This window comes from Lissotriton vulgaris, chromosome 4_1, assembly GCF_964263255.1.
Source record: "Lissotriton vulgaris chromosome 4_1, aLisVul1.2, whole genome shotgun sequence".
Classification (NCBI taxonomy): domain Eukaryota; kingdom Metazoa; phylum Chordata; class Amphibia; order Caudata; family Salamandridae; genus Lissotriton; species Lissotriton vulgaris.
The window spans coordinates 1,997,226,976-1,997,371,154 of record NC_141691.1 but is presented as its reverse complement, the minus strand read 5'-3'; the positions used below and the strand labels follow the sequence as shown (position 1 = coordinate 1,997,371,154).

Below are 144,179 nucleotides of genomic sequence, written 5' to 3'. Positions count from 1 at the left end.
TGACCCCTTCATCTAAAACTGACCTCGCTAAAGCCAATTTCCTTGGTTAATTGTTGTCTGAGATTGCCAACCAAGGTTCAGGACATCGTTAACTTTTAGGTTCTTTACACATACTTTATCTTGCTCGTTATCTGTCATTGTTTCCTTTCCTATGCTCTTTCATTACAGGCATTGTGCTTTCAATTATGGGTTTGTCCGGCTTGTGGAGATTGGATTTGGGACATTCCTAATAATTAACTTGTGGGTTGGGGCAATGTAAACTGAAGGGTTTTTGCTATGTGATACTTTGTTTGAGAATGTACCTTATTGGCTAGAATCTTGCGCAGTGGGTGTGTATTCGTAATGTGAATTTTGACATAAAAAGGGATGTATTGCCTTACAAAATTGAACAGTTTCCTGAGTTGTACACCATGTTGTATTTCTAGGACTTCTGTTACTAGCTGCAGCTAATAAATTTGGTCTCTGATGCCACCCAGAAGTATTCCGTGTCTCTGTATACCAAGACAGGTGAATCTGAAGACTTTGGGCGTGCCCCTGGGGCCACTGGGTTTAAAAACCCAGTTCTTCAGTTGGCGCCCACGTGGGACGACTTCAGCGGTACCGGTCCAAGCCTGAAGATCGTGAGGAGCTTCGTGAGGAAATACTGGAGGAGGGCCCCCACTTCATCGACCCCTGCATGTCGACTGTGGACCGAAGGTCTTTACTGCGAGGCTTCCCCTTTCCGACAGCTACGAAGGACTGCTGCCCTGACTGTCGCCCTGTCTTAGACCCGTTTGTGATGATTTGTAAGGCGAGACGATAGACGGTCTTCTGGTGGCGTGACAGACATTTTGGTTAAGTATAAGTGGGTCGCTCCCACGACTTTGTTTCTTGGGTTTCTTTGATTTGGTTGTTGCAATTACCAAAGCCGAGGGGCTCGTATATTTGCGAGTATATCGTGTTGATAACCCCTTGAAGTTTGAAGCTAGATTAGTGAGCTATAAGATGCCTGATCTTAGCAAATTTAGGAAATGGTTTTGTTGTAGTTGTGAAAGGCATTCCCGCTTGGAGGATTCGTGTCCGATACCTCCGATTGGAACTCCAACTTATGAGCTCTATTCAAAGCATGGCATGGGTCCAATTACGTATAATGAAGTATGGATCCACTATACTAGGAAGGATGGTGTCTTACGAGGGCCCCAACATCGAATCAGAGGTTTTAGATAACCTAGAAGTGGCGCTATTTAGGAAGGAAGCCCGGCCGGGGATGTTTGACTCTTTCCGTCTTTGACGTAAGGAAGCCAAACAGCGAGAAATTAAGCAAGCGAAGAAAGATAGGAAAGAGAAGAATATATCAATAATGCAAGCTGCTTGGCAGTTTAAAGAAGATGAAGAAGATCGTGCGATTGAGGTGTCAGATAGACAGCATTGCATGGCCATTTGACAAATGTTATCCGGCTTTGCCACCTCTTCTTTCGAATGCGACAAATGACCCTGAAAAGGATCCTTTGATGTCGCATTTGCTGAGATTACCACCCCCGTATGTGCAGAGTGCTACAGCATCTCCGCGACCCCCAGTTGTTCAACCCCCCTGCTGTTGTTCAGCCGCCAGCAGTTCTTCCACAGTTGGTTCTTCCTCCATTGGTACAGCCTTCTCTAGGGCCGCCAACTTTGCTACCAGTTGTGCCTCAAACTCCTTTGCCTTCTTCTCCTTTGCCTTCGACTTCCTTTTCTACTGACCCTATGTCTTTGTCTCCTCAAAACAGTTTGTCTCCTGTCCTTATGTCAACTTCTTCTCCTTCTGCTCGAAAACGGATGACTGAGACTGTTGCTAGTCTTTTGTCTCCACTCTTTGGGTCACTGAGTATGACCCCGGTTTCGGAACGTAAGCAGAGTCGTAGTCAGCTGCCTGGTCCCGAAGAGCGGGCAGTGTTGGATCTTTTGGCTCGTAGATGGATTCCGAATGCTTCTAGGTATGATTTACAAGCCGTTATGGATGTTTTCTTGCAGTGGGATCTGCCTAAGCAAAGGTATGTTTTTGATGTAATGTGTATTTTCCTTCGCGAAGAATTCGAAAATAATGAGTTGGGTCTGATTCCGCAGGAAGTGCTTGATGTTCAGTCCGAATTTTCTAAAGGGACGATAGTGGGTCCCGATGTTGAGGAAGCGTTAGAGACGCTTCTTGCGTTTAGGTGTAGACTTCATTCTCAGTCGTTGTTTGAACCTGATCCTTCTGTTAGGAGGAAAGTGAAGCAGTATCCTATGAGAGAGGTTCCCCCTGTATGGAGAGAGACAGTTGCTGTTAATGGTATACAGGGAGTACCGGCTCATTTTCTGCGAGTATGGGTACATGTTCCTTGGAAGAGAGCAGAGGTCTTGGCTCTTAAGCAGACTTTGCCTGACCCCCATAAAAATCCTGCTGGTTACTACAAGGAGTTGTCTCAGACAGTTGATGCATGGGTTATGAATTTAGCTGATGTGGATATGTTGTTGGGTAATGTAGTTCCTCAACCTTTGTGGGCGAAGATCCGTCACGAGGATCATGCGGTAGAGTTAGGAGATACGTGAGTTCAAGTCAAAGTCAAGTCAAAAGATGCTTTATTCGGTATGTAAAAATACAACCATATAGCAACAGACATAGTAAACAAAACAACATACATATACATCAGGTTTTTGGAGCATGTTTCTGCTAAAATATGTGCACAATGTATCAAAGTAAAGCGCATAGTATTATAAAATTATTTCTGTGTACAATATAATATAGCAGCATTCGTCCGATATTAATATATGTGCAAATTAGCCTGATAAAGTGCAAAGTATCAATTCCATCCTTCCTAAAGTGCAATATGCATTTAGCAGCACAAAACCGAATACTTAAAAGGTCTAAGCTAGGTCAAAGTAAAGTGCAAGCGCTATGCCATTCTTTCAGTGCACAATATACAATAGCAGCAATTATACAGCGTTCATATATGTGAAAATTAGCATGATAAAGTGCAAAGTGTCAGTATCATCCTACCAAAGGTACAGAATGCATTTAGCAGCACAAATCCGCATACTTGAAAAAGATAAAGCATCATAGAATAAATTCATATAATAATTGACTTTCTTACAGAAATACATTTTAAAATATAAGTGGCCACATGAAAACATATAACTGGGGTCTCTAAATTAAACATCAGTTGCATCGCTGTTTGTATACCACGCGTGTTATATTTTAAAAAGATGGGTTTCAAATAAAATTTTCTAAAAGAGGTATAAAAGTTACAGGATAGCATAAAATGACAGATGTTCTGTTTGGATTTACCATCACAGGGACACAAACAGGTGGCGGGTTTCTTAACCACAGGAAAGGCCACTAAGTGATGCACAATTCCCAAGCGGAGACGGGTCAATACAAAACGATGGGAATTGATACTAACAACAGTAAGATAAGTTTGGAAGCCTTCATTAATGTTATATTCCAGGTAGAGATTGAACGTACTTTGTTTTACATATTTTTCCGTTCTAATCCCAGCTGTATATTTAAGGAGTGAAATTTTAAGCTCCCGCTTCAATGGTGTAAAACCTATTGCAAGATCTTTAAAAATGTTTAGGCCATAGAGTGTCTTATACCAATGTTGTATGTGGCTCAGCCAGGGGATGTTTGATCGGCGGTCAAGTTTAATACAATCAGTAATTACATCCTGGGTAAACTTTGTCTCCTCCTTTGCCCAAATTGAGCACCATAGGGACAGAGGACGTAGAACAATTAAATCATTAACATGATTCATGTCAAGTTCCCTGTGTATTATCTCAGTTGAAGCCGTAGCCGGGGCACTGATTAGTCGTTTTAAAAACACATTTTCCTCGCACTGAATCAGTTTGGCACTCTGAACATCATGTCCCCAAACCCCGGCCCCAAATATGGCTGAAGATATACATCTTGCATTAAATATAGATAACATTTCATAAATTCTACGCCCCCCTAATTTGGCTGCGAATCTAAAAATACAACTTGTATTCCTAACCATTTTAAAAAGGACACTTTTTTGTTCATTAACCCATCTCCCGTCTCCTGAAAAAGTAATACCCAAATAACAAAAACTACTGACAGATTCTAGTCTCTCCCCATCTAAAAAGAAAGGCTTACATTTTTTCGGTTTCTTGCCACATACCATTGTAACCGTCTTCCCATTGTTAATTTTCAACTTCCTACTTTCAATAAATAAGTGGAATTGATTAATTAGATGTTGCAGTCCATTATGAGTCCTAGAAAGGAGGACCGCGTCATCCGTGTATAAAAGGATTGGAATCGGGTTACCATTAATGATAGGTGCATCTGCATTAGTCTGTCTTAAAATTTGATCAACCTGATTAATAAAAAGGGAAAACAGTAGAGGGTCAAGTACACATCCTTGTCGGATACCTCTCCTGATTTAAAAAAAAGGGGTGCATTCTCCATCTCTTCCAAATCTAACTTTACTGGACAAATTATTGTACAGTCGGGCAAGCAGATGGATAATTTCAATAGGGGTACCCATCGCCAACAGAGTAGGCCAGAGCAGTGCGTGTTCCACCAGATCGAATGCTGAACTCAAGTCGGCAAAGCACAGGTAAAGATTACCAGCTTTAGCTTTGGTGTATTTGCCGACTATGAGTTCCAAGTTCACGCACTGCTCCATTGTACCCATCCCCCTGCGAAACCCATACTGGACTGGGGATAAGATGTTTTTTTTCTCAGCCCAGGCTTCCAATCTCACTAGTAGGGCTCGACTAAGGATTTTAACTGTCGAGTCCAAGAGTGAGATGGGTCGATAATTTCGGGCCTCGGACCTGGATCCTTTTTTGTGGAGGGGTACAATAATTGACTGACACCATGTCAGTGGTAAGGTATCTTTCACTGCAGCATTAAAATAACGTGTTAAAATTGGAGCCCATAGAATCTTTTCATGTTTATAAAAATCCATGGGTACCCCATCAGGCCCAGGTGCTTTACCCCCCTTACTATTTTTAATTGCCTCTGTAACTTCATCCAGTGTTATAAATAACTTTAACTAGTTAATATTGTTGCTGCAGATGGCCGACAGGTAGGAGGTGCCAAACCTGAGCCTTTAGTTGCAGAATTACCTGGTAGGATTAATAATTTAATGAAAACTTTGATGCCTCCTATGCGAGTGAATTGGGACAAGTTAGCAGCATGCAAACAGAAGAAAGATGAGAGTGTGTCTGATTTCTTCACTAGGTTTGAAGAAACATTCATTGATCAAAGTGGTCAGGACATGAGTACAGAGGGTGGTCAACGATACTTTGTGGACAAGTTTGTTTTTAATTTGCTTCCTGAACTTTGTAATAAGTTGAAGGACTCTGAGAGTTCATGGGCTGTTTCTTCTTCGGCCCAGATATTGGCTACTGCACAATATTACGAGAATAGAGATAAAGATGAAAAAGATAAAGCAGAGAAGAAGACTAAAGAATTGAAGACGAAGGTTCTTTTACAGCAGGCGTATCCGCCTCGTTCTAATCAGCGTCAGCAACCTTCCCAGTTTCAGCAGCCCCCACAGTTTCAGAGATTGTTGCAGAAGCCTGAGTCTTTTCCTCCGCGACTTCCGTTAGGTCCTAATCAGTGTGCTTACTGTAGGGAAGAAGGTCACTTCAAGAATAGTTGTCCGGGCAGGCAACCAAGATGGCAGCGTGAGCTCGGAACTCCGAAGACCCTCCAATCCTCCGAATTAATCCTGCTATCTATCCTGTCCCACATTAGTGGGAATCTGTCGCGGAACTGCTGCTGATGCGGGACCCGTTCTCTGATCGAAGATCCGAGCTTCCTACATGGAGTCACACCGTGTTGAAGGTTGGGGACGACGACGCCATAACAGCCTGGCATTACGTGGGCGACGGCGGTGCTTCTACGCGGTGGCAGTCTGAGGAGGTGGAAGCTGCCCCGTTCTGCACTAGCGACCGGCCAGATTACCCAGCGGATTGACTTGCTGGAGAGGCGGTGGAGGCGAGTACTGATTTCTACCGACTTGGGGCTGCAGGGACGTCTGGGTCCTTCTCCGGACTGAGCTACCCCCGTCGCCCAACATGGCGGGCAGAGGTGATCCGGACAAAGGGAAGCCCAGGGTTAGCAGGAAACCTTCCCTTTCACAGCCCACTATTTCTGAACGCTTCACCCTCCTGAAGGGATCGCCTAGAGCCTCAGGCCGTACTAAAGACACGCAGCGAGATGTGTCACCGGACGACTCTGAACCCACCCTCCGGATGTCATGGGAGCCATTGCGGGCATCAAGGCCGAAATGCATAAACAACATGAAGTGTTAACGCATAAGGTCGACACATTGGCGATTGAAGTCAACCTCATCAGGGCCGATCTCGGCAAAACTAATGACAGAGTCAAGTCGCTCAACATAAAGGCGTCGAGTTTGACTTCTGATGTGACCGACCTGCAGTCGTAGATTCGGGACCTGAAGGCCACGAACACGTTGTTTGCCCGCAGGCTCGACGATTTCGAAGGACGGGCAAGGCACCAGAACGTCCGTATCATAGGTGTGCCGGAGGGCGCCGAAGAGGATGCTACCGACCTTTTTGTTGAGAACCTTGTACTGAAGCACTTAGCTCCCGGTGGACTGCGCAAGTTCTTTTCGGTGGAGCGGGCGCACAGACTACCTGGAGGCCAGCCGAAACTGGGAGCATCTCCGCGCCACATCATTGCCAGAGTTTTCAATTTTAGGGACCGGGACGCGATCCTGCAGGCCTCGAGGAGAGGTGGTCCATTAAAGTTTCAAAACGCTGATGTAAACTTTTTCCCCGACTTCACTCAAGCGGTGCAGAAATGCCGGCAAAGCTTCATGGGTGTCAAGCGTAGGCTGAGGGAGATGGGGATGAAGTACTCTATGTTATTCCCGGCAAAACTTCGGATAGAACATGACGGCCGGGCGATGTTCTTTGACATGCCGGAGGCTGCTGGGGACTGGCTGGACACTTTGCCTCAACGACGGAGTGCCCCGAGGATCAGTCGGAGGGGGCGTCGGGCGGACCTGATCTTCAGGAGTGAACGTTTTTTCTCGGACTTCCTTCGATGGATGGGCCTACACATGCAATCAGTCACGGACTATTGTCTTTTTATTATTGTTCTTTTCAGGATCGGGGGATACCGGGGGGGATAGGCTGTCTCCCTTCTCCTCGGGGGGTCTTCCGTAGAGTAGTTTTTGGGGCGACAGGCACACTGCTAGTTGGGGGGGCTTTTTAGTCTACTGCAGGGTGGGGGGTGGTTGGTTTGATTGTTTTCTTTGTGTTTCTCTTTTTTCCTTTTTCTTAAGGCAAGGTGACCATTCTTCTGATTACTATGCAGCGGTAACTGTTCTCTGGGGGGGGGCCGTGCTTTGATGATGGGGGGTAAGACGCTAAATGTACTGAGTTGAAATGTGAATGGGCTGGGGGGCCGCATAAAACGTGGGGTGGTGTTGCAAATGTTTAAAAGGTGTGTGCCCGATGTCATATTGTTACAGGAGACGCATCTCATTGGTAATACGTGCCACGCACTCAATAGGAAAGGGTTTAAAATGGTGGCTCACTCGGGGTTCTCTTCGGGGTCCCGAGGGGTGGGGATTATGGTGCGCATGTCTCTCCCGTTGGAGGTGGAGACTAGTGTGATTGATGATAGAGGCCGTTACGTTGCCGTCATGGGTAGATGGGAGGGGCGTACCCTAGTTTTGGTTTTGTTTATGTCCCCCTGGGCTTACAATCGACGACCTTTCGGGATCTCGGGGCGCCATTTTGGGCCTGCCGGAGGGATTGCTCATAGTTGGTGGAGATTTCAATGCAGTTGTGTCGGGGACCCTTGACCGTTTTCCATCCAGAGATCTTCGCCGTGCGCAATCTTGGCTCCCTGATTTCCCGAGTACCATGGGACTTATTGATTGTTGGCGACTTCTTCATCCCGCTCAGCGGCAATATTCCTTTCACTCGGGTGCGCACGGAAGCCTCTCCAGGATTGACTATATTTTGGCTCCGGCTGCCCAGGCTTCGGCCGTCTCCGGGGCCCGCCTGATGGCCAGAGGCATATCGGACCATTCCCCGGTCTGGGTGTCATTTGATTTTGGTATTATGGCAGCCTCTAGAGTGGCACCGGTCAATCCATGGTATTTTCGTAACCCCAAAACTCGTGACCTCCTAGCTAAAGCCATTGACCTGTATTTCTCCGAGAATACGGGCTCAGTGACGTCGGCCTTGTCCCTATGGGAGGCCTTCAAAACTGTCCTGAGGGGAGAAGCTTTCTCCTTAATAGCCGAGGTGCGCAGACGCAGGGATGAGGATGTGGTGCGGTTGGAGTCAGAGATTGAGGATCTTGATTCTCAACTGGAAACTGATCCGACACCTGCCCTGTTACATGCCCTCTCCTTAAAGCAGTCGGAGTACCGGGCCACTGCTACTGACGCTGCCAAGGTGATGGGCAGAGAACAACAAGGGAGGATCTACGACGCAGGGGATAAGGCAGGCAAGCTTATTGCTTGGCTGGATAGGAAGGAGATGGCTTCCCATGTGGTGCCCGAGGTGTTGGGTGACGAAGGGGTGGTTGTTACTGACCCCAGCGCTATAGTCACGGCCTTTGCCGACTACTTCGAGTCCGTCTACACGTCGGTTTCTACCTCGACCGAGTCAGAATCGGCTTCTTTCCTAGATGGGATTGAGCTTCCTTGCCTGTCGGACACCGAGCGTGATGACATGGACAGGGGCATTACGGTGGACGAAGTGGCGCTTGCGATACGCTCCTTACGTTCTGGCAAAGCTCCCGGCCCCAACGGTCTTCCGGTGGAGCTTTATAAGATTAAGGCTGATACCATTGCTGTACCTTTACGACGTATGTTCCTGGAGGCTCGCGAGGTTGGCGAGCTCCCGCTGGATCAGCGATTGGCTACTATTGTGGTTATTCACAAGGAGGGGAAGCCTAGGGACCATACCGCCCGATTTGCCTGCTAAACGCTGAACCTAAAATTCTGGCTAAGTTATTAGCCAACCGCTGGTGGGTGTGATCGCTGATCACCCGGACCAATCGGGATTTATACCCCATCACAACACCGCCCTCAACCTTAGGAGGCTCCACGCGGTCATGGCACGGGTCAACAGACTTAGTGAGCCGACCGTCCTGGCATCACTGGATGCAACAATGGCGTTTGATTCCCTCGAATGGAATTACCTGTGGGCGGTGTTGACCAAGTTTGGGTTCGGCCCCGACTTTCTCAGTTGGGTTAGGCTTCTATACACCTCCCCGCTGGCCAATGTAACGGTCAACGGCCGTGTATCAGCTTCCTTTGCCTTGCGCAGGGGCACCAGACAGGGCTGTCCACTGTCGCCGCTTCTTTTTGCTCTAGCGCTTGAGCTGCTCGCTGCCTGGATACGCACCCACCCAGACATCTGTGGGATTAAGTGGTCACCGGGTTTCGAGGTCCGCGTGTCGTTGTACGCGGACGATATCCTGCTCTACCTTACCTCCCCTTGTAAGTCCTTGATTGTCGCCTTTGACGTGCTGGGTACTTTTGGAGGATATTCGGGCCTAGTTATTAACTGGTCGAAATCCTACCTTTTTTTTTTGTTAAAGATATTTTTTATTGAGAGAATAGAAAGATAGAAACAAAAGAAGACAGAAGAGAAAGGGGATGAAAGCACATGATTTGCAAATCAAAGAAGTGCCCACGCAGGGGCCAATGCAAAAGGCCGAGCAGCAGTAACAGTTATGAAGGGCTGAGCAGCGTCATCACTCAGGGCAGGGCAGTGGAGAAGTGTGGCTCAGGGGTTAGAGGCGGCAGACCCGGAAGCTGAGATCGGTCCTGGACCAGGGTTCAATTCCCCGCCTCGGCGGGTCTTGGGCTAAAACTTCCACGGACTCGATAATTCTCGCTCCGGTGCCTTCTCGACTCACGGGTTCACACTCTGCGACTCTGGGCAATAGCTTGCTTAATCTCCACAACGGCCCCTCGCGGCGGGATGCCTGACTTTCACCTTGTGGATACCCGCTGGGGCTATCACACAGGGGAATATCAGGACGGGTTCCCTAAGCAAGCGCCGGGACACCCACTGCGGGTAGCTGTGCGCTATATAAGCTCAACTACATTTACATTTATATTTACATTTACATAAGAGTTCAAAAAAAAAGTTCAAAAATCTGCCCTGGACAATGTCAAGCCCCCCGTGAAAATCCGGAGGGGAAAGCCCGCCTTGGTATTGGGCAAGTCTATCCAAGTCAGAGGCTTAGTCGACCAAGTCCATGTACGCCTCCAAGCAGTTCGGCCAAAAGAAAAACAACGTGGCAAGGAAGATCATAAAAATCAAATCGTCCACATCCTCCTTCAGAAAAGAAAAACAAACCAAAACCCCCTCCCAGAGGCTCCAACCTCCCCGGCGCACCCATCCCCCCCGATGGTGGCAGCCGGACAACAACCATTCACACAAGCACAGTTCACACCTGAAACAGATGTACGGCACGTATAGTGGGCGGGCAAACCACTGACGGCAACCCCCGAGAGAGAAAGCGGACCAGTGGGCCCCATCTGAAAGTTCTTAAAGTTATTTCTGAAAATGTCCGCCATACGCTCCACACTCAGCAGCCTCCATAACCTAGCAAACCAAAGGGAAAGAGCTGGGGCCTCCTTCTTTTTCCATGCAGCAGCCAAAGTCAGTTTGGCCGCTCCCAAACAGAGCCAAAGGATGTGCTTGTCAGCCCTGGTTTGGTGCTCCAGAAGCGGGTCCCGAAGGCCCAGGAGCACGAAGCCAATGGAATCTGGAATCGGGTAGCCCAGGATCTCCCTAATATGAGACAGAATCTCCTCCCAATAAGGGCGTATGATGGGGCAATCCCACCAGATATGGCGAAAGTCCCCCAGGAGACCACAGCCCCGCCAACATCTGTCAGACGCTGAGGGAAAGATCTTTTTCAACCGGGTCGGATACAGATACCAATCTAGCATGGTCTTCATATGTGCTTCTCTCAGATCGATCGAATGATTGAATGTGTGTAGATCTCGCCAAAGATGGGTCCACTCTTCATCGGAGATGTCCCGCCCCAGGTGCTCCTCCCACAAACCCATGTATCTAGGGCGAGGTGAGATAGCCGTGGTTAACAGTAAATCATAGAGGAAGGAAATCATCCCCTTCATAGATGATGTGTGTGTAATGTAAGATTCAAAATCCGTGGGAGGCCTCGTCGCAGCGTCCCGCACCTCAGGAGACAATGCCCAATGTAGCAGCTGGGCGTGCCAGTAGCGCTCAGTAGGTGGCACACCATAGTCACGCATGTAATTTTGGAAGGTGAGCGGCTCATAGCCGTGAAACAAATGTGTAAGTGCGTGGCAGCCCCCCGCCTTCCACCCATCAAAGGGCCCCTCAACAAGAGCCGGCGGAAACGCTGGATTAAAGTGAATAGGTGTGAAGGGGTAAGGAAAGGAGGTCCATCTTTCATCAGTAGAGACCGAGTTCCAGACCTTCAGAGTGGTGCTCGTAGGGGTGCTAATGTATGCGTTGCAAGGCCGATCCCCCTTCGCCTTCCAAACCAGGTCCCAAATAGAGCGCCCCGCCACACTCCTGTCCATAGGCAGCCAATGCTTCTCTGACTCCATTTGGGTCCATTCAGCCAACACCCGGAGTTGTGCCGCCTTGTAGTAAAGAAGCATGTCTGGAAGGCCAGCCCCGCCCTTCCTCAAAGGCCGGCGAAGCTTAAGAAAGGAGAGTCTAGCACGGCCCCCTTGCCAGATGTAACGCAGAACCATAGTCTTCAGACGTCGAAAAAAAAACCCGTCCAAGGGATTGGGGAGGGCTTGGAACAGATATAGAAGCTTAGGGAGCAGCGTCATCTTGACAGCATGCACGCGTCCAAGCCAAGAGATAAACATAGGCTTCCAGCGATTCAGCTCAGCCTGTATCTGAGTCAGCAGAGGAGGGAAGTTAGCTGCATACAAGTTGGCGATGGAGGAGGTCAGCTTGACCCCGAGATATTGAATGGAGGAGCCAGGCCAGGGGCGTGAGCGGTCGAATGCGCTCTACCTCAGAGGGCGGAAGCGTGAGATTGAGTATGTATGATTTGCCGGGGTTCACCCGGAATCCCGCCACTGCCTCGAACTGGGACAGCACGTCCTGCACCCGCGGAAGGGAAGTCCCGGGGTCAGCTAGCGACAAGAGGACATCATCAGCAAACAAAGATATTTTGTGCTGTTCCCCCGAAAAGGGTAGGCCCACAATATCTGGGTCCTCTCGCACCCTAATGGCAAGAGGCTCAATGCTAAGCGCAAAAAGTAAGGGAGATAGGGGGCAGCCCTGCCTTGTGCCTCGGGAATGAGCAAAAAATGGTGAGACATGACCATTCACCATAACTCTCGAACGCGGGCCATGATAGTTGGCCCGAAGCATATCTATAAAAAAAAGCCAAAAGCATGAAGAGTACCAAAGAGAAAGTTCCAGTCCACCCGATCAAACGCCTTTTCAGCGTCAAGGCCTAGCAGAACAGCCGGAATCCTAAAGCGCTCGGCTTTCTCAATCAGATGAATCAGCCGTCTGGTGTTATCATGGGTCTGACGACCCTTTATAAAGCCCGATTGATCCGGATGGATGAGAGCAGGCATAAGGTCCTTGAGCCGGGTGGCTAAGATAGAAGAATACAATTTGGCATCAACATTCAGGAGGGCTATGGGCCGGTACAATTCACATTTAGAGGGGTCTTTCCCCGCCTTGGGAATAATCGAAATCATAGCCTCCGCCATAGTGCCCGAAGTGTGGCCCGCCTCCCTCATGGTGTTGAAAAGGAGCACCAAGTGGTCTCCCAACTCGGACACGAACGTCTGATAAAAGGAGGCCGTATAGCCGTCCGGGCCCGGGGCCTTTTGCGGTTTGAGGGACCGAATGGCTGAAAGCACCTCCTCCCTAGTAAACGGGGCCTCCAAGAGCTCGTTCCATTCCTTGGAGACCTGCGGTAGCGACAGGGCCTCCAAGTACGCTTGTTGAGCGGCCGGCACCAGGCGGTCCGCCGAGTGCAGTGCGGCATAGAAGTCGCCGAAGAGCTCTGCCTTAACCGCGTCCCTGTGTTCCACTACCCCGGAGGGGGTCCGAATGCCACCTACATATTCCCTCTCCCGTTTATCACGGAGCTGCCGTGCTAAGTGCTTCCCCACTTTGTTGCCCTGAGTGTAGGAGAGGCGCCGTAGGCGCAGGAGGGTATATTCAGCTCGATTATTATAATGCGCCCTGAGCTTCCCTCGCACCGCAACAAGAGGGCGAAGGGACTTTCTAGAAGGATTCTGCTTATGCGCAGTTTCCAACGTCATCAATTCCACCTCCAGCGCCTCCCTCTCCTCACGACGAAGCCTGTTCAGGGCGGAGTTCAATGCAATGCACGTCGCCCGTGTCGTCGCCTTGAAGGCGTCCCATTGGGTGAAGACCGAGGTGTCACCAATCTTATTCAGCTCAAAGAACTCACCAATGGCGCCCTAAGCTTCTTGCAGGATTCCTCATCTCGCGTAAGGGATGCTGGGAAATACCATTTGCGATGAGGGGACGACTCTGGGGCCCAGATCAAGCACGTCGCCAAAAGGCTATGAGCCGAAACTGAAAGTGGAAAGATTTTGCCATCGTGCAGGTCACCCTGTAAAGATTGATGCACAAAAATATGGTCGAGACGGGAATATATGTGGTGAACATGTGAATAGCACGTGTAGTCCCTAGTGCGAGGGTGGAGGGAGCGCCAGCTATCAATAAGGCCCAGACTCAACAAAGTATCGCGCAGCTCCGGGGAAAAGAGACCCGTCTCCGTCCTCTGTTGATGTGAACAGTCAAGACTTTTATCCCAAACCAAATTGAAATCCCCCATCACAATCAGCGCTCCCTCCCCAAAGTCCCCAATCACACTCAGAAGAGTCTCAAGGAACCCATGTTGCCCTGTATTTGGAGCATAAACCACCACCCAGGTGCAAAGCTTACCCATGAGCATTCCCTTCAGCATCAACCACCGCCCCTCCTTGTCCCCACGCACCCCCACAGGCTGAAATTGAAGGGCAGATCGGAACAAAAGCGCAACCCCACGTGCTTAGTAGTGGCTGAGGATTTATATATCAGGGGGTACTGCCTGTGCTTAAGCCTGGATTCATCTTTGCGGGCCAAATGAGTCTCCTGCAGGCCCACCACATCTAGCTGATGATCTAAAATATACTTCCAAACTTTCTGGCGCTTTTGAGGAGAATTAAGGCCTTTAACGTTCCAGGAGCCTATCGTAACAGGCAACATCGAGACCAACTCCCCCCCCCCCAGCGCTCCAATCAATGCAGCCCACCGCTAAACACAAACCAGACACACCACAGCTATACCATGTCCCCATCCACCACCACCGGGAACCATCCCCAACAAGCCTACCTAAACCCACAGGAGCCTCAGAAACAAACCATAAAAAAGGGAAAGCAAAAAGTAGAAAGAGAACAATGAAAGCCGGACATGACCGTAAGGGTCGGGGGTAGAAGACCCTGGTAATGCCCCCCCGAATCCAGGGTCGGGGTAACCCTCCATCAGAGAACTGTCATACAGAGTACCTGAGATGGTAGAGCCCCCCGGCTCCCACGGGCCGCTGTTGAGGGGGCCTAAGCCGCCGAGGAGCTGTCCACTCGGCTTGATTCAGTCACCTGGGCCACCGAGGCCAAAGCATCTCCCCTTTCACTCTGGCTCGCCGATGGGGATGGCCCCTCTGCTGCGCCATGTCAGCCCACTCTCTGCCAAGCTAGGGATCGGGAACGGCGACGTCTTCTTGGTGAGGCGCTGGCGTCCGCCGACGCAGATGTTTCCTCCATTCCGAGCAAGTCCCTCGCGGCTGCTACTGTTCGCACTTGCACCAGTCTATTTTGCCACCGGAAGATAAGCCGAAAGGGGTGACCCCAGGAGTAGGACACCCCGTGCTCCCTCAGGAAGGCCGTGATCGGGCGAAAGTCCCGTCGCTTTTGCAGGGTGGAGGCCACCAGGTCTTGGAAAAGTTGAGGGCTGTGCCCACGAAAAAGCAAATTGTTAGTGTCTCTCGCCTTCCGCAAGATCGTCTCCTTCAGCTGAAAGTCGTGGACACAAACCAAGATGTCGGGGGGCGGCGAGCGCGCGCCACGCGGCAGGCCCACCCGATGTACTCTGTCCATCTTGACTTTATTGCGATCGTCCTCCGCCAAAATGTGCAAAAAGAGAGCCTCCACATATTCCCGCAGGTTTCCACCATCTCCATCCCACGGCACCGCTCGTATTCGGATGTTATTGCGACGGGACCGGTTTTCCAAGTCCTCGGTATGGGTCTGGAGGTCCAGATTCTGCTCGCGAAGCTGGAGCAAGTCTTGCTGTAGCTGATGGACATCCCCACTGAGGCCCAAGTCGTGGTCCTCCAAGGTCGCTACACGCTCGCCGATGCCGTCTACATCACGGCGGACCTCACGGAGGTCGGAGGCTAGTTGTGCTTTCAGCTCCGTGATATCCTCCTTGATGGAGGAAAAAAGTTTAATCAGGAAGGCCTTTGTGACTGGGCCATCAGCGTCGTCTTTGGTCGGCGACTTGCTAGGACCGGGGGGCGATCCAGATGCCCCCTTACCGGGACCATCCTTCCCCGGTTTATTCAGGCGATTCCTCGTCGACATGATGCGACGCCTCAGCTCAGATGGTGAGAGGCAAGATGGCACCACCTCTCCGCCCGTTCATCGTCTGCGCTGTCCAGCAAAGCTCCAGACAGGCCGGCGCCTCCTCGTCACCTCTGCTTGGCGACAACCGCCAGCTAGGATGCCGGAATCACAGGCAGGCTCGTCACAATCCCAGTGGGGGGGACTCGCACAGAAGCGCTTCACTCGACCACTCGCCAGAGTCCCGAGTCCCCTCTTGCGAAGAGTCGATGCCGCCCAGACAAAGCCCCGTAGGCCGCTCCGGAGCTCGTGCGTCACCAAAGCAACACCTCGGCTAAGTCCGCCGTCCCGTGTCGTAGCTCGACGGGAGAAGGGACAAACCAATGCAGGACGCCTCAGCGAACCCAGGAGAGTCAAAAGCCGGGGCTGAGATCGCCCCAATGCCGCTAAACAAAGCTATGAAGGGCTCGGGGTGCCGGAGGAGCTCGCAGGCACGTCTTACACCGTCGCCATCTTGGCCACGCCCCCCGAAATCCTACCTTTACGTACTTAGTGGAGAGACTCCACGTCTTCCTAGGGGCTGTGCCATACAGATTGCGCTGCAGGGATTCAAGTACCTGGGTATTTATATATCAACTGATGCCCGGGCACGATATTCTAATAATTTGCTTCCCCCTCTTGTTTCTCCTTCGGCGCGACGTGGAGGGTTGGAGACGGCTGCCGCTGTCCTTGCTCGGATGAGCGGCATTGTTTAAGATGATGTCCCTGCCGAGATTCTTGTATGCGCTCCAGAACACACAGGACCCCGTCCCTTCCAAATATTTCAAGGAGGTTGAAGGTTTGCAGCGGGCCCTCTTATGGGAGGGAAGGCCACGTATTGCTGTTGCCAAGCTGACGATTCCTTGGTATGACGGCGGTATCGCTTTGCCTGATATCCGGAGGTACTACTGGGCCTCTCAATTGGCCGCTCTCAACCATGGCTTTTACGGACCGGCTGATAGCCCGGGGTATGCCATGGATCGATGGCTCCTGGACGATGACTACAGAGCACTATATTCAAGATCTCTGGATGGAAGAATGACTGGCCCCACCAAGACTGCAGTGCACATTTGGAGGGCCATCACGAAAGCACTGGGGTGGCAGGGTAGGCTTACTATGGCCACTCCACTCTATGACTCTGACTTGTTAGGCAGGATGTGGCATACGAAGGGGTTTGACCGGTGGGACCTCATTGGAATCTCCAAGGTCGATGATATGATGGCCAGGGGTGAGATAAAATCTTTTGACACTCTACAAACTGAATTTCAATTGGGGGCCACGGAGTATTTTAGATACGCTCAACTGCGACACGCCCTTGTGGCTGCACTTCCGGTTGGAGAGAAGGTCCCCGAATCGTCCCCGCTGGAGGATAGGGTGCTGGACGGCCATATGCCAGACAGTGCCATTTCCCTGATTTATAAAAAGTTGACCAATGTTCGCACGGATCTTTTGCTGGGTGTGAGAGACCAGTGGGTGCGTGATGGAATTGAGCTGGACGATGAGGACTGGCAGTGTGCGGTGTCTTCCCCCAAAGAAGTGGCTATTTCGGCTAGATTGCGTCTGGTTCAGCTGAAGATCCTCCACAGAGTCTATGTGACTGGCCCCAGGTTAATCCATATGGGACTCTCAGTGGACGGTCTTTGTAGGCGTGGCTGTGGAGAACTGGCCACATTCTTACACACCATCTGGGAGTGCCATGTTATAGCTTCTTACTGGGAACGTGTGCATGTAGTGATGCGTGAGGTGACGGGGTAGATCTGCCAGCGGAGGCCCGGCGTTGTTTGTTAAATGTGTGGGGTCCTACAGATTACAATAATGCTCAAACTCAATAGGTCACGCTGGGGAACATGGTAGCCAAGCGGGATATCGCCCAGAAGTGGGGGGCCCCTTCTCCCCCCTCCGTGGAACTGTGGAAGACCAATATGGATTGGTGCATGCTCCGTGAGAAGACAGTATACGTGGCCCGGGGTAAACCCAAGAGGTGGAGAGTGGTTTGGGGGGCCTGGAACGCATATAGGGGCGACATTTGCCTACCTCCCGACACTGATCCGATAGAAGTGCGTCTTTCTCCCTAGCCCTCCCTTCCAACCATTTCATCATTTGGCTGACATCCTGGCTTTCTTCCCCCCATGTTTGTTTGCTTTTTCCAGTATAGTTACTCTGAGAAGCCGTTTGGCCCTGCCCACCTCCCGGGACTATGTGTTGTCGCTTTTGTGTTATTCCTTGCCAATTCCTTTCTCTTAGTGTTTCTTTTTCGTTAGTATTTTCATAGGTTTATTCTTCTTATACTATAAAATTAAACCTGATATGTTTCTTTGATTTGATTTGTGCGCACCTTTCATCCGTTCTCTACAATGCTGCCTAGCCTCAGGGTTGTAAGGCTGAATAGCTGTGTGCTTTGGACTTTCAATAAAGGTTTTCCAAAAAAAAAAAAAGAATAGTTGTTCGGTTTTGCTACAACGTACGAATGGTGTGTCTGGTCAGAGAGGCCGTGGTGGTTTTCAACAAGAGCCTAGGGGTAGAGGATGTGGTACATTTTTTCAGAATGAACATTCCTTTCCCCCTCAAAATTCTATGAATTATTTTGATCAACAGAACGTTCCATCTGTTCAGTCTGCTCAGTACTACACGGATGACTATTATGTTGAAGGTGAGAGTGCTGGTTTTAATGATAGCTAGGACAGCCATGGACAAAGAGAGGGAGTAGTGTCAGTTCCAGTAGACCAGAGTGGACCTTATGTTGAAGTAATTACATCAGGTGTGTCCGAACATTTTCTTTTGGATACTGGTGCGGCTAAGAGTTCTATCATGCACTCTAAACTCCCTGGCGCACCTTTGTCTGGCTTAATGAATGTTTCGGTAGGATTTTCTGGCTGCCCAGTTCGTAATTCGGGTTCTAGTCCTTTGTCTCTTTCTATTGGTCCTTGTAAATTGGAAGCACCCCTTATTCTAACGACAGGTTTTAGTGAGAATCTGTTGGGTTTGGATTTGTTGAAAAGATTGCATGCAACATTACATTGTTCTCCTTCGGGAGTACACCTTACGTTGGGTAAGAGAGTGATCTCTCCGATGTATTTGTCTAAAGATCGGCTTCCACTGGAATTGCGTTCGCTTCCTGATACTCTGTGGGCTACAGGTCCGAATGATGTTGGCCTCTTGCAGATTCCACCCTATGTTGTTCCCCTCAAGTCGAATGCTAAGCTACCTCGCATTCCTCAATATAAAATCTCTAGTGATGGTGAAAGAGCTCTTTTAGCGATTATCTATGATTTGGTTGAGAAAGATGTGATTGAAGAAATGAGAGGTAATGTGTGTAACAGTCCTGTTCTGCCTGTCCTTAAGCGTACTGACTCTTCTCAGCCACCTGTTTATCGGTTTGTGATTGACCTTCGAGAGGTCAACAAAATTGTCGTGTCACAGTTTCCTGTTGTTCCGGACATTATTGCCTTATTGACTATGATCCCTGCTTCAGCTGCTTGGTTTTCTGTTATTGATCTGAAAAATGCTTTCTTTAGTATTCCGATTGCTGAAGAAAGTAGAGATATTTTTGGCTTCTCTTTAGGAGGTCGAAGCTTCCGGTTTAAGCGCGCTCCTCAAGGTTATTGTGAGAGTCCCTCCATCTATAGTCAGGCTTTGAAAACTCATCTTGATGCGTTTGTTTTGCCCCCTGGCGCGACTCGTATCCAGTACGTGGATGATTTGTTGGTCGCTGCTGATTATGAAGAGATTTGTAAAGCAGCTACGCTTTCTTTGTTGCGACATTTGTCTGACCCTCACCATAAAGTGTCACCTTCGAAGTTGCAATATTGCCGCCAAGAAGTGACCTACTTAGGTCATCTCTTGTCGAAGGAGGGAAGACGATTGACCCCAGAGCGTATTCAAGCGATCGCTCGGATGACTGTGCCATCCACACAGAGAGAGGTGCATGCGTTTTTGGGTATCACCTCGTATTGTAGGCTGTGGATTCCGAATTTTTCCTTATTGGCGAAACCTTTGTTGGCACTTACCCTTCAGGATACACCGAATCCTCTTCCTTGGTCCGACGAATGTCAGAAGAGTTTTTCTGAGTTGCGTGATGCATTGTGTTCTGCTCCGGTGTTGGGTACTCCCAACTACAGTAAGCCTTTTACACTCTACGTACACGAGAGAGAGGGTTGTGCGTTGTCAGTGTTGACACAACAATTTGGAGACAAGCAGCGCCCATGTGCGTATTTCTCATCTACTTTAGATCCGGTAGCTAGGGCGTTGCCGAGTTGTTTGAGAGCTACAGCGGCAGCGGCTGTTTCTATCCGACAGTCTGCTGGTTTGGTATTGGATAATACGTTGATTGTGATGGTCCCTTATGCAGTGGATACCTTATTGAATAAAACTAGGACTCAGCATCTTACTAGTGCGCGTTTGTCAGGTTATGAGTTGACGCTTTTGGCTAGTCATGTGCACATAAAGTGGTGCAACACGTTCAATCCAGCTACATTGTTGCCGATTTCTGTAGAGACAGATGCTCAGGAACAGCATGATTTTTTTCTTCGGTAGAGGAGGAAACGAAGGGTAGAATTGATTTGAAAGATACTCTTCTTGAGAGAAACCAGATGGTACCCTATGGGTAGATGGTCCATGATTTAAGCTCCCGAATGGCGATACGACTGTAGCGTATGCTGTTACAACTTTGTACAAGATTGTTGAAACTGCACATATTCCACAGAATTCAGCTCAAGCAGCAGAGTTGATTGCACTGACGAGAGCATGTGTGCTGTCGAAAGGAAAGAGAGTGAATGTGTATACTGATAGCCAATATGCATTTGGTGTTGCCCATAGCTTTGGACGTTTGTGGAGAGAAAGAGGATTTTTTACTTCTCATGGTACGAAAATTCAGCATGGACAATTGGTGAATGAACTTCTTGAGTCACTTACTTTGCAGACACAAGTTGCGATTGTGAAATGCAGTGCACATAGGAAGGTTACGGATGATGTTGGTCGTGGTAATGCATTTGCGGATGAAGTAGCGAGAGAAACGGCGAAAGATGTGACGAGTCGAATGTATGTTGCAGGCCCTGCTAGATGGGTTATGGCAGGAGGAATGTGTGAAGACACAATAGAAAGTGTGAAATTGATTCAGGCGGAAGCTACTGAGAAAGAATTGAATGTGTGGAGAGAGACTACGGGAATGTTGGATTCGACTGGCTGTTGGGTTGAGTTATCGGAGCACCAGCGATGGTTGTTGCCTGATGCAGTGGTTACAATGGCTCATGGATTGGCTCACATCAGTTCAAAAGGGATATGTAAGTTGTTGGCTCCGGTATGGCAGAATGTTGGAATTCCTAAATGTGCTGAGAATCTGGTTAAAAACTGCATGATTTGCTTGATGTATAATCTTGGCAAGGGAACCCCCAACTCCAGCTGGTCATTTTGCTCCTCCAACGTATCCGTTTGAGGTGTTGCAGTTGGATTTTATTCACATGGAAAGATGCAACAACTGTAAGTATGTCCTTGTGGTTGTTTGTGCCTTTTCTCGATGGATAGAGGCCTACCCTTTAAAGTATAATACTGCTTTATCTACAGCTAAGGTTTTGCTGAAGGAATATTTCCCTAGGTATGGTTTGCCGAGAATGGTATAGAGTGACAACGGAAGTGAATTTGTGGGTCAGATTATGAAGAAAGTATGTGCGGGTTTGGGAATCAAACAGAAATTTCATGCTGCGAATCACCCCATGTCAGCTGGTTTGGTCGAATGCTACAATGGCACTCTTAAGCTTAAATTGGCTAAGATACAAGCGAGCACTGGTCTTACATGGCCCAATGCTTTGCCGTTGGCACTTTTGTCAACAAGGACGACAGTACATTCTAGTGTGGGACTTAGCCCATACAACATTGTTTTTGGTCGCCCGGCAAATGTTTGGAGTGTGCCGAGGCCGAATGAATATAGCAACATCGAGTATTCTATGTTGGTTGATTACCTACATGATTTGACTGCTAAATTGCGTGTTCTTCACCAACAGGTACACAATACTTTAACTTCAGCTTCTGTGGATCCAGGTCACCCGATACAACCTGGCGACTGGACCTTAATTCGGAATTTCCAGAGGATAAAGAATCTGGAACCGAGGTGGAAGGGACCATTCCAGGTGCTACTTACAACTAGGACTGCTGTTAAAGTGTGCGGTAAAAAGAATTGGGTGCATGCCACCCATTGTAAAAGGATTCCTTTGCTCTTACCATATGACCAATGGGTCAGGGATAGAATTGCTGATTCCGAAACTGAAAGGGTACCGACCTTTGTGCCTTTTAGTGATGCATGTTTGACATGGACTCAGTCGGAACGTGCGGATGATGAAGTTCTGCAAGAAGCTGTGCCTCCTCGACTGAAACTTGACATTACCCAACCAGAAACACTTTTTAAGGATCAGACGGTGTCTGGTAAAGAACGCTATAATCTGAGATCTAACATGGACAAATAAAAAAATCAAATGTTTTGTTTTTGAGAACTATACTCTTTCAGACAAGAAACTTTTTTGTTCTATTTTTCTTTTTTGAGCTACTATCCGAGCTGAGCAGCAAGGTCACGGTATAGGTTCTTAAAGGGTGACCCACGTATTGACACAAGGTCTGCGGTTCTAAGGTCGTCTAGGACGCCTGGACACACACTTAAGTGAAGAGGGAAAATTGCCGTGAGCAGCACGTTAGAGGATGAAGTTTTTTGTAACTGAGAGAGTTGTTGATAAAATGGATTTTAAGATGAGATTTTGTGCACTGATACGTAGCAAATGTTTTATAAGATTGTGTTCTTTTATGTTTTTAAGTATCACATTAGCTTGTGTGGGTTGGATTGTTTATGCTAGACCATTGAATTCTGCACCCACTTCCCAACCTATGCTTTCTTTTTCTACTGTTTCTTCGCACCAATTTTACACGTTGCCTGAGCATGAACAGATAAGGTCAGAATTTGTCAACAATTCTTTTATACAGCTGTTGCATCAGCATCAGTTGGTAGTAAATACCACTAATTGCTGGGTTTGTGGTCTTATGCCTCATACGACAGATAGAGGTATGCCTTATTTGGTTTTGCCTTTTTCTTTCAATGGGTCTGTATGGGCTTTTCAGACTATGTTCATCTATGCGAATGAGGTATATCCTTTACGTTCCGTGAAAGACAATCCGAGAAATAGTGCCTTGATAAAGGGAATAGTAGATATGATCAGAGATATTGATGCGTATAATGCTATCCCTAAGGATGAGGTGCAGGCTTACGTTGGTTGGAACGTGACTGGATATAGTACTAGTTTGACAGAGAAGGAGAGGCGAAAAAGGTCTCCCCTGATTTGGATTGTACCACATCGAGGTCACTTTTGTTTGCAAGGTAGTGGTCGGAATCTGAGAGCTCAGTTAGGTAAGAGTGTGTGTGTTCACACCTATGTTTACACATCTCAGACTTCTCCTCCATTCGTGCCAGCTAAAGGCACGTATTTTGTTTGTCACGACAGAGCCTATACATGGTTGCCACCTGATTTTTCGGGAACTTGTTATGTGGCGTTTTTGCTTCCCCCTACGTACACTGCTACTCCGGACTATCATAGGACAAGATATGGTAGAGGTGTCTTCGATCAGGAAGATACCGCAGCACAGGAAGTAGGAGACTTTTTCAAGGGTTTCCTACCGTTTTGGAGTCCTATGGCCAATAGCAGGAATATACGGCAACTTACGAGAATGGTTGAGGCCACTATCAATGAGACTGCATGTGCCCTTAGTAATGTCACCGCTAGCTTCAAGCGGATCGTCTTATGACGTTACAAAACCATATGGTTTTAGACATTATACTTGCAGATAGAGGAGGGGTATGCAAATTGATCCAATCTAGTTGCTGTGTTTTCATACCAGACAATGCCCCTACAGTATACCAGGCTATTTCTAGACTGCATAAGGTTTCCGAGTCTATTCATGTGGATGAAGGAGACTGGTCATTGACTGGATGGTTTTGGAGACTACTGTCCAAATGGGGATGCAAGATTCTGATGTTTGTTGGTATGGTTTTAGCTATTCTCTTCTCTTGTTGTCTTTGCATCCAGTGTGCTCCCGCCGTTTGTAGTCTTTGTGCTATCTTGTGTGTGCGGAGGCCTGTCTCGAGAGAAGTAGAGAATAGAAGGATGATGCTCCAGCAACATCTGGATGATCTGATGAATATTGATATAGACCTAGATTCAGATTAACGTGAGTTTAGGTTATTGCCTACGTAATGGCAAAAGGAGGGTCTGAGGTTCTGTGAAATTCTGTCTTGTCTCGTGAAGTTATGGTTCCGTCACGATTTTGGTGATGTTGTACCATATTTAGTGAGTGCGGCTAATATGGAGTGAATTCGTCATGTTAGCTAGCGAGTTCATTACGTATTCAGAGACTTTCTTTCGAATATGGGTTCCATTTTGTTTGTGCCTCCATTTTGTGTTGCCATCACGTAGGACCGTGGAGGTAACCGAACGAACGAAGTTGCATGGGCTTCGTTGTTCATACACTTATTAACTAGGCCTTTTCTTGACTCTAAGGTGCATTGTAAGAAACTGACCCCTTCATCTGAAACTGACCTCGCTAAAGCCAATTTCCTTGGTTGATTTATTTATTTATTTATTTATTAGAAAGTTTTGTATAGCACGAACAAGACCCGTGGGTATCAGAGCGCTTAACATATAGGCGTATGCGACAGACAGTATATATCACTCAGTTATATGGGCATCGGAACGAATTACATATGAGGCGTGGACAAAGACATATATATCAAACAGTTCAACATACAACAAATATGAGGTAGAAGATAGGAGGTAGGTAATAAATATAGACAGTGTTGGGTATATTTCAATCACGAGAAGATGTGTAAGCAACTATGAGGTAGATGATAGGAGGTAGATGATAAATAAGGTCGTAGGTGGATATATATCTATCATAAGTAGAGTGTGTAAACGGGTATGATATTTAGTTCATTGTCATTTCGAGACTGATCAGATCTAGGTAGTGTATTTTTTCATCAGATAGCTCTTTAACTCTCGCTTGAATGCTTCTACATTTTGGATCTTCCTGATGATAGGAGGAATTGAGTTCCATATTCTGGGGGCAGCTCCTGAGAACGCTCTGTCATAGGTTTTTTTCTTGTGGAAAAAGGCTGGCCGTAGTAGAAATTCTTCAGTACTCCTCGCTGGCCGATTCCCTCCCGACAGCTGTAGTTTCTTCGCTAGGTATCCCGGGGTGTTGTGGTGTAGCGCTTTATGAGTGATACAAGCTATCTTCATTTGGATTCTGGCTTCATAGGGTAGCCAGCTTAAAGCTTTCAGGTGTGGCGATATGTGGTCGTATTTCCTGGATCCGGTGATAATTCTTGCTGCAGCGTTTAGGCAAGCTTTCAGTGGTGCTGTGGACATTTTTGGTAAGCCCGCTAAGGTGGAGCAGCCATATTCAATCCTAGAGATAACTAAGGATTGGATAGCCAATTTGAGATCCGCCTCTGAGATGAAAGGTTTCAGTTTTTTTAAGTAGTTCAGGTGGAATCGAGCATTCTTGGCCATTGCGTTGATATGGGCTTTCATGTCTAAATTCTCATCCAGAGTGATTCCTAGAGATTTCGCTGACTTGATTAGTGTTGGGGTGCAGTTTAGCGCAGTCATCATTTTCGTCCATTCCTTTATTTCCGTACGGCTCCTTGCTGGTGAGATTAGTAGGAACTCCGTTTTGTTGGCGTTAAGCTTCAGTTGGTTGGTAGTTAACCATTGCATAGCCATTTTTAAAGCCTTGTTTCCTCGTTCCAAGTCTTGTATGGACGAGATCTTTAGATATATTTGCGTGTCATCTGCATACATGTGATACGATATCCCTGCTTTTTGGAAAATTTCTGTAAGCGGCTCAACATAAAGGTTGAACAGATCTGGGGATAGCGTAGACCCTTGAGGGACTCCGATTGAAATAGGACAGGGAGGTGAAATTGACTGGTTGACCAGGAATCGTTGTGATCTGTTCTGTAGAAAAGAGATGAACCACTTCAGCACCATTCCTGATAGACCCATCCTATCCCGTAGCCTGGACAATAATGCTTCGTGATTTACGGTGTCGAAGGCCGACGACAGATCGAGGAGAATCAATAGGCACGCTTTGTTTTGGTCGAGTGCCTGTAGCGCATCGTCAACAATATGGAGGATCGCAGTTTCAGTGCTGTGGCCTGTTCTGAATCCTGATTGGCATTCATCAAGCAGTGAGAACTTGGTGATGTGTCGGCTTAGTTGGTTCTGTACGCATTTTTCAATTAGTTTGGCCAATAGTGGGATGTTGGTCACTGGGCGATAGTTGTTTGGGTCTGATCTATCTGCTGTAGGTTTTTTGATTAGGGGGGCAACTTGACCTGTTTTTAGGCAGTCAGGGAGGATCCCTTGTGAAAGTGAGGCATTTATAATTTCGGTCCATATCGGAATCAGAACGTGATTGATTTCTTTTACACATTTTGCGGGAAGGGGATCTTGATAGTGATTGTTTGGTTTAATTTTAGAAAGCGTTTTGGCGATACTGTGCTGGTCATACAATTCGAACGTGTCCCAACTTGCCTCATTTTTTGTTATGGTACTCTCCGTTGTCGCGGCGATATCCATCGTAGGCATTGGTTCAGTGGGATTGTTTGCCACAGCGTCTTTGAGCTCAACTTCAAGAGATTTCGCCTTCTCTGTGAAAAATGTAGCAAATTCTCCGCAATTTAGGGGTGTTTTTGAGTTCTCATGGGCAGATTTGGCTAATTTGTTTGATTGTTGCTTTAGGATTTCAAAGAGTTTTCGTGGTCTGTTTTTAGCACTGATTGTTGTCTGAGATTGCCAACCAAGGTTCAGGACATCGTTAACTTTTAGGTTCTTTACATATGCTTTATCTTGCTCGTTATATGTCATGGTTTCCTTTCCTATGCTCTTTCATTACATGTATTTTGCTTTCAATTATGGGTTTGTCCGGCTTTTGAAGATTGGATTTGGGACATTCCTAATAATTAACTTGTGGGTTGGGGCAATGTAAACTGAAGGGATTTTGCTATATGATACTTTGTTTGAAAATGTACTTTATTGGCTAGAATCTTGTGCAGTGGGTGTGTATTCGTAATGTGAATTTTGACATAAAAAGGGATGTCTTGCCTTACAAAATTGAACAGTTTCCTTAGTTGTATACCATGTTGTATTTCTAGGACTTCTGTTACTAGCACAGCTAATAAATTTGGTCTCTGACGCCACCCAGAAGTATTCCGTGTCTCTGTATACCAAGACAGGTGAATCCGAAGACTTTGGGCATGCCGCTGGGTTTAAAAAACCCGGTTCTTCAAGCCCAATCCACTAGCAATTCCTTGGATACTTTTTAAATGCCAGGCAGTTGGGGTATACCTGCTACTTTCTACCAGATTTGTGTTTGGACACATATCAAACTGGAAAAAGGAAATTTAATGTGTTTTCACTACCATAATTAAGCTGATTGTAGGCGTCTTATGTCCTTGAGTTTCAGTTGGTGATTTTTAATATGTACATTTTAAATTTTTTATGTTTGCCAGACACTCATGCTAGTGTCCAGAAGGGAGTTTTTGGCACGTGAAGTAACAGTATATGGTGTAGCACCCAGGATAATGTGCTGCATGGCAAAATACTTAAAAGGTCCCAAAAGCGAGACCTATTGGTTATGCCAATGCTTGTTTTGTTGTGAGCCCTGCAGGATGCTCTGCGTTTCATTCATGCAGGGGCAGGGCTCATTTCACACCTCAAACCAGTTCAAGTGTCTGCCTAACGCTGTTATCATGCAGATGCAGTGATTAAGCTAAGAGAAAGAGATGCAGGGTAAGCTAATCACGGCAACAATCCCTGCCCTACCCAGTCTGCAGCACCTCAAAGGAAAGGGGTGCCATGTTGCCGTTTCAGGCCATGGCAGCCGGGCGCAGGAGAGGCCCCCCCGCCTTGTGTCTTTCACAGTTCACCAAGTCTGCGAACACAAATGGAGGGGGCTGCCAACTGGAACAATGGCACCATTTCAAAAGCATGATGGCAGCACACTGCCCATGCCTAGGGCCTGCCCTGACTGGGCCCGCATCGGCGATCCCCCCCCCCCCCCTTGACCTCCCCCTGCGGATGCCCATGGCTGGAAGTACTTCTTAAGCACAGGCAGGTCTCTTCCTTTTTTTGTTTTGCCCTTTTATGTAGCTGGAACTCGAACCAAATTTATTAGAGACCTAAACGCGAGCATTGGATACATTACACAAGATCAAATACATTTTTTTTAAGCACAAAGAAGATACAGGGGCATTTTTAACAAAAAGTCACACAGTGCAGTATGCCACCTTGCTGCGCTGTGCGACAGGGAAAGGGCAGGAATGCATAGTATTTAACATAACACAGTACACTCCTTTCTTTTCCCAGCGCTGGTGCACAATTTGTTGCCTAGTGCAAACTCAATCACCCTTGCACCCTGGTTTAAGGGTGCCTGTGTTGTAGGTAGGCTTATTTTGTGCAGGAAGGGACACCTTCCCACACAAAAACAATCCCCTGAGGCATTTTCCACTTTCTATATGTGCTGCAGAATGCAAAATGCGAAGAAAGAGGAAATAACAAGGAGAAATAAATATATTTCAGCTTGTGGGGGCCCCCTCAACACAGTACCCTGGCCTGAGAGCTCCTGAGTAAGTCTGGATGGGGGGGGTCAGTCCATGTGCTGTGGGGGGGGGGGCTCAAGCTTCGATATGCCACTGCACCTCCCCTGGGAAGGCGTAGCATTCTTACGCATTCCCAGGTCTAAAAGTAGTGGTAAATCTGGAAATGCTTCAGAATCCATGGATGGATAGGCAGGTACACCCAAACTCCACCCGTGGAACGCCTTCCCAGGGCCGAGTAATGCAACACAGAGATTTGCACTGCTTTGCCTTACTCTCTAGTTATCGAGGGACTTAGGGCCATGAAAGTTGACCTTGTGTGGTTTGATAAATTAAGCTTATAGGGGGGTTCCATCACTTTTCCACCCCATTGATTGGTACAACTACAATGCAACCCTGGAATAAATATTCCCAGAATCCCAGGGAGCTGAGCTGATCAAACTGAAACTGGTTTCCCAGAGCCAAAGTCAACATCTCTAGCTCTAATGCCACATCCTCTTCCTTAGATAAAATACAACAAAATGTATCTTGAGTAACAGGTTAATCTTACAATTCATCTTGCAAGTCCAAACGAACACTGAATGGCAGTATACACTGCGGACAGCAGGGCTCACAATTCAGATCGAGTCGCGATTGTACATGACACAATCCAGTAGGCAAGAGACATTGCATCATCGCTTGCTGCGCACACGCTGAGCGCCACACCTACCACTAAGCCTATACAGCTCAAGTCCAGGCTACGTGACTGTGGGCCCTTCCTGACCACTGCCTCTGGTCTACACTACGGTCAGCAGGGCTGACAATTCAAGATTAGTACTGGTGCAAATTGTGAAGGAGAAGTATAGTAAAACACCTGTCGAACCTTAACAGATACAGTTAGTGGATGGGCGGGTTTCGTGCAAATCCGTCCATGTGGTCAAAAATTACAGGCAAATCAAAAAATGCCTTTTTAATGGAAATATAGAGTATGCCTGAAACAAAACTACACAGTGGCGACAACAATGGAGGATAGAGATAGAGACATTCTTTTTTATGTGCCTTTATCTCAAATTCTGTCACCTTAATAGATAAATATGACAGTCTACAATTCCTACACTGTAGTTATGGTTATTACAGCTGTTTAACTAATGAATGCCCTTTTTCTGCGGTCAGTTGTGGGGGAAATTGCCAGCAGTTTTTTGGAGAATTGAACATGTGTAGTGACCGGATAATTTGTTTTATTTCTGAGTAATGGTGACTTTGGTCTACTACCATCCTAGTATAGTGGTTAGAACCCTATTTTTAGCTTATTTTTTTAGGGTTTTGCCTATTGGCGTTGACATAATTCTATGTCTCTTTTGCCTCTTTAAGGGCCTAAAGGCTTAAAATAGAGGGTAGCCATCTTTTCTTTGCCTCAGTTGTCTGAGGCGCTTGTAGGTCAGAAGTGATGTTTAGAGTTGAGCCTGTTATTCACTAGTTTGAAACCGGTAAGGAACGGCCCTTATCGAAGGAATGTGCTTACTTCCCCGGGCACTAGACACAACTAAAGCTGGCCACTGTGGGAGCGCAGGAAGAGTGGGATTGGTACAGGAATTCGGTGGGAGGCAGGGTGCTTGCTGGAAGTTTCCATGAGCAGAGAGCCTCCCATATTATCAGAGAACAGAAAAGGAGAGGTCAGATTGTTTTTGGAATTGAAGAAGTCAGTTGGTATTTGGAGTGGACAAAGGCAGTTTGTCAGTTGATGCAGTCGGTTGGATCAGTTTGGTCAGATGGAGTCACTTGATTTGCAGAGCTGGAGCTGTGAGTTGGACAGCTGATTTGTGGAGCAGTTACCAGGCAGATGGAAGAGTTGGAATTGTTAGCAGACGATGAAGTTACATTTGGAGTGCAGTTGGAGTCAGTGAAATACAGATGCCAGGAGAAACACCAGAAGTTGAACCAGTAGAGTGAAGCTCGTACGTTGGTGACGGTGAAGGAGAGAGTCCTGATTCCACCAGAGAGAGGAACAGACAGTTGGACCTTTCTTAACAGGGTGAGGTATTCTTAGCTAGTTTGCACTATATATAATCATTCATCCCCTTTTGTTTTCTAGGTTATATTTAGGTTCCTGTTTGCATCAATAATTCCCTACTGTATTATTGCAATGTTTTCTTTGTCTTGTTCTCTTTCTAATAGAGACCCCAATGTGCATTAGTATCATTTGTATGCTTTCCTTTGGGAGGGAGTAAGTGGGCTTTTCATAGCCAGGTGCTGACGTACAGAAGGCTGGTGATCCCCTTCTTACAGGTCAGTGAAGCGTACTGCTTCTGATCAGAGAATAACTGCAAATGCATTAGTCAGATCTGTGTATCTTTTAGGTGTGTATGTATGCATTCTCATGATTAATTATTTTCCCTTTCATCTATATTGCTATTACTCCTTGTCATCCTATTAGTGTGTAAAGAGGCTCCAATACGTAGTATTTGCACTTGAGAGTTGTTTACCAAGACAGAATTAACCTTTCTTTTTAGCCAGGTGCTGTCGTATAGAAGGATGGGCAATTCCCTTCTTACAGGTAACTGAGAAATGGATGACAGGGTAGTTTTGATAGGAAATAACTTCCAGTGAGTTGAATTGGATTGATAGTCCTGGTGTGAGAGGATCGGATCTCCTATCTATCACATGAGGGTTAATAATTCATATAAGATAGAAGATACTCCCAGTGAATATTAGGTACTTAGGAACTTCCCAATAGAGAAAGAGCAGAAGGTATTAATAGGACAGTGAGATCGCTCAAGATAGAGCGTTAATGAGAACACCAATTGTGATTGGTGTGTAATGAGATTGCTCAAGATAGAACGTTAATGAGAACACCAATTGTGGTTGGTGTGGTAGATTGGGCTGCTCTCCGATATGAGAGGGAGAGTACAATAGTCCGGGCCAGATTGTCGCAGGGCTATAAGGTGAGATCATAGGATGAGACATGGAATTCCGTAGTTATTATTAACTATTCTTAGTAATCCCTTAGATCTAGCAGTGTTTTTGATGGTATAAGCTTGTATATTACGAATTCCCCTTTCCCGGTTAACCTCTTCGCCGCTAATGACAAGGGTAACTCGTCATGGACTTTCCATTGATTTCAATGGAAATTAAAGCAGAGGATAAATTGTACCTTAGCAGCCAAGTGGTTAAGTACTCGGGTACTGTTGTAAATAGGATCCGGGAAGGGATGGCGTTACGTTTTGGCCAGGTTGGTTGCATCTAGGTGAGTGGGTAATTCTTGGTCTGAGAATCCGGTCATTACAACATGCACCATTCTTGGAAGCTGTTGTGGGTGGGTTGAATTATCACAAAAAAGGTGAAGGGTTGCTGAAGGACATGGCAGTCAGCTAGAAAGGGAGCAGTATCGAGACAAGTTGTATTTTTATTTTTAAGAATAGCTCTGAATTTTTATCATTCTTCTCAATAGGTCTCACCATATGGGTGTATCTTATTTAAAAAGGCACTAGTGCATTGGGTAGACATGGGCAGGTGTAGATGCCCTCTGTTGAAAATGGCATGGCTGATGAGATTAAGATGACTATAGAGTTGCCTTATTCAGGCAGTAGAAATAAAAAAAATCAACCTGTTACTGAGAGCAAAGTAAAAATTAGATAAACCAGCCAAATTGAGACTGTGCTCATTAGTTTAAGCTCAAGGTTTTGGGTTGTGCACCGCCTCGTTTTCAATCAAAATTTTTGTCGTGCTCAAGGGTAACGCTCCCCTCCAGGAGTGTAAACAAATAATTCTAGTGTAGCAGACCTATTACGCCATAGGTCTCTCACCCTTGGCACAGATATGGGGCTGAACGATATTCAGCTGGGAATTTTTGAAAAACTGTTGGTCTAGTGGTTTTGCTCCAAACTTCACAAAACAAAGTTCATTTGATTCTTTTCTTCTTTATATGTTTTTATTCACATATTTTGAAACATCTTTTAACGCTTTAGTGAGGTTCCAATGCATTTCGGTGCCTCAAGCACCTTCATCAGGGAAAATCTGAAACGTGCAAATAAACATACTTAATAACTTGAACGCTATCCTTCCCAATTAATAGTTAAACACAAACTTTAAAGTAAAGGCTGCTCTAAACGTTAAACAAAAAATCTGTTAAGACCATCGTGTTAATCAGAAGTTCTATTTAGTTTAATCTAAACGATCATAAGTGAACCTCTATCTAAACACTGTTATAGTCTTACTTCTAGCTAAATATTTACTGCTAATGCGCTCTGCCTGGATGCAATTAGTCTTACCTCGCGTGCAGTTCTAACGTGACCTCCTCACTCCTCGTTGTATTCGTGCGGTCTGTGTTACAACGGCAGTATAAGGCGGATGTTTTACGTAATACGTGTTACGCACGTCGGGTGATTGCTGTTACGCGCTTTTTTTTGTGTTTAACTTTATTGGCTATTGAGTGCCTATACTAGAATGTGTGTATGTAACGCTGCGTTTTGGATGTAAGGCTTACAATTAACACATTTTAAACATTCTGAGTGATGAACGATTACAAATAACAAAGGAATTCTGTCCGATCATTTAGTCCATTCGGTTTAAGGCTGTTAAGATGGTAGATCCAGTAGTTCTCTCGTTTAAGTAAATTCTTTTTGTTATGAGAACCATCGACTTTGGGAATTAATTCCAGGACACATGCCCGCAATTGATTGATATGATGTCGTTTGTCCAGAAAGTGTGTGGCCACTGTGGATTTAAGCATGCCTGTTCTTATGTTGCTTTTGTGCTCTGTTAACCTGGTTTTGAACTTCCTCTCTGTGTGTCCAACGTATACTGACCGACATGGGCACTTCAACATGTATTTAATGTTCATGGTATCACATGTGGCGTTAACCTTCAATGGAATTTTGTGTCCTTTCATAGGATGGGAAATTGTTTTGCCCTTCATTATATTGTGAGAATTGCTGCAGTTCATGCACGGTACTGTTCCTTTAAATGATCTCTGCAAGGGTTGTTCCGCTCTGGTTTTTAACATTTCTTCCAAATTACGACCTCTGGTATGGGCAAATAGTGGATCTTCATCAAATATTACTTTAAAGTCAGTTTCCAATTTTAGCATCTGCCAATGTTTCTTTATGATATTCGTGAATTGACAACTCACATTTGAGAATTTACTGACGCATGTGATTCTGTTATCTGTTGTTTTTTTCCTGATGGTAAGTAGTTCTTCTCTCGGTCTTTGTTGTGCTCTTGTTAACGCTGTTTTCACGATGGTTGTAGGATATCCCTATCCAAAAATCTATGTTCCTTTGTTTTCAATTGTTTTTGACATTCTTCTGTGTCTGAGACCACTCTCCTGACCCTGAGAAATTGAGAGTAGGACAAGTGTGTTTTAAGAGACTGTGGGTGATGGCTTTCGTACTGCAATAGATTGTTCCTGTCTGTGGGTTTGCGGTACAAGTTCGTGCGAAATAGGTTTCCTTCTCTGGTGATTTCCATATCTAAAAATTGTATTCTGTTGCTGTGGATTTGCCATGTAAACCCTATCGGTCATTTCTTGTGTTTAATGTTTCCAGTTGATTTAGCAAAGTTTCTGTGTCTCCTTTCCATACGATGAAAATATCATCTATGAATCTTACATACATGAGTAAACCTGGTGTCCATAGTTGATTCTGGTAGATATACTGTTCTTCAAATGTTGCCATGTACAAATTTGCGTACGCCGGGGCGGCGCAATTGCCCATTGAAGTTCCACTGCGTTGGATGAACCATCTTTTGTTGTACTTAAAATAACTGTTCATGAGGGTGAATTCCATAAGCTCCATTAGGAATATTTGTAAGTCATGTGTATACGTGCTGTTCAATAAAGCATGTTCTACCGCTTCTAATCCCTCATGGTGAGGTATTGACGTATACAACGCCTTTACATCTATTGTTGCCATCAAGATGTCTCCTTGGATATCAAGTAGTTGAAGTCTGTTCAAGAAATCTGTTGTGTCTTTGATATAAGACGCAGATTTCAATACTAATGGTTGCATGTATTTGTCTAGGAATTTACCCACTGGCTCGTGGAGGCTTCTTTTCGTGGACACAATGGGACGACATGGTGGTGTTTTCACATCTTTATGTACTTTTGGTACCATGTATAAGATGGGACTGCTAGGACTTTCTTGCGTGAGGTATTTCCGTGTTTTTGCTGTTATGGTGCCCTTTTCCTCTGCTCTTTGTAGGATAGATTGCAAAGTTTTTTGGATCTCTTCCGTTGGGTTAAAGTCAATTTCCATGTATAATTGTTCATCTTCAATGTGTTCTTTGACCACTATCTCATAATAAGATGTGTTTAGTATCACAAGTGCCCCTCCTTTGTCTGCTTTTTGGCATATGATTTTGTCATTTTTGGCGATTGCTCCAATTATTCCATATTCTTTGTTTGTTGTGTTTCGTTTTTTGCTCTTTTTTTGCAAGTTTATTTTGCTGATGTCTCTTTTACAAAGTTCCTCAAATAGGTCAATAGTTTTATGACTATCGGTGGCATGTAAGTGCTGTGAGTTTTTAAACCCTGGAGGTTTTGGTCCTGTATCAATGGCCACATTATTAAAAAAATCTCGCAATCTCATTTTACGAGTTAGTTTAAATAAACTTACATCCAGTTCCAGTTTATTGGTATGTGCTGTTGGTACATATGACAAGCCCTTCTGAAGAGTCTCAATTTGAATTTTATTCAAGTGGTTTTCCGAGATGTTAATCACCAGGTTTTTTTTATGTCTGTTGGTGTTTCTTCGGTTTGTTTTTCTTGGTCATGGTCCTCGTTTGTGCTTGTGCTTTTTCTTTGTTTTTTTCGACCTCCCCTCCGGGGTCTTCCGTGTCTGTGGGGCCTTCTGCTAAAAAAGGCGCCGAAGTTGGTGAACCTGCTTTCTCGGTTGGAGGTTGAGTTCTGAGACTACGCCCGTCTGTGGTTGTTTGTCTTTCACTGTCGGTTGATGACGTATCAGTGTGTGATGTATAGGTCTTGGTTTGACGCTTTTTGGCGTAAACTTCCGCCCAGGTGTATACTTCTTGTAACTTGTAATCAAGAGTATCCCTCTTGTATTTTCTTAATTTCCGTTCATTCACTTCTTGAGTGTGTCTGCTTAATTGGTTATTTATATCCTCTGGTATTTTTTCAATTCCTCTTCCGTGACGGCTTTTTTTAATTCTTCAGTGGTGTTTTTGATTTCAGTGGCCAATTCCTCTAGTATTTTGGACAGTTCCTTAATTATTAACAGGATCAAATCTAAACTACACTTATTTAAAATGGTGTACCACCGTTCCGTAAAAGGTTTTGAGTTTTTGCAAGTTTAAGAACATAAGAGAATGGAATGGGCATGAGAAACCATACCATACCACAGTCAGCCAGAGATATACAGGGAACACAGGACACTACACAGCAAACTTCTGAAAAGTAGAATGCATTAAGCATAACATATCATAGTAATGATCGTGGAAGGCACAAGCATGAAATGTGCATAGTATATCACAGGCCATTACATGGGGTGGTAAAGGAGTGCCACATCATACACCATTCCCCTGGAAGTCAAGGAATGAATGAGTAGACACGTCACATTCCAGGACCAGGAATTAAGAGAATATCATTCTCCGTATCACTATAGGGAAAAGAATAGAATGAGCATAGAATGCCAAACACCACTCCCTTTGACATTAGAGGAAAGGAAAGAGCATAGAATGTCATTTATGAAGCAATAGAGTCAATTAAAGGGATCAAACACCATGCCTCTGGAAGACCGAGTAATGGAATTATCTAAGAACATGGCACACCGTTTATCAGGAAGGAAGAGAAATAAAATGAGCTAAGAACATCACAAACCATGCCTCTGGAAGGCCTAGTACTGGAATGATCTAAAAACACCACACACCATGCATAAGGAAGCCAGAGAATGAGCCAAGAACATCACAAGCCATGCTTTTGGAAGGCAAAGGAATGGAATGATATAAGAAGGCAGCTAAATGGAATGAGCCAAGAACATCCCATACCATGCATTAGGAAGTCAGAGGAATGCAAGAGCATCACAGAGCATGCACAAGGAAGGGAATGGAATGAGCTACAGTCATCACACTTCATGCCCTAGTCGATAGAGGAACTGAACACGTTTAGGACATCTCACGCCATGCCCTGTGAAGACACTTGGGATAGAATATCCTAGGTACATTGCATACCATGCCCCCGAAAGGCAGAAGAATTAAATGAGTTAGGGGCACACCTTAGGAAGGCAGATATATGGAATGAGCTAAAGTCAGTACTAGCAATTTCCCATCTGAAGAAGTGTAGCTGTTCACTCAACATGCCCCAGAAAAGCGGAATGTAATGCAAATTAAATATCACAGTCCACAACCCTGCAATTGATTTGGAATTATTGGGAATACAATATGGTACAACAACTAGGACGTCTAGGAAGATGAAAGAATGGGGTGAGCACCAGGAAGGCAGAGGATATACTGAACAAAAGACAGGACGAAAAACTAAATGAGATGACAAAATATACTTTCTTGCAAAACAAGTAATCCGCTACAAAAATCTTTATTACTACCTGACCCCACAATAACAAAAACAACATTACTTCCAATTAACATTTTAAGGCCTCTTTGTTCTCGGAGAGAAACTGGTCAAAGCTCTTGACATTTGGGTTGAGCTGGTGTGTTAGTTCGATGTCGCGGTCTATCTTTGTATGGTAGAAACGGAACATGTCAGCAAGTTCCTTGGCTCCAGGGAATCCCAGCTTCTCATAACTTTCAGGAGAAATCTAGTAAAAGATAGCAGATGGCAAAAATATACAATCAGTCAAATATTTAGTCGCAATGGCCACTTACATCTTTCAGGTCAGTTTCTTAAAAAGCATTTATATCACCAAAATAAAACCATAGTGAAAGACTCTAAGAGGTCAACCGGTGTAATTCTCTGCAATGGCTCATGACGTGTATTCGTACAGCGAGACAAACTGCTCGGTCTCTCAAAGTGGCCATACCAGAAGGCTAAGCAACTTGACTATATTTTTCTCATAGTGCCCAAAGGGCATGGATGGGTGTTTCCCAGGGCTGGCAGATATGAGGGATGTTTCACTGGCCAGGGAACTTTCTACATACATTTCTAACACCCGCTTTATGGAAATTCACGCTCAACATTCTTCCCACAAAGAAAAGGGGTGGACACTGTGTAGTAGCTGAGGCCAAGCAAAGGGAGGGGAAGCTCAAGGTAAATCTAGTGTTGTGTCCCCTTGTGACAATATGGCCCTTTTTGTTCAGTGGGGTTCAATATCAAAAGATACGCGAGTATTACAGACAGTGAAATTGTTTCAAACCGAATTCTATGCAACCCCAATACAGACCAGGTGGCCTTTGCCAATACATTTTTCCCAGGAAGGTTGGGATCTGGTCACCGTAGAGGAGCAAGGGTTGTTGCAAAAGAGGGTTATATCACCATGTCGCTTACACCCCCAGGGTTTTCTCAGCAACATCTTTCTACTGCAGAAGGACATCAAAAAAATATCATCCGATAATACATTTGAGGGAGCCAATCAATTCGTTCTGTACCGCCATTTCAAAATGGAGCAAATCATATGGCGGAGGAGCATCCTTCTTTAGGAGGGGGAACTGGATGGTGATTTAAAAGATACCTACCTGACAGTACCAATCTGTCAAGAGCATAGACAGTACCTGCAGTTTCTTTGGCAAAGAAATGTTCAGATTGAAGCCCCTTCCAATCGGTCTACCCTCTACTCTTTGGTGCTTCACAAATGTGATGAGGCTTCTAGGGAAAACCCCCCTCAAAGCATAGGAACTGAGGATGTGGACTAATTGGGACATGAGAGGGAGGTTGGTGAATCACGATCAGGGGCCTCAGAGTTGATTCAGATATAGTGTTTCATTATCAATGTGGAAAAAATGAAGTTGGTGCCCTCAAGAAGAATGGAATTCTTGGAGTTTTTGGTGGTTTCCGAAAAGATACATCAGCTGTCAATGAGCAAAGGTAAAAGTTCTAAAGAAGGAGTCAAGGGTGATGTACCAACATCAGACATCCCCCTGGCAATCCACAAGGCTGGTGGGCAAGCTCTGGTCCTCAATTCAGGCTATTTTTCCAGGACCCCTTTATTATGGGGCTCTCCAGCGCATGAAGATCAGACACCCACAGAGAGGTCTAAAACATTCACAAACAGTCCCTGTAGACCAGGAGTCAAAAGAGGAGATAAGTTGGTGGATAAGCCATTTAGATGCATGGGATGGACAAGCCATCGTCTCTATGTCCACAGATCATGTCTTAGAATCAGATGCAAGTCTTGGGGACTGAGGTGCAAGATATGGCACCGACTGGAGGAGGATGGTCCAGGAAGCATTCATTAATGCACAAAAACGTTTTAGAACTTCTTAAGGGTTCTTTGCGGTCCAGAGTTTTGCAAAAATCAGGATCAAATGTGCGATGCTCCTTTGCATGAACATTACAGCAGTCACGTATATAGACTGGGAGGTACAAGGTATACGTAGGTTCCTTTGGTAATTTTGTCTACAGAGGAAAATATCCCTGGTGGCAGAATACATTCCGGGACCGACAATGCAGTAGCGGAGAAGTATTCAAGGACCACATATGAAAGCAGCGAGTAGTATCTTGATCTTCAAGAATTGCAGGCTCTGAACAAGACACGGGATCTTTTCAGAGTAGACCTCGGTGTCCTGCTTGACAGCTCTACTAGGAAGATTTTCAAACCGGAGATTGGATCCCAAAGCTCTAGCAACAGATGCTTTTCTTCACAATGGATGCAGAGGAAATCTTTAAGCTTTTCCAAGATGTGTTCCCAAGATCTGCAGAGTTTCTGAAAGTCACATTGGCAACTCCTTGGTAGAGGGTGCAGCATTGGTTCCCCTCAGAATTGGCGGTTGATTGTCAAAATCTTACTCCAACCTTTCCGCAGCTGTTATGGGACCCACCTGGGCAGTTTCACAACATGCTTTTAGAGGACAGCCTCCCTATGGTGGCATGGAGCCTTTCATAGTGTTCACAGGCATGCAAGGCCTTTTGGAATCAGCTACTACTTATCCTGGGTTAAAGGTACAAAAATGGTCTAAAAGTCACAATAGCACACCGGGAGTTGCAGGTGTGTGGAAGGTATTGATCCCATTTTCTCTCACATCACAAGTGTTCTAACTTTCCTGGCACACTTTGAAGTGGGTCATTAGACTAACAGATCTATTAATGCGTACATACCGGATCACTGACAAAATATAGAATGCAAAAATATAGAATACTAAAAATATCAAAGTAAAAATATAGAAAGCAAAAATATTTAAGTCCGGTCTATAAACAGGTAAGTACAAAAATATAGAAAAAAAATATATAGTTAGTCAAAATATCGATTTTTTTAAAATATCTTAAAAGTAATTTAACCTAATGCAATAATAACTATAATTAACTAAAACATACTTAAAAATACTTAAATAACTTTAAAATTATTAAATAATTAAAGTTAAAAAAGAAACATACAATTAAATGTAATATATATTTTAACATAATATTAATTAATAATATCCCAAAATTTTACTGTAGGATAGCGGGAGAGTAAAATGTACTATTACCACTCCAGCAACTGCAACAGTAGGGTAAACGTTGGTTAGCGTAGGGATAAAATTACTATTCCCACTCCAGAGAGTGCAATAGTAGGGAAAGCGTTTGATAGCGTAGAGGTAAAAATTACTATTCCCACTCCAGAGAGTGTAACAGTAGAGAAAGGGTGGATAACGGGAGGGTAAAAATTACTATGTCCACTCCAAAGAGTGCAACAGTAGGGAAAGCGTTTGATAGCTTAGGGGTACAAATTACTATTCCCACTCCAGAGAGTGCAACATTTTTAGAACTGCAGATTGATCAAGGGTATCCACATTTAAAGCTTTTCTATTACAAACCCATGGAGCATGTGGCTTTAGCAGTACTGCCAAGGCTTTTAACCTGCATATTAGAGCCTCCTGTTTGTAATAAAAGTGCAGATTCTTCTAGATAACATTGAAGGAGAAAGGAATTGAATATTATCCTACCTCTGATACTTGTTAGCCGTTACTATGGCAATATATCTGTATGATTACTACTAGTGCCAAGGTTGAGAAGGCAAGCAACGGGTTCAAGCATCTAACCATGATCTGGCTGGACAGTCAAAGTTGAACATTGGCCCAAGGAGGAAGATGAGCAAAAGAAAAAAGGTCTTTGGCTGCTTCTTTGTTTTCTGCTACCATTTGTGATCGTTCATTTTTTTCATGAACTATAGACTCATGAAGAAAAGAGGAAATGGTGTGCAGACTATTGAAGTTCATAGGTAGGTATTCATGGTGTGTGTGTTTTAACTTCTTGCCCAGGGGAGCAGGTTTATGGGGGCTGTAGTGTTTTTAAGAGCTGCACAAAATTAATGGAGAAAAGAGACTGCACAATATTCCCAATCTTTGCCTTTAATAAAATCAGGACTTTACTTTAATATTATCTCGGTGAATCTGCAATTCTGTTTTTTTACAATGTATCCTCATGTATGAAATCTTATTTAAATAACGGGATACTTATTGCATGTACAAATATTTCTTTAAAACAAGGGTTATACGACATCACACTAAAATCTGTTGCCTTCTTCTAGTAGAACTTAGGGCTTGATATAGAGAGCATATTTTGAGGTCCCAAACCCTGAGCTTTGCAAAATCACAAGGTTTGAGAGTGCAGAAATGATTTATGGTATGTATTAAGCCAGTTTTGCAAGTCAGAAAAGCAACTTTAACTTACAAAAGGTGTTTATCGATCCTCATCAAATTGATATTAGAAAGGTACATGAAAGGGGCTTACTCCCCTAACTGCGATTGAGAATGGTATGTGGCACTGCTACAAGACCACAATTGCTGGTGCAAACCATAGAAAAGTTACTTACGCCTTAAATAAGGTGGTAGCAAGTTTGCGCAGAGGAACCTGTCCCCATTGGACAGCATGGGGAACATGTCAGGCGTCCCTGGGTAGTGAGTGGAAAGTGACTGGGTGGCAACAGGTAGTGATCTAGGGTACAACAGCCTGCTCCAACTCAAAGTGCTCCCAAAAAGATAACCTTTTATTTTTTAAAGCAACATGGGTTCAATTAAGGAACATTGGAAAATGCAAACACAGCCTGTTGGTTTACTGTTCCTTGCAGGCCACTGTCCCTGTGTTTGTAGATGGGGGTCACTAATAGTGACCCACTTGATTCATTGTCATACGCCAGGCTGTTTTGCAACCCCATGTGGCTAGAGATTTTGCAGTGCAACCTATTAGTACATTGATTGTATCATACAATTCAAGTCTAGTCACACATAGTCTGTGCAATTGACAACCACTTTATGCAACTAGTCTTTCTGTAAATCTGGCCCGACTACTGAATGTTTACATATTCACAAGCATTATTGGTGAACATTACTATGAACAATTATCTGCCCCGTGCTTCCTACTTCATGCCTAAACTAGAAGGGTGGTTGTGTGTGTGTGTGAACTTACACACTGATCTCTTTATTTATCATCCTTAAAGATAATTTTTGCTAAATCATCTAATGTTACAGCGACAAAAGCTTTTGGGTCACACTCGTCTTAAACCAGTATCCTAGTTACTGATGATAGGTGCACCCCATACCAGAGGGTGCCCCGGTGACAACCTGTAACAAGCATTGGAAATGCAATAGGTCTCGCATTAGAAAAGTTGGAGTTATTGGTATTGTAAATGACATATGTTATTTATTTGTTGGTTTTTAAAATTGCTAAATTGATGGCTTTGTCATTTACAATGCCAATCGTTATAACTTTTGCGAATGTGACACCTATAGCATTTGGAATGCAACATATTTTGTATTTACGTGACTTAGATGGCAGCTCTTGTCGTTAGGCCACATCTCTAGAGAGCAGGAGAGTGCAGCAGGGGAGAGAAGCACAGCAATGCAATAGGTCTTGCATTAGGAAAGTTTGAGCTATTGGTATTGTAAAGGACACATTTTTTATTTATGTGCTTGTTTTGAAAATAGCGAATTAATAGCTTTGTTATTTACAATGCCAATAGTTTTATCTTTTGCAAATGTGACACCTATTGTAACACAATATGTGTTGTGAGTGAGGGTGAGGGGTTGAGGGTGAGGTGTTGAGGGTGAGTGAGGGTGAGGTGTTGAGGGTGAGTGAGGCTGAGTGAGGGTGAGGGGTTGAGGGGGAGGGGTCGAGGGTGAGGGGTTGAGGGTGAGGGAGGGTGAGGGGTTGAGGGTGAGGGAGGGTGAGGGGTTGAGGGTGAGTGAGGGTGAGGTGTTGAGGGTGAGTGAGGGTGAGGGTGAGTGAGGGTGAGGGGTTGAGAGTGAGTGAGGGTGAGTGAGGGTGAGGTGTTGAGGGTGAGTGAGGGTGAGGGTGAGGCTGAGGGGTTGAGGGTGAGTGAGAGTGAGAGTGAGAGTGAGTGAGAGTGAGGGTGAGTGAGGGGTTGAGGGTGAGGGGTTGAGGGTGAGTGAGGGTGAGGTGTTGAGGGTGAGGGTGAGTGAGGGTGAGTGAGGGTGAGTGAGGGTGAGTGAGGGTGAGTGATGGTGAGGGTGAGGGGTTGAGGGTGAGTGAGGGTGAGGGGTTGAGGGTGAGTGAGGGTGAGTGAGGGTGAGGGATTGAGGGTGAGGGGTTGAGGGTGAGTGAGGGTGAGGGTGAGTGAGGGTGAGGTGTTGAGGGTGAGTGAGGGTGAGGGGTTGAGGGTGAGTGAGGATGAGGGTGAGTGAGGATGAGGGGTTGAGGGTGGGTGAGGGTGAGTGAGGGTGAGGGTGAGTGAGGGTGGGTGAATGTGAGTGAGGGTGAGTGAGGGTGAGGGTGAGTGAGGGTGAGGGTGAATGTGAGTGAGGGTGAGTGAGGGTGAGGGGTTGAGGGTGAGTGAGGGTGAGGGGTTGAGGGTGAGTGAGGGTGAGGGGTTGAGGGTGAGGGGTTGAGGGTGAGTGAGGGTGAGGGGTTGAGGTGAGGGTGAGTGAGGGTGAGTGAGGGTGAGGGTGAGTGAGGATGAGGGGTTGAGGGTGGGTGAGGGTGAGTGAGGTTGAGGGTGAGTGAGGTTGAGGGTGAGTGAGGTTGAGGGTGAGTGAGGGTGAGTGTGAGTGAGTGTGAGTGAGGTGAGGATGAGGGGTTGAGGGTGAGTGAGGGTGAGGGGTTGAGGGTGAGTGAGGGTGAGGGGTTGAGGGTGAGTGAGGGTGAGGGTGAGTTAGGGTGAGGGGTTGAGGGTGGGTGAGGGTGAGTGAGGGTGAGGGTGAGGTGTTGAGGGTGAGTGAGGGTGAGTTAGAGTGAGGGTGAGTGAGGGGTTGAGGGTGAGATGTTGAGGGTGAGGTGTTGAGGGTGAGTGAGGGTGAGGCATTGAGGGTGAGTGAGGGAGAGGGTGAGTGAGGGTGAGTGAGGGTGAGTGAGGGCGAGTGAGTGATGGTGTGGGTGAGGGGTTGAGGGTGAGTGAGGGTGAGGGGGTTGAGGGTGAGTGAGGGTGAGGGATTGAGGGTGAGGGATTGAGGGTGAGGGATTGAGGGTGAGGGATTGAGGGTGAGGGATTGAGGGTGAGGGATTGAGGGTGAGGGTGAGTGAGGGTGAGTGAGGGTGAGGGTGAGTGAGGGTGAGGGTGAGTGAGGATGAGGGGTTGAGGGTGGGTGAGGGTGAGTGAGGTTGAGGGTGAGTGAGGGTGAGTGAGGGTGAGTGAGGGTGAGGGGTTGAGGGTGAGGGGTTGAGGGTGAGTGAGGGTGAGGGGTTGAGGGTGAGTGAGGGTGAGGTGTTGAGGGTGAGTGAGGGTGAGGGTGGGTGAGCGTGAGGGAGGGGTTGAGGGTGAGGTGTTGAGGGTGAGTGAGGGTGTGGGTGAGGGGTTGAGGGTGAGTGAGGGTGAGGGGTTGAGGGTGAGTGAGGGTGTGACCATATCCATTCCAGACACTGATAATTAATTGGCGACAAAAGTTATTATTTGACGTGGCATATCTTAATTGCTAGGTTTTTTAATTACTAGTTGATGTTTAATTTTTGTAATCATTTTTTTAAGTATGCACCTCTTAAAAAATAAATAAAAATATTGCTTGTTATGTATTTCCATTTGTAGACCTAGAATAGTTATGGTGCATTGTATGTAGCTTTAAAAAATAAAAATGTAGACTGCTCAATGTATTTCCGTGAATAGATGCAGGTTGCCTCTTTCTGTCAAATAATATCCCTTGTTCAACTTACTATAGTGGCGCGGCATACTATGAAGCAGAGGAGGACTGACTGTCAGAGCCTTGCTCTTTCCTCTCTTGCCGATTCAGAAAAGGGGGTGGTGATGAACAGAGTGTCTGAATTAAGCAGACCACTCTTACCCAGTCCAAAGATCAGGGCTTGATCCATCACCGTTATTTATCTCACTGCCCCATCCCAGCTCAGAACCTGGCTATATGCAAATCAGTCTGTCCCTGGCCCAGTGCATCATGGGAACAGGGCAGACTAAACTCCCAAGCCAATTCTTCACCAGAAAGGAGACAAGCTACCGGGGACCGGTTTCTGGCATTTCAGCCGTCTTCGGCCCGGCTTGCTTGAATCCTGATGGAGCAGTGAGAAAGGGACTCATGTCTGAGTATACCCTGCCACACCTACAGTGGCCAAAAACGATTCAGAAAAGGGGGTGGTGATGAACAGAGTGTCTGAATTAAGCAGACCACTCTTACCCAGTCCAAAGATCAGGGCTTGATCCATCACCGTTATTTATCTCACTGCCCCATCCCAGCTCAGAACCTGGCTATATGCAAATCAGTCTGTCCCTGGCCCAGTGCATCATGGGAACAGGGCAGACTAAACTCCCAAGCCAATTCTTCACCAGAAAGGAGACAAGCTACCGGGGACCGGTTTCTGGCATTTCAGCCGTCTTCGGCCCGGCTTGCTTGAATCCTGATGGAGCAGTGAGAAAGGGACTCATGTCTGAGTATACCCTGCCACACCTACAGTGGCCAAAAACGATTCAGAAAAGGGGGTGGTGATGAACAGAGTGTCTGAATTAAGCAGACCACTCTTACCCAGTCCAAAGATCAGGGCTTGATCCATCACCGTTATTTATCTCACTGCCCCATCCCAGCTCAGAACCTGGCTATATGCAAATCAGTCTGTCCCTGGCCCAGTGCATCATGGGAACAGGGCAGACTAAACTACCAAGCCAATTCTTCACCAGAAAGGAGACAAGCTACCGGGGACCGGTTTCTGGCATTTCAGCCGTCTTCGGCCCGGCTTGCTTGAATCCTGATGGAGCAGTGAGAAAGGGACTCATGTCTGAGTATACCCTGCCACACCTACAGTGGCCAAAAACGATTCAGAAAAGGGGGTGGTGATGAACAGAGTGTCTGAATTAAGCAGACCACTCTTACCCAGTCCAAAGATCAGGGCTTGATCCATCACCTCAATCTTAATTGCTAGGTTTTTTAATTACTAGTTGATGTTTAATTTTTGTAATCATTTTTTTAAGTATGCACCTCTTAAAAAATAAATAAAAATATTGCTTGTTATGAATTTCCATTTGTAGACCTAGAATAGTTATGGTGCATTGTATGTAGCTTTAAAAAATAAAAATGTAGACTGCTCAATGTATTTCCGTGAATAGATGCAGGTTGCCTCTTTCTGTCAAATAATATCCCTTGTTCAACTTACTATAGTGGCGCGGCATACTATGAAGCAGAGGAGAACTGACTGTCAGAGCCTTGCTCTTTCCTCTCTTGCCAACAGGGCTACTCCAGAATAAGACCACGAAAACCATAATTTGTGAAACATGGCCATTTGACTCGCAGCCCGGTCAGTGGAGGGGCTCCGCTTTCTGATCCGTAGAGGCTGATGCGCAGTCACTTTCTTGAAGAGGAAATGGGGAATATAACTTTACTTTTGCAGTGATGTCGATGAACCTGGCTTGATGTCACACTGCTGCATTGTGCTGATTTTCTAAGTAAAAACATGCATAGTGAGGAGCACTAATACGGGTTTGAGATGGTGGAAGAGCTGCTTATCTCTTATGGAGATAGATTATCTGGGGGGAGGAAGGGCTCCTAATGGGAAGTGTAGACGGGGAGAAATTGAGAAAAAAAAAGCTGAGCAGGGAGGGTGTTATTGCGGCTATCTGTTTGCCCGAGGGGAGGAGAAATGCAGGCCTGAGGCAGAGCACACGCTGAGAAGCTTGTGGGAGGGGGGCTGGGCTGCCTTTGATCTGGTAATGCGAGGCAGGCAGGCAGGCGGCTGGTGGCATTGTGCACGCGCTTTTTAGGGCTTGCGCTTGCGCAATGACCTAAAAAGCACATGCACTTGAAGAAATCGCCAGTGGAATCGCCAGTGGTGGATCAACACTGGATAAGCCGTAATAGAGCTTCGCCAGCGATGCGCAGAAGCGCATCAGCAGGCGAGCCCTAAAAACTGAGAAACAGCCCACCTGATCCTGAAGAATACCCTTTGCTGTTCACTGAAAGGTACTGATCGGTCTCCCTGTAACCCTTGGCACCCTTAACTGGAACACCAGACAGTAAACTATCCTCTACGGTATCAGGAAGTCAAAAGCAGAGCACCCACCCTTCCAGTGACACCATGTCAACTTCCTCTCCAAGAACTCAGCAATCTCGCCCTTTTAGCCTGTATAGAGCGTTGCTGCCTTTATGCTAGCTTCACGCTATTCAAACACCAAATACATACATATATGGCCCCTCACTGTATTTAAATCAAATTATTTATTTTTGGCACTGAGGTAGCCACTGCAGTCTTATCGGAAGCAATTGAGTTGTTTTTGACACTGGATTCAGTTGCCACGGAAACGTACAGAATGTCAGAAGGGTTCTGATACATGTTTGCAATCCCTCTTTTGCACTTTGATTTATTGTCTGAAACTTTATTTCCAAATACCCAAGTGGATCCAAGATTACCACATGGTCCTGCAAAAAGAAAAGCATATGAATTAATAACTATCTTACTTCGAGGTACTTGGTCACCTTTGAGTCCAAATTATGGCTCCCACTGCTGCTTGAAACTTCTGGCATGCTTCGTTCCTTTTGCATTCAGCTGCCCTACCTGTCTATTGTCTACAAAAATGTATTTATACTTGTTAACATACGAGTCTGTTGTCTCCCCACCAGTTCTGACAGATAAATATAAACTATCCAATGATGGTGATGGAAATGTAGCATTAGATTGAACATATGCCATATATCAGTGTCCCATCTGAAATTGTCGGCACCTGTATGCAATGCATGCCCTGTAGGACTCAATCAGAGGCTAATTGTCAGAAACTCTTCTCGGGTTTGGTAGGAAAGTCAGATCAGGGGAGAGTAAGTGGTCACAGACTGTGCTGTTATGCAAATGGGGGTGGGGTCGCACACTACTCACACACCGGCGGTGTCGCCCCTAAGGACTCTGGTCAATGTAGTAACGTGTTCGCGATACATCATCTTTCGATCTTCTGCTATCTTCGCTGTCTTCGCCATCCCTGCTGACGAGGGGTGATACCCCGAAACACGTGTCCAGGGATGGCGAAGACAGCGAAGATAGCAGAAGATCGAAAGATGATGCATCGCGAACACGTTACTACATTGACCAGAGTCCTTAGGGGCGACACCGCCGGTGTGTGAGTAGTGTGCGACCCCACCCCCATTTGTAACTTTAAAGCTCCCTTGAGCAGCGGGCTGACGAGCCTGGGATCCCGCACCTACGCGCCTGTGTGGTACTATACCTGGCAGATATTGGCAGCCATCGGCAACCCCAGAACACTGCCTATCCCTGCTGACGAGGGGTGATACCCCGAAACACGTGTCCAGGGATGGGGAAGACAGCAAAGATAGCAGAAGATCGAAAGATGATGCATCGCGAACACGTTACTACATTGACCAGAGTCCTTAGGGGCGACACCGCCGGTGTGTGAGTAGTGTGCGACCCCACCCCCATTTGTAACTTTAAAGCTCCCTTGAGCAGCGGGCTGACGAGCCTGGGATCCCGCACCTACGGGCCTGTGTGGTACTATACCTGGCAGATATTGGCAGCCATCGGCAACCCCAGAACACTGCCTATCCCTGCTGACGAGGGGTGATACCCCGAAACACGTGTCCAGGGATGGCGAAGACAGCGAAGATAGCAGAAGATCGAAAGATGATGCATCGCGAACACGTTACTACATTGACCAGAGTCCTTAGGGGCGACACCGCCGGTGTGTGAGTAGTGTGCGACCCCACCCCCATTTGTAACTTTAAAGCTCCCTTGAGCAGCGGGCTGACGAGCCTGGGATCCCGCACCTACGCGCCTGTGTGGTACTATACCTGGCAGATATTGGCAGCCATCGGCAACCCCAGAACACTGCCTATCCCTGCTGACGAGGGGTGATACCCCGAAACACGTGTCCAGGGATGGCGAAGACAGCGAAGATAGCAGAAGATCGAAAGATGATGCATCGCGAACACGTTACTACATTGACCAGAGTCCTTAGGGGCGACACCGCCGGTGTGTGAGTAGTGTGCGACCCCACCCCCATTTGTAACTTTAAAGCTCCCTTGAGCAGCGGGCTGACGAGCCTGGGATCCCGCACCTACGCGCCTGTGTGGTACTATACCTGGCAGATATTGGCAGCCATCGGAAACCCCAGAACACTGCCTATCCCTGCTGACGAGGGGTGATACCCCGAAACACGTGTCCAGGGATGGCGAAGACAGCGAAGATAGCAGAAGATCGAAAGATGATGCATCGCGAACACGTTACTACATTGACCAGAGTCCTTAGGGGCGACACCGCCGGTGTGTGAGTAGTGTGCGACCCCACCCCCATTTGTAACTTTAAAGCTCCCTTGAGCAGCGGGCTGACGAGCCTGGGATCCCGCACCTACGCGCCTGTGTGGTACTATACCTGGCAGATATTGGCAGCCATCGGCAAACCCAGAACACTGCCTATCCCTGCTGACGAGGGGTGATACCCCGAAACACGTGTCCAGGGATGGCGAAGACAGCGAAGATAGCAGAAGATCGAAAGATGATGCATCGCAAACACGTTACTACATTGACCAGAGTCCTTAGGGGCGACACCGCCGGTGTGTGAGTAGTGTGCGACCCCACCCCCATTTGTAACTTTAAAGCTCCCTTGAGCAGCGGGCTGACGAGCCTGGGATCCCACACCTACGCGCCTGTGTGGTACCATACCTGGCAGATATTGGCAGCCATCGGCAACCCCAGAACACTGCCTATCCCTGCTGACGAGGGGTGATACCCCGAAACACGTGCCCAGGGATGGCGAAGACAGCGAAGATAGCAGAAGATCGAAAGATGATGCATCGCGAACACGTTACTACATTGACCAGAGTCCTTAGGGGCGACACCGCCGGTGTGTGAGTAGTGTGCGACCCCACCCCCATTTGTAACTTTAAAGCTCCCTTGAGCAGCGGGCTGACGAGCCTGGGATCCCGCACCTACGCGCCTGTGTGGTACTATACCTGGCAGATATTGGCAGCCATCGGCAACCCCAGAACACTGCCTATCCCTGCTGACGAGGGGTGATACCCCGAAACACGTGTCCAGGGATGGCGAAGACAGCGAAGATAGCAGAAGATCGAAAGATGATGCATCGCGAACACGTTACTACATTGACCAGAGTCCTTAGGGGCGACACCGCCGGTGTGTGAGTAGTGTGCGACCCCACCCCCATTTGTGCAGTTATGCATGCGGGCCACAACAAGGAAACAGCGCCAGGGATAAGACTTGCCCTTCCTTAAGGGTGAAATGTTTATTTTGTGGAGTGATTCGTCATTACGCTGAGGTGTGCAGGAAGAAAAACAAAAGGTGTACAATGTGTTAAACTGGTGGACGATAGATTGGATTCAGAACAATCTGATGGGTGTCAAGAAGAAGAAGTGGGTGTCATGTGTAATGTGTCCTGTTCTAAATTTGTGTGGTTTAGTGAACAGCAAACCGATATGTGACATAAACTTTGGTGGGGGTGAGATACGTATTACTGCAGACTCTGTGCCACCATTTACCATTGTTAACCATCTTGCTCATAACCATATACTAGACCCGAAGCAGAATGGCTTCCGGCCGGGACACAGCAACGAGACCGCTCTGCTCTATATGACCGAGCATCTGCGTCTGGTGCTCGACTCCGGACGGACGGCGGCGCTCTTTTTATTAGATCTGAGCGCCGCATTCGATATGGTGTCCCACCGTATTTTGATTCAGCGCCTGGAGGAAGCTGGAGTAGCAGGGACTGCTCTTCAGTGGTTCTGCTCTTTCCTCTCTGATCGATCCTTTAAGGTGGCTATACCACCCTGCCAGTCCACCTTCCATCCTTTGGACCTGGGGGTCCCACAGGGCTCCTCGTTGAGCCCTACCTTGTTCAACCTCTACGTGAAACCGCTAGCTGCGATCGTCAAACAGTGGGGTTTGACGATGACCTCATATGCAGACGACACGCAGCTGGCGGTGACACTGAGTGGAGACCCTGAAGTGGATGCCCCCAGATTCCGAGCAGGACTTGTGGCAGTGGCAAATTGGTTAAAAACCAAATGCCTACAACTGAATGCCAAAAAAACTAAGTTATGGTTTTGGGGAAACATGCGGAGCTTTGGGGAGATCAGTGGTGGCCTCCAGAATTGGGCGTCACTCCCGTCCCAGCTTCCGAAGTAAAGAACTTAGGGGTCTGGCTGGATCCGACACTTACCTTTACGGGCCATACGAAGAAGGTTGCAGCCACCTGCTACGGAATCCTGCGAGGCTTAAGGCCAATCCTCAAGTTTTTTTACCCCCCCACCCGGCAGCTCGTGGTCCAAGCCTCGGTTCTATCTCGGCTGGACTACGGTAGCGCGCTGATGCTGGGGGTAAACCAGGCTGAGGCATCTAGGCTACAAAGGGTACAGAATGCCGCGGCGCGGGCCATTGTTGGTCTTCCCAGGCATTGCTCTGTTTCCAGCACTATTTCTGCCCTTCACTGGCTGCCGGTTAGGCAAAGAATTAAGTTTAAGGCGCTTTGTTTGGCCTTTAAAATCATGAAGCTCTCCTCGCCGCCTGCACTTGCTCACTTGCTCACCCCTTATGTTCCTTCGAGGTCCTTGAGATCGGAGGCTCTTCATCTCGCGGTCTGCCCCCCGTTTTAAACTCAGCTGGATGGGTGGCCGCTCCTACTGAGTGCTTGCCGCTGGGTTATGGAATTCTCTCCCGGTGCACATTCGAGCTCTGGACAATCTGTCCGCCTTTAGGCGTGCTATCAAAACTTTCCTGTTTTCTGTACTTGGTTAGCCGTCTCTATTCCTTTTTCCTGCGTGTTATGTTTTAGTACCTGTTCAAGCTCCAGGACGCCCCTTTGTTGGGGCAGCTGCGCGCAGTATAAATAACATTAACATAACATTAACAAAACAGTGTGGGAAGGTGAATTTGAAAAAGTGGTAAAAATGCAGATAACAGAGTCAGATATCAACCCGGTCACATTCACAGGAGAGAAAATACCTATGTGTGGATATTGTGTGTTACCTTTTTAATTTACAGGTAGAGTGATGGTGGGTAAGCTGTATGTGTCTGAGCTAGGTTCCTCAGTGTTAGGATGTGTAGATCAAAAAACTTTGAACATCACAATAAATCCCAAGAGTGTACACCAAGCGCTAGTGCTAGAGGACAAGTTGCAAAGCTTTGTAGACAAATGTAGGAAAACATTTCAGAGGAGTTTTCCTGGAAGGATAGGCAAGCTTCAGAACTTTGTTCATAAGATAGTTTAAAAAAAGAATGCTGTACCTGTAACCCACAAGGTGAGGAATATTCCCTTCAGTGTTAGGGATGAAGTTACGAAAAAACTAGACGCTTTAGAACGCAAAAGGATTATCGAAGTGGTGGAATGTGCAGAGTGGATGGCACCATTCGTTGTGGCAAGGAAGGGAAATGGTAAATTGAGTTTGGGCATTGACTTGAGGGACTCCAACAAATATATTGTTGTGGAAGTTTCCGCTACCAACGATAAACAAATTGCTGGCCATGACCAAGGGCATCAAGTGGTTTTCCACGATCAATTTAGCTTCAGCGGACTCTGCATCCAGACAGTAGAGATCTCAGAGCATTCATAACGCCAGTGGGGTGTTTCAGATTTATTTGCATGCACGTACACTGGCCATGGAAGCAGCAGTTTTCCAAAGACTGATGCACAGACTCTTTAAGGATCTGCCTGGAGGATATATTGATCATGGGAAAGATTAAAGAGGAGCACAATCGCAGGCTATACGAAGTTTTGGAGAAGTTGAAAAAGTGTGGGGTGACTGCTGAAGTAAACACATGTAAGTTTGGGAAGCAATGTGTGACATATCTAGGACATGGAGGTGTGTGACAGTGTTATTACTCCCAAAAAAGAAGACTTAGAGTCTATTAAGGATGCCCCTCCTCCATCAAGTAAAGAGGAGGTGAGGTCATTTTTAGGGACAGCCGAGTTATATGCCAAGTTTGTGGAAGGATTGTAGAGAAAACGTATCACCTGAGGCAACTCCTGCGCTCTCTGCAGGTATTTGAGTAGAGTATGTCAGAAGCTGTTTGAGGAAATTAAACTAGACGTTTGTGAGGCAATACCCTTACAAGGGTTTGATCCCAGGGCCAAAATTGTAATTATCACAGATGCTACTGGTAAAGTGCTTGGGGCAGTGTTGTCCCAGATTTCTAGTGATGGAGTGGAGAGCATGAAAGGGGACATCTGAAACTTTTAGAAGTCGCTATAGCATCAACTGCAACCAAAAGGTATTCATCAAAATAAGTAAGGCAGAGATAAGGAAGATGGGTGTACAGGGGGTTGTAGGAAGGAATGTTCCCTAGAAAATGTTGAGAGAGCACTCTTATAGTTAGGGGCAAACAAAAGATACATGAGTGATCCAAGAGCCAGCCTCTCCTCTGTGGCCCAAGCTGATAACTCTGTGGCAATAATACCTGGCATAGAAAAGTGACAGCAGACGTGGAATAGACTTGGGGAACACTGGTCCTCCCCCCTCCTGCTTCTGGACCAGATTTACTAATAATGGATAGCTTATGAGATACCCAACCCAATGAGCTTAGAGCTTACCTCTGAGTGACAGTACTGGGGAAGTGTGAGTTTCTAATAAGGCAGCTATCTCACACAAACACAAAGTCTGGTTTGCTGTTTTGCCCGATTGGTCAGCAACGACATAAGGACCTTAACAGATAGGTGCCTCGAAACCTTCCAGACAATTTCTCTTTGTTGAAATAGTTGTGGATAAACAGCTGAAGTCAATTAAAGACCCATCATCTACTACAGCATTCTCCAAAGTCGGTCCTGGAGGGCCGGATCCATGCTAGATTTTTAGAATATCCCCATTTAGATGCATGAATCCAGCCCTCCAGAACAGACTTCAAAGCCTTGTGCTATATAAATGTAATTGCAATATGTTACCAATTATTCCAACCCAAGATCCATGTAAACTGCAAATGCCTTTGATGCAATACAGGAGCTTGTTAATATGTACAACTCTTCTGCAAAAACTGGTTTGTTTACAAAAAAAAGATTTTAGACCTTGAGGGGCTAGTAGGTGAGGGAGCAAAATATATCGAATAGGTTGGGGGTAAAGGAGATGGAGCCTGGTGGCTGCAGTGTTGTGGCGCTACAAATGTTAATCACCTTTCCTAAATAGGATTAGCAGATGTGCTCAGAACTCAATCATGAAAGCAAATTATAATAACAATCACCTTGTTGTGAGAAGAAGCAAGCAGAGCAGACTGAGTTTTATACTATACCAAAGATATTACAGAGTTGAAAATCGGGGAGCACTAGGATGATTCTATCAAACGTTGGGGATGGGGGTGGTATGGGAAGAACCTACACAGTTAAGCACCAAGGACCTGGCAGAGTGGAAGGGGAAGAAAAAATGTACCTCAATCACAGCACGACCAGTAGACGAACACCAATTACAATGAATCAATCAGTGCTTGGTCCATGATCCACAGAAAGAAAAGGAAGGGACGCCCAACATATGCTGGTCAATTGCACGGTAGCAAAGCAGTGCGACAATGATGGCAAAGAATGGTAAGCAACAGGCAGGTTCCAAGCGCCTTTTATAGTAAATAATATCCCCTGCAGCGACAGAGAATGCGCCGTCAGCAGGTGAGACCTAAAAAGGAAAAAAATTATTACTGCCCTTGGTTCCAAGTGCCCTAAAAAAGCTCTACTCCAAGAATGTCACCTCTTCCATAAGCAAAAGTGACAAGTTGAAATAGGAGTGGTGTCCGGTCTTTACAGAGTCCTCGCGGATCGATCACTGTTGCTCACATTGGACAGTGCAGCACCCCAGACAACAATGGGCATGGCAAATGGAGAATCAGTACTTGACGGACAACTGAGATACCTTACTCAGGGGACTATGGAAGACTCGAAGGGACCGACCTGTGATACTTGGCTGAAAGGCATGTTTGAGATGGCCTTCAGTGGGAAAGTGATATACAAGTTGAATGACCAGTTACCCAGATTTAAGGAGACGTGGGGTATTTTTTTAAATTTTCTAATCTGAGTTGCAGGCCAGGAAAAGGGACACAGAACGTGGAGCCCTCTAGAGATAGTAGAACAATGGAGTGGTGACGCAGGAGGGAGGGCTTCTGGGATCTTGGGTCTTGCTGTATCATTTTAATTTAGGTTTCCTTTCTGTTTGGCATTAGGGCTTGTTGGAACTTAGCGTTTGGGCCTTGTATCGGTGACAGATTACTTTTCAGAACGCTTGAAATGTTCAACGCATGAGGATAGTTAACCACTCGGTTTTCTGATGTTTGATGATAATAAACAATTGCATCCTAAGCCTGCCCCCTGCCACTGTGCTGATAGCAATCATTCCACCCTTGTTTTTGACCTTGTCCCTCAGTCAGTCCTGTATGATGCTCTATTGCTCTCCACCTGGGTTTGCGATTGTAATTACATTATACCATTTAGGGGAAATAAACAGATTTTCACAACACAAAAAGCAGTGGATTCTGAATTGTTCAATCTTCATAATGAAATAAAAAAAATCTACCTACAATGACATTCAAATTAAAAAAGGACTGGATACGTTCCATTACCACCATAGGTCAACTACAGAAGTCCTTATTTTGGCAGGTCCATGATGCATAATGCTTTGAAAAACAAAACTGAGGTCTTGCTGCTCCAAACACTTTGTTCACTCCAGACGAGAGAACCTGTCTGGATTCACTCATTTAGAGTAAACGGAGTGGTCAAATAATGGTCTCAGATGGTAGAGTAGAAGTGAGGCAGCCACCGATGCCATCCTGTTGAACTAGAGCGCAAGCTCCAGGAATTTACCAAAATAGAGCGTTTCGTAAACATTTTCTCTAGGAGCTAGAACCTGTCTAATCAGTACCAACCTTCAGCCTTTTAAGACTGATGAGTTAATTTGGGAATGAGAGGCTATTACCCTTTCATGGGCAAAACTAGTAATCGGTGATAATTGTCGTCACATCCAATAAATTCCAAACACCTTGTTGCCTAAATCACTGCATCTAAAACCTGGCCATTCGTAATGACGGCCAAAGTGATTTAACTGTATTTTTATTTTACGAAGGTAACTGCTGGTTTAGAGGACATTTAGAGCAGGGCGTTAGGGCTAGTATACACACAAATGGTTTCAGCATTTTTTTTGTTGAAAATATTTTTATTCGTTTTGCAAAAGTAAGGCATAATTTTTGGAAACATACACAATAGATTTTGCACAATGCCTTCCCATTAGAAACAGCTTTCAATACAATGAAGTCACAAATACACAGTATTCTATCAATTGAGGTCAGACTTTTCACAACTATTCTGAATCTGTACTATCATCTTCAGTATCTGATGGTGGATCGCAGATATTGCCTCTGTAATTATTCCATGCCCCCCAGACTTTTTTCCATTTTTTGGGGCAACCCCTGCTGCTCCACATCCCCCCTCCATGCCGTCAAGGTGGGCTTCTCTGCTCTTCCCCAACTTTGTGCTATATTTCGTTTGGCCATCATAATACCTAATGTCGCCCAGCTCGGTCCTGAACGGGTAAGATCATTGGGTTCCCACACATTTAGAAGACAACGTCTGGGTTCCGGCAGCAGTGAGATTCCCTCTGACTGAGACATAGTTCTTAATACCGGTGTCCAGTACTCAGCTATTTTGGGGCAGTCCCATATAGTGTGATAAAAGGTCCCCTCCTCACCACATCCCCTTAGGCAGTAGGGATGATCTACCCTACCTATCTTGTGTAGGGTGCGTCTAGTATAATATGAGTGATGTATTATGCGTAATTGCCCCAGACGGAGACGTGAGGGGATACAGACTTCTTTCGGGTATGCTACTGCTTCCTGCCACTCTGATTCATCAAACTCCCCACAGTCATGAGTCCATTTTTCCCGTAAGGTCCCCGTTAGACTGGGCAGATTGTTAATTAATTTACGGTAAACTAAAGAGGTCGCTTTCTTTGGCAGATAGTCAGTCAGTAACCTATCCTCCAGGGGAGACGCTTCTGGGACTTCCGAGTCTGGTGGTAATGCTGTCAGTAAGGCGTGTCGAATCTGTATGTATCTGAACTGTTCAGTGGGTGCTAAAATCGTATTGTCGTCTTAGTGTAGCAAAGGGAAGTACCCCTCCTTTCTCCCACAGATCCCCAAGCGTCGATATCCCTATAGCATCCCAGCGATCAAAACCCTTAGTGTGCCTAAGGTTCCCAAGCCGCTTGGTGTCCCACAGTGGAGTAAGTTGTGTTAGTATCCCTTGCCACCCCAACGTTGCCTGCGCTATATGCCAGAGTGTAAGTGTGTGACGCAATGGCCCAAACCTTTTTAGAGATCATTTTTTATCGTAAAGAAGTGGCTAGTATACCAGACTCGCCCAACTGCTCTCTATCCGCTTTTAGTACCGGTTCTGATTGTGGAAGGTGTATCCACTGGTTAATTACCTTCAATTGAGCTGCCCAGTAATAAAGGTGTATATCTGGCAGCGCTATACAACAATCGTACCAGCTGCGTGTCAGCTTTGCCTGTGCTATAGGTGCGGATTTATGGCCCCATAATAGGACAGAGACCTGCGCCGCAATTGTTTTGAAGTAAGAGACCTGCACGGGAAAGGGCATATTTTCCAGGATGTATAAAAAGCGAGGTAGTGCCATCATTTAAAAAAGTGCTGCCTTGCCCAGCAGGGTCAGTGGCAGTGATTCCCAATGTCGTACGTCTTGCTTGAGACGTTCGAGTGGTGGCAGCAAATTTCGTCTAAAAAAGTTGTCAGACTTAGCTGTGATGTGGACCCCTAAGTTTTTTTTTTTTTTTTTATTGGACCTTTAAATTTACACAGCTTTAGGCCTACAACCCAAGGGGCTGGCCGCTATAACGATCTCGTAATCATCATGCAGGAACATCGAGTTGGCGTCTGAATGTCATTATGTTTAAAAATATAACCCTTATACCTGCATTGATTGAAAGGTACTCCGTAGTCAGTATGATATCAATCAGTACTGGTTTTTGATTTTCTATTTTTGCATAAACAACAACAAAACAAAAGAAACTCAAGGAATCACAATGTGGTCAAGCTTTGTCCGGTATCGGTCGTGTTGAACTGGGTCAAGAAGTGTCCCCCCGTGTAAACTCCACCCGGTCCCTCCAGTACTGCATCAAAAGCATGCTCGTGTGCGTGTCCTAGTGACCCCCCATACGTTCCATGAGGCCATCCTGTAAAATCCGGTGCTACCCATGATCTGTGGTTTTCTTTCCCGTCCTACTCTGCGTGTAATATCATTCCTCCTCCCCTTCCTCATCCGACACAACCTGGTCTTCTTCTGGCAAGGGATCGCAGATCTCCCCTCTGTACACATTCCATTTGGTCCAGATTTTATTCCATTTCGCCGGACAGGCTCGGTTAGAGTACACCGCCCTTTCCGTTACCATTACCCTATCCATGTTCAGGCACCATTGTGACCTCGTTGGCACTTCTACCGCTCCCCATCGCTGTGCGATATCACGTTTAGCCACTATCAAGCTCACTGTGACCCAGAGTGGACCATGCCTGGACAGATCAGATGGCTCCCAGACATTTAGGAGGCACCTCCTCGGCTCAGGCAACAGTGCGATCTCCAGCGTCTGCGATATTGTTCGCATTATATGTCTCCAGAACTCCTGGATCCGGGGGCAATCCCATATGGTGTGAAAAAACGTGCCCACCTCCCCGCACCCACGAAGGCAGTAAGGGTGCTGTGCTCTGTTAATGCGGTGTAGCATAGTCCTAGTGTAGTGCACCCTATGCACTTTCAATTGTACAAGTCTCAGTCGTGCGGAGATGCCTACTTCCTTAGGTGATGCTATCGCCTCATTCCATTCATGTTCGTCCATCTCACAGGTGTCTCCCTCCCATTTCTCCTTCAAAGGGGTCAGTGGGTCTGGTAAGTTATTCAGTAGTTTACGGTATGTGAGTGATGTCGCACGTTCAATCATAAAATCTGTGAGAAGTCGGTCTTCAAGTGGGGATGATTCTGGATGATTCTGGCAAATCCGTGTCCGGGGGTAGAGCAGTAGAGCAGTGAGCAACGCATGTCATATCTGAATATATCTATATAGCTCCCGCTCCCCCAGATCGTACAATTCATGCAGTCTATTAAAAGGCACCACACCTCCCCTTTCTGAAGGACTGGGTTCTTTTGGACCCAGCGGTGCCAGGGCACAACACCTGAAACCTTCGTGGGTAACCTGTTCCGGCGTACAAGTCACAGAGACACGGGACACTTCCTTCGGCGTCAAAGAGTCAAGGTTTATTTACTGCAGGGAACACAGAAATCACGGCAAGTACAACGCGTGCTACTTGTGGAGACTGCTTCAAATTGGTTATGTGGATCGCTCCTTTTATACAGTTTTTACCCATAGGCTAACATTAAACACAAAGGTTTACAACTCAGTTCCCACATCTAGCTCCCAGAGGGGTCGCTTTGAAACACATAAGGCCCGGAACATAAGTGCGGAAACATTTGGCGGTTCCCAACTGTAAAAACCCATCTTCCCACCATTAGCAAATTCCAATCAGCAATCAAGTAGATCGAAACAGGAACGAAGACAGGTGCAGAGGAAGACGGAGACAGTGGGGAGATTGGAAAGGGTGTAAAAGGGGAGGTGTCGGGAAACACGAGATACAGGCATCAAAGGGACGTGCCTAATGAGATGCACGGCTGAGACAATAAGTCCGTGCGGCAAGATGAGCCTCGAGCGGCGCCACCTGCCTTACAGTAGCAACCCCCTCGTCATAAAGACACTTTCAAAGAACATGTGTCTTCCGCAAATATCTTGGGAGTCCCAGGGTCGCAAAGCGGACAGCGTCCGTTCGCTGACTACTTGAGGGCAAGAGACAAAATGGATGCCGTATCTAAGATGGAACCCGTGGGTACAGATGAAAAGCCCACGTAACAAACGAACGGTTTAAGTTAGCACAGCGAAACTGCGCACACTTACTAAACTCGTCATTTGCGGTTCATAGATACCAGACTCGACCATATTCGTACGAGTCGGAAACACCACTTACAATTGTCACGGAACCTCAGACGCTCCTTTTGCCCTCATGTAGGCAAGCACTAGTCGGAATCATATTCGATATTCATCAGACCATCAAGATGTCGTTGTAGCATAGCCTTGTCCAACCGAGTCCCCTTGGTAACAGGTGGTTGTCTCATACACGTTGTAGCACAGAGGCCACATAAGGCAGGACCACACTGCACACAAAGGCAACACGTGAACAGGAACACTACCACAACTCCGATGATCATCAGAATCTTCCAACCCCAAGTCGACATCAGGCCCCAAAACCAACCGAGTAGCGTCCAATCCCCTACATCCACGTGTATGGATTCGGAGATCTTATGCAACTTCGAGATGGCTTGATAGACAGTAGGAGCATTATCAGGTATGAAAAATGCAACAGCTCGAATGGATCACTTTACATACCCCACCACGATCTGCCAAGACGACATCTAAAACCATACGGTTTTGTAACGTCATAAGTCTCTCCGCCTGAAGTTCTGTGGTGATATTACCAAGGGCACTGGCAGTAACATTAGCTGTCGATTCCACCACTCGAGTCAAATGTCTCAGGTTCCTACTATTAACCATAGGTCCCCAAAACGGGAGGAAACCCTTGAAAAAGTCTCCTGCCTCTTGACCGGCAGTATCCTCTTTGCTAATTACGCCTCGTACAACTCTAGTCTTATGGTAATCGGCATCTACAGTAAACGTCGGAGGCAACAGATTTGCAACAAAACATGAGCCCATGAAGTCCGAGGGCAACCATGTATATGCACGATCATGACAGATGAAGTACGTACCCTTGGCAGCCAGAAACACAGGGATCGGGGACATTGACAGAACGTAACTTTCAGTGCAAGCACTTACTCCAAGTGAGGCTTGCGAACCACGACCCACAAGACAAAGATTACCAGTGTGGGGTACGACCCATATTGGAGGCGAGCTTTTAAGCTGCTTTTCATTAATGAACGTACTATATTCCCCTCTATCCGGTGCCCTATAGGCTTGTACCTCTGCCTTAGGGATGAGAAAAGCATCATAGATCTCATCTTCCAAATCCTGTATTATCATCGATACCACCCACTGCCACGAGGTAGGACCCGGTTTGGGGGAACGTTCTGGAGAGGGGTGGAAACCTAGCGCGCTTCGAAGCATTGTTTGGTATGCTCGAGCTGACCCTTGGGAACTATACGGTAACACCAGATATGGAATTCCCTTACCCGTAGTATGTGGCATCAACCCACACACCCAACAATTAGTAGTGTTAACCACTAACTGATGCTGATGGAGGAGCTGGATAAAGGAATTGTTGCGGAATTCTACACGTCTAGCCTGTTCGTGTTCCGGTAAAATGTGAAAAGAATGGGGAGAAACAGTAGTAGCAGTAAGAGTAAGATTAGGGTAAGGAGTAGGAGTAGGGGTAGGAAGTAAAAAGTAAGACATAGCGTAATACACCCCACCCGCCAAGAATGCAGAAGCGGTTAAAAACAATACAAACAATTGGAATACAAAACATTTAGTACGACTAAGTTTCTGCAGTTTGACTCTATACGCCTGAGCTCCTTCCAAATCATTCAACTTCGAAAATGCCATTTCCCTATGACCGTCCGCAACGTTTCTTGACGCACTTCGTTCTGTGCAGCAATGGTCAATCCCTAGGAGTTCCTAGGAACCGACGGCCTTAACCTAGCGTCAAGACCTACTGTCCAGAAGGAAGTACGCGCGCGGCCCTACGGCCCTCAATACACAATATGTATTTATTTAGCACAATAATTCAGCTGAGGAAGGAAAAAGATACAAGGAAGAAGCTTAATATATATACAAAACAAGTTTCAACGATACGAATGTTCAAAGTTGATCAGGGGAAACGAGGATATTGCAGTTATCAATTTCAGCAAAGCAAGAAATTTTATTAGTCCTTAATGCGAGAACGCAAAGAATATCGATGTTTCCCGGGACGTGTCTGCTCGTCGAACAAAGGATCCGTTGAAGAGACAGCGTCCTGCTGATCAGTTTGTTGATTTGATCTTGAGTCTTTTGCTGACAATGTTCCAACAGTGGCTTTCTGCTGCGCTGAGTGTTCACCAACAAGCTGTGCGTCGCTAAAAGGTACAAACGCCGGCAATGTCTCTGCTTCTGTTGACGCAATGCCTTTCCTCACCCACGGGTCTGCCGGTAAAGGAATAGGGACTCGTTTGCAATGGGTAGCATGTACCCAATTCTTCCGCCCCTCAAGACGAACGGCAGTCCTCGTGGCCAGGAGCACCTGGTGAGGTCCAACAAAACGGGGGTCCAGATTCTTCTTGCGTGAGAAATTCCGGGTGACTACCCAATCACCGGGCTGGAGCTGGTGGCCTGGACCCTCCGTCTGCGTCGGCAAGGCGTCGTAAACCTGTTGATGAATTAACCTCAGTTTAGCAGTCAAGTCATGTAAGTAGTCAATCAACATCGGATACTCAAGATCGACGAATATACCTGGCCTAGGAACCCCCCACACATTCGCAGGACGGCCGAACACTATTTCATAGGGACTAAGCCCTATTCGGGAGTGTACAGTCGCCCTAGTTGACAGTAATGCTAGAGGCAAAGCGTCAGGCCACGAAAGTCCAGTCGTAGCCTGAATCTTCGCTAGCTTTAGTTTAAGGGTACCATTGTACCCTTCAACCAATCCAGCTGACTGGGGATGATTGGCGCTATGGAATTTCTGATTAATTCCAAGGCCCTTACACACATTCTTCATCACACTTCCAACAAACTCACTTCCGTTATCTGACCACACGACTCTAGGCATTCCATACCGAGGAAAGTATTCCTTCAGTAGGATTTTCGCAGTAGACAAAGCAGTATTGTCTTTGAGGGGATAGGCCTCGATCCATCGGGAGAATGCGCAAACCACAACTAAAACATATTTCAAGTTATTGCATCGCTCCATATGGATGAAGTCCAATTGAATCACCTCAAAGGGATACGAAGGAGGAGCAAAACTGCCAGGGGGAGTTGGGGTTCCTTTGCCAGGATTGTACATTATACACACCATACAATTCTTCACCAGACGTTCAGCACACTTTGTAATGCCATCATTCTTCCATACAGGCGACAACAACTTGCAAATGCCTTTCGCGCTGATATGTGCTAACCCATGTGCCATTGTCACGACGGCCAGCACATACGCATCAGGCAACATCCATCTTTTCTGATCCGACAAATCAATCCAACAACCATTCACATCCAACTTTCCCGTACTTTCTTTCCACTTCGTCTTTTCCGTATCGGTGGCCTCATTCTGAATTGCTTTCACGCTCTCTATAGTATTCTCACACATACTCGATTCTGTAGGCCACCTAACCGAACTCGTCACATACATTCGAGTGCTAAGGTTCCGGGCAGTCTCCTTAGCAATCTCATCTGCAAACGCGTTACCACGACCAACATCATCCGTTACTTTACGATGCGCACTACACTTAACAATCGCAACTTGAGCAGGCAAAGTCAATGCATCCAAAAGATCATTCACAAGCTGGCCATGCTGTATTTTCGTGCCGTGTGACGTCAAGAAACCACGCTCTCGCCACAATCGTCCAAAGCTATGCGCTACACCGAAAGCGTACTGGCTATCGGTGTACACATTCACACGTTTCCCTTTCGCTAATACACATGCTCTAGTAAGAGCAATCAGCTCTGCAGCTTGGGCAGAATTCTGATTCAATCTCGCAGTCTCAACAACAGTATTCAACGTCACAACAGCATAGGCAGTAGTCACATCACCATTCGGCAATTTAAAACATGACCCATCCACATACAAAGTGCCGTCAGGGTCTTCCAATGGGGTGTTTTTAAGGTCCACTCGACCTTTTGTTTCCTCTTCTGTACGCAAGTAGCAGTCATGTTCTGTTACTTGATCTGACTCTGCACTAATTGGTAACAAAGTTGCCGGATTCAGGACATTACAACGTTTTATTTGAATGTGGCTTGCCAAAAGCGTCAATTCGTACCCAGACAACCTCGCACTCGTCAAGTGCTGAGTTTTCGTTCGATTCAAAAGAGTATCGACTGCATGCGGAACCATCACCGTGAGCATATTATCCATGACCAATCCTGCTGATTGTCGGATGGAGACCGCAGCTGCCGCAGTTGCTCTCAAACAACTCGGCAATGCTCTAGCTACTGGGTCTAAGGTCGAGGAAAAATATGCACATGGACGTTGCTTACCACCAAAAGGTTGCGTTAAGACACTCAACGCACAGCCTTCTCTCTCGTGAACATATAACGTGAACGGTTTACTGTAGTCAGGGGTACCTAACACAGGAGCCGAACACAATGAATCACGTAATTCAGAAAAACTTTTCTGACATTCTTCCGTCCATGGTAAAGGAGTTGAAACATCCTTGCATGTAAGAGCCACCAATGGTTTCGCTAGCAATGAAAAATTAGGAATCCATTGCCTACAGTACGACGTGATACCTAGAAAGGCACGCACATCTCTTTGGGTTGTTGGCACAGCCATTCGCGCAATCGCTGCAATTCTCTCTGGGGTCAATCTCCTTCCCTCCTTTGACAATAAGTGACCTAGATAGGTTACTTCTTGACAACAATATTGGAGTTTAGAAGGTGACACCTTGTGATTCAACTCACAGAGATGTTGCAGCAATGACACCGTAGCAATTTTGCAAATGTCCTGAGTATCAGCAGCCACCAATAAGTCGTCGACATATTGAATTAGGGCCGCACCGACCGGCAACCTAAACGCATCCAGTTGACCCTTCAAGGCTTGACTGTAAATAGACGGACTTTCACAGTAGCCCTGAGGAGCGCGTTTGAACCGGAAGCTACGTCCACCAAGAGAGAAACCGAAAAGGTCCCTGCTCTCTTCGGCGATCGGGATGCTGAAAAAGGCGTTTTTCAAATCAATCACCGAAAACCATGATGCAGTAGCTGGAATCAGAGTCAGTAGCGCCGTGATGTCAGGCACAACAGGGAATTGAGGAACCACAATTTTATTCACCTCCCGTAAATCGATAACAAAACGATAAACAGGCGGTTTGGTAGGATCAGTACGTTTAAGAATGGGCAGTACAGGGCTATTGCACACGTTTCCCCGAGTCTCCTCAATAACATTTTTCTCGATCAAATCATAGATGATCGCTAACAAAGCTCGTTCCCCATCAAGGGAGATACGGTATTGGGGAATACGCGGCAATCGCACATTTGATTTCAACTGAACAACATAAGGGGAGATATCAAGTAGGCCCACATCATTTGGACCCGTCGCCCACAAAGACGCAGGAAGAGAATCCAATTCCGGTGGAAGCTTATCGAGGGACAAATACATGGGAGAGACTACTTTCTCCCCAAACGTAAGCTTTACACCCGCAGGAGAACAATACAAAGTTGCATACAAACGTTTAAGCAAATCCAGACCCAAAAGATTTTCGCCACAACCTGTGGTCAAAATCAGTGGAGCTTCGAGCTCACGTGGCCCAATTTTAAGGGGCAGAGGGCGTGAAACTGGATTGCTAACGGGGGCGCCAGAGAATCCAACGGATACATTTGTTAAGCCAGACAAAGGTGCGCCAGGGAGTTTCGAATGCATAATGGAACTTTTCGCTGCACCAGTGTCCAACAGAAAAGGCTCAACGACGCCCGATGTAGCAACTGCGACGTAAGGCCCTCTCTGATCAACCGGAACTGATACCACTCCCTCTCCTTGTCTTCGGCTGTCCTAGTAATTACTGTCGTCAGTTCCCTGATCGACGTAATAATCGTCTACATTGTACTGCGCAGATCGTCCTTGCGATGATCCACGTTGGTCGAAACAGTTATTAGAATTTGATGAGTTGTCAGAGCGGTCGTTCTGAGCACCACGACCTCTACCACGTGATGCATTCTGTGAACCACCACGGCCTCCTCTAGACGAATTACCACTATTACGATCATTTAAAGCAGGACAATCAAATTTAATGTGTCCCTCCTGTCTACAATAAGCACATTGATTGTACCCCAACGAAGATCTGTTGAAAGAGGAATCATTACGCGACTGCGATCGATTCGATTGCGACTGTGATCTATTCTGCTGAGACGCATTCTGATTAGAACGCGGCGGGTATGCTTGTTGTAACAACACTTTAGTTTTCAGCTCTTTTGTCTTTTTATCAGCTCGGTCATTTTCTTCTTTCTCCCTATTTTCATAATATTGTGCCGTAGCCAGAATCTGAGCTGAGGTAGAAACGGCCCATGCACTTTCTGAATTCTTTAATTTATTGCACAAATCGGGCAATAAGTTCGATACAAATTTATCCACAAACAACCTCTGTCCACCCTCAGTACCCATATCCTGTCCACTATGATCAACAAATGTTTCCTCAAACCTCGTAAAGAAGTCTGAAACACTCTCATCTTTCTTCTGCTTACAGGCTGACAACTTGTCCCAATTTACCCTCATAGCTGGCATAAGCGTTTTCATTAATGTAATGATTCGCTGGGGAAGAAGTGCAATCAACTGATCGGGTTTAGCAGCAGCCACTTGTCCAGCGTCTGCCGCTGTAATGGCAGCCCAATCACCACCTAATTCATTTGTGTGATCTTGATGACGAATCTTAGCCCATACCGGCTGCGGTACGACGTTGCCAAACAACATGTCAATATCGGCAAGATTCATTACCGTAGCATCCACAAGCTGCGATAATTCTTTGTAATACCCCGCAGGATTTTTGCGAGGATCAGGCAAAGTTTGTTTCACCTGAAGCACTTCCGATCGTTTCCATGGGAGATGTATCCATACTCTCTGGAAATGCGCTGCCACTGGCTGGGCAGCATTAGTGTTATCAGCCGGTATCCAAACCGGCGGAACTTCACGCATAGGATATTGGCCAGACTCGGCTTGTTGGCGTTCAAGATCCTCAACAAACAGTGCGTGAGGAATAGGAGCAAGGCGGTAAGACAGCAACTGCTCAATAGCTCGTCGGACATTAGTATCGACTATCAGTCCAGTTGCGAACTGAAGCCGAAGATTGGACAGGGCGGTCAGCACCTCGTCAGGCGCAACAGCCGCTATCTGATCATGCAGGAGTTTACACATTTCGTCAAACACATATCTCTGAGTCGGTATGTTGAATTGACTAAACGTTTCAAGAACGACTCGGGGTGGATTTCTTTGCGGATTGTCCATCCAACCCATCGCCATATTGTATAGCGCAGCACGTTCCCTATTACCAGGAAGCTGACTACGTCTCTGTGGTGGACCATCAGAACCAGCGGACCCAAAAACAGGTCCGAGCGACTGGAAAAAATTTGTCGCAATGGGAGAACTACGGTTACGAGTAGAGGGACAAGAGTAAGACACAGAACTAACAAGAGGAGGAGTAGAAACGTTAGCAACAACTGGAGTTAACAACACAGGAGCAGTAGCGCGAGCAGGAGTATGTGGAAGCGGAGGAGCAGTAGGAATAGAAACAGGCACAGGAGCAGGAACAGTCGGAAGAGCGGGTGCAGGTTGAGGAACGGGTGGAGGAATAACAGGTGGAAGAACAGGTACGGCAGGGACCACAGGAGCTGCGGTACCCTGTACGTACGGGGGTGGCGACTTCATAAGATAGGACATTAAAGGATCCTCAACTGCCTCTTCCTTCTTATCCGACTCCGTAGGCAAAGCAGGATAGCATTTATCTATGGTCATACGTTGTAGCCTCTCAAACACTTCCTTATCCTTATCCTCCTTATCACGCTGAAACTGCTCAGCTTTCTTCACAATGGTAGCAACATTATCTCGCTCACTACGTTTATTCTGTCTGATCTCTTTCTGTCGGGCTTCTTTGCGCCACAACCGAAAGGCATCAAACATGGCCGGCCTAGATTTGCGTTCGAACAACTTTATTTCCAAATTATCTAAGATCGACGCTTCGAAGCTACCGTGAGGTGGCCAACGAAGATCGCCGTCTTTCTTTGTATATTTTATCCAATAATCGTTAAAAGCAATCGGGCCTAGCCCATGTTTGCTATATAAGTCATAAGTAGGAGTTCCAACCGGAGGTATCGGACATGAGTCCTCCAGCAGGGAATCCGCACCACAAGGTCTACAACAACTGAACAAAGTACTGCGACCAGGCATCTTGCACACTAGCCGAGTTTCACAAACTTCAAGGGTTACGGGATTTACCAAGTCCCAGCAAGAACAAAACCCTCGGTCTTTGGCGGCTGCAGTCGTCAAACAAATACAACAACAAAGTACGCTAGCAAAGTGTCACCGACAAAAACACTCACACAGCGTGTACAACAAAGCCACTAGTGTTTACAACAAAGACACTCGCTAAAGTGTCTACAACAAAAACACTCGCTAAAGTGTTTACAACCAAGGATTCTGGGAGCGACCCACAAATACTTAACTCAAAGATCAATGGCGTCCTCAGGAAGGCCCGTCAATCGTCTCGCTATACCAAGGTCTACGCCAGGCGCCAAAACAGGTCTACAGTCAGGGCAGCAGTCCGTCGCAGCCGTCAGGAGGCGGGAATCTTCGCGGGAAAAGTCTTCGGGCCACTTATTTCGACAACAGGATCGATGAAGCGGGGTGCACCTTCCCTCGGAGATTTCACACGAAGTTCCTCACGATCGTCGGGCTTGGACCGGTACCACTGATGCAGCCCCACGTTGGGCGCCAACTGAAGGACTGGGTTCTTTTGGACCCAGCGGTGCCAGGGCACAACACCTGAAACCTTCGTGGGTAACCTGTTCCGGCGTACAAGTCACAGAGACACGGGACACTTCCTTCGGCGTCAAAGAGTCAAGGTTTATTTACTGCAGGGAACACAGAAATCACGGCAAGTACAACGCGTGCTACTTGTGGAGACTGCTTCAAATTGGTTATGTGGATCGCTCCTTTTATACAGTTTTTACCCATAGGCTAACATTAAACACAAAGGTTTACAACTCAGTTCCCACATCTAGCTCCCAGAGGGGTCGCTTTGAAACACATAAGGCCCGGAACATAAGTGCGGAAACATTTGGCGGTTCCCAACTGTAAAAACCCATCTTCCCACCATTAGCAAATTCCAATCAGCAATCAAGTAGATCGAAACAGGAACGAAGACAGGTGCAGAGGAAGACGGAGACAGTGGGGAGATTGGAAAGGGTGTAAAAGGGGAGGTGTCGGGAAACACGAGATACAGGCATCAAAGGGACGTGCCTAATGAGATGCACGGCTGAGACAATAAGTCCGTGCGGCAAGATGAGCCTCGAGCGGCGCCACCTGCCTTACAGTAGCAACCCCCTCGTCATAAAGACACTTTCAAAGAACATGTGTCTTCCGCAAATATCTTGGGAGTCCCAGGGTCGCAAAGCGGACAGCGTCCGTTCGCTGACTACTTGAGGGCAAGAGACAAAATGGATGCCGTATCTAAGATGGAACCCGTGGGTACAGATGAAAAGCCCACGTAACAAACGAACGGTTTAAGTTAGCACAGCGAAACTGCGCACACTTACTAAACTCGTCATTTGCGGTTCATAGATACCAGACTCGACCATATTCGTACGAGTCGGAAACACCACTTACAATTGTCACGGAACCTCATTTCCCAGAGATCCCCCACCGTAGATATCTCTATAGTGTCCCAGTGTGAGAACCCTCTGCTGTTTCTCATGTTATCTAAGGCTCGAGAATCCCATAGTGGGGTGAGTTTGGTTATTCTCCCCTTCCATCCTAGCGCCTCCGTCGCTGTATGCCACAGCGCCACAGTTAGTCTGGTGGGCCCCACCAACGTACGCATTTTGCGCTGATCATACAACGGAGCCAATAAACTATTCGTGGCCAGTTGCGCCCTGTCTGCTTGAAGCGCTGGCTCATTTTGCGGAGTGTGTATCCAATGGTTGATGGGTTTCAGGTGTGCCGCCCAATAATACAATTTCAGATTAGGCAACGCGATCCCCCCCCCCCATCGTACCATCCCCTATGCAATTTGGATTGTACAATGCGTGCTGGGAGGTTTCCCCATAGAAGAGTTGATACCATCGTCGCTACTTTCTGAAAAATTCTTGGAACCACCGGATATGGCGTATTTTCAAGTATGTACAGAAACCGGGGCAAGGCCATCATTTTATACAGTGCGTTAAAGGCAGCCCCGCCCAAAACTTAACGTCCTGTTTAAGTCTTTCCAAGGGGGGCCCCAAATTTTTATCCATAAACTCCGATGGGTCCCTAGTAACCTGAATACCTAAGTATTTAAAGGATGAGTCAGCCATCTTCAGAGGGCATTCTGCGCTCAGTGCCGGGATCGGTCCCTTCAGGACATATAACTCCGATTTGCTCCAGTTCAACGTATATCCTGATACCTTACCATGACTGTCACAGATATGCAATAGGGCCGGTACCCCGCGTTCCGGTTCCGGTTATACCAGCATATCGTCGGCATAGAGTGAGAGCCGGTCCTCCCAGCCCTCCGCCCAGCGTATGCCAGTCAGCAGCGGCGAGGTCCTTATTAAGGTGGCTAGGGGTTCCAAGGAAATAGCAAACAGCAATGGCGAGAGGGGGCATCCCTGACGTGTGCCCCTCCCCAGTGGGAACGTTTGCGAGATATGGCCGTTTGCCACGACCTGCGCGACAGGGTCAGCGTATAACAGTCTGATCCATGCGGTAAATTTGGGGCCGAAACCTAAACGAGACAGGACCTCAAACAAGTAGCTCCACTCTACAAGATCAAAGGCCATCTTGGCATCAAGGGTCAATATTACTGCTTGTGTGGTGATCGAGTCCGCCCTAGCCAGCACTCCATGCAATCTGCACAGATCAGGAAGAGCGCCCTTCCTGATCGTCAAGTTTTTCTTTAAGTAGTTTGTTGTCCGCTTGCAGTTTGCCCATTTCGATTTGTAGTTCCGACACATCCTCAACTAAGGATTTGGTCACCACTTCGACTTGTTTAACTCTCTCGTTCATCTTCTGGAGGTCAGCGCGTATCAGGGTAACCTCAGTCGCTGTAGCCCCCACTGTCGCCTGTACTTGCGCCAGTGCCGCCAGAACGTCCTCCAGAGTAGCCTTCTTTGCCCCTTCGGCTTCTGTCATTTTCCCCGCGGGTTTGCGTTGTTTTTGGGGGGGGGGGTTCTGTTTCTCATAAGCGAATTTATCAAGTTTGGCTTGTGTGGAGGTGTGTCTGGGGCCTCTGTTCGCCATGTTGCACCGCCAAAATGAGCTCTGTTCACCCACAGGGGTGCGTTATCCGGTCCGGGGGGCAATTCCACTTGCGTCTTCTGGCTGGTGTCTGTGTGGCAGCCGCGTCAACCACTCCGCCGTGCGTGTTATAGACCTCTCTGAAGGAACCCTCGTTCACTTGGTCATCCACTTTCGATAGTGCGGGGTCGGGCAGCGCCCGGTGTAGGCTATGGGCAATCGGGGTGTCCCCTCCACCTCCTTCCAGGTGTACAGGACTATGCACACTTGTCCATCACCCCCGAGCAGCGCCGCGGCTCAAGCAACTGAATGACCCTATGAGGGCTTATTGCTCCGTGGCCAGTCCAGTGGGGATGTGCGTTGCCTGTCCCGTGCACTGTCCAGCGCGTTTGTGCGTCCCTGGCCCGGAGTCCCTTTTGTTCCAATGTAGGTGCCTGACCACTATTCTGCCAAGTGTCACCTTCGATCCTGCAGCAAGAAGGGGGGGGGGGGGGGGGGAGGTGATCCCTCGTATGCCCCCAGTCCAGTCTTCACTGCGTCCCCCTGTTGGCACTCCCCCAGTATTGTCAGGAAATCCCGGATCACCTCTCACACCCCCGGGGCCACCTCCACTCGCAGCACTTCAGGCGTACATTCGTAGGGGGTCCTGCGTGTGTCCCTCGGGCCGCTGTCTATATTCCAAGTCCGCCTCCCAAGATGGCGGTTTTAGCCCTACCGAGCCGCGGCGTCCTCCGTGGTGCATTCTGGTCACTGTCCGAGGCAGCGTTCGTTGTTTCGGGTCTTCGCCCGACCCTCCGCAGACTCCGGAAGCTTTTCAGGTGTTCTTTCACGGTGCGGTCGGAGGACCGCCACTTCCGGCTGGTCGCGTCCGTCTAGAGACCACTTCCGGTCGGCTCCTATCCGCTCACTGCCCCGCTGCTCCGAGGAGGACAGCAGGCCCCTCCTTTCTCTCTGTCATTTCGGTGATCACCGGGCTGCCGCTGTCTGTAAATCATTGCAGTGTGCGCCGTACGGACGCAGAGCCCAGTCCGCCCCGCCTGGATAAGAAATTGCACGGATTATATGGACGGATTGGTGTGGGATGCCGCCGTGCCGCGGGAGCCTCCCTAAGCTGCGGCCGCCATCGTTGGCTGCTAGCCACGCCCCCCACCCCTACATTTTTAAACGTGGTTTCTGCAGTTTGTAGCGGACAACCATCTTGCAGGTGCGGTGGTGGACCATGAAGTACGTACATGGTGGATTTAGACCAGTTAATAGGGTATCCGGATGCCCGCCCATAGGCCATGCAGACATCCAAAAGTGTACTTATAGAACGCCCGGGGGAAGCGAAGTACAGCAGTATATCGTCTGCGCATAGGGAGAGGCCCCCAATAGTCGGTTTCCATCTTATCCATTCCGCCAGGGGCTCCAATACCATGGCAAACAATAGTGGCGATAGCGGGCAGCCCTGACGTGTGCCCCTGACCAAGGGAAAATCTGCCGAGATATGGCCATTAGCTGTGACATGTGCCATAGGTTTTGTGTACAACAGTCGGACCCAGGCACAAAACCTAGGCCCAAAACCCAGATGACGCAGCACCGCAAAATGAAAAGGCCAATGGACCATGTTGAACGCCATATTGGAGTCTAAGGAGAGTATCAGCGCCGGCTCCTGCAGATATACCGCACGTGCCATCACCCCATTTAGCCGTTTTAGGTTTAGCGCTGTGTTCCTGCCAGGCATAAAGCCCGATTGATCCCTGTGCACTAGTTTGGACAGGTGCGGCTTGAGTCGTAGTGCTAATAGTTTGCCCAGTATTTTGGCTTCAGCATTCATGAGGGAGATAGGCCGATATGATGTACACTGATCCGCCGGCTTCCCAGGTTTTAGGATCGTTACAATGGTGGCCGTGCGTTGGTCCGGCGGGAGTTCTCCTATCCCCAGGCTTTCAGTAAACATAGTCAACAGGTGGGGCGCGAGGGAGTCATCCATTTTTCTATATAATTCAACTGGTATGCCATTGGGTCCCACAGCCTTGCCCGACTGCAGTGCTTTAATAGCTATGACCACCTCATCTGTCGTGAGATCGCCCTCCAACAATTGCGCTTCTTCTGGGGTCAATTTGGGCATTTTAAGGTCTTTAATGTAGGTCAGTGCTTCCTCCTCCGAGATTGTCGAATCTGAGGAGTAGATTTTCAAAAAGTGGCATGCTAACATGCTTACTATTGTGTGCGGGTCCGTGGTGAGATGTCCACCCTCCATTGTGAGCTGCGCTATCCATCTGTCCTTTCGTTCCCGCTTATCTAACCACACCAGCAGTTTATCCGCCTTATCCCCTACGTCATAAATTTTATGTCGTGTGTCTGCAAGTTGCTGTCTGGTCAGAACCGTAAGGTATTCCTTGTGACAGCGCTGTGCATTCTGCAAGCTGCGGGACGCATCAGGGGTTGGGGCAGCAGTGTGTTGTGCCTCTGCAATAGTTACCTCAGACTCTAAAACTTGTAGTTCCGACTGTCTTTCTCGTTTATAAGTTACTACGGAGGTTATTGCCGGTCATCTGAGAACTGTTTTGTATGCCTCCCATAAAGTGACAGAGGAGGTTACAGAACCAACGTTATCATGAAAATAATGCTTCGTCACCTTTTTAAGATCCCTTCTAATCTTGGGATTGTGGAGATATCCAGGGCGTATGGGGCAAGTCCGACTTCTTTTCTGCTGGTGATGGATGTAACTAATCATCAGTGGGGAATGGTCAGATATGCCCCTTGGTTTGATTTCAACACAGCTAATATTACAAAGGCTACCCAGTGACCCCATGAAATAGTCAATTCCGGTGAGGCTGTTGTGAACACTAGAGTGATAGTTAAACTGATGTTCAAGGGGGTTATACTTCCTCCAAATGTCCACCAGTTCCATAGCTGCCATAAAGCTGCCCAAACGGGACGTCCCAGAGGACATTGCTCTGAGAGGGAATCTGTCCATTGAAATCAGCCACTGAATTAAAGTCTCCCCAAGGATCAGCTCGCCCTCAGGCAACCCCAATAAGAATGTGCCGAGATCCGGGAGGGTCACTGCTTGTAATGCAGGATGTATGTAAACAGAAACAATATTAAGAGGCTTCCCTTCCCATTGTGCATATATGGCGGAAAATCTACCTGCATCATCAGTTTTAACATTGCTGATAATTAAGAGTCTTGCTGGAAAGAGCATAGTATACAGCAGTTCACGGGACCTTAATGTCTTTTTTACTTTGAGGAAGCTTCTGCGGCGTGCCGCGACCGCCGCTGTGTAATCCGGGAAGAATGAGATTTCAGAGTTTTGTATCCGTAGAGGCGGAGCCACCCGTGCCGTTTGCAGAATAGCGTCTCCGTCCCGAAAATTAAACAGACGTGCTAGTACCGGCCGTGGTGGTGCTCCTGGTCGCAGACGCCCTCCTGGTACCCTGTGAGCCCGCTCCACCGAGAAGGAGGCAGAGAGGCCCTTGGGTTGTAGTTTTGTCTTTATGAGATCTTCAACGTACAGGTCCATGGCAGGTCCCCCCTCGGATTCCGGCAGCCCAATTATTCGAACGTTATTGCGGCGAGAGCGCCCTTCCTGCTCGTCCATTTTCGCCGCCATGCGCCTGTTGTCTTACTCTAGTTGCGTCACTCTCTTAATCAGGAGCGAAGTGTCCTTAGTGAGGGATGTTGTCGCTTGTTCTACTTCGGTCACCCTTGTCGACATTTTCTGTAGATCCGCTCTTAGGAATGTGACGTCTGTTGATATTGTACCCACCGTGGTCTGGACCTGGTGGAGTGCAGTGATCACATCCTCCAGGGTCACCTTGGAGCATCTGTCTCCTTCCGTGCTCTTAGCCCCAGCCACGTTTTGGTCCGGCAATGGGGGAAAATCCTTGGCATACACAAACTTGTCAAGTTTGCCTTGTTGGGGGGGGAGTGGTTACCTCTGCCGCTCATTGTTGGAAGAACAGGTACTCCAATTCTGCACCACATTGCCACTGAGTCGTCGCGGATTAATACATACTGCGTAGTGTGTAGGCCGGTGTAGACGGACCTCCGCGTCCGCTCACGCTGACACTCTGCTATGCAGGCGGACTCCTTCAGTGCCTCACATGGGCGCCCCCGGCGCCCCACCCACCTGCAATCCTCAGCGACGCAACAGCCTCACTGTCGGCCGGCCGAGACGCGCAGGCGCCGGGTCTCCTTTGAAATTTAGCCCGCAGCCTCAGACGTGCACGCAGGCAGCACGGGGTCGTTCGCCGTTACTCCGTGGTCTGAGATCGTAGCGGCCACGGACCAAGATCAGCTGGGACTGCTTCACCTCCGCAATTGAAGTGGCTGCTCTGGGACGATTATTAGTACGGATATGTGCCCGGATTCATGGAGGGAGTTGGTCTCACCCTCGGAGCGCCTCTATGTTGCGGCCATCTTAGTTGGCTGCAAACCACGCCCCCTGATTTCAGCATTTTTTAATGCAAGGAGCTCTAAGCAAATTCTGCTTGCTTTAGTATTTGTTTGGCCACTGCCAGTTGGTGAACCAAATGCAATACATGGGGAATTCACATACACACAAATACAGTTAGCATGCATTACTCTCCAATTCTAAATTCTGGAGAAGAAAGTAATCCTATACCGGAGTAGATTATTTTTGCACTGGGTTGGTTTTGCACCTGCAGTTGGCACATAGCTGGAAAAAAATACTCTTATTTTTCTCACATTTTATTTGCACACAGTATGCTTCTCACCTTGGAATCCAGCACGGTCTTCCCCATGTGCTTGGACAGTATCTCTGCGTACTGCTGGACTGACAGGCGGTCAGCGCTCAGTCCAATGGCCTTGCCCAGGTAACCATCAGGGGATTGGAAGATGCTTGCCACAACCGGTCCGATGTCAGCCACGGATATCCCATCCATTGGAATGTCTGCCATGGGCAGTACTAATGTAGAAAAGAGAAGAGAGGTGAAGTGTTAGCAAAGATAAAGTGAGCAAGATGAGTGGGGAGAAGAAGTGTAATAACACTCTCCTGCTTGGAAGGACTCACCTATTTTGGGTATTGGTTTTAAGTCATCTTCTCTACCCACCAGAAAACCCACAGATGTTATAGACCTAGAGGATCATCAGAGCTCCTAAAGTGCCTTAGTTGTCTTCTTGAAGATACAGACAAGTAGCGTCACCTCTACCAGTGCATTGGAAAAGCTGGCTAGTCCTTTGCACCTCACCTACCAGTATTCTAAAGCCATCTTACAGGTGGGACTTGCAGAACACTCGTGTCACCAAGACAATTGACGTCATCAAAAGAGTTCATGTGCTTAAAAGGTACACGTTTTAGTACCACCCAATTACAGATGGCCAGGTGTGCATCCCTTATGGAGGACACAAGTGATAGTCAGATTTGATTTTCCATTTGGTACCTGGCTAGTCTGCTGTATTTCTTAGGTTCTGAAAATAGAAATAATGCGTTGGAACCAATATATACACTAAACAATAAGTAATATTATTATTATTTAATTTCTTTATTCTGTATTTCATGATAGAAATCCATAAAAGCATTTTTATACACATTTTACCATTAAAAATAGAAGGAAAATACACCTTTTAAAAATTGAAGTTTTACAATAAAATTTTGAAAAAGGGTACTTAAAAATAGTTCAGTTCTGTTTACATTTGATAAAGTTCATTGTGTGAACAGTTTCCTCACAGATTATTTCTATGTTTAAAAACACATTTTAAATAGTTAACCATGTGGTAGCAAGTAGCTTCAGAGTCCAGAAATTGAAGGCGTAGCATTGCAGGGCGACACTGTCTTAGGTCCCACAATTTCAGCAATGGTGCCAACCAAATTTTGCGATGGACATGATAGTACTTGCAGAACAATACTGTATGCATAGTAGTCTGTACAGATGTATCATCGCAAGGACAATGGTCTAGCGTTTGTTCCCAGGTGTTTCTCATGGGGAAGGCTACTAACCGATGGAAGAGATTTAATCTGAATCTGGTTAGTAAGAAACTATCAAAAATACCAATTTCAAGCGTTAGGTAAGGCTGGATTATAGGGACAGAATGGACCATGATTGCATGGTGGACCGAAGGTTTCCTTATTTCGCTTGTAAGTCTTAGTCCATCAAGATGGCTCAGGGCCATTTCTTTCAAGTCCTTCTTGGTTATTTCACTGATCTTTTCTGGCGTTATGTAATAGTCCTCTAGGCCTAGATCCGTGAAAAAGTTTCTGATATAGGCGAGCCATTTTATTTTTCCCGAATGGTCTAGTGACATTGAGTCCGCCACACTCCCTTTAGTTAAAAGGTTTTTCTCTGAGGTCCATATACGCCGCCATAATAACAAGGGTTGGATTTTTGCCAGGTCCGCAATGTGGGGTATACCTAATTCAATGTGGGAAGTATAAGTGGAGATTCGCCTTGGTGCCACCAGAAGAAATCTTAAGAAGGAATTTTCTGCCACTTGTAGAGCGCTATCGTCGACATGCCCCCAAACCCCAGCCCCGTACAGGGCTACTGTCTGGCACTTCGCATTATACATTTTCAATAGTTCCACAGGCGGCCCAGAAAAGGACATCAGAGCGGCTATTGCCCGCTTGAAGGAATGCTTTCTAGACTCAACTGCCGCTTTCCAATTCAATTTATCGTCTATCGTAATACCTAAGTAGGGGTACTGGGCCGTCAGTTCGCGATTTTGATTATTGAGGGATATATCCCTAAACCCTTTTTTCCCTTTACCTGCCAGCATTACAAAGGTCTTCTTAATATTAATGTGGAGGTCAAGGGTGCCCATGAAATCCGCATACCTGGTTAGTGCGGTTTGTAGCTCACGTGGGGTATGGGCCAGGATGACGGTGTCGTCTGCATAGAGCAGGGCGGGAATCATGCGTTGTTTTACTCGGGGGAGGTCTTGTGCCCCCTTCAGAAGCTCCGTCTCCAGGCTGTTTGTATATAAGGAGAATAGTTCTCTTAAAGTCTAGAAGTGAGGGGTCCACACCCATTTGTAACAAGACTGACCATAATTTTGAATGGGACACGCAGTCAAATGCTGCGGACAGGTCCACATACACCATATATAGCTTGTCTTTCTTTGCATGGATGTATTTTCCCCCAATTATTGATAGGTTTAAAGCCTGCTCCACCGTACCAAAACCCTCTTGGAAGCCAAATTGTAAATCGGACAGTATCCCCCTATCCTCTGCCCATTGTTGGAGACGCTCAAGAATGACCCTACCGGCTACCTTGCCCACTGAATCCAACAGTAAGATGGGGCGCTAGCAGGTAGGGTCTGGACGGTCTCCTTTTTTGAAAATCGGGACCATAACTGACTTGGTCCAAGATTCCAGAAGTCCCTATTTTGCGGCTGCCGTACACACCCTGGTCAATATGGGGGCCCAAAGGTCCGGATTATATTTAAAAATGTCTACCGGGACTCCATCGGGGCCCGGGGCTTTTCCATTTTTACTTAGGTTTAGGGCCATAAAACTTCAGAGATATTGTATTCTATTAGGATGGGGTAAGCGACAGCTGGATGAGTTATTTCTTCGTTTTCAAGAAACGTTTGTTTCTTAAAAATTCTTGAAAAATGAGAAACCCATGCTCCTTCTTCTATGGCCACTTCAATTTTTTGGAGGTCATCGTCAGCTAAGAAGGGGAATTTTACTACTCGCCAGAATGCCTCCATATTTTTGAGTAGGGCACTTTTATGTAGTTCGTCCCACAAGGCCTGCTTTAATTCGGCCTTTCTCTGCTTTCGGGCGGACAGATATTCTTTTCTGAGTCTGGTGATTAGCTGTGGGTCTCTATTTTCATTATTCAGGGCCACTTTAAGCTTGGTATGTGCCGAGGTGCAGCTATGAATAAACCAGCCTCTCCTGTTTAGAGTTTCTGCCTTTGATTTTTTTGTTGAAAGGCCTTTGATGACAATTAAGATTTTGGAGAAGTTACTTATGACTTCCTCCTCTATCGTGGTTAGATCAAGGCATTTTAAGATATGGGGGTATGCTGCTTTGATCACCTCTTCTGTGATTTGCCCAGGATTTATCTTCCCCCATTTTAGAGTATAACCATTTACCTGAGCCAGTTGTAGGTTGTTCTGATTCAAAGCTTTTGCTATTGTTGACTCAAGGGATTATTGGTACAGTAAGTTAAATTCTATCTTGATAGCAGAGTGATCGCTTAAAGTGTTTAATAGAACCTCAACGTGCTTAATCCTATTTGACAGCCCATCTGATATGAGGATGTAGTCGACAGTAGACTGGTGACCCCTCCCTACATACGTAGGTTCTAGTTTTCCTGTTTTTGGGTTTAGGTAGTTAGCTATTATAAGACCCAGGTCTGACAAAAGGTCATTCATGGCTATGCCCGATTTTGTATGACAAAAATGGGTAAGGGGGATATCCAATGCATTAACCATTTCACTACCGTTTTTAATAGAGTAAGGACAGGGATGCAGGTTGAAGTCCCCTCCCCATAAAAAGAAAACAACCCCCCTCCCTCCTTTGGTCTGTCTAAAGTTAGTGAGTTTTTCATTTATATTTAGTATTACTCTCAAAAATTCTTCTTCCTCCAAGTTATTATAGAAGTTAATGAGTAGGACAATCTCATTTTTGGGTAGAGAGAGGGAGAGAAGCTGGAAATTTACATCCAGTTCAAGAGTAGTAATTTTTATTTGTTGTATGGTATTCGCTATATAGATGGTTAATCCCCCCTTTGCTCTGCCCATGGTCCCAGCCAAGGCTGGAGAAAAGAACGTCCTGAAACCCAGGAGGTGTAGTTCCGTTATTGACCATGTCTCCTGGAGACATACAATTTGATGACTGTCTAGGAAACTTATAGCTGTGCCGTCCTCAATCTTGGGGCGGAGGCCGGCAATGGTCCAGGACACAAAACTCAAAGTTTGGGGATCCCTTTTTGGAGTTTGAGTTATTTGGGGTCTGGTATTACCCTCCGATTCCCTTTTTTTGGGGCTGAGATGATTTGCAGCCTGTGGTGGTCAATCCACTAACTCCAGACCACTGTATCTATTCGTCATTGGGATGCCACTCCAGCCCTCCCAAGATGGTGGTTCTCTATAGGGATCCCATGAACAAATATGGTCAACCAGTCTAGGATCATCAAAGGTGATAAGGACGCAATCCCCCTGTATCGTTTTTTTACCATGCACTACCCAGGGGGCTCTTCTTACCATTAGGATCTTGGTTGAGCAATAGGGAGGAGGTGGGCGATTTGCGCTTAGCCAATGTTGGACCTTATTTTTTAGCGACCAGGTTGCTTCATTAGTATGATCTACCAATTCTGGTACGCCGGTCATTACCACTATGAAAGGACTGGCTTCCGGTGGGAGGTTAACAGAAAATCTTCCATCGGGGGGTCTTCTATCCCACTCTGTTAGACTGTGTAGCTGGTGTTTTTGGGCCCATATTATTGTGTGCCAAATTTGTGTTTGTGATGTTAATGTTAAACGGGGTGTTACTTAGGGTATTTTCTGATGTCTTTTTTTTAGTCAGAATCTGTTGGGCTGGTTTAGCTACCGGGGGGATAGGTTGTTTACTTTGTACGGTGGTGGCTGTAGGTAACTGTTTACCTCCCCCTGTCTTTTGTACCCCCTGATTTGTGTTCGTTTTTACAGAGGCTGTCAAATTAGCCAATGCCTTTTCTATTTGTCCCAGTCTCATTTCTAGTGGTTTGAATAGTTGTTTAAAAAGGTCTCCAATTTTAGTTAATAGTTGGGCATTGCAGTCACAGTTACCACCTGCATCCTTACCTAATGAGAGGTCAGTTATGATTTCCCCAGTAGTGGGTGGCGGGGTGTCATGTAGTGTTTGGTGAACAATCACATTACAAGTTTCCTGATTTCCTCTCGGTGGGGTAAGGGTTCGGGTCTGTCTTGTCTTATTAGGGCCCTTATCTAGTTTTTTTGTTTTTCCGATTGTTTATGGCTGTAGGTTTTTTCTTTCTTATTGCACCCTCCCTCCTCCCTCTTGACTGTCTTATTTCCTCTGGGGTAGGATGGATCACTAAATCTGGGGTCTTTTTTAAGTCCAGGGAGAGTTGTGAGTCAGAAAGCTGTGAGACTGATAGATCAACCGTGGTTGGAAGGCTATGCCTTTGGCCACAGGCTTCACTCAGTCCAAGGTCCCTACGTTGATCCGGTGTTCGTGCATCCGCCAAATGTCCCACAGAGGACCTTTTGGCATTTGCTAAATCTTGGGACACTCTACGTTCTATCAAGGAAATACTTTGATCTATAAAGGTATTCGCTCTGGTGATAAAATTATCGATAGGGCCGGTGATTTGCCCGTCCTTAGCGGCAGTTTTACTTCTACTTCCTCGTGTAGACATGATGGACGTGTGAGTACTGTCTCACTTACAAAGAAGAGGGTGAGCGTGTGGAAATACAGGCAGAAACCCAGAGTTGGTATGGGACAATTGCCGAAAATATCAAAGATTATAAGTTACGGCTTAGGCGATCGAGCTTTTTAGGGGGGTGGCCCAGCCCAGTCTATACCAGTCTCTAACGGCCTCAAACGGCCCGCCCTTTGCCCGGGCTTCGCTCCGCGCTTGGTTCCGCGCGCGTCCCACGTGCGCGGGTGTTGGACTGGTTATGTACGTGTGCGCTGTGGTCGTGGCTTACAGGGAGAGCGGGCCAGGTGTCAGCTACTGGCCACGCAGGGACTCCTGGTAGATGGAGTCCCTGCCGTCACGCTCGCAGCCCTGTTCGCTGCCACAGACCCTGCTGAGTGCCCTTGTGATGCGGGACCCGCAAAGCGGGTCCGGCGAACAGTGTCCATGGGCTCAGGAGGCAAAGCAGAGCAGGTTGGTCGCAGCACAGAGTCCTGTGGTCTGCTTAATCCAGGATGCAAACAAAGGAGAATCCCACCAGGGCAGAAAGGAAGGGCTGATTTTCAGTCAGCCGGTGCGCTGTGGGCGTGGCTTACAGGGAGAGCGGGCCAGGTGTCAGCTATTGGCCACGCAGGGGCTCCTGGTAGATGGAGTCCCTGCCGTCACGCTCGCAGCCCTGTTTCCCTGCCGTCACGCTCGCAGCCCTGTTTCGCTGCCACAGACCCCGCTGAGTGCCCTTGTGATGCGGGACCCGCGAAGCGGGTCCGGCGAACAGTGTCCGTGGGCTCAGGAGGCAAAGCAGAGCAGGTTGGTCACAGCACAGAGTCCTGTGGTCCGCTTAATCCAGGATGCAAATAAAGGAGAATCCCACCAGGGCAGGAAGGAAGGGCTGATTTTCAGTCAGCCGGTGCGCTGTGGCGTGGATTACAGGGAGAGCGGGCCAGGTGTCAGCTATTGGCCACGCAGGGACTCCTGGTAGATGGAGTCCCTGCCGTCACGCTCGCAGCCCTGTTTCGCTGCCACACGCTGAGTGCCCTTGTGATGCGGGACCCGCGAAGCGGGTCCGGCGAACAGTGTCCATGGGCTCAGGACGCAAAGCAGAGCAGGTTGGTCGCAGCACAAAGTCCTGTGGTCCGCTTAATCCAGGATGCAAATAAAGGAGAATCCCCAATAAGTAGTAGGAAAAGTTGAAGTATTCCATCCACGAAATTCACTCTCCAGATTAATCATATACAAATTAATATCATTGATAAAAAGCAGTTTAAGCTGTTTTTTTATGTGTCTATATCCAAAAAAGGGAAAAACTTTTTGTATTTAACTATATATACACACATACATAAATGCACCATTATATACAATACATAATTTTTAAACAAAAATGTAAATCAAAAAAATAGGAATATATCTTCTATTCCCTATTACCCTATTAGTAAATCTGGATGCTCTCACTTTTTAACAAGGGCATTCCGTTTATCAAAGATAGCCCTAAATTAAGTACTATGAGGAAAAACACTCCGCACTCTAAACAATTTTTCTAGTACTTTTTTAAAATCTATTTTTGCAAACATTTTTAATTTAGTAAGAGCTTCTTCAATTCATAAAGTCGACACGTTTCAGCCCAACTTGTTTTGGGCCTCATCAGGACAAGGCTGTATAAGGATCTTTTTCAGTAAGGACACCAATCTTTTTGAATAATCACAGCTTTTATATCATCTGGAATAAATATCTCCAGCTTAAATGGGTGTAACTCGATGGTTCGGCAAACATCGGTGGAAGTACACCTAAATCAATATCTACGTGTCACATAATTGGAGTCGCGAGGCTTTCCCTCCTTACTCCTTCGTTGATTTGTTACTTTCAGCGCTCTACGCGTGCGATGTCAGCCAACTCTCCTCTCAGTTCCGGGTCTGTGGTACATCACTGTTTGCCGAACCATCGAGTAATACCGATTTAAGCCGGCGGATATTTATTACAGATGATAAAAAAGCTGGGATTATTCAAAAAGATTGGTGTCCTTACTGAAAGATATCCTTTTACACCCTAGTCCTAATGAGGACTGGACTGTTCCTATGAGGCACAGGGTCAAGACTGATTTGCATATGGCTGGGTCTGAACAGGAGTGGCTAAGTGAGCTAAAGAACGATTATTGATTCAACCCAGATCTGCGACTGGGGGTGAGTGTCTAAAAGGTTTCAGCACTCCATCCATCATCTCCTTCTTTTTGCTTATGTACAGTGACCAGCCTTTCCCTTGACTGGGTCAATAACTCTGTTCTGCAGAGTACTGGCCATGAGATAACGCAGTGAGTTAAGGTTTTACTTATAGGAATCAAAGCAGCTAATTATTCTTCTTGTGTGAGATGAGATGGATATAAATTTATGATAAAATGCAATGTGGGTATCAGATTTATAACAATACTGTTATTAAGGGGGGTGGAGCCAGCTCACATTACTGCATATTTGCCTGGCTCACAGAGTACCACAATAACATCTCCCGGGAAGGACCTGGGCAGGATCCAGTAGTATTCTTCATCTGAAACGATGGTAATCAGTTAGGTTATTCACAATCTGCACCATGACATATATACTGGTTAGTTCTTTACTTCAAGGTTCATGTACCCATGGTTGAGAGTTTTGTGGAAAGTGAAGGCAACTGTGAAAGTAACTGCTCAACCTTCTCTTGGACACAGATTGTGGGAAAATGAAGGTGCTGACAACATAAGCCCTATATCATGGGCCATGTGTGTGACATACCTAGGTTGTAATGATCTCCGTCCTGTGCCTTCACTGGCTTCATGACAGTGAGGAAGTTCTCAAAGTAGAAGCTGACGCGGACACTTGTCATGGGCACCCCTATGTCCCAAAAGTACTGCTCCACCTCGCCCTTGCTGTCAAAATGCAGCACTTCCAGCTTCCCGCCTGTGAGCGCCTTCACGTTCTCCAGCCCACTAAAGACCACGTGCTTCGTGCCCAGTTGCTTTGCTACATCAGCCACCATTTTGCCCTGTGGAAGAAAGAATACATTGCCTCAGTCAGAGAACATATTATGCACTGTCTCCAGAATGCATGTGTATAGAAAAGCTTTTCTTTATTTAAGTTAAGTTTATACTAAGTTAGTATGCGCAAGCACATATGCACATAAACAAAAAGAAACACAATCCGAGGCAGAGCTCACACACTATCAGCACTGCAAGCAGTGCTTTAAAGGGGCAGGTACCGGCCCTTCCCAGGTGCAATCAGGTATTCTTAATAGTGAGTAGCTGCACTTCTATATTTACATTTAATGCACTGACTGCAAGCATCAACTCTGCAAGCACACTTTCCCCTCTTGCAGTACCAGCACTGAATGCATCACCTCCGTGAGTCTCCAACCTTTTCTATAGGGAGAGCTACTTCTGATCAGTGGAAATCATCGTGAGCTACAGAAGGCTCAACAAGTCCCCAATTGTTACCAGACACCCCCATTCCCATCTTCATTGACTTGAAGGTTAATGTCCATAGAGCCAGATACTATAATTAAAAAACAAATACACATATATATATATATATATATCTATCAAGCTCCAAACTGCCTCTCTGGCAGAAACGCACACGGACACTGAACTCGAACAAGTCCTTTTATTAGGTCAAATACCACCCATGTGCAGAAAGCTTCCGCAGCTTCCGTCGATAACTCCTGACGCGTTTCGAAGCAATGGCGCCTCTTTCTCAAAGGCTCGGCGTCATCTTATTTACACAGGCACACCTCCTTTAAGGATTCGAGATTAGTGTCACACCCTCTGATGTACAGGGAATTCTGGATCTCGTAGTGTGCATATATTGACCCTGATTGGGTGCACTTCATTTCTACTGCTTCTGCACTTTTAAAGCCCTCTGATGGGCCTCCGCACATCGGTATATTAAAATCCAATGTCAGCGTCTCACAAAAGAAGCTGGGTGGGATACCGGGCCCCGTGACACCCAGTCCTCACAGGTTGGTGCGTTTCTCTCGGCAAGGGCTGCCGCGTATACATCAAGCTCCAAATTGCCCCTCTGGCAGAAACGCACACGGACACTGAACTGGAACAAGTCCTTTTATTAGGTCAAATACCACCCATGTGCAGAATGCTTCCGTCGATAACTCCTGACTCGTTTCGAAGCAATGGCGCTTCTCTATATTTTGTCTAGGGCTACTACGAGAGGATTGCTATATGAGTCAGTGAGATATATATTTATGAGTGACTGCACCTGTGTCATATGTACTTTAAAAAGGGAGAAAAGTAAAGAGTTAACTTCATCATTAAGGTAACTTACATTTTCTCCCATTTAAAAGCAGTCTGAAACATCATTTTGTTCTCACCTCTGATATGGAGTTGACAAGGACTTTTATTTAACCCATTCACTGCGGCGGCTATACCGCCGCAGTGCTAAGGGGGCGGGGCGGGGTGGCCGCGGGGCGGGGCGGCCGCGCGGCGGGCGCATGCTGGTGACGGAACCGCCTTGTCACCAGCCGCGGTTGCGCGGTGCTCATGACGGAGCGGTTCCGTCATGGCCCCGCCCACTCAATAGAACGTTCAGCGCAGGCGCGGAATCCGCGCCGCGCAGGCGTTCCGAGCGGGCCGTGACAGAACCGCCCCGTCATCAGCACAGCGTGACCGCGGCTGATGATGGAGTGGTTCAGTCACCAGCAGGAGAGGGGTTAAGAGATAAATACCTCAGTGCTTCCATTCTTCACCTCAATGCCCCAGCCTGGGTCATCAATCTGACTGACCACTGCTAAGTGGCAGGCCCTGCTATCAGAGGCCTGATGATAATAATGTAAAATAAACACGGCCTTCCATTAACTTTAAAAGGAAAATGTGACCCTGTGCCTATGTATAAATAAACTTAAGGCTGCAAGATACTCTGAAGGTGTCTGAGAGCTACTGGTAGCTCACAATCGACTGCTTGGAGGCACCTGCCATATACAAACACATAAGACAAGTCATCAGTTCTTGCAGTCCCAGCACTGCATGCATCTTTTTTACAGTCATATCTCTCGCCTATAAAAACACAGGAGGTGAGACAGCAACTCTTGCTGTACAAGCACTGCACGCATCATCTCCCCAAACGCACCTCATCATATACAAACACAGCACATAAAGCAGCCAATCTTGAGGTATCAGCAGAGCATGCATCATCTGTGGAGACACATCTCTTCCCTATGTAAACAGGGGACAAGGCAACAAGTATTTTAACTACAGTACCACATGCATCATCATAATCTCCAAATGCGCTTGGGGCTAAAACAAAATCCACTGCACCTAGTCTTATACAAAAGCAGCAAACTACAAAGTGTGAACTCCTCTAACATCAGCTCTGCAAACCCGGTCTTTTCAGACACACCTCTTCCCGATGCAGAGGTACAGGAAGGAAACACACCACCGCCCCAGCGCCCTCGAATCAGACACAAATGTGATCGTGGAGGACAGTGTTTAACTTGAGCCAGTGGTTTCCAGTGCTCCGCACTGTCACGTAATTGTCAACACTGGCGCTTGTGACAGTCAGCCACAAAGTGGCGCTGTCCGACTACTTTTGAGAGGACTACTAAAGTTAATTTATACTTCAATATACATTAAAAATAACTATTACCTACTGCCCAAGCCATATTACCTACTGCCCAAGCCATATTTATATTCTGAATTGTTACACTTGTAGGAGTGTGATGGTTAGTAGTTCTGTTGTTACGATCACTGGCAGCATAGCAGGGGCAAATCTGGTGCAAGCTGCAGTTGCCTCCTGACAAGAGCCCTGCCACTTATTTTCTTTACATATTAAACACTGGTGGAGGCGGCAAGCAAAAACAATGGAAAGTGAGAGAGGACAGCGGGCCCTGTTGAAAAGCCTTCATTTCTTTAGAGCATCATCGGTAATGGCTGCTACTCTAGAATGAAGCAAGGGAGAGGAGGAGGTAGACATATACGGAGAGGATAGAGCGTGGGAAGGATGCACCCTTGGGTAGAAGAGCCCATCTCGGGCCAGAAACCCCTTAGGGTGTATGGCACGAGAGCAGCTACAGCAGGAACTGGGTAGAGCTATACCAAAGGGTAAAGTCGGAGGACAAAAGGTTGCAGGAAGGATATCGAAGGAGTGGGCTGGGGAGAGAGCATAGAGCAGAGGTCTTCAATCTGTGGGGCGCGACCCCCAGGAGGGGGCCTGGAATCCTGGCAAGGGGGTCGCGCATTCCCAAGCTTCACTGCAAGTGAGGTAGTGTGGCTCACTGGTTAGAGGCAGCAGACCCGAGAGCAGAGGACGGCCCAGGACCAGGGTTCGATTCCCGGCGCGGCAGGTTTCTGGACCAGGATCAGCGGACTCGATAATTCTCTCGCCTCGGTGCCCACTCTGATCAGCGATCACACTCGGCAACTCTGGGCATTAGCTTGCCTCATCTTCACTAACGGCCCCACCAGACCGCCGGGGATGCCTGGTCTCACCCTGGAGATACCCATTAAGGGACCATCTCTCAGGGAAGCCAGGAAGGGTTTCGCAGCGGTCGAAGCGCGGAGATACTCCCCCGGGTGTGATTCTAGCGCTATATAAACACGCAAATTAAATTAAATTAAATTCAAAACGTGTGTTTTCCTTTAGAAAAAAGACAGCCCTCCTGGGACAGTTATTTAGATTATAAAAGTGTAAAGGATGCTTGGGAGTAGTTTTGGCTTATTTTGTTTTGGTAATCTGTTACTTCATTTAAATATATTTTCATTGATAAGCTCACATATAATAGCACCAAGCAAATCATGTACAGTATACATAAATTGACAAAAAGTGAAATTACTTTAAATCGAAAAGAACGATTACATAAATTATAAACATCAATCATGAACCAAATTGCTCATCACAATATCACAGAGACATTCACATAGAAAAGTGTCTTTTTGGTGCCCCATGAAATTAAAACTACTCACATGGAAAAAGCAACATACAAAAGTGTGCAACACATACTATGCCCCTCAACAAACTGAAGAACTCCCTCCTCCAAGCCGAAGAAATAAGCAGTTCATATGGGCTAGGGAATTCCTCTGCAGCCCTCCTCCCCCACTTCCTCAAGGTCCTCAAAAACTCCAGCTGTATACAGTAGCCCACAGTCAGGAACAGCCACCCCCAACCCACCCATCCAGGCCGACGCTCCTTGATCCCCCAAAGAGGGCCCTCTTCCATCAAGGTCTGCAGCAGGGCCAGCACCAGGATGTGTAACACCACTGCACACACGCTTTAAAATTACTAAGGGCACCGTGGTGAAAGACACAGGGAAACAGGTGAATAGACCTGAATGAGAAATCTGAAATTTGTAACATTTTGCCTGGCTGCAAATCCCAGGATACTCGTTGTCACAAGACGAAGAATAATGGAGAGTCATAAAATGCCCAAAAGAGACTGCCTTCCAGCACAGCTGAATAACGCTACTGAGCAATGGTAGAGGAGAGTGCATTGGGAGTCTGCAACCCAGGATTAAAAAGGCAGGTTGAATCCCCAAAAGGGGACAAAAAAAGTGTACCAGGACCGGACTTCCAGTACACTAACAGGAAGATTGAATGTCCCCCTACTGCATGTGCCTCCCAACTAACCTGAAACAGGAGCACGCTGGGAGTCTGCCCCCGGGCTAAAAGACGAAGCCTCGCTGGCAATTAGGCATAAGGTCAGACGGCGAGCCACACTAGATGGTAGGGACTATATTAAATTAGTTGGGAAAGAATTAATTCAGTGAGATCTGGCTTTAATTAATCAAATCACTCCAAACTTTCTGATCACAAAGATTTGGTTTTATGAGTGGAAGTGCAAGGTGTTAACAACTGGCCTGAGAAGTGCATGCTTTTAATTTTAACTGCATTTAGACAGCCCTTGGTACCCGTAAAGAGGTGCTGAAGGGACAGCTATGGAAAAAAATTGCATTACACACTCTTGTATTACTAAAGAATACACTTTGAAAGCACCATTTTATTGTAAAACTATTTCCACCTTTTACAGCATTCTATCTTACACTGTGTGTAATGCAAGTATGAAATAATTACTTACATATTCGCAGTGCTTTCCGTCACTGGCTGTGACCTTGTAGCACTAATGCACATCACTAGTCTCCACTGAATCAACCAAGATGTAATTCTGTGGCTGTTTACACGCAGAGCTCTGCAGTGCATGGTCTAATAGAGGTTTCATAATGTACTACAGTGCATTTCCTACTGAGTAACAACTTTTTAATGTATTTTTCATTTACAATGCCCATTTTTTAAAATGTAGATACCCAATGGTAAAAGACCTCAAAACATACAGAGGACCTCATTTAAGAAAATTGTTGCACCGCTGCGACAAAACAGTGAAAACAGTTTTACTGCGCCCTCCTTATGACAATGGATGTGCAGCATTTAGTGTACGGCGCACCATGTTGTAAGGAATTACTGATACATCAGTATTTCTAACGTATCTGTAGGGGCAAAAGTGACACATTGCTGGGGTGTGTCTGAAAATAGATGCAACTCCAGCAACGTATCCGTTCACATGGGGCAAGCCCCAGGTGAAAGGGCCTGCCACAGTCTCATGCCTGCTGTGAGCCAGGTGTAAGATATTAACAGAGTAGTGTCCTAGATGTGTCGCAGTGAAATCTCATGGAATTCACTGCTTTACTTCTATGACCCTTTATTGCGGGGGAACGCCCACCCTGCAAACATTATACCCGACACAGGTATAATGTAGCGCAGGCCTTTACAAAGTGACACATCTTCTTAGATGCGTCACTTTGTAAATATGGCACAACATGCGCATTATTTATGCCTCATAAATGGGGGGTGGGATGCACACAGTTTTTCCAAGTTTAAGCACATGTATTCATTTAAACTGTACCAAGACTGAGTGCAAACTGGCTCGATGCCATGCCCAAATGACATCATTCAAACAATAGCTACAAGAGATGGGGCAACATTTTGCCCCAATCCAGTGCACCGCAAATTTTGCCATGGAGGCAAGTTTACTCCATATTTCATGGTTCATTCATTCTTTCCTTTATGTACTCCTGTTTCTTGTATTTAGTTTCTCTGACATTATAGTCCATACGCGGAAATATTTGCCATTTTTCAAGGTTTCTGATGTTCCCAATGTGTCCATCCGGACCTCAATATAAGAACACGACTGAAGCTCTGTTCATCAAAGGCAGCGTTTATTCAGATAAAAACCCAATGCATTTCGGGCTGAAAGAGCCCTTTGTCAGGGGTCACTGGAAGATGACAGTAAAATCATAATCAGTTCACATTATTTGTATTGGTCATGATGTTTAGCAGATATATTCGAAAAATATCCTCTACCATATCGCATAATCATTCTCATTTCTTTATTTATGCCGCCACAGCATCACAAAAAGTGACGCAATGGTGGCGTAAAAGTGAGGCAAGCCTTCATAATTAAGGCCCAGAATATTTTGGGGCTTATTTAGGAGAGGCTTGCATCACCAGAGCATCACTTGTTTTGACCCTCCAGTGGCGCAAGCCTCTCAACCATACCTATGAGGCGGTGTAAAGTCACCCTGCATGGCTTTGCATTGCCTCTTAGATATGGAGTAAGACATAGAAGCGCAAGTCACTGCTTTGAAATACTCTGCATCAAGGAGGTGTTCCAGGGGCTTTGTGTGGGGTTCCCATGCAACACCCCTAGATTTTGATGCTGCCCCATAGTTACAAAATCACGTACACCTGGGGAGCTTTAAAAACAATTGCCTCCCCAGTGCAGGTGCAACGAGGAGAGATGTTTGAACTTCTCCTTGTTTTTTCCCCTTTCCATGTGTGCTGCGTTTTGAAGCTCACATTGAAAGAGAAAAACGCCTCTCTGAATTGTTTTTGTGAAGTAAGGTGCCCCTTCCTGTACAAAAATAATCCTGCCTGTGTTGGTTCTAGGCAGCAATTTGTTCGCCAACACAAGGGAAAACGACAGGAAGGCACCATATTTCATAAATATGCCAATTCCTCAAAAAATAGGCCCTTTGTTTATATCTACACCTTTGACTACACCCCCATGCTCGCTGACCTTTGGTTTGCTAAACACTGTTTAACATTATTTTCCCACAGTAAAAATTATTTGCTGTAGGAATTGGGGGCTTTTATAGTTTTTTTTATAGTTGTTGATGAAAAGTACAAGGTTCTAGAAATGTTTGTCAGAAGGGGGTCCTTCTGCCTAAAAAAGTTTAACAAGGGGGTCTCGACATCAAAAAGTTTGAAGACCTCTGGCATAGAGAGTGAGGCCACAACAGGAGTGATGAAGATGAGTGTAGGTCCTGGATGAGGACAGGAGCAAAGAACAAGTAGTGAAAAGCAGCTCTTGGGCCTTTAAGGGTTCATAGAGACAGCCAAGCTGAAGAAGGAGCAGCACTCGGAGTGGAAGCAACAGCACAGTCATTTGGGTGTAAGCAGCCCACCTCGGCGTGGGACAACGGTACAAAGAGATGGGGAAGGTCTGGTGTGGGCTCCTTGACAGAGCAGGCAACCAGCAGATGAACAGTGATGCTGGTGTGGGTGATGGCAAAGTGCTAGGGACAAGCAACCTACGGTTGGGGATGCTGGATGCAGGGGAGGTCAGTTTTGAAATAGGAAGAGGAAAATAATTAAGGAGGGGAGTTGGTTGAAGGTTTGGGGGATAATGAAGATGCAGTGAAGCATTACTGCTTGGCAGAATACATTCATGGGCGAGGGTGGAACGGGCAGAGTAAAATGGGAGAAGATTGGCGTTTTGCAGGACACAAGGAAGCAGAAGACAATGGCTATTGAGAGAATAAGGGATTTGGAAAGGAGATTGCTGCGGTGATGACAGACTTCGGCACAGGCCCAGATAGGAAGACAGAGTTCAGCGCAAAGCCGGTAATGGTATCAAAGGGGTTAGGGAGAGCTTGAGGTGCCACAGGATGGCTGGGGTGAAACTACAAAAAGAGTACATGGGCCCATGGGGAAGATCTCATACTCCAATTAAACTGGACCAGTCAGCATACTGTGTGATGGTATGACAACAAGGTGGACGGAAAATTATGACTCACAGGTCTTGAATAGGGTCCAAATTGGGATATGACGGGCCGAGGGGGTAAGAGGTGGGCAGGGAATTTAATATTAGAAAGGTACACCACGAGATAGTAGGAGCTAAATTGTCAAAGGGGACACATCAAGCATTATGGCAGGTCCATTTCAGGACAGGCTAAATATGTCCCCGATTGGCGTGTGCCCGAAAAAGAGAAAGGTCAGACTCTTATGGGCTCTTAGAGGATGTAGGGATGCCACTTGTGGAAGAGAAGATGGTGAGGTCAGCTACAGTGCTATCTTTCCTAGGGATTGAGCTGGTTTCTTTTAGGATTGAGTCAGGTTGCAGAGGACAAGAGGAGAGCGATGATTGAGCAGCTAGAGGTGAGGTTGGCAAACACCAGGGTTCAGGTACGGGATGTTGAGGCACCACGAGGTCAGCAAAATTCTGCATGTAGAGTGGAGAGAGCAGTTAGGACATTTTGGAAACGATTGGGTTTGGCACGGTCTAGTTTGCTGCTTCTCATTCATTGAGTTAGGCAACAGTTGGGTGTGCAAGTCAACTTGAAGATATAGAAGCCATTCGTGGAGCAATTCAATAGCATCTTGTTAGTGGGATGGGAGATGATGCAGAATGGTAACTACAGATTTTCTCAGATGAGGTTGGAGGAGCAAGTTTTGGGCTTGTTCCGTAAGGCAGGTGGTGTGGAGCAATAGCTGAACTATAGAAAAAAAATAGGGATCGTAGCCTTCCTGGAGTTTTTTCAACTGGTGGTAGCATTGGTATTGTGGGACGCAAAATTCATCAATAAAAAAGTGCTTTTTAATGTGGACATCATGGAGGTGGTAAGTATTGTTAACCGACAGTCAGTTAAAACTTGAAAGTATTGAAGCTGTTCAAAGTTTTTGCCTTGGGCCGTTGGCGATTCAACATTATATTCAAGGAAAAGCACGTTTCATTAAGTGACAACGGAATTGTGGATGCTTTATCTTGTTCACACTGGAGGATAATCTGTGGGCTTGCATTAGGAGTGGATAAAAAAAAAACGTTCAAGTTGCTGGAGCGGTGGGAAATAGTTCTGTGTGAATTTTGGAACTGCTGCATGGGTCATTGCGCCATGAACACAAAGGGTGAATAATCAGGCATGGAGAGAATTCTAGGAATCTTGGGCACAGAGAGGAGAGGAAGTAAAGGGAACAGTTGGAGGGGAGGTGGTGTGGTACATTTCATAATGGATATGACAGAAAAAGGTTGGTTGTGGGTCACCATTGTGGGTAACGTGGCTGGGATAGCCTTTTCAGTAAGTGTTTATGACCCCACAGCGGGTGAGTTGAAAACCAGGTTTTTGGAAGGCTGGGCACAGTAGAGGGGGAACGAGGGCAAATTTGGGAGGCCACTGCATTGGTCAGAGTTGCAGAGGGTTGTGGGAATGCCAGCACACCGCTCCAGGACTGCCAAACCCATAGTCAGCCTGCCCACCATATGGAATACAGGTTGTGCAGTCCTGCAGCGGGGACTCACATTTGTGCCTTTTTAAGGTTCATAGGAGAGCCTTAGAAAGGCTTCGTTGTGAGAGTGCCGCAGTATGTTCCTGCACTGACCGAAAGGTACAATGTTGTGCATTTTGTTTTGTGCAGGAACATGGGGTGCACACAGACAGGGAGGCACACCATGTGCCGCGCTACATGCACGCCCCATGCACAGGGCCCCCCTTAGTTTCCTCACCAGCACCCTTTACATGGTAGGCTCACAGCCATGAGAGGAGTTACTGTGAGGAAACTTGTAATATGCTTGGCAGTGCTGCAGCTGAACACCAGCATATTGCAGCCTCACACCGCTGCAATACCCATGTGGGACCACGGATCCCCAGCAGTTGCAGTGGTCCTATGGCAGTCCGACTGCCAAACTCTGAATACGGCGGTCGAACCGCCGGTGCAGCAGTACTCGCACCGCCACCATGGGTCGAACTCGTAATCTGGCCCTATGTATTTTACACATTTTAGGGTGCAACATGTCCACAAGTTTCCATTAATGGGAAATTTACATAAACATAGGAAAAGGTCCTTTATAGGAATGGCAGTACCTGGCATGTTGCACGATGATCAAAGGAAGCCACTCTGGTCTTACCTGCTGCACTTCCTTCTCCTTGCTGAAACTGTCAAAGAAGGTGGTCACCAAAAATGTGCCATAAGCCCCATTCATGGCCTCCTCCACACTCTTCTGGTTGTCCAGGTCTCCTTTCACCACTGTGGCTCCCAAGTCACGAAGGGCCAGTGATGCCGGCCGGTTGACATCGCGAGTAACAGCTCTCACTGCAAAGTCTGGTCTCTGCAAGAGGGCTCGCGCAACCGACCCGCCCTGAGCACCTAGGTGTACAGAACAGACATGGTGTAGCGATTTAAAATTATAGGCCACACTTCAGAGTACGTTACTGCACAAATTACATATATTGTGTCGGACAATAACAGGGGTAGGGCATGGACAGGCTGTGGTGCAGCAGAAGAGGTATGGGAGGACGTCACATTGGTAAACTGAGGCTTGACAGCAGAATACTAACAGTTAAGAGAGGTGAGTACAGGCGATCAGCACCCCGGTAGTCGATTGCACATAAAGATGGGGAAGTAAGAGCAAGAACCAAGTAGGAAAATACACTGCGGGATCTTGTAGAGTTTAAAAGATTAATACTTGATCATGAAATGAAAGTTCACAGCTTAAGTTAAATACAAGGTGTAAGAGAAAATGTTTTGCACACATGATAAGCGAAAGGAAGTGCACAGACCCATGAAAGCAATTTGTAATAAAACATCAGAATGAAAAAGTCGAGAAGAAAGAAAAAGTAAAACCAAATAATAAAGAAAAGCGAAATATTAGGCTGAAAACGGTACAATTTACAAACACGTTGAAAAACTAGTGTACAAACCAAATGTGGGTATGCAATGAGGTTAAATAGAAGTTTAGAAAGAAGTGTTTGGTTTAAGTTATGTTTAGGGGTTGGTGTAAGGCAATGTATATGGGTTAGGACGGGTTACAGTATAGGTTTATTTTAGGGGTTAGGTTAGAAGAATCGTCAGAGTAAGAAATAGTCTAAAGTAAGATCTTATAGTTTGGATTGGAGTAAGGGTTACCATTAGGAATGAGGTTAAAGTTGTAGTAAGAGGCAGGTTAGGATAGCAAATTAGGGGTGGGGGCAAATCGAAGAGGTATGTGATAGCGTAAGAGTTATGATAAGAAGATGTAGGAAGAACAGGGACACTGAATGAGGAGAGGGGTATTCCCCCCATAAAATGCCATAGGGCCATAGTGTAAGGAAAAAATTTACTGGTATACCTTTTTACTATTCATTTATTTTTTATATACATAACTGAAGACCGCTATTTTACCTTTAATTTATTTCTTTACCTCTTCGTCGGTTATTTTATAATCTAAATGTGTACAAGCAGTTGTGAAAACATTTCAAAAAGCATGCTTGAGAATATGAAAACACACTAACAAAGTAACAAAGTCAAACGAACATACAGAAGTTAAAAAAGTTACAATCAGTGAATGCAAAAATACAACAAGATATTGATAGCAATAAAATCCATTAATAGAAACAAACCTTGGGTTTACCCGTGTAGGATCACTCACCTGCAATTCTTCCACAAGCTTGCAGACAGGCGGGTCTGGGATGTGATGGTCATGTAGCATGGTAGGCAGACCTAGAAGTTCAGTGGAGGGCACATGTAAAGTGACCCCTTTCTGAATCAGTCCAGATTGAGTGGCTTACAGATGCAAGTCCTTCTCCATGAGCTACTGCAATCCCCTTCCCACAGCACCACTCATGATGATGTTATGGAAAACTGGCATAAGGCCATAGGAAAGGTCAGCCGTACTCTGTAGCATAGTGTGGGATATCCATTGGTACATGCTGTGGAACTATATGGGGCAAAACATAAGGATTTGAGGGGTCTGTCATCTCCCTAAACTTGTTTTGCATTTGGGGGAATGTGTCCATTTGAGCATTTCCCTCCAGTACAGACTCTCCTTGTCTGTGAAACATGCCGCAAACGCATGCCGCAGAGAGACTCAAGCTCCACTCAGAGCGGAAAGAGTATTTTTTACGCCCGCTTTCTGTCCCTCAAGGTCTAGAAGTATTGGTTAGTTAAGATGTAGGACAGGTGTAGAAGTTGATTATCAAAATCCTGTCTCATCGAGTGGTCCAATCAGGGAGAATTGCAAGCTACAATCTAGTTAAGATGGATCTGCAAGGAAGGCACAGTGAAATGGTTTGGCTCTGCATGTTTCATCAAGTTTCTTTAACAATCTGGAGAGAAAAAATTACTCCTTGCTAAGAATGACCAACTTGTCTGTGATTGGCTAGTACAGAAATCAGTTATTGTGTTGTGAATTGAAAGGAGGATTATTCCTGAAATCGATCTGAAAAGCAGCCACTCCAAGTTGACCAATTGCGGCTCTATGTATCTATGCCAAACCCGGTCACCACATATGGGCCAAACATCTGTGCAGCTCCTTTAAATAAAAAAAACAGGCATGATTTATCTGTTGTCACTGCATATTAGTTAATCGATTGTTTGAGTGTCTTCCATTTGTTCAAAATATATATCTCATTTCCATCTCAAATTTCTGTATTCAAACCTACGGTGTAAAAATGTTAATGTGTCCATAACGATCAATGCTGCGGAACAGTTTTCACTCGAGGCGATAGGTAGAGACTGATTTGCATATGGCCAAGTCCAATCGGAGGTGGCATGGTGGGCAAAATAACGATGGACTGGGAAGTGGACCAAGTACATGCCAGTGGTGGAGATTAATTAAAGCACTTCCTCGTCACTTTTTTGTATACTTTAGTGAGTCGTCATAAGTGGGACGGCTATGCCTAGACGTGGGTCCAATGCACACTAGGTCACAGGAACCAAGTAAAACCTGGCTGAGGGTCCGTAGCTAGGGTGAAACCGGTCCTGGATTGCTTGTGTTCTGGCACAGTAAGGATCTGACCTGGCAGTTCGGGCTGCACTGTTTATATTGGAGCAGGGACGAGACTGATTTGCATATGGGCTGGGTCTAATCTGGGGTGGCATGGTGTGTAAAATAATGATGAACTGAGAAGCGTCTTAAGTAATTACCACTAACCGACATTAAATCAATCATTCTATCCATCACTTTTATGCATACTTTAAGGCCTAAATGTGGCACCTCCAGGCACCCACTTCAGAACCATCCTAGTACCGGAGTAAGATCAGAAGAGGACTGAACCAGCTGCCTGCGACCTTAGTACAGCCCCAAATTACTGGACCTGCTCTCTCTTGTACCCTGGACAAAGAAGTGGGCTCCTGAGGTCATAAGGCTGACCTCCTGTTCAAGCTACAAGGATACAACACACCTTTCCAGCAACGCCCAGATGACCAGTGCAACTGGACCCTACTGTTGACTTCTGCCCGGCACTCTAAAAGTCTGGGGAAATGTAGTGTTTCTGAAGTAGAATGGGCCTTTATGGACTAATGTCAGGAGGCAACATTTTTTACCTGGATGAACCCAGTTGGTGTATCCGACCTGCGCTCTATCGCGGTCAGCATCAAATAGGGCTAGGCCCCGGTCTACCGCAACCATTGGCCCTTTGTGTTTCTTGGGCTATTCCAACGTACAACTTTAAAAATTCCTACCTACAGATCCCATTATTAGTTTTTTGTCAGTTTTGTGTCATTTATTCATTTAATTTAACTCGATTTGTTCAATTCAGTTTGGGATTTTTATTGTTTTGCATTTCAACTTTATTGCGGTCTTGTTACTGCATAAATACTTTACACATTGCACTACAGTTAGTCTGTCTGCAAGGGTCCACCCGAAACAGGGTTCTGATTATTCCTTGAGGTGGGAGGTAACCCACCTGAAATAATAATCCAATTACACACACACACACACACACACACACACAACCCACACACACAATAAAACAATTAAATTGTAGCGTTCTAATCTAGGACCCTGATCGATAATGTGACCTTATGCCCCTATACGGCTATAAATCCATTAATTCCCTATATTGGAATAACCGATCAAATGCAATATTCAGAAACTCGTCTCTGGCCTCACACGAACAGAGCCACATTTCAGAATCGCTTCCTCTGCCACTTCCTTTGCAGCTAATTAGTGCAATGACATAGCAGAAGTTACTATCTAAGATTCCTAGATTAACACTCCGAGTTCTTCAACAAGATTAAAACTCAGCAACCTGGGAAAGCCCCGCTTGCTATGTTTTGATTAGTAATAGAACTCTAATGAGCACTGATAGACAATCACTTCCTAGTGACATCTTTATTGACGTCTTCTGTCCAAAAACTTACGTCAAACAAGGCACCTTTCAGGTATAAATATTACCAACGTTGCCTTAAGCAAACGCTAGCTGCCTCAATGCCATCGCTGCTGAAGTTGCTGCTGTTATGCTGATGATACCATAGCTGCTATCGCTACTGCTATCGCTGCTAACGAGCGAACAATAGTGTGGTGAACTTAGGAGCTGAACAGCCGTCCCCTGCAAGAGCCTAGCAGATGCAAGCTGCCCGCGGACGCTGCCCCTCCTCCTCCTCCTTGACGCGCTGAGAGAGACGCTGTCTTTTCTCCTGCAGAGAAATCCAGCTCCGGCGTTTCCAGGCTACCCTTGCGGGTGACTGGGATATCGACCCCCTGAAGGAGATACCAGACCTCCATCATTCTATTCCAGAGGTATGGTGTTGACTAAACCCTTAGAGAGAATTCTTGAAGCAAACCTTGGCAAAACCAACTTAACTAAAGCTACTTACTAACTCTCCTCCCAAGTATTAGGCTTAGGTCAGGTACACTGGGGTAGGCCTTGTTAGAAGCACCAGTTGAGTATTTTAGCCTAATGTATATATGAATGTATATATGTTTTATTCATTTTAAACCATTGTATGGCTAAGAAACCATATCAATGCTTTTACAGTATTATTTCGCAATACTCATCTTACTGTACGTACTTTTTATAATAACAAGTCTTGCAATTGTGGCAATTCATTTCTCTTGTACGAGAAGAGAGACTGTTCAATAAATGTTACCCTTTATTGAAAACGCCTGTCTCTCTATTCTCTACATATTGTGAAAGTAATCTGCACAACAACTGACTGAGTAAAATAACTGTCTATTGTTCACACGACTCTACAGATTGACTCTTATCTGAGGAGCAAAGTTGTCATGTTGCACGGTTGTTGGAAAACTGAATCCCTTCTGGTCTGTACCAAGGAAGCTGATCACTTCCTATTCAGAGAAGAAAGTTTCCAATGACCTCTGAGCTAGTTGGTAACAAACCCAATTAAGTTTAGGATAGTCAGTAGAGGTCTGGAAGATCCGCACTTCTACGTCGATACTACTGTTTATGTTATTCCAATGCGCAGGGCCTATTGGGAAAATAGGAACTACACTACAAAATATTTAAAATACATCAAGTTAGATATGTCAACAGTAATTTAAAAGTAAAAATTATCTAACATACACAAAACATAATCTAATTGAAATATTACCGTGACCAAGACAGCGGAGGCTGTCGAAACGCGTTAGTTTTTGCCTTGTTTCTGACACCCCATGGATTGAAAAATAAATTAATTTGAACTAACTTCCTTGTGGATCACGATTGGGTTATTGCGACTCCATGGTATCTTCCAGTCGGAGGAATCGTTGTTTGGATATATATATATATATATATATATATAGATATATATATATATATATATATATATATATATATACACACACATTTTTACACTACAAATAAAAACTAAGGGTTAAAGGGACGATATAGTTAGGGTCAGATTGTTGTTATAGTTAGCAGAGTTAACTATAACTCGCGTCCTTGCAATGCACTGGTTATGACTTCACATATTACATCACTCATGACATGGTCAGTGACATCACTGATTACATCTCAAATGACATCAGTGATGACATCATCAGTGACGTTTCAGTGTTTATTATATACCAAGACGTTTTGGTGTATGAGTGACTGTATGGATGACTCAGTGGGTGCATGACTGACTGTATAAGTGAGTGATTAGGTGTCTCAGTGAATGTATGGGCGAGTGGCTGGTTGTGTGAATGTGTATATCTGTGTCAGTTGATGTCTAAGTGGGTGTATGAGTGTTAGTGGGTACGTGAATGTCTATATGGCTGATTGATTTATTGGTTGTCTGACTAAGTCTATGGGTGACTGTTTGTGGGTAAGGAGGTGTGTGACTCCATGCAGGGATGTAGAATTCCTATAGCCCGACGCCCAGGACATATCGTTTGGGGTCAAGAGCGAAAAGTTCTCATGTGTATTTTGTCCTTGGGACAAGTAGGCACAACCCCCTGCAGCCCAAACACTTTGGTTTTCAGTTTGCAGTACCACATTATGGATACGGTAAGGGCACAGTTTGCAGTTAAGGTAATCTGTTTGCCCATATGGTAATGCTGTTCAAACCTGCATTTGTGGTTCATTAATTGAAAGCCTTTATTACTGGGTTGAGCGCTTTAGTAAATGTTGTAAGCTCTGACTCCACTAAGTATAAAAATGTCTAAGGATGCTTTAAAAGTTTTGCAATATAAAGTTATGTATAATGCTCCCAGAATGCTCGGATTTAATGTACATATTTGCCGAAACTTGAAAACAAGATTGATGATTCTTTGCTTTCAAAATATTATGCTCATAAAAAAAATGAAAGGAAAAAAATTACATTTCGCTAAACTACTGTAAAAGGTCAGGTACCAATTCTTTGCAGCATCATTTTAGTAACGTGTTGATGCATGCTAATATTTCCCCAAAAAATATTCATAATGGAAAATCAGTGTAACCAGTTTCAATAAGATTATGGGAAACAAAAATAAACAAACATTGGCAAAGCCAGTAGGTCTGAAATTGGTGGTCAACTTTTTAGTTTTGTCAACGTGTGAACTGTTTTCTCATGGTTTTTGTAAAACCTTATGGGAGCTGCCGGACCTTCACCATTATAACAAACATTGGCAAAAGAATGTTGGGGTCTCAAAAACTACTTTGTGTGCCGATATGCTCCTAGTGAAAGAGCAGACTGAGGTCACTCACAGTGAAGCCAGCCGATACAGAGAGAAAGACATCATTTTAATAAACGTAAAAGGTCATGGTCAATGCAAGACCAAATTAGGGGCCCAATTATTAAAGAAAGTCTGAAAAGTGCACCCATGTTATATGTCCTTGCATTAAGTGCAGCTATACGGCTTTATTGAATTCCCAAGAATTTACAGAAGTAGGACAAGGAAATAGTACTCATAGAAAATATCTGTGAACAGCATTTTAGCATGAGCAAACATGCATGTGTAGATTTTCTCATGCAAACATCTGAGTGTTTGCAAGTTCACTTTCCCTCCAATCACTTATTCCTAACACTGGATGAAGGTTTACGTCTGCCATTGTCAGGAGTAAATTTCCAACATTTCTCAGAATGGGAAATATTAGAGAAGAGTGGTTTGAAAACCCTTAAAATATGCAGGTTACTAGGTTTGCACAGACTCAAAAGGGCATTATAACCGTGGAACTATTGCTTACCACTACCTTCAGCTCCAGTATGTACATCTGCGGAAACGTGGCTACATAAGGGGATTGCAAGTATTCAACCACTAATATGGTATGAACCCTGGCATAATCAGAGAGGCTATATCAGAGCTGTTATAGAATGAGATTGCTGCCATTATTTGTCGCCGCACTACATGGCACCAAGGGACAAGTGTATTTGGTTACAGGACAAGTAGATTTATGACGCAACCTGCCCAGTGGACAAGTAGATATTTTATTAAATTCCACACCCCTGCTGCCTGTATGGGTGAGTGAGCGTCTGTATGGCTGTGTCGGTGATTGAGTGCATGTGTCAGTATGGGTGAGTAACTGAGTATATGTAAGGCAGTATACGTGAGTGACAGGGAATATGAATGACTGAGTGAGTGAATGTGAAAGTGGCTATATGAATGAGTGCATGCTTCTGTCAGTGACTGTATAGCTGCATATGTGTTACTATTTTGTATGAGTAAGTAAGTGGGTGGGTGTGTAACTGTTTGAGTGAGTAAGTGGCTGTCTGAATGGGGGGTGTCTAGTTGTGAGAGTAGTTGTAAGGGTGACTCACTCAGTGTGTGAGCACCTGTATGGCTGTATGAGTGGATATGTCAGTGGCTGTATTAGTGAGTGAATGGGTCTATGAGGGGCAGTTTGGGTGAGCGAGTGGACGTGTGTAGATTAATGAATCAGTGAGTGGGTGTGTAAGTACTGGTATCGCTCTGTGAATGAGTTTGTGAATGGTTGTGTGGGAGTGGCAATGGCAGGGAGTGTATAAAAGATTCTATAAGGGTGTGAGTGGGTATGTCAGATATGCTGTGGATGATAATCACTGATGTCATTTGAGAGGTCAGTGATGTCACTGACCAGGTCATGAGTGATGTAATGTGTGAGGTCATAAGCAGTGCATTGCGGGGGAGCGAGTTATAGTTAACTCAAACGGCTGAGGGGCTTATTTACAAACCCCTTGCGCCACCCGTACGGCACTTTTCCCATATTAAATATTACGCAAAAGTGGCGCAAGGGGCTTGTAAATAAGCCCCTGAATTTATTTGGTTTTGTAGGAGTAAAATCTGACCCCAACTATAACATCCCTGTAACCTTTGGTTTTTTCAGCGAATTTCTAAGGTTTTCCAAAAAAAATGCTAATTGCTAACTATAATGTTCTGGTAACCCTCGTTTGCTTTAGTGAATATCTAAGATTTTTTTAACTAGCAGTCACGTTTGCAGAGTGGAGGAGAACAGGAGCCTCCAACCAGCTCTGAACAATTCCGCTGCATAGGACTTACAGGATGTGCCAGGAGGGCTTCTTGGCTTCCCAGGTCCCTCAGGAGTAAACTGTACTTCATCCCCCAAACAGTAGTGAGCCATGAGGCGCGTTTGCAGAATGGTGGAGAAAGGGGTGCGGCCTCCAAAGCCCTATTAGCAATCCCATTATGTGGGTCTTATTGGAGGTAGCAAGAGAGGTAGTTGGCCCAAAGGATGTCCTTGTGGTCCAATTACCCCTCCCATTACTTCCACTAAGTCCCACATAGCAGGATTGCGGAGTTCTGATAGCAGGCCACGCCCCCTTTCCCCACCACTCTGCAAACGCAGTTCCTGGCACGCTCTTGGTTGGAGGATGAAGTCTCCTTCGCTGCTGGGGCTCATTAAGGGCCAACTAGCCTACCTATTACCTCCAGTAAGGCCACACAGTGGGATAGCCGAGAGGTGGATGCAGGCCACGCCCCTTTTCTCCACTACTCTGCAAACATGCTTCCTGGCACGCTCTTGGTTGGGGAGTGAAGTCCCCTTGCCTCTTGAGGGTCCCTGAGGGCCAACTAGCCCTCTTGTTCCCTCTACTAAGCTACATTTGGTATCTTCGAAATGCTGTTTTTCGATATGTTTTTAGTGACAATAGTTTTGAAACATTCATGTCACACAATATTTTTGAATACATGTTTGTCATTTCCCCTGCGAACCCCTCCTGCACATTGGTTTTGGCCACGCTTGCAAAGTGGCCTGCATGTAGGGTTGAGAGGAGAGCCTGGCCACAGGACAGGGCCTCTGGCCAACCACTGCTGCATGGGCCCTGCAGTCAAACACTGCTGCCAGAAGGCAGTCCACTGCAGAGGTTGGTTACACAGGAGGTTAGACGCAGGGCTTGACAGTACAAAACCAAAATCTGTGCTCCAAAGGGGTTGGCAGAATGGTGGATTACATATAGGGTTGGGCTACAAGCCCTTTCTGTGTGATGATAAAGTCCATGAGCAAGGGGCCTTGGCTGAGCAACTCTTGCTGCTGAATTCCAATGTCTGTATGCGCTAGGGTTTGGCCACACAGTGGGATGGGCGTGGTGCCTGGCTTATTGCCAACCTCAACTGTGCATACCCTGCGGCAATAGGAAGTGCAGAATGTGTGCCTCTTTTACTATAGATCAAATGCAGACTTTATTGGGGCGGGGGGTGTCATGGCACACTACCAAGGGCCCGGGATGGGGGTCCATCGGGCGCGGAGAGGCTTCCCGGGGCATCGGTGGGCCCCAAAGTGGTGCCTCCCACATTCAGGGCTTGGTTTTTTCAGTGAATTTCTAAGGTTTTTTAAATTTTATTTCCCAACTATAACGTCCCTTTAACCGATGTTTTTTAAAGTGAATATATACATATATACATACACATACACATACACACGCGCGCAAGGTAACCGTTTCCAATCTTGAGAAACATTTTCCATTGGCTATGCAAGTGGAGCCTACATCGATTCGTGATGTGTTGCAAGTTATTGTAAAACTTCATTTTTTGGCAGTTGAAAAAAAATCTGAAAACAATAGTATTGAGTACCAAAATAGGATGTGAGCTATTCAAATAGCAGCTTAGAGCAAGTACACATACGATCATGATGCACTGGATATTATTGAAGGACTTAAAACAGGTTCCAATATAGCAGCACAAACTCCTATTCTTGTATAAACGCTCAGGGTCGGTGTTGAAGTAAGCCTTCCTCATCTCTTGGCCAAGTTTTAAAGAGATGAGGCAGTTTACATCTTTGTTTACCCAGATGTCCTAAAGAATCTGTTAGCCAAGATTTTCTCTGCCTACTTAGGGATAATAAAAGCCTTCTATGCAAAAGAGGGCTGTTCCCTTTCTCTTTTATCTACTCTCTGCACTGTTTTCCAGCACAAGGCAGCGTCTTCAGGAGCAGCTTGCAAGGATGTTTTTTGTTGTTGTTTTTTTTAAGTCTTGCGTTACCAAGACATTTTGTAAAATTCCTCATTTAATATACTTACTCAAAGGGGCTCTCATCCAGCCCTTATCATGCATTGGTCTGTTGTGTCATTCACATTTCTCTTCCATCCACTACCACACACAGCATGGTGCAGTGGGTCAGCCCACTTCTGCCATTGGCTAACATGATTGTGAGCGACAGTGGTCTGCTCTGTCACAAGGAGAACATCTGGACACAAAGTAGTTTCCTTCAAATCCAGGGACTACAATGGCAAAATGTGTTTTTAGAGATAAATTATGTTTACTTGTTTCCAATTTTTTTTCTTTTTCCGAGGGCCCAGCAGCTCCCATAACAATGACATTATATAAATAACTATGGAAAAACAAACGTGGACTAAACCAAAACACGCGCAGCCAATGCTAAACGGATTGTATTTGACAATGCTTCTTTTCTGGGTGTCTTCTGCTCCATGGCATGCCGTCAAGCATCTCCACTCTAACCCCTCTGTTTGAAAACTCTTGAGCTCGAAGCACGACTTGTGCATCACCAGGCCAGTAAATTGAGGCACCTACTGAATTAATCTGTGAACTTCAGCTCCATTACTTCTACACAGGCGAAACCACCTGCCTGACGCTCTTTGAGGAACGAGCCTTGGCAACCGCCTGAATGAACACAAGGCCCAAGCCAATCCTCCCACTAATACTGCAGAGCCTTACCCATAGGAGTCAGAGGCTAGAGCTCTGTGGCATCCGCACAACATGATCTAGACAACCCATCCCTGGAGGACACACATTCCAAGGCTGTAATGGACACAAGAGTCGTGGACGGGCCCTGGCGGAAGACCAGGAAGGACTAAAACCAGGTCATGGTCTCCTGGTCTTAAATACCTGACCTGCCTTCCCATGGTCCAGCCCTGCCAACAGTACTCCAAGATGCATTGTTTTTGGGGTACCCACTTGGAACAAGAAGTGACAAACGTGAGGACCTTCCCAGCGAGTCATGACACCCCTGACGTAACTCAGCCATGCCCAGGCTCACAAAATCACCAAGAAGAGATGGAATAACTAGCCTGGCAATAAATATGCTCTCGCCTGCAAATACAGGAATGCCTACTTGAGACCAGTATTCCCCTCAAGACCTGATTAGGAGGGCCCTGGAGGGGTGCTGTATATTCATGACGTGATCAAATCCGTCCCCCTCCAGGGTTCCGATTTTACTGGGTGTGATCAATAGCACCTGTTCAGGTTTTCCACCATTTGTGGGGTGTTTACTGCACCAAATGTGTATGTCCCAGGAATTACCAGGACTTCTACACTCGTTACATCTCGGCAGGTTTAACCTGGCGATATTGAACAAGAGATGCGAAGTTTATCGCACACAATGATTACCAACTGCACTAAAGTTGCAGAACTAATATTTTGCCCTAAACACACACAAGTTTGCACAGGGGATGGAGTTATTTGGCCTAGTTGTAATCAAGCCCTTAGTCCTGAAAAAAGTCAGTCATCGGACCAGATTCTAAAACCAGCTGGAATTTGCCTGCAGGTTTTGTTCTCTTTTGAGTATGTTTCAAACTACATGGAAATTCGGAAATGTTTTCCAGGAGTACTTACAGGTGTATATTTTGTCATGTAAAAAACTCCATCCAAGTGCAATGCACTTGCTAAGTTTTACCTTATTTCCGCAAGGAGAAAATATTGTTCAGATTGGAGTAACTCTTTCCTCTACATTCCATCTTTTCTGGTCATGTTTCCTGTCCGTTCCTATCTTGAAATCATATTTACTATTACCTTTAAAGGAACCATCTGGTGAATGGTGTCACTAGAGAACTCAAAACCCAGCTGACCTAAACTAACAAAGGAACATTCTGGAATGCCCATTGCTGGTGATTTTTAGGGATGTAAAGAGAGCAGGTGTTTTCTCTACAATGTACGGTTTCTTGAACAAGAGTAAATATTTGATCTTTGCTGGTATGAATGGACTGGGAATTAAGTTAATAAGGACAAACTGACAAGTTTGAGGGCATGCACAACCTCTGCAGCTTATCCCAGCCCTGCAGTGAAAGATAGTTGAGCAAATAATGTGGGTTGCAAGGTACAGGGTCTGCTTTTTAGGTCGAGCCTATGCAGCGCATGTGCGGTCTCTTTGAGATATGATATATACATTCAGTGGGAGTACAGCCTGCCCATTACCTTTTTATTCGTCCCTTCGTTTGTCGTTCAAAAATGCTTGCTTGCTAGTGGTTAATCCATCCTGTTTTCCCCTCATTTTTAGGGTCGAGCCTGAGATAGCATGCGCTTGTGAATGCAGATCGCTTGCGGGACGCTGTTAATAAAAAGGGCATGGAGTCAGCCCTGTTGCTTACAATTTGTTAACTTGTATTGCACTCTACACAGCCTCGTAACTGGTCACTGCAGGCCGAACATCATTTATGTTCCTCTCGGTCAAGCAGGGACCAAGCACTGATTGATTCAACTTAATCAGTATCCGTCCACTGCAACACACGTGACTGACGTACTATTTCATTCTTTTTAATTAGTGCCCTGCCAACAAAAGGCATGTGACTGTCAAAAAAATGCCCAGCAGGACAAACAAAATTGCAAAGTTTTATTATCTATATTTAACTTTCTTTTATTTTGTCAATTCTTCTTTTCTCACTTTGCACTACTGTTTGGTTTTGGTTTTGTCCTTGCGCGCTGTTCTCAAAAGACAAGAATCTTGTTTTATACATTGCAAAACAACATGGTTTCTTTCGTGTACATAATTTTTTTTATTATGTAGTGCAGTACAACCCAAGCCACCCCACTGCAATCCGGCCCACCCCACCCCGTCCAAACCACCCCACTCAATTCAATACTCCCCAGACCAGTCCACCCCACTTACCCAAATTCACCCCAGCCTACTCCCCAGACCAGTCCACCCCACTTACCCAAATTCACCCCAGTCTACTCCCCAGACCAGTCCACCTCACTTACCCAAATTCACCCCAGCCTACTCCCCAGACCAGTCCACCCCACTTACCCAAATTCACCCCAGCCTACTCCCCAGACCAGTCCACCTCACTTACCCAAATTCACCCCAGCCTACTCCAATTCACCCCACTCTACTCCAATCCACCACACTCCAATCCAGTCCATCCCACCCCAATCCAGTCCACCCCACCCCAATACATTCATTCTACCCTACTCCAATCCACTCTAATCCACCCCATTCGACTTCAATACATCTTACTCTAATCCACCAAACTCCAATCCACCCCGTCCTATCCCTTTAATGCAATGCACCCACCTTAATCCACTCACTCCAATCCACTCCACTACCTCAATCCACCCCACTCTAAGCCACTAAATTCTATGACACTGCACTCTGCCACTGAACTATTGAACTCTGCTCCCCTCTACGGCACTCTACTATCTTGTCCTGCTCTGTAACACTGTACTTTAACAAATCCACTTTACAACACCATCCCCTCTTCAGCACTACTTTTTAGCTATACTAAACAGCAGCCACACTAGAGTACATCATCACAAAAACACAAAGCCAAAGCCAATAGCTCTTGTATGGGCGAGACCTACTGAGTTTGCCAAATGCTTGTTGCGTTTTGTTTCCTCCCACTAGCACCATCAAATTACTAGTATATTTATCTGTGTTCGTTTTGGGAGACTATTAATTTTTCCTTGTTTCCTGTCGATGTTTGCCCATACTTTTCTAACTTGTTGCTCGTGTTTCTTGTTTTCCCAACCCACCATTCCTCCACACAGTCCTTGCTTCCACGTGCACCCGCCCTTCCCTATCTTTTATTTGTAGCGTACCCCGTCAACGTTGGTTGCAGTCATAGTGCTTTTCTTTTCAAGCAAAGTATCACAATTAAATGTCAACTGTGGTCCCAAATACCACACAAGGAGGGTGTTAGTTCCAGTAGAGTGGCTCTGCGTGTTACGGTCGGTTTCACTAAACTGCATTTAGAATTGAACCAAATCAAAGATTGTTTGCGTTTAGCAAACTCATTTCTCGTGTGTATGTGTATGTGTGTGTGTGTTATTTGTTTGGTACCACTGGCTCACAACCCTAAGCCCTACATTTGTAAACACTTCAATGAGCAAGATGTCTACAGTGTCAGTGACCGCTGTATATGCCGTAGGAATTCTGACGTTGAAAACGCGAAATTGACTTTGTTTTTGCCGAATGTGCAGTACAATATATATACGCAAGGAGTGCCAATGCAAAAACACAATGGCATAGCCTATTGGCTTTGTCAGTGCTTGTTTCTGTATTGCTCGTTACACATTCAACAGCTGAGGAGGTGCCCCCCTTCTAGGGAGTACCAACCCCCAGTGTTTCTCTTACTAGCCCACCCCCGCTTTGTCATGTGCGCTTCAATGCAGCTCTGAAGTTCTTTAGCAGCTCACGTACACTTTTCCCTCGTGCTGGTTCGTCTCACCTGTGGCCCCAAACACGGTGATCACCTTCTTGGCCGCCATTTTACTTGTTCTGCAAAGTTCGTGCTCGATGGAAATCTGGACGGTTACCGAGGAGGGGGAGCAGCTGCTGCCAGGCCTGGGAGTTTTTGCAGCTTTACAGAAACTTTCCTCAAGTCAGCCCTCCCATAAAAGGCATTCTGCGCAGGCTCGAATGTAACTTCTCACCATGACCAGGCATATCTCGGACCCTCCCCGTGCTGCCTGCACTCCTACACAGAGAGTGTTTATTAAAGTGGGGCCGCCCCCGCCGGGGGCTTTTTTTCTTTTCACGGTAAAGCAAACAGTGCAGTGATTGTGAATGAGTGAGCGCTGCTTGTGTGCCTTAACCTCACCCAGACCGGATATTCAAGACGCAGCACTTGCAGAGAGTGACGCGGCAGTTTTAAAACCAGGGCAGCCGGGGCCGAATCCAGGTTTTCTGGTTTCACACTCTGAAACTCAACCTCTAGACGGATAGCTCTCCCTTCCTGTTTTTTTTATTTTTTATTTTATGCGTTTTTATATAGCGCGGACTTTACCCGAAGGTGTCAGAGCGCTTCACAATAGGAACACTAATGATACATGAGGAGAAAATTACATGAGAACAAATTACACAAAACCAAACGTTAAGTTACATGTGGCAAAAGTGACAATTGTGAGCAAACAAAATACAAGAGGTAGCAAACGGAACATTACAGGAGGAAAAAGCGGCACGTGTGCAAGTTTCAAAAGCGTACATAGGACAAGAAGGCGCAGTTGGTTTCGAGCAGACTTTGCAATGGAATTGATGTGGGAGATTAGATTGAGTTTTTTGTCGAGTATGACACCAAGGGATTTTGCACTGTTGACAATGATGGGTTTATTGTTAAGTAGATTCATCTGATCCATCCATGATTGAACCGGGGGAGGAGAAAGTGAGGAGGAGAGGAGGAGGAATTCAGTTTTGGAGGGATTCAGAATCAGTTGATGAGTTCACATCCAGTTTTAAATGGAGTCGAGAGTAGAGTTTAGGATGGAGAGATCATGAGAGGAGGCAACCTTGAGGTGATTTGAGTGTCATCTGCATAGAGATGTTAGTGGAGCCCGGATTTACTTAGGAGATTTCCCAGTGGTCCTAAATAGAGATTGAACAATGTGGGTGCAAGTATAGAGCCTTGAGGAACACCTTGACCTACCGCCAAAGGAGATGAAAGACTGTTCGCTATTTTGATCATTTGGGATCTATCAGAGAGGAAGGAAGCAAACCATTCAAGCACAGTGCCCTCAATGCCCATTCTCTGTAGAAGAGTGTTGAGGAGAGTGTTGTGATTGACAGTGTCAAAGGCTGCAGAAAGGTCAAGGAGAATTCAAAATTTGCTAACATTCGTGCCAAGAATTTTCAATTCTATTAAGGACAAGGAGGCGAGGATTATGCTTAGTCTCATTTCTTTACTGACACATAGCAGCCAATCACATTACAGTAAAGAAAAAACAGAGAAATACGTCATGTATGAACCTAGGGCAACCATAGAGTACACCCATCGTATATAAACAGTCTCAGAGGTAACCACTTCCTCTTTCTTTGTCCAAATCCAGTAGGAAGAACCAATTGAACATCAGAAAACCACGGAGAACATCATCCGAAAGGTCCCAAATCCGAACGAGGAGGAGGAGGAACTTCCAAAAGCCACAAGAACAGAAGCAGTCCAACGAGAAGAAGAAACTCGCAGCAGAACTTCCACAAAGGCGGAGCCGGAGCAACTTCATTTGGGATCAGAACCTGAAAAGAGACACAAAGCCGTAATACACATCCTGTGTAATCATGAGCAAATAAAGGGTGGGTATAGCAAAATCAAAGCATTCATTACATTGCATCAGGAAAGAACTATGAAGCATTGCATAGTAACAATATAATAGATATATGCATATACAAAGGGTGGGATAATCCTCGCCTCCTTGTCCTTAATAGAATTGAAAATTCTTGGCACGAATGTTAGCAAATTTTGAATTCTATTTCAGGACAGGAGGCTCCGATTATGCTTGTTCAAAGCTCCTCCACCACAACAGAAGCAACAGTAGGAACAGGCTTGAAATAGAATGTCTTAAACACTGAATCTGAGGACCAATCAGCCGCTTTCATAATGTCACATAAAGAGACCCCCAATGAAAAAGCCTTAGAGGCCATGGCTCCCCGAGCCGAGTGAGCACCAAAAACAGAAACATCAATGCCCGCTTCCTCCATAAGCCATCTTACCCACCGGGCCAAAGTGGCTGGAGCAACAGGACGAAAGGGTTTTTGCAAAGCAATCAACAATTGGCCCTGCATATCAGATCGATGAAGAGAAGTACTCACCTCATACTCCTTAAGGCATTGAACCACACAAAGGTTGGGTCGAGCCGGAAAAGAAGGATACGAAATAACCTCCGTGTTAGTTTTTGTGCGCCGGGAAAGGCGAAAGGAAACGCCCTCAGGCGTGAAACTACGACCCGCTAGATCTATAGCGCGGACGTCAGAAATGCGTTTGCAGGAAAGCAAACACAGTAACATAGTAAGCTTGGCTGAAAGTTGCTTACGAGATAATAAGGAATTAATCGGCCAAGCTTCAAGAAAACGAAGTACCACAGAAACATCCCATAGGGAAACATATTTAGGTTTAGGAGGAGTAGCCATACGAATTCCTTTCAGAAGCTGGGCTACGAGAGGATGTTCCCCAACTGGCTTGCCATTGACAGGAAGATGACCCGCCGAGATGGCGGAACGGAAATTGTTGACAGTGTAATAAGCCAAACCCGAAGAAGAGGACAGAGAGGACAAAAAATTGCATATCAAAGAGATATCAGCCGATGTGGGATCAACTTGCCGTTGAGCACACCAATCACTCCAACGCTTCCAGGAACTTCTGTAGCGCTTGTGAGTGTTAGGGGCCCAGGCATTGCTGAGGAATCTGGCAGCGTCCTCAGAAAGGCCTGGCACCGTCCAACGTTCCCCGAAATTCGCCACGCTAGGAGAAGGAGGGAGCCTGACTGAACCAGGAGATGCGGATTCTGCAATGGATCTAGAAGGAGATTCGCTCTCTGAGGAAGAAGAAAGGGCAGGTCGCATGCCATCTCTAGAAGAACAGGGAACCACGGCTGAGCCCTCCAGAGAGGGGCAATCAGAATCAATTCCGCCTGAAAGCGCGTCACGTAGGCCAGAACCCTCGGGAGCATCATAAATGGGGGAAACGCATAACAAAGGGATGTCGGCCACGTCTGAAGGAAAGCATCGGTGGCAAGAGCCTCCGGATCCGGTCGCCAGCTGAAGAACTGGGGAAGTTGGGCGTTGAGCCGGGACGCAAAGAGGTCGATCAGACACGGACCCCAGTTGCGAAGCAGTTGGCGAAACACCCTGGGGTGGAGTCTCCAGTCGCTGAAGTCCCTCAGATGTCTGGAGTTCCAGTCCGCCACTATATTGCGAGACCCGGGAAGGTACTCTGCAATAACAGTGATCTTGTGTTGGAGGCAATAATGCCAGAACTCCTTGGCAATCTCTGCCAACAATCGCGACCGAGTTCCCCCCAGTTTGTTGATGTAACGCACTGCGGAGACGTTGTCCATCCGGAGAAGGATGCAACAGTGGGATTGAAGAGGCGACAGGCATTTGATCGCAAATGACCCCGCCAGCAACTCCAAGCAGTTGATGTGGAGCGAAAGTTCCCGCGGAGACCACCGTCCCCCCGTCGAGACCGGACCGCAACGGGCTCCCCAGCCCCAACGACTGGCATCCGATTCGATCACAATCTCCGGGGAGGAGCCGAAGAGGGCTCTGCCGTTCCAGGCCTCCATGTGATCCAACCACCATTGCATTTCCAGCTTGGCCTCCTCCGAGAGGGGTATCAAGTCGGAATACCGGAGGCCCCGCTGCAGATGCTGGATCTTCAGGCGCTGAAGTGCCCGATAATGTAGTGGCGCTGGAAATATTGCTTGCAGAGAAGACGCCAGAAGCCCGACTACTCGTGCTAACAATCTCAATGACACAGTCGGACTCGAGATAATGGAATTCAATTCTTTCTTGATATAACGAATCTTCTGCTGGGGCAGCAGCAGCTGACAAGTGATGGAGTTGACTCTGAACCCCAAGAAATCGATGACCTGAGAAGGATGAAGCACAGATTTGGGAACATTCACCAGAAATCCGAGGGACTGGAGAAGATCTATGGTCCAGTCCAGATGAGTCATTAGTCGGACCGGACAATCCGCCAGAAGGAGGATGTCGTCCAAATAAATGATCAAACGAACCCCACGACTGCGGAGCGATTCCACTACAGGACGTAACAGCTTCGTGAAGCACCACGGAGCCGACGAAAGGCCGAAGGGAAGGACTTGGTATTGATACCAAGTCCCCTGCCACTGAAACTGCAGAAAACGGCGATGTGGCTGGAAGATCGGGACCGAAAGATAAGCATCTTTGAGGTCCAAACGAACCATCCAATCCCGTTCCCTCAAGAGGTCTCTCAACAGATGGATACCCTCCATCTTGAAGTGCCTGTAAACTACCCCCGTATTGAAGTCCTTCAGATTGAGGACCAACCGAGAACCTCCTCCCTTCTTGTCCACCAGAAAGATCGAGCTGGCAAAGCCCTGCGGATGACGGACTGTCGGCACAATGGCCCCCTTCAACACCAGAGACTTGAGTTCCTCTGTGATGAACTCCTGACTTTCCTGTGAGAAGTGAAGAGGGAAGGGAGGACGAGATTGGTGAATGGGATGATAGAATTCGATTTTGAATCCCTGAACTGTTTCCAGCACCCAAGCATCGCCTGAGATTGCGCGCCAATTGGCTAGAAAATGGCGGATCCTGCCCCCCAGAACAACACTGCATGCAGGAAGAAGCCTCACCTGAAGCGGCGGAATCTTGACGTCCGCCAGAGTAGCCACCTGAGCCTCCTTTCTTGAACTGTCCACGTCCTTTTTTGGAAGGGTAGAAGTGAGACCGCTGGGCATAACCGGAATCCTGATGGCCTCCTTTTTGGGACTGGTTCCCACGTTGAGTGGAGTGGTATTGACCACGGCCGGACGAACGTCCCCAGTTTCGTCCGGCCTTGTTAAAAACCGGACGCATGGCCCGTTTTAAAGAGGCCTGTGCCTTGTCAATACTACTAAAAGTGCTGACAAAATGGGTGAGCTCTTTTAAAAAGGATTGACCAAAAAGAAGACCCTGAGCAGCAGCCCCTGCCTCAGATGAAGAAAGTTCGGACAATTTCGGGTCCAGCTTCAAAAGAATAGAACGCCGGCGTTCACTTGATAGGGCACAGTTGGCGTTCCCTAAAAAACAGACGGCTCGCTGTGCCCACTGAATGAGCTCGTCAGGATCAACAGTAGAGGATGCTTCCTTGGCCCGGAAGCCCAGGTCCAACATTTTTGTGATAGGACCTAAAAGGTCCAAAACCTTATCCTGACAAGCCCGCCAGGAACGATCTAGACCCTTTTTGGGGTCCTTGGAAAATTTGGTCATGTATGTAAGAATGGTAGGGTCGACCTCCGGCGTGTCCGCTAGGTTGTCCGCCAAATCTGGCCGCGGACACTCTGAGCGAAGACGCGCTCGTACATCTTTATCAAAAGGGTGCCTGATATATTGCTGAACATACTCAGCCACAGCCGGGGAAGGAAGCCAGGCGGAAGAATTCGGGTGCACAATATCCTCGGGCTCAAAAGTTAAAACAGGAGGCCGCGAGGGGGCATCCACAAAATGTTCTTTGCATTTGCGTTTTTTGGGAGGAGGAGGCAAAACCTCCGACGAGGAGGAGGAAGCATCATGGTCATCGCTCTCTACTAATTCAGGGACAGCCTTGGATTTAGAGGACAAGGACCGAGCCAACTTCCTAAAGTCCGAAGAATGGGGATTCCCAGGAGATGAGGACTTCTTTGAGGGAAGCCACCCTTGTTGTTGCGCATATTGGGTCAAATGGCGCTTCAGGGGGGTAATGGCGCGAGCCATTGCCCTATTCATAGAGAGTTGCACCCCTTTGTCGAGTGCCTCCACCAGGTCCTGCTCAAAAAAGTCAGACCCCTCCTCCTCAAAGTCACCTTCCTCCTCAAAATGATAGGAGCCACTCATGGTACACTGGGAGTGTAGTAAATCAGCCCACTAGGTGACAAGGAATCCGGTATGTCAGTGACACAGTCCGAGGGAGTGAAAAACCTCACAGTCAGCAAGAAAAGCAGGAAAAAACTGCTTAGAACACAAGAGTTAAAGCGTGGAGGGAGGCTTGCCGACCAAAAAAAATCACCACTCTAGGCAAAGCCTATGCAATTTCACAACCGGGACCTTTTTCCAAGCTCCGGCGTCAAAAGGGATAAGCTGACAGGCAGTGGGCGCAAACGTCAACAGACGCGTTCAAGAGCCGGCGCTGTGTTGACAGAAAACACAGCTGCGCGAGGAAAAGCCCTTAGGGACAAAGGTCGCGCATGCGCAGACACACGGCTCGCCCGACAGCTAAGGAGCCGGCTCGCGCTGAACGCGCGCGAGGCAGGACAGTCCCCAACTCCCTCCACAAACTACGGGACAACCGGCAGCAAGTGCCCGACCCCGGGAGGTGACACACGCTCCCACCGACGCGCCGGCCGAGTGTATGGAAAGACGACCAAGACGGCAGCAAGAGCGCGGAAATAAGCGCCAAAGCAATAATATACAGCGCGCACAAAGCGGTAAGTAATTAAACCAACAATACAAGTTAAACAGTAAAAGAATAACAAGTATGCACTTAACTGGCTGCGGAGCAGCAAAGAAAGAGGAAGTGGTTACCTCTGAGACTGTTTATATACGATGGGTGTACTCTATGGTTGCCCTAGGTTCATACATGACGTATTTCTCTGTTTTTTCTTTACTGTAATGTGATTGGCTGCTATGTGTCAGTAAAGAAATGAGACTAAGCATAATCGGAGCCTCCTGTCCTGAAATAGAATTAGAAGACAAGACCCCTGCCCAATCGAGTATCTGCAGGGCGTCCTCAATCACTTGTAACAAGGCTGTTTCAGTGCTGCAGTTTTGGATGAAGCCGGACTGGAAATTGTCAAGAAGATCATCGTCCTTGATATGACGAGAGAGTTGTTTCGCTACACATCTTTCTGTGATCTTCGCAAGAAAGGGTAGGTTGGTGATGGTGCAGAAGTTGTTGTAGTAATTCGCATCAGCAGTGGGTATTTTAGCAGCAGAGGGGTGACCTGCCCAGTTTTGAAGGAGACAGGAAGGGAGCCTTGACAGAGGGAGAGGTTGACCAGAGTGGTCCAATAGGAAAGAGAATGGGTATAGAAATCAATGGCACTAGGGATGGGGTCAAGAGAATGGTTGGAGGCCTTTTGTTTCGCGGATGCGATTGAGGAGGGCATCTTCAGAGATGGGGTCAAAGTTCTGCCAAATGGCTATGGATTTGCGCTCCTCTGGAGTGGTAGGATGAGCGACCTGATCCATTAGTGATTTAACTTTTTCGTTAAAGAATATAGTGAAATCCGCTGCTTTCTTTGTAGAATCCTCCAACTTGGAGGTTGGGGAGAGCAGTTAGGATTCTTGATGAGATCGAATAGTTTTTTGGATCTATTTTTGGCTGAGTCAAGGAGGGTTCTGAAGTGAGACGCTTTCCCAAGGAAGATGTGCTTGTGGTACTTGGATCTTGCTGAATGAAGCGTGGTCAAATTATCATTGGAGGGCGCTTGCCTCCATTGTTTCTTTTTTGCATTAATTCTCTGTGCCTTGGTGGCAAGCAGAAGCCACATGAGAGCTCAGTATCAGCTTGAGGGTTCAAGAGGACTTCAATCCGAGGCAGAGCCAGACATCTGGCTGAAGCGTTTAACTTTCAGTCTTGCGCCATCCTCTAAACAAGCATTTGCAATGCAATAGGTCTCGCATTACTGAAAGTTTGAGTTATTGGTGTTGTGTTGCTATGTGTTGTGTGGTGGCCTGGAGTTGAACAGGGGTACAGCAACGCTTGCGCGGGGGCAGGAGTGTGGCGCGTCAAGAACAGAGGCCACACACCGCTCTGAGTCGGAAGTGACGACCCCGAGCGGTCGTCTTTCTTTTATTGACTCCCCGCAGGTCACGCCTGGCCTGCGGATGTGGTAGGCAATCAAGGCAGCCACTAGACCGCTAACTATTACATCCCTATCCAACTCAGTCTTTGCAAACCAAATGTTTTCAAAACATTTCAATCAAACAACATGCTCAGTATCTGTACTTGCTTGGAATGCTGACTGCGACGGCTGGCCATTCTCAGCAAGCAAATTCCCTCAGTCGCTGGCTCGGGCAGGGGTTCGGCCTCAGGCTGTACCTTTGGGGGGCGTACCAAGGTTCTGTGTCCTCAAGGCCTCGGTTCTCGGGTTGAGAGCCAGGCTGAGGGGCGGAGGTCGTCTCCACAGCCTCTTCTCCTCCGCTGCTCGCTTGCCTCTGTTCACTGCTCTCCGACGCGGGGCCGGTCGTTGTCTTGGCTGATCCTCAGAGGTCCTCCCGGGGTATCCTGCTGGGACCTCCTTGAACCATGAAATGTTCCGGGACACTTCTTCTCCTCCCCTTCGTGCAGTTATCATGGTTCCTCAGCTTGCGGCGACTGCCCAGGTACCCAGCTCATAATTTGTTCGGAACTTTCCTCCCAGACGGCGGTCTCGTAGAAGGACGGTGGCCCCTGCGCGGAGTGATCTTGGGGTGGCATGGCGGCGATGCTGGCTTGTCGGTTATGGCAGGTTCTCAGTCTTTGCACTTCTTCTGCTTCCAGCAGGGGTGGCGCCCACCTTGGGCAGGTGGGAAGCAAGTCCCTTCTTGGCCCCTGGAGTATGACTGCCCACGGGCTCCTCTGGGTCGTGCAGTGGGGTGTGCTCCGATATTCTCTCAGGAATTTGTGGAGTCTTTGTTCTGGGTCCGCTTTTTCAACAGATGGGATATGGAACATCTTGTTCAGGGTGCGCATAAAACACTCAACATCACCGTTAGCCTGGGGCCACTGAGGGGTGATCCGTCAGTGGTGGATCCCTCGCTGTTTTAGAAATGTGGTGAACTCTGCCCCTTGGAACGGTGGTCAGTTATAGCTGCACCCTTCTTGGGGTAACCCAAACATGGCGAAGACCTCTAAGACTGGTCCCATGTGGTTAAACGCTGTGGACATGAATGGCTCTACTATGGTTTTTTTTCAATACGCATCGACAAATTACAGCGTATGTTTTCCTCGGAGAAAACTCCTGAAATCCATGTTCAGTTTAGACCAGGGAATGGTGCAGGCGTCCTCCGTAATCACTGGGATCGGTCTCTCTGGGGCACTTGTCAACTGGCATGGTGGGCAGCGGCGGACGTAGTCTTCGACCATGCTCTCTAGCTCAGGGAACCAGACTTTTTCTCTCTTCCGAGCTTTCATTTTGCTCACACCTTGATGTCCACCATGGGCTAGCTGGACCGTTCGTGCTTAAGTCTTTGCGGTATCACCAAACGGGACCCTCCCAGCAGGACTTCATCACTGGTGGCTGAGTTCATGTCGCACTCGCCACATCTTTGTCAGGTTGTCGCGGTCCTCTGGACACCAGGAGTTGGCCTGGCGGAGTTAGTCCATCCAGTATCCGTCTTCGACAGCTCGCAGGGTCTGGGTGTATACCGCATCGGTGGCGGCGGCGTCTTTCACGTCGGCTAGGCTCATGCTCTGGGGGCATGCTGCTAGTGATATCAGGCGGGCGTATTGCTCGATGTCGTCAGTGTCCTCCAGCGTTTCCGAAGGAATGGGGTGCCTCGATAGGAAGTGAGCCGGGTTCTTGGCTCTGGGCCGGTACACTACCTCCATCTCGAAGGGTTGCCGCTGGACCGCCCAGTGTTCAATGAGTGGACGTGGGTGAGGCGGCGTCCCCTTGAAGAGGGTAACAAGAGGCTGGTGGTCTGTGACCATGGTGAACAGTTGTCCTTTGAGGTATAAATGAAAGTGACTGTATGCCCACTTGATGGCTAGAGCTTCCCGCTCAATCTGAGCATACCTCATCTCTGTGGGTGTGAGCGACTTGCTTCCAAATGCTAGGGCAGCCCAGCGGCCTGGTTCGTGTTCTTGAGCCAGTACTACTCCTAGCCTGACCGGGCTTGCATCGACCAGTACCTCTGTTTTCCTTGCCTGGTCAAAATAGGCAAGTGTTTGATACCTTCGAAGGCTTCCTCTTCCTTTGGACCCCACTGCCACGTGGCATCTGCTTTTGTGAGGGCCCGGAGCGGTTCAGCTCGGGTGGCCAGGCCGGGGATAAACCTCCCACAGTAAGTGGCAATGCCCAGGAAGCTCCGTACCTCCGTCGGTGTTGTTGGCGCCGGGGCATCCTTAATGACCTGTGACTTCCTTGGGTCAACTTGGATGCCTTTTGTCTGAACACATACCCGAAGAACTCAAGGGATGGTTGGAAAAATTGACATTTGTCCTTGTGTAATGTGGCTCCGCGCTCGCTGAGGCACTTCAAAGTGTCGCGGGGGTGTCTGTGATGATCAGAGTCTGTGGCTGAGTGGATGAGAATATAATCACTCACATTTAGCACCCCAGGTAGTTCCGATAACAGCTCCCCTATCGTGTCTTGGAATACTTCGGCCGCCGAGGATATTCCAAAATTCAGCCGTATGTATCTCCTGAGCCCCAGGTGGGTGCTGAACGTGGTGATGTACCGGCTCACTTTGGACAGGGGCAGCTGGTGATACCCTGCGTTCATGTCAATTTTTGAAAACCATTTGGATCCATTGACATCTGCGATGATGTCATCCATTGTTGGCGTTATGTGACGTTCCCTCCTGATTGCTTTATTGGGCAGTCTCATTTCGATGCATAGACGTATGACTCCTGGCTGTTTCCTCTTCTCAGCGATGACCATCGGGGATACCCAGGGTGTCGGCCCGGGTACTTTTTCAATGACTCCTTGCTTTTCTAAGGCTTCCAGCTCCTCCATGAGCGGCCGCAGGTGGAAGGGAACTCTCCTATGCAGCAAAGCGACTGGGGAGACTGACTTGTCGATGTGCAATTTGATGGAGTCGCACTTGATGCACCCGAGACCTTGGAATAGCTCGGGGAACTGTCCAAGGAACTCTTCTACTTGATATGTCTGGATCCTCCTGGCGAAGGAGATGAGCCTTAGGTCCTCCGCAGTGTGACTACTCAGGAGGGTATCCGCTTCCCTGACGATGACATGCATGGTTGCCATTGCTTCGAGATCGTCTGCCTTGATGGGTACCAAGATTTTCCCCTTCAGCGGTAGGGGCGTGTCTGCCCCATATGCATAAATCCTGGTTTGGACAGCACTACAGGAGGTCGTAGGCGGCGGTATTGTTGAAGGCCCATGACATTCACTGTTGCTCCCGTGTCGATGACCGCCTTTATTTCTGTTCCCGCAACATGAACCATGCATGTTGGCTGCGGCCGGCGGCATTGTTTCAGTTCTCTCGCAAATGATACCAGGTGTACCTCCACCTCTTCATCTTCTAAGGAGTCTTCAATCGTCCGTAGGTGTCTCCTGCTCTTTCTCGGTGTGTCTTCAGGTGGCGTGGAGTCTGTCACCGATAGCTGTCGTACAGCTCGTGTTGGGGGCTTCGAATTTCGGAAGTCCCTGCACACAGAGGTAAAGTGATTGGGTATTCCACAGTTGGTGAAAGTCTTTCCTTGGGCAGGGCAGTCTTTGGCGGAGTGTGGTTCATGCCCACATTATCCACATCTTGATTTGGAAGTGTCCGGCCTTGGCTTTCTGAACGCATCTCCTCTCGGCTTGGCTCGGAGAGCGTCGGCCCTCTCTGTCTTGATGGCGTCCGACCGTCCTTGTGGCTTGATAAGTGCTTGATCCATCTCGTTCACACTGGCTGTGGACAGGTCGTGTGATCTCGCTAAAATTAGCATGTCTTCGAGCGCGATCTTCGGCTGGCTCAGGATGAGGCCTCTTAATGTCTTGTTGCATCAGCCTTGGTTCAGCTGCGCTCTGATCTCCTTTGGTTGGTCATCCTCAGTGCATGTGCGGGCAAGTTCGCTGAGGCGGGCGTAGAACGTGTCCATCGACTCTCCCTCTCTCTGGCGGGCTTGGCGTAGCTTGAACCTTTCGAAATCAGGGTTCAATTGTGTATTGAAATGGGCGTCGAGCGCGGCCACCGCCGCGTTGCAGTCTGTGGCAGCTCCGGTGTTAGGCAGGTGTTTCAATAGCTTGAATATCTCGTCTCCAGCGTAGTGTAATAGTAGGGACCTCTTTACCGCTTCATCTGTTTCACGGGTCACGTCGGAGTAGTTGTTGAGACGTTCAATCAAGATCTTCCACCTTGGAGAGGCCGTTGTGGGGTCCTCCATTTCGCTGAATGGGGGCAAAACGCCTGACGCGGAATGTTGGAAAGGTGCGGGGTTTGGTGCTGCTGCTTGATCATTGTCCCCCATGGCACTTCTAGCTGGTACCGATGGGCGTGTTGCGACGTGCTTTCCTTTGCTCCCTGGCAGTGGGGTCTTCCTTTCTGCAGGCAGGGGTCTCTGGTGGTTCTCCTCTCAGGCTGTGTCTGCTGCTGAGGCTTCAATCCCTGATCTTTGGAATGGGTAAGAGATGTCTGCTTAATTCAGACACTCTGTTCATCACCACCCCCTTTTCTGAATCATGTCCCTTGCTATCCAGCACTGGGGGCGTTCTCTTTGCTGGTTTTCCCTTCTCAGTTGCCCACGTGTGCCTGTCCCTTTTCTTTTACCAGGCGGGGCCCTTGGCAGCCTCTCCCTCAGCTGTATCCTTGGCAGAGGCCTTCAGTCGGGGCGTGGCTTGTGCGCACTGTGAGGCCTAGGCACTATTGCTCGATGCACTGACCTCTGGTCGGGCCTTTCCCCCTGTGCGCGGCTGACTCCGAGATGGGGGGGGCGGGGCGCGCACTCTCTCCTCTGGGCGCTTGTTCGCCTCACTGACGTGCAGCTCTCAGCCGCGTTACACGAATCCTGGTGCGGCCACGGTGCGGGTCGTGGCGTGCTGTGAGAGAGGTTTGGGATCCCACCCTCGTTGCCAGTGTTGTGTGGTGGCCTGGAGTCGAGCAGGGGTACAGCAACGCTTGCGCGGGTGCCAGAGCGCGGCGCGTCAAGAACAGAGGCCACACACCGCTCTGAGTTTATTGACTCCCCGCCGGCCACGCCTGGCCTGCAGATTTGGTGGGCAATCAAGGCGCCCTCTAGACCGCTAACTATTACATTATGCGCTAGGTTGCTGCCCCCACTCTGGGCATGCCTGTATGCGACTATACAGCATTGTTCTGTACAGTATTCCTTTGCACGACTCCTGTACAGTGTGGCACTGTGCACTATGCCTGTATGTGACTGTCAGATGTGTTGTAGTATTTTTTTCCTGACAGGACGGAAAGCACTGCCGTACCATGAGGCTGCATTCACCACATTGCACTTGTCATGTCTTTATAGATGCAAAGCTGCCGATTGTAACCGTAACATTTGTACAAAGGCACTGTAGGTTTCATTGAACCTTTGCCATGATTAGAAGACTGCACCCTTTTATCAACAGAGGCAACTAGGCGCTGGCGGGGCCTGATGAAGCGGGTGTGTGTTCTACAGCCATGCAAACATCCGCAGGTTCCAGCACTTACAAAGTGCAGGCTGTACATTTGTGGCAATGTGGAGCAGGAAGACCCCCGGGAGCAGAAGGAGGAGGTCGGGCAGAGCAGCAAATGCTGCAGGAGGAGGATTGAGTTTTGAAGATGAGTTGTTGCTGCATTAAGGTAAAGGTTGCGTTTGTGCTTATTGGGGGGAGGGGTCCTAAGGCAAAGAAGGAGAGGGAAGCAAAAAGAGCTTCAAGCAGCACTCCACAGCGCGCAAAACAAAAGAAAGGCTTGCCCACTTCATGCCCGGTTGATAACGCCACGCATACGCAAACCACACCCAAGAACCATCTATCACACCCACATAAACAGGAGGTCCCAGGCTTTTTTTCCATATGGAGAGAGGCACCAGAGAAACCCTCAACAGTAGACAAGTCCAAGGGCCATAGAGTGGGCTCACACGACCCTGTGAATGTAAGGGCGATGGAAGTTATGCCCTGAAAAAACAAGTTGTGTCCACCATTGTTGCTACACAGGGTGATGAGGAGCAGACAGTCAGCAGAGAGTTAAAAAGTGGTCCCCTGCAGGAAAGCATGTCGCGCATGCTATAGGAGAAAGTAATTTAAGAAAATAGTGCTCATAGACTGTGAATAAAACATACTGAGAAACAACACACGTATAAGGAGGGACTAATAAGCCTATTAATGAATCAAAAACAACCATTTAGAAAGAACAGTAACAGGAGCCAATTGAAAAGATGGGCAGAGCTTCAAGTCTATACCTGATTACAGCATGTTTTGAAGAGTCGGCACAAGTGCTGCTTATGCAATACGTAAACAGAAGACCCTTCTCCCTTTCTTTTCAGCCAGAGGTACCTGAATGTCGCAGTCCTGCCAAGTTTTTCAGTATTGTGTTTCTCCTGACCATGTTTCTTCTTTGAATTTTGGGATTTGTAGGCTTGTTTATTCCTTTATAAAACAAGACTATAAGTCACAGAATTCAAATAAAAATCCTGGCTGAAGCAGCAGGTCACACATGGACCTTGAAAACGTGGCAGCTATGAAGTATCCTAGGTATTTGCATGATGTGATGATTCTGTTTTTTAATCACAATTCTATGTTACATTTTTAAAAAGTACATAAACATTGAATAACTTTCACAAATCAGTCCAAAACCAGAAAAAAACATTTTGTTCATGAATTAAATATGCAGTAATAAAAAGCAAAACAAAATGTTGTACCATAATCACTGTATCAAACATTGATAAATTGAATAATACAACAAAAGATTAAACAGTGCATTGACAGAAAATAGAGAAATGTATACATTCAGGATTAAAATCCCTAGTATAAACCCAAGGACATCAAAAGTATAAAACCTACTCAAAATCAGCGTGAGTTTGTAAAAAGACCCCAATTATGGTTGAAATGAACCAAACTATCATTCAATTTATAATTTTTTTCCCCCGAAATTAACCAAATCGAACATATCTTCGAGCCAAGAATGAAGAGTTGGAATAACATTGGACCTCCAAAAAAATACAATGTTAATTGATTGCTTAACTAAAAGCAGTAGAGAGCCACTTAAAACCATGATGTAAGAAAGTGGCTCTATATATACTGGACCAAAGTAAGGTACAGTGTGTGTATAGAGTCCCCAGTCCCCAGGGGTTTGGCAGAGCCTAAAGGTAGATATAACCTTACTCTCTAAAGTGGTAGCTTGCTTGAGAAGTAAGGCAGTATCAGAGGACAGTGTAAAGCATTTGTTGTACACACTCAGTCAGCAAATGATCTCACACACTCAAGAACTGAACTCTAGGCCAATTGTTTTATATCAAAAGATGTAGTTGTTTTTATTTTAGAACCAACAGGTATCAAAATATACTTTTCTCAATATGAGTGACTTTAGGTAATTACTTTGCAAGAAGGCAATAGACTTTGTAAGTACAAATAGGTACAGTGGTTGCAGTAGGCATCACAATTTCAAACACAATTTAACATTGAGCTTAATGGGGTTTGCTAGGTAAATGCAATTGATTACTTTATGGATTACTTTTCTAACCCCAGGACTGGATCCTAAATTCAGTCCCGGGACATGTACGGTACACAGTTAAGTAAAAGCGTTTTGGTCACAGTTTTGATTTTTAAGGAACATAAATGTATTTTCAAAGTTGACACAGAAACTTTTCAGTGAAAACCAAGCAATGTTATCCTGCGGGAGGAAATTCAAGTTACAGGTAAAGTAGGTTCTTGTTACTTTTGTAATCCAGTACTGGACTCCTAGGTTCAGTACTGGGACCTCTTCCTAAGAGAGGTAAGTAATTACATTTTTTAGTACTTGGTACAATTTTTAAAGAATATTTGTAGTTTGCAGAAACCGATACTTCGAAGAAATTTCACAGAAAAACAGTCAATGGTTTCCTACGGAAGAAAATACAGGTAACAGGTAAGTACAGTGATGATTACTTTTGCGGTTCAGTACTGGGCTAAAAGGTACAGTACTGGCTTCTCTCCTGATCACAGGTGAGTAATTAGGAATTCGTTATTTGGCTGATTTTAGATGAATATTTTAAAGTTTCAAAACTCCACACTTAGAAGAAATTTCAAGGGAAAACCAGTCAATGTTAACCTATGGAAGGAAAGTGAGTTATCTTTTTTTAGGTAAGTACTCTACTGGTAGAGTTAAAGTTCTGGGCATAGACTCAGGGGTCTCCCAGGGTTGGAAAGGTATAGTTGTTACACCCTCAGTGGCACAGGGGCAGCCGGGTGCAGAGAGAGTAGGCCCAATGCAATCCAATGGAGGGTAGGGGGCCTTTGATTGGTGGCTGCAAGCAAGCAGGCAACGTGGCTGTGGGAGCTGAGCTCCTGGTCACTTATTCAGGGCAAGTGGGGAAGTAGAGTAGAGTAGTGGGTGCACTTCCAGCGGCACTCGGGCGGCTGGGTGGAGTGTGTGTATAGAGTCCCCAGTCCCCAGGGGTTTGGCAGAGCCTAAAGGTAGATATAACCTTACTCTCTAAAGTGGTAGCTTGCTTGAGAAGTAAGGCAGTATCAGAGGACAGTGTAAAGCATTTGTTGTACACACTCAGTCAGCAAATGATCTCACACACTCAAGAACTGAACTCTAGGCCAATTGTTTTATATCAAAAGATGTAGTTGTTTTTATTTTAGAACCAACAGGTATCAAAATATACTTTTCTCAATATGAGTGACTTTAGGTAATTACTTTGCAAGAAGGCAATAGACTTTGTAAGTACAAATAGGTACAGTGGTTGCAGTAGGCATCACAATTTCAAACACAATTTAACATTGAGCTTAATGGGGTTTGCTAGGTAAATGCAATTGATTACTTTATGGATTACTTTTCTAACCCCAGGACTGGATCCTAAATTCAGTCCCGGGACATGTACGGTACACAGTTAAGTAAAAGCGTTTTGGTCACAGTTTTGATTTTTAAGGAACATAAATGTATTTTCAAAGTTGACACAGAAACTTTTCAGTGAAAACCAAGCAATGTTATCCTGCGGGAGGAAATTCAAGTTACAGGTAAAGTAGGTTCTTGTTACTTTTGTAATCCAGTACTGGACTCCTAGGTTCAGTACTGGGACCTCTTCCTAAGAGAGGTAAGTAATTACATTTTTTAGTACTTGGTACAATTTTTAAAGAATATTTGTAGTTTGCAGAAACCGATACTTCGAAGAAATTTCACAGAAAAACAGTCAATGGTTTCCTACGGAAGAAAATACAGGTAACAGGTAAGTACAGTGATGATTACTTTTGCGGTTCAGTACTGGGCTAAAAGGTACAGTACTGGCTTCTCTCCTGATCACAGGTGAGTAATTAGGAATTCGTTATTTGGCTGATTTTAGATGAATATTTTAAAGTTTCAAAACTCCACACTTAGAAGAAATTTCAAGGGAAAACCAGTCAATGTTAACCTATGGAAGGAAAGTGAGTTATCTTTTTTTAGGTAAGTACTCTACTGGTAGAGTTAAAGTTCTGGGCATAGACTCAGGGGTCTCCCAGGGTTGGAAAGGTATAGTTGTTACACCCTCAGTGGCACAGGGGCAGCCGGGTGCCGAGAGAGTAGGCCCAATGCAATCCAATGGAGGGTAGGGGGCCTTTGATTGGTGGCTGCAAGCAAGCAGGCAACGTGGCTGTGGGAGCTGAGCTCCTGGTCACTTATTCAGGGCAAGTGGGGAAGTAGAGTAGAGTAGTGGGTGCACTTCCAGCGGCACTCGGGCGGCTGGGTGGAGGGTGCTTTTGAACCGTCGGCGCTCAATGTTATCTAAAGGGAAAGTTAAAAAGTGGACAAAGGCTGCAGACTCGGGGACGGAGATTCTACAGATGCGACCACCACTTCTAGAGGTAAGTTGGGATCTTGGAGAAGAGGTTGGTACCCCAAAGGAAGGCAAAGGGGGCCACAGGGCGCCGAGTGCAGGGGTGTCTTTTAGGGTCAGGAAATCTTACCCTCGGCTGGTCGCGGTTGGAGGGGTACCTGGTTCATAGGCTGCAGGCATCGTCTGGTTTGTCGAGGAGGGTCTTTGGGCACTGGACTTTGGGTCTCAGTCGCCGGGGGGACGTCCTTATGGTATTGGATCACTCAGGCACAGGCCTGGCTTGGCTGGTGCAGAGTGGGCTGGATTCACGGTACCTGGCTGGCACCAGGGATATTGCGGTTGAGCAGAACCACTGCTCGTGGGAGTCCCAGTCTTTTGGAAGGTGCAAAGCAGGCAGGTCCTCTGGGGTTATCGAGGTTGCTGTCCGCAGGGGATGCCGTAGTTTCGCAGGAGCAGGTTCAAGGATCAACAGGCCTGTAGGGTTCTGGGTCAGTGGGCGTCGTCCTTTTGTTAGCAGCTGCACAGCAGGTCTTCTTGTTCCTTGTTCTTCTTCTTGTTGCAATCAGGATCTGAGGATGGAAGGTTCAGGGTGCCCCTAAATACTAAATTTAGGGGTGTTACAGGTAGGGCAAGGGCAGGGACTAATAGGTCCCTGTCCTGGGGTGGGTACACCGCTAGCCTGCTCCTCTCCTGTGGGAGGGGGCAGGAGCCTAACTGTGATTGGGCAGGGCTCCCCATCTTCAAGAGGGCCGGTGCCCGGAGTCATGCTTCACCTCACCTCTCCCACCTGAGGAGTGGGGTTGGCAGAGGCTGGAACACCCCTTGTCCCAGGTTGTGCATTGTTCCAGGCCCACAGGCACGGCAGGCTCTCGACCCAGGGGTCCAGAAACATGTCTGGTGTTGGCAGCCTCGGTAGCCACACAGTCAGGGCGGGACTTGGCATTGAAACCGGCCTTGGCAAACTGCTCTGCCAGGCCCTCTGGGGGTGGAGGGGGTTGCGGCCGAGCTGTTTGCTCGAGCGGGTTTTGCCGATTTTGTTACAGGGGGCCGATATTACAGGCCTCCTGTAACAAAAACGCCCCCCACAGGGCCAAAACCGGCCCCCACCCTAGCGGCCCACCGGGAAAACGTCCGGTGCCCGCTTCGGCCAGTCCGGCCCTGCACACAGTCCGGAGACTGGGACTTGGTTTAGGTTTCAGGGGGCATCTCTGTTGTGCATTTTACATTAAATCCCACACTGGTATCAGTGCGGGTTTAATGTGCTGAGAAGTTTGATATCAAACTTCTCAGTCTTCAGTGAAGCCATCATGGTGCTGTGGAGTTCGTAATAACAACCTCCCAGCACCATGTACTCTTAATGGCAGCACTGCACTTAGAGTGCCCAGAAATGGCCCTGGGTACTGTAGGGGCACAGGGCCCATGCACCTGTGCCACACCACTGGCATAGGGCACCCAGCTAGAGGGGTGACTGAAGGATGCCAGGGCAGTGAGCTTGTGGGCATGACACACAAGGTTGTGTGCCATGTTGACTCTCTGTTTAGTTCTGTACCTAGACACTCAGCCTGCAAAGGCAGTGTGTGGGTGTCAGGGTCCAGGGCCCCTAAGGGTGGCACAATAAGTGCTGCAGCCCTTAGGGGTCTTCCCTGGTCACCATGCCCTGGGTCCCTAGGGTACCATTTATAAGGGGTTGACAGGTGGCCAGAGTTACCAATTGGGTTTTAGTTTCAACACAGTGTTTATTGAAGGAACACAGGCCCTGGGCACCTAGTTGGCAGGAGCCCAGGGCACACTTAGTCAAAGTACATCAGCAATTCAACAAAATGTGGGGGCATACCTATGCAAGAAAGATGGCACTTTCTCACACATGAACTGTCATGGGTGGCAATTCCGAAATGTCATGTAACAGTGACAAACAGTTTGAAAGAGGCACATCAATAAAATGATGTGTTTTTAAATATTTTTCAATCTGAGGTATGGGGTTAACTACCAACCCACCTGCCCCACTTCATAGGAAGAGAAGGGCCCCAGAGGCCCTGGCTCCAAGAGTACACCTCTCAGCACCCGGAGGCCACAAAGGTGGATCAGGTGCTTCTGAGGAAATTAAGGACAACCTCAATGAGGAGACCAACCTGTTAATAAGGTGGACAAAAAGATTAGATCTGGAGACGAGATGCCTGGCTCTGGAAAAAGAGAGAGAAGAGATGGGCTTAACTCCCATCAATGCTGGCAGCGATTGATTAAACAAAGATAGAGAGCAATCTTATGATCTTAATATCCCCAAAGGGATTGTCCCTAAATATGAAAAGAGTAATGATATCACAAAATGGTTCACAGCCTTTGAGAGGGCCTGTGAAATGAGAAAGGTGAATTACACCGGAGGGCAGTGGGGGAGGGACTCCTTTGGGAACTGTTCACTGGTAACTGCAGGGACGGACTCCTGACCATTGCAGGGGCAGATGCTGGGTCTTATGCAGTGGCGGTGTCTAGTCATGGGCGGAGGGGCTCCGCCCCCTTTATTTTTTCCCCGAGGCAAAAGGAAAACTAAATTCAAATCCTTATTTTTCGGTAGCAATAATACAAGCTGCAGTTACAGTACCAACTTAAAAAAAACACATTTATACTGGCTCGAGTGACTCGAGTCGATCCTGATGGCTGCTACACTCTCCCCTTATGTAGTTCTGTGCGTGCTGGTGGCTGCGAAGCCAATTTCCTTTGCCGGGCTGACGATCTCACCGCTCTGGGTTCTGTGAGGTCATCACCTCAGCAAATACAGAGCCTCGGGTGTAATCTCCACCCCTAATGACGTGGTGGGTAAAGTTAGCCCCGGGCGCTTCAGGCTGCAGCCCTGTAGCTCCGGGGCTTCACGTCAATCAGGTAGTGGAGCCCATGTCACCCCACCCTCTCCTAACTCGTTTCAGGGTAGGGTCAGTGTACATCACTTACTCCACCCAGTGACGAGGTGGGAAAGGGCGGGGTAAAGGCTGAAGGCCAGAAGCAGAGAAATCGAGTCTGCGCAGTGGTTTAAAGACACACTGCGCAAGTTTGTTTGAGTGGGTAAGCTTAAAATAATTAGCAGTTCATTTGCCCGCCAAGTCTCATGTTTGACAGTGCTTGATCATCCTCAGTGAGAGGCACATTTGAACTGGTGAGGAATTCCAGTGAGCAGTTTCTAACCTAAGGCAACATAAATCCAGTTCCCAGATGGTTTAATTCCCTCCTTTATCTTTAACATTCTCACTTTCCTCAAAGAGCGGGCCTCCTACAATGTGAAGCAAAGGACGTGGCAGTCAGTAATGGTGTTGCTGCTCTGTAGAAATCAGGAAAAGGCTGCTTGGAGCCTGCAAAGGCTTTAATTTGTGAATTCATTTGAAACTTTCTGGTGACAACTATTCTATTCTTTAATCGTTTTTAAGAGGAAACATGAGTGTGATATTGATTGAGTTGTGCAGTGATTTCTTCTAATGAAAAATGCATATTTTCACACCATTTATTAAAAAAATTGCTTGGGCGAATTGCCCCAAACACCCGCTATGTCACGACCCCCAACGATGTCCCTCACAGCCCCACCACTTTCAAACTTCACCAGCCGCCACTGATCTTATGATCTCTCGAAGAACACTCCGATTGTGGGCTTTGGGCTCACAACTGAGGAATATTGAATTAGATTCAGGGGGGCTCACAAAACCCCAAATCAGTCCTGGATTTACTTCGATGACTACTCAGTGTAGACACTAGATGGTTGGTTAACTGGAAATAATGTGCTTTGTTCCAATGGACTTTACTATTTGTTGATGAAGGAACATATTTAAAGTAATTGCACTAATGAAGTTACATCAGCATTTGATAAACCAAGGACTGATTTTCCCTCAAGAATTGAGAAAGAAGGCAGACCACTGGGTCAAGAATAGTGTAACAAAAACAACCACTGGGGTGAACAAAATAAAGGGGTTACAAAACCTCCCCAGGGAAAGAGGGTGAGAATCCCAACGATAACAAGCCTGAGTCTTGTAAAGGGCCCCAAAAACCTGCTCAGGGGGGTTGGTCCCAAAACTCTTCCCGGTACAGTAATAGATACAATTGGAAGAACTTTTATCCCCAAAAGGCCTGGTGTTTCAATTGTAAGAAGTTGGGACACTTAACTGGAGATGCTACTTGTCCTAGACAAATTGGGTGCAGCCAAATTTCTAAGTACCTTTGACTTAACTGCAGGGTACTGGCAGATTGGCATGGCAACAGGAGCAAAAGAAGGCATTCTCCACACCTGATAGCATTATCAGTTTATTGTTATGCCTTTTTATTTAAATAATGCCCCTGCCACCTTCCAAAGGTTGGTGATTCACGTCTGTGCTGGAATGGAAGCCTTTAGTGCAGCATACCTAGATTTTGTTTTTGTTTAAATTTGTTTATTGGGATTTTACATTTCATGTTACAAGTTGAAACTGCATCATTAACATATCATAACGCACATTTGCAAGTGTTTGAATGTTATCCATAATGAAAAATTCCACAATCTCATGCCACCTTCCAAAGGTTGGTGATTCACGTCTGTGCTGGAATGGAAGCCTTTAGTGCAGCATACCTAGATTTTGTTTTTGTTTAAATTTGTTTATTGGGATTTTACATTTCATGTTACAAGTTGAAACTGCATCATTAACATATCATAACGCACATTTGCAAGTGTTTGAATGTTATCCATAATGAAAAATTCCACAATCTCATCATACATCAAACACATTGGATAGGATATCTTACTTTAGTGCAGCATATCTAGATGATATTGTTGTCTTTAGCTCCACCTGGGAGGATCGCCTAATCCACCTGGGGAAGGATTTAAAAGCCCTGGAAACTGTAGGCCTAACTATCAAGCGATCCAAATGCCATATAGGGCAGGGAACAGTGGTATACTTGGGCCACCATGTTGGTGGAGGCCAAGTGCAACCCTTACAGCCCAAGATCAAGGCCATCCTGGACTGGACAGCTCTAACAACCAAGACCCAAGATAAGGCATTCCACAGCTTGACTGGGTACTACAGGAGGTTTGTGAAGGGATATGGGGCCATTGTGACTCCCCTTACAGAACTCACCTCCAAAAAGATGCCCAAAAGGTAATCTGGACAGTTAACTGTCAAAAGGCTTTTGACACCCTAAAAGAGGCAATGTGTTCAGCACCAATTCTCAAGGCTCCAGACTATGCCACGCAGTTCATTGTGCAGACTGATGCCTCTGAGATAGGGATAGGAGCGGTTCTATCCCAGACCAATAATGAAGGCAAAGACCAACATGTTTCTTTTATAAGTAGGAGGTTACGCCCCTGGGAGCAGCATTGGAGTGCCATTGAGAGGGAGGCCTTTGCTGTGGTTTGGTCCCTGAAGAAACTGAGACCATACTTGTTTGGTACCCACTTCCTAGTTCAAACTGACCACAGGCCTCTCAAATGGCTAATGCAAATGAAAGGTGAAAATCCTAAACGTTTGAGGTGGTCCATCTCCTTACAGGGAATGGACTTTATAGTAGAACACTAACCTGGGACTGCCCATGCCAATCCAGATGGACTTTCCAGGTTCTTCCACTTAGACAAGGAAGACTCTCTAGTGGGAGCTTAGTCTCATCCTCTTTCGTTTTAGGGGCGGGGGTTGTGTAAGAAAGTGCCCTCTTTTTGTATGGTTGCCCCCACTTTTTGCTAAACTGCTGATGTACTTTGACTGAGTGTGACCTGGGTTTCTGCCAAACAGCTACCCAGGGCCTATGTTTCCCCTTAAAACTGCATTTAAGCAAAACCCAATTGTCACTCTTTGGCAATGCCAGTCCCTTGTAAATGGTACCATAGATACCAAGGGCATTGTGGCCAGGAAAGGCCTCCAAGGGTTGCAGCACTTATTGTGCTACCCTTAGAGGCCCTGTACCTTTACACACAAACACTGCCCTTGCAGGCTGCGTGTTTTGGTGCAGAAAAAAGTGAAGAGTCGACACAGCAGACTGTGTGCCATGCCTACAACCCACTGCCCTGGCATAGGTCAGCCACCCCTCCAGCTGGGTTCACTAAACCATTCGTGAGGGTACAGGTGCATGAGCCCTGTACTCCTACAGTGTCTAAACCAATTCCTAGACATTGTAAGTGCAGTAATGCCATTAAAAGCATATGGTGCTGGGAGTTTGTCATTACAAACTCCACAGCACCATGATGGCTTTACTGAAAACTGGGAACTTTGGTATCAAACTTCTCAGCACATTAAACCCGCACTCATGCCAGTGTGGAATTTAATGAAAAACCCACTCAGAGGGCTTCTTAGAGATGTCCCCTGAAAAACGACCAAACACTAGTGTCCAGGCTGAGTGACTGCTTGCCAGCTGCCCCCTCCAGGCATGTTTCTGGACTCCTGGGTCGAGAGACTGCTGCTTCTGGGGGTCTGAAACGATGCACATCCTGGGCCGAGGTGCCAAGCCTCCTCCCCCAGGATTGGCGGGGTCCACGAAGGGAAAGAAGCTTACCACCTTTGTGAGCTACCCCAGGTCTTTGCTGCTTCCAGCAACGGGCCCCAATGGGTCTGACCCCCAATTTGGCAGGAAAACCACGCGAGGAAGGGAGGTGTGCCCACCTTTGCCAACCCCACCCCTCAGGTGGGTGAGACGAGGTGAAGCACAACTCTCAGTCTCTGCCATCTTGAAGATTGTGGGACCAAGTCAACCAGAGTGAGGCATATGCCTGCCTCCCATTGGAGGGTGGCATAATAGGGGGTGTACCCACCCCGAGGAAGGGACCTTGCCTCCTCAGACACAAATCGACAAGAAGAAGAGAAGAAGAAGGGCTGAAGAAGCTGCGCTGAAACTAATAACAGGAGGACTCCCACTGACTTGCCCCAGCCCTACTGGCTTGTCCCCACCTCGAACCTGCTCCAGCAAAATCCCGGTGTGTCCTGCAGCCAGCAGCCTCAAGAACCCAAAGGACTTTCCCTGCCTTCCAAGCCAAATACTTTTTCTCCTGTAAGCACTGGATTTACTTCCCAACAGACTTTGGCCCCAGCCAAAACTGCGAGTCTGCACCAGACGCCCACGGCACGAGTTCGAGTGGCCCACACCACGAGGAGGTCTCCCCGGCGATCCTGATCTAAGGTCTGGTGATCTCTGACCTGCCTCTACTCTCCAAACGAAGATTGCACTGCAATCTCTTTCTGGAGGGCAACCGCGACCGGTACTTGTAAGGAAATCAGATGCCTAAAGAAACCTTGCACGCGATGTCCCGTGGCCTTGGGTGGCCCATCCAATGGTGTGCCAGGATCCCTAGGCACCCCCACTTACCTCTCCAACCGGTGGTCAACTCCAGAAGATCTTCGTCCCCGAGCCTGCAGTCTTGGTTGCACCCAGACAATCCTAGTTGAAACCAACAGGTCATCTGACTCCAAAACAGCACCCAGCCGCCCCTGCACCCGGCAAGTGTACTGTGGATGCTAACTCCGATCCCCTTTGCCATGGGCCTAACACTAGGAGCTTTGCTCCCTCAACCTTATGAACTGGCCATTAGCAGCCCACACTACCACAAATAGAGAGTAAGGTGCTATCTACTTTTACCTCTGCCTACCTTTGGGGTTCAACTGGACTCTGTGCACCCTATACCTCATTTGGGTATAGTATATACAGAGCCAGCTTCCTACACAGATATCTAGGATTGTATCACATTCCTCCTCGTAGGAATCTATTTTCAAACACCATGACTTATGGGAAGTTTCAGGGGAAAAGGAAGAATCAATTAGAATGGTGTTGGACAGGCCTCGTGAAAGGCCCGCTCCCTCCCCGCATGAAAGGGCCCGGACACCGGCTCTCACTGTGCCCCCTGAAGAACCACCCCGGCAACCCACCGAAGCCACGCGCAACCCGTCCCCGACGGGACGCCTGCTCCCGAACATCCCAGCATCGGCTGTCCCGGGCCTCCGTCAGCACCATTGCCCCGGCCCAGCCACCATCTTGGACACTGCACCACGAGGCCGCGTGGCCTCAGCTCGACCCCAACCCTGGGCCTGGCCAGGCCCAGACATCGAGGCACCACCATCCACCCAGGAGGTGAAGAGACCACTTGGCAGGTCAATGGGAGAGAGGAGTGTCGATGGCTCTCCCCCGCCAGGTGCCGATCGCCCCCAACCTCCCCGGGCGCTGGCTCCACCCCCCTGCTGGTTGTCTGGACTCCCTCATCCCGGACCTCCCGACCTCCAAGCGCGAGGGTCCGGACAACAAAGGGGGCAGCTCCAGAGCAGGAAGGCAGTTGCATCCTGGAGTCGAGAGACACCTTGAAGAACTCATCCCTGACGGACTGCTGGCGCTGCCGCAGCCCTGCCTTGTGAACCACCTCTGAAGCCTGCTGGCGCTGCCGCGGCCCTCTGCAACGTGCATCTTCGTCTGGACCTGCTGGCGCTGCCGCGGCCCATCCTTGTGAACCATCGCTCCTGCCTGCTGGCGCTGCCGCGGCCCCTCTGCAAAGAAGTCATTATCATAGCCTGCTGGCGCTGCCGCGGCCCGTCGTACCGAGAACCATCGTCCTAGCCTGCTGGCGTTGCCGCGGCCCTCCTTGCCGAGACTTTTCATCCTAGCCTGCTGGCGCTGCCGCGGCCCGACCTTTCAGACCTCCGAGCTCGAGGATTGTGAGCACCTTTTGGCCGCCCTGGTACCGGACCGGTACCCAAGACTGTCCCACTACCCCTTTCCCTACAGAGACTAGAATTGGGAGGATCCTCGTGTCCTGCCCCCACTGTATCGTTGATAACCTTGCCTCAAGAATCCTATATAAAGTGTGCAGATCTTATCTTTGTGTGGTGTCCATTTGTGGGGGGGAAGTTACTTGTCTGTACGATCGCCAGAGACGGTCCTCACCGGAGGCCTCTCCCCCTGTACTCGGCCGACCCTCCAGGTCCCCGTCTAACATTGGTGGCCAGCGGCACGATCCGAACCAACGCGTAAGCGTACAGAAAGTAACTCACCCCACGACACAACCACAATGACCACGAAAGAGAGCGGAACCACAGAGAAATTCCAGATGGAGAAATTAGAAGAGTATAACCACAGAGAACTGAAGCAGTTCTGCATAGAACTAGGCATTGCTACCACAGGACTGAGCACAAAAGAAGACTTCAAAAAAGCCCTGGAAACTTGGGCAGAGACAGGTATGGCCGTACCCCAAAACCAAAGCCTCGAGGCACCGGAAACAAACCCCACTCCGACGGAAGAAAGAAGATCGGGTCTCTCCCCAGAGGAGATCCGGGAACAGGAAAAAAGCAGGCTCCATGAATTGGAGCTGGCTCGACTTCGGCTGGATGGAGAACTGAAGTTGGCGGAACAAAAAATAACATTGGAACACTTGCGGCTCCGAGAAGTAAAACAAAGACAGAGAGAGTTAGAAGAGAAAAAGCTAGCCTACGAACATGAGCGCAACCTAAAAGAAATAGAGCTTCGGAAACAGAATAAAGATCTCGGGGTGCCCGAGCGCCCGAATACTCCTGCCACTACCGACCCGAAAGTCCACATCCCCAAGGATGTCGTCAGAGAGTATTACCGGAACGATGACATCCAGCAATGGTTCAAAGCCTATGAAGTAGCCATGACCTCCCACCGGATCCCTCGAAGCGACTGGGGAGCCGGGTTATGGGGGAGGTTCGTCAACGAAGGGCGAGATGCCATGCTGCAACTCCCGGACCATCAGATGACCTCCTACGACCACATGAAAGCCTCCCTTCTCACTCGATACGGACTCACGCCCGAGATGTACCGCCAGCGGTTCCGCGACTGCAAACGGATCCCGGGTACAACTTGGGTGGAGTACGTGAACTTTTTCAGCAGAGCCTTCGAAGGGTGGATCAAGGGCAGCAAGGTGACCACGTATGAGCAACTCTTTGACCTTATTGTGTGGGAGCATCTCTCTAACAATTGCTTCGTCGAGCTCAGGCAACACCTCCTCGACAGTAAACTAACTGAACCTCGGCAACTCGCCGCCGAAGCTGACCGATGGTAAAGCACCCGAGTTGCCCGAAACGGCCCCGGCGAACCAAGCAGAACCAACCAAGGATCCCATCGCCCCCGAGGGAGAGGAGGAGGCCAGGGTCGGGGCAGAGACGCCGTCCCGGCGGCTCCCGCCAGCAACGCCCCGCCCCCGGCCGGCAGGGGAAACCCCCCGATGCGTCCAGGGTTCCGAGCCAACGTTACTTGCCACCGATGCCAGCGACCCGGCTACTACGCCAACGACCCTAGTTGCCCGAAGAACCAGAACCCTATGCCCCGCCAGGTCGCTGCCGCCGTCCTGGGGGAAGAGCAAACCCCAGAAGATTCTGAAGAGTACGAGGCCGACCAGCCCGAGTGGGAACCAGCCGCCATGTCCCTGGTCTGCCTTGGGGAAAGAGACATGATTCCGCGGGCTCCCCTACCCGCCAATACACGGAAATACAGCCAATGGGTCAACATCAACGGGCGCCAGGCTGAAGCCCTACGTGACACCGGGGCCAGTGTGACGGCGGTCCGCTGTCATCTGGTGACCCCGGAGCAGATCTTGCCCAATGTCCTGTGCCCCGTCCGGGCAGCCGACAATTCAGAAAGCCTGTGTCGGATGGCCTGCGTCCCCTTCGAGTGGGGAGGAGTGTCCGGAATGCTGAAGGTGACTGTCCGCGATGATGCTCCAGTAGACTGCCTCCTGGGGAACGACCTCATAAGTTCCTCCTGGGCAGCCGTCGAAAGAAGAGAGCACCTGGGGATGCTGGGCCTTCCTGACTGGGCCTGCATAACGACCCGGTCTATGGCCGCCCGCGCCATCTCCAGTCCCGAAGAACCAGAATGGCCAGAACCTCCTCCCCCGATCGTCCCGGAGGGAGCCGCCCTAAGCGCCAATCCCCCAGAGCAGACCGAAGAGGGGTCCGTTCAACTCCAGGACCTTCCCAAACTGGCCCAGTGGCGGCAAGAGGGTGGTCCCACCCAAGAGCAGTTCCGACAAGAGCAGAGGACCTGTCCCTCCCTCGAGGGACTCCGGCAGCAGGCCCTCGCCCAGAGCGCAGGGGACCCCGCAGGGGCCCACTGGATTTATTGGGACAATGACCTGCTCTACAGTGAGCAAAGAATTGCTGAGCTGTGGGCCAGTCGGGTGTTGGTGGTCCCCCTCCGCTTCAGAGACTTCCTTTTGAACTTGGCGCACGATGTCCCCCTTGCTGGGCACCTGGGGCAAGACAAAACCTACAACCGTCTGGTGACTCATTTCTACTGGCCCAAAATGCGTAATGATGTCTCCAACCACTGCCGGGCCTGCCCTACCTGCCAGGCCAGCGGGAAGAGCGGCCGAAAGATCAAAGCACCCTTGCAACCCTTTCCCGTCGTCACCACCCCGTTCGAGCGGGTCGGAATAGACATTGTGGGGCCCCTAGACCCCCGAACGGCCCAGGGGCACCGGTTCATCCTAGTCCTGGTGGACCACGCCACCCGCTACCCCGAGGCCATACCTCTTCGAACAGTGACAGCACCCGTGGTGGGCCGAGCCCTGATGGGGATCTTCTCTCGAGTGGGCTTCCCCCGGGAAGTCGTCAGCGACAGGGGCACGAACTTTATCTCAAAGTACATGAAGTCTCTCTGGCAACAGTGCGGGGTCACCTACCGGTTCACGACCCCTTATCACCCACAAGGAAATGGACTGGTCGAGCGGTTTAACCGCACTCTCAAGGGGATGCTCATGGGCCTAGAAGAACCCCTACGTCGCCAATGGGACGTGCTGCTCCCGTGCCTCCTCTTCGCCTATCGAGAAGTTCCCCAGAAATCCCTCGGCTTCAGCCCCTTTGAGCTCCTGTACGGACACCCCGTCCGGGGCCCCCTCAGCCTGGTCAAGGAAGGATGGGAGATGGCCCCCCAGAAGACCCCTCCAGATGTCTATAAGTATCTCCTGACCCTCCGCAACCAGACCCGGCGATTCAGGGAACTCGCCAAAGCCAACCTCGAGGCCAGTCAGGAAGACATGAAGAGATGGTACGATCAGCATGCCTCCTCCATCGAGTTCGAACCCGGCCAACAAGTGTGGGTGATGGCCCCAGTCGAACCCTGTGCCCTGCAGGACAAATGGACAGGCCCCTTCAAAGTGATAGAGCGCAAGGGCCCTGTCACCTACCTAGTAGACGTGGAGTCCTCCCGGAACCCCCTGCGAGTCCTCCACGCCAACAGACTCAAGCCCCACTTCGTACGTTCGGAGCTCAGCCTACTGATGGCAACCGATAGTGGGACAGAAGAGGACTCTGAGCCCCTCCCTGACCTACTGAGGACCCGCGAGAAAGATGGCTCAGTGGAAGGGGTCAGACTCTCCGATGCCTTGTCCCCAGAACAACGCCAAGACTGTCGGGCTCTCCTGATGCAATTTGCGAGCCTGTTCTCCCTCACCCCCGGGGTCACCCCCTGGTGCCTTCACGATGTGGACACTGGGGATAGTCCCCCCATTTGACACAGGACGTACCGAGTGCCAGATCGGGTACGCACCTGCATCCAGGACGAAGTCACTAAGATGCTGGCCTTAGGAGTGATCGAGCCATCCGACAGCCCCTGGGCCAGCCCAGTCGTACTGGTCCCCAAGGCTGCCGCCCCGGGCGTTGCCCCCGAGCTCCGGTTCTGCGTAGACCATCGGGCCTGAACGCTGTTACCAGAACCGACGCGCACCCCATCCCCCGGGCGGATGAGTTGGTTGACCGCATGGGGGCTGCCCGCTACCTGAGCATCTTCGACCTCACAGCGGGCTACTGGCAAATCGGCCTCACTCCCAGGGCCCAAGAACGATCCGCCTTCTCTACCCCGGATGGTCACTACCACTTCAAAGTGATGCCCTTCGGCATGAAAAACGCTCCAGCTACCTTCCAACGACTCGTGAACCAGGTACTGGCGGGCCTCGAAGAATTCAGCGCCGCCTACCTGGACGATATCGCTGTGTACAGTCGCCACTGGGCGGACCACCTGCACCACCTCTGAGAAGTCCTGCACGCCCTCCAGCAGGCTGGCCTCACTGTCAAGGCCAGCAAGTGTCATATTGGCCAGGGGTCCGTGACCTACCTCGGACACCAAGTGGGGAGCGGTCTGGTGGCCCCCCTTCAGCTCAAGATCGCTGCCATCCAGTCCTGGCAACCACCTGTCACCCAAACCGAGGTCCGGGCCTTCCTAGGACTCACCGGATACTACCGGCGGTTCGTAAAGGACTATGGCAGCATTGTGGGGCCCATACAGAACTAACATCAAAGAAAAACCCCAAAATTGTCAACTGGACTTCGGACTGTCAAACGGCCTTCGAGAAGCTGAAGGCCGCCATGTGCACCGCCCCCATGCTCCGGGCCCCCGACTACAGCCGGGAATTCATAGTCCAGACGAACGCCTCAGATCATGGCATTGGGGCAGTCCTCTCTCAACTCAACACAGAGGGGGTCGACCAGCCAGTGGCCTTCATCAGCCGACGCCTACTGGCTTGAGAACAGCGCTGGAGCACCATCGAGCTGGAGGCCTTCGCAGTGGTATGGGCTCTCAAGAAACTCCGGCCCTACCTCTTCGGTACCCATTTCAGGGTACAGACCGACCACCGACCCCTGCAATGGCTGATGCAGATGCGGGGGGAGAACCCAAAACTGTTGCGATGGTCCATCTCCCTGCAAGGGATGGACTTCACTGTGGAGCATCGTCCTGGCCAGGACCACGCCAACGCCGACGGCCTGTCACGCTTTTTCCGCCTCGGTGAGGAGAGTACCCAAGAGGATGGGTGACTCTCCCTGCCTTCAGCTGGGGGGGACGCATGTTGGACAGGCCTCGTGAAAGGCCCGCTCCCTCCCCGCATGAAAGGGCCCGACACCGGCTCTCACTGTGCCCCCTGAAGAACCACCCCGGCAACCCACCGAAGCCACCCGCAATCCGTCCCCGACGGGACGCCTGCTCCCGAACATCCCAGCATCGGCTGTCCCGGGCCTCCGTCAGCACCATTGCCCCGGCCCAGCCACCATCTTGGACACTGCACCACGAGGCCGTGTGGCCTCAGCTCGACCCCAACCCTGGGCCTGGCCAGGCCCAGACATCGAGGCACCACCATCCACCCAGGAGGTGAAGAGACCACTTGGCAGGTCAATGGGAGAGAGGAGTGTCGATGGCTCTCCCCCGCCAGGTGCCGATCGCCCCCAACCTCCCCGGGCGCTGGCTCCACACCCCTGCTGGGTGTCTGGGCTCCCTCATCCTGGACCTCCTGACCTCCAAGCGCGAGGGTCCGGACATCAAAGGAGGCCAGACCTATAACTGGGGCAGCTCCAGAGCAGGAAGGCAGTTGTATCCTGGAGTCGAGAGACACCTTGAAGAACTCATCCCTGACGGACTGCTGGCGCTGCCGCAGCCCTGCCTTGTGAACCACCTCTGAAGCCTGCTGGCGCTGCCGTGGCCCTCTGCAACGTGCATCTTCGTCTGGACCTGCTGGCGCTGCCGCGGCCCATCCTTGTGAACCATCGCTCCTGCCTGCTGGCGCTGCCGCGGCCCCTCTGCAAAGAAGTCATCATCATAGCCTGCTGGCGCTGCCGCGGCCCGTCGTACCGAGAACCATCGTCCTAGCCTGCTGGCGTTGCCGCGGCCCTCCTTGCCGAGACTTTTCATCCTAGCCTGCTGGCGCTGCCGCGGCCCGACCTTTCAGACCTCCGAGCTCGAGGATTGTGAGCACCTTTTGGCCGCCCTGGTACCGGACCGGTACCCAAGACTGTCCCGCTACCCCTTTCCCTACAGAGACTAGAATTGGGAGGATCCTCGTGTCCTGCCCCCACTGTATCGTTGATAACCTTGCCTCAAGAATCCTATATAAAGTGTGCAGATCTTATCTTTGTGTGGTGTCCATTTGTGGGGGGGAAGTTACTTGTCTGTACGATCGCCGGAGACGGTCCTCACCGGAGGCCTCTCCCCGTGTACTCGGCCGACCCTCCAGGTCCCCGTCTAACAAATGGCATATGGAGCGGAAACTGCGCCCTTAAGATGCTTCCATATATGAATATACAGTGTCATTGGAGAGTGAGATGTTATGTAAAGACTTTTTGTCATACGTAAAGGAAGGGGTGAATTAAGTTGAATGTTTCTGGTAAAGTATGATGAAGGGAAATCAAGTTTCTGTTGTAAACTGGAAAATTAATTTATAGAGTGAGATGGCATAAATACATCAGAAATCCTATGTATATTATGTTTAATCCAGAGAAGCCATTTAAGTTATGTTCTCTTATACAGAACGTCAACATTATTATTATTTTATTATTTCAGCTTGTAGAGCGTACAACTACCTCACGGAAATGTCCTGTCGCTAGTAGTGCATTTAACCTATGGAGAGAGATCAAGGAGACAGGGGGCTCTAGGGTAGGCCGAAGAGCCATGTTTTTAGAGCTTTCTTAAATCTGGATTACGATTTGGTCTTCATCAGATGCTCAAGCATAGAGTTCCAGAATATAGCTGTTTTGACCGAAAAGGCCCGGCCACCAATCCTGGGCTTCGCAAACCGCGGAATAACCAGTAGTTTCTGGTCATTCGATCTAAGTACTTTATTCTTGCTGTATTTCTGAAGTCTTGGCCTCAAATCCTGCGGGCCAGTGTCATTCATTGCTTTATATTCTATTCTTCTTTTCAGAGGCAGCCAATGTAAACTAGGCAAATGAGGGGTAATATGGTGTTGTAATGGCACATTCCTAATGAGCCTTGCTGCCGCATTTTGAATAATCTGTAGGCTTCTGAGCAAGTACTCAGGAAGACCCAGATAAAAGCTATTCACGTAGTCAAGCTGAGAGGTGACTAATACATGCACCACTGTCTTCCTGCAGTCCATAGGCAGAAAGTGAAGGAAACTCCATAGAGCCTTCAACTTCCAAAAACATTGTGCGGAAACATGGGAGATTTGCACTTTTCCAGCCTTTTGCGTATCTAACTTGAAACCTAGATTCCTGGCAGAGGCAACTGAAAGAATAGGTGGATTTAACTTAGCGGGCCACCAAAGTTCTGAAGGAGATGTGGTGGACTGATTAAAAAACAGGACCGCCGTTTTATCGGTGTTCAGTTTTAAGCAGCTATCCCTCATCCATGACGAGATATTAAGAAGGCACTGCATAAAAGTGACAAAGGCTGTCTCACTGTGATCCCTGAAAGAGAACAGTTGCGTTTCGTCGGCATACGAGAAGACCTTCACCCCACATTGCTCAATAATGGCAGCAAGGGGATTAAGATACACATTAAAGAGCAATGGACTCAAAGTCGAGCCTTGCGGGACTCCACACACAAGGGAGCTAAAGGTGGAAACATAAGGATGGAGGGTCACCTACTGTGTACGCCCCTCTGGAAATGATCGGAACCAGGGGACAAGTCCAACAGCACCAGCATCGCACAGCTTCCTTGATCTAACGTTTCACGGGTAGTCTCTGCGACTTCAAGTAGAGCAGTCTCCATGCTATAACCGGATCTAAATCCAGACTGGGAGTAGTGCAGATAATGGTTCGACTCCAAGAAGTCCCCTAGTTGTTTCTGAATTTCTTTTTCCAGAATTTTAGCCGGAGCCAGGAGGAGTGAAATTGGCCTAAAATTTTTGGGCTCTGCTGGATCAGTGTCTTCTTTCTTAAGAATTCGCTGGACAAAGGCATTTTTCAAACAAGTAGGAGAAATCCCAGTTGCTAACGAAGAATTGCAGATTCCGTTCAATGTGGGATTGAGCCAGGGGGCTAGTAACTTGAAGATTCTAGGGGGCAGGGGTCGGCCAGGGAGCCTGATTTTATTTTATTAAGTTCCCCCAGGGATGCTTCCAAGCAGAAGGGACACAAGACAGACCACATACCTGTACGGCATGATGTATGAGGTAGTTGGTCTAGTGGCCCTGAGAATGAAAAAGAAGAGTGAATATTTTGGATTTTGTTCTTAAAAAAGGTAGCTCACTTTTCACAGAGAGTCACTGATGGGG

At 47.4% G+C, this 144,179-nt stretch overlaps 1 protein-coding gene across 1 annotated transcript; it reads right to left on the bottom strand.

Moving 5' to 3' along the window:
• Positions 1 to 36,750: 36,750 nt before the first annotated feature.
• On the bottom strand, positions 36,751 to 109,867 carry LOC147724817 (nmrA-like family domain-containing protein 1). The gene is made up of 5 exons (XM_086966319.1): positions 109,388 to 109,867; positions 94,305 to 94,543; positions 83,925 to 84,174; positions 75,577 to 75,767; positions 36,751 to 36,989 (listed from the first exon to the last, which is right to left on the bottom strand). Exons 1-5 carry the CDS (start codon positions 109,425 to 109,427, stop codon positions 36,813 to 36,815), a joined length of 897 nt encoding a protein of 298 aa, XP_086822445.1. The 5' UTR covers positions 109,428 to 109,867; the 3' UTR covers positions 36,751 to 36,812.
• Between the last annotated feature and the right edge of the window lie 34,312 nt (positions 109,868 to 144,179).

Bases quoted from the DNA above. Each gene is read 5' to 3' on its own strand.
- LOC147724817 (XM_086966319.1), bottom strand. From the start codon at position 109,427: ATGGCGGCCAAGAAGGTGATCACCGTGTTTGGGGCCACAG. The intron at 94,544-109,387 runs GTGAGACGAACC...CTGTACACCTAG, and splicing joins CACCGTGTTTGGGGCCACAG to GTGCTCAGGGCGGGTCGGTT. The intron at 75,768-83,924 runs GTATGTCACACA...TTTCTACATTAG, and splicing joins CGGAGATCATTACAACCTAG to TACTGCCCATGGCAGACATT.